This window comes from Eumetopias jubatus, unplaced genomic scaffold (assembly GCF_037043125.1).
Source record: "Eumetopias jubatus isolate StellerSeaLion01/CBP00866 unplaced genomic scaffold, mEumJub1_p1.0 scaffold_12, whole genome shotgun sequence".
Taxonomy (NCBI): Eukaryota; Metazoa; Chordata; class Mammalia; order Carnivora; family Otariidae; genus Eumetopias; species Eumetopias jubatus.
Window position 1 is genome coordinate 59243820 of NW_028274818.1, and position 144179 is coordinate 59387998.

The following is a 144179-nucleotide window of genomic DNA, read 5'->3' on the forward strand; positions in this document are numbered from 1 at the left end:
GTCACATGATCATATCAACAGACACAGAAAAACAAATGAGTAAACTGGGGGGAAAAAAAGAGACAAATCCAGAAACAGACTCTTAATGACAGAGAACAAACTGATGCTTACCTGAATGGAGGGGAAGAAGGGGTTGGGTTAAATAGGTGATGGGGGGATTTAAGGAGTACACTTGTTGTAATGAGTACCAGGTGATGTGTGGAATTGCTGAGTCACTATTGTACACGTGAGACTAATATAACACTGTATGTTAACTGAAATTAAAATAAGAAACAAAAGAAAAAATAAGATACAAAAAAAGCATTTGATGAAATTCAATATTCATTCATGATTAAAAAAAAAAACAAACTAGGAATACAGGGGAATTTCCTAACTTGATAAAAGAGTATCTACCAACCAATCAACCAACCAAACAAGACTCTTAACTATAGAGAACAAACTGATGGTTACCAGAGGGGAGTTTGATGGGGGGATGGGTAAAATAGATGAAGAGGATTATAAGTACACTTACCATGATGAGCACTAATATATAGAAGTGTTGAATCACTATATTGTACACCTGAAACTAATATAACACTGTTAACTATACTGAATTAAAATTTTAAACAATTTTTAAAAAGAGTATCTACCAAAAACCTTCAGCTAACATCATACTTAATGGCGTGAAATTCAAAGCTTTCCTACAAAGATTAGAAAAAAGGCAAGAGGTCTCCTCTTACCACTGCTTTTCAAAATTGTACCAGGAGTCCTAGGTAATACAGTAAGATATGAAAAGGAAATAAGAGGTACACAGATTGGGATGGAAGAAATAAAACTGTCTCTGCTCGCAGATGATATGGTCATCTCTGTAGGAAACCCAAAGATTAAAAAACTCCTAGAACTAATAAGCAATTATAGAATATACATATTAATTTGTATATTAAAGATTAATATACAAAAGTCGATTAGTTTCCTATATACCAGCAACAAACAAGTGGAATTCGAAATAAAAACATTACCAGCAGAGCACAGAGAATTTTTAAGGTAGTAAAAATACTCTTTCTGTAATGATGGATACATGTCATTATGCATTTATCCAAACCTATAGAACATACAACACCAAGAATGAACCCTCAGGTAAACTATGGACTTTTTTTTTTTTTTTTTGGTGATTATGATGTCTTCATTGTAACAAGTGTACCACTCTGGTAGGGCATGTTGATAATGGGGAAAGCTATGCATGTGTGGGGGCAGGGGATATATAGATCTCTGTTGCTTCCTTTAAATTTTGCTGTGAATCTAAAACTCCTCTAACAAAATAAGCTCTTTAAATACTTTCTAAAAATTATTTCCATTAGCAACCCCTAAAAATGAAATACTCAGGTATAAGTCTAACAAAGTATGTATTAGATCTATATGAAGAAAACTATAAAACTCTAATGAAAGATATCAAAGAAGAATTAAATTAATGGAGAGATATCCCATGTTCTTGGATAGGAAGACTCAATATTGTCAAGATGTCAGTTCTTCCCAACATGATCTACAGATTCGATACAATTCCAACCAAAATCCCAGCAAGTTATTTTTGTGAATATTAACAAGCCAATTTTAAAGTATATACGGGAAGCTGAAAGATCCTGTACAACAAACTCAACACTGAAGAACAATGTCAAAGGACAGACTACTCCAAGACTTTCTATAAAGCAACAGTAATCAAGATAGTGTGCTACTGAAATAGACAACAGACCGGTGGAACAGAATAGACCCACCTAAATATGGGTAACTGATATTTGACAAAAAAGCAAAGATAATACAATGGATAAAAGATGGTCTTTTCAACAAATGGTGCTGGAACAACTAAACATCAACATGCAGAAAAAATGAATCTGTCACAGACGTCATATCCTTCACAAAATTTAACTCAAGCTGGATCATAAACTTAAATATAAAACACAAAACTATAAAGCTCCTAGAAGATAACAAGAAAATCTAGATGACCTTGAATATGGAAATGACTTTTAAGGAAATCAATGATAAGCTGAGTTTCATTAAAGATTCTGTTCTGCAAAACACAATATAAAGAAAATGAAAAGCCACAGACTGCAAAAAAAAGTATTTGTAAAAGACACATGTGATACATAACTATCTAAATTGTATAAAGAACTCTTAAAACTTAAAAAAATGAACCATCCAATTAAAAAATGGGCAAAAGAACTTAAAAGACACCATACTCGTTTTTATTTTATTTTTTAAGATTCTATTTATTTGAGAGAGAGTGAGAGAGAGTACAGGCCAGGCGGAGAGGCAGAGAAAGAAGGAGAAGCATACTTCCCACTAAGCAAGGAGCCTGACATGGGGCTTGATCCCAGGACCTGAGCAGAAGGAAGATACTCAACTGACTAGAGCCACTCAGGTGCCCTGACATCATACCCATTTTTAAATTAGGATGTCTTTTTACTGTTGCATTTGTAAGAGTTATTTATATATTCTGGATTCTAGACCCTTATCAGATAAATGATTTCCAAATATTTTCTCCCATTTCTGTGGGTTATCTTTTGACTTTGATAAGTGTCTTTTAATGCACAGAGACACTTTTACTGGACTTAATGTTGATGAAGTCCAATTTATCTATTTTTCTCTTTTGTTGCTTTTATGTTTGCTGTCTTATTAGAAATCAATGCCCCATAAAAGGTCATGACTTACCCTTGTATTTTCTTCTAAGAGTTGTATAGTTTTAGTTCTTACATTCAACCATTTTGAGCTAATTTTTATAAATGGTAGAGTCCAAATTCATTCTTTTGAAGGTGGATATCCAATTGGTCCCAGCACCATTTATTGAAAGACTATTATTTTTTCCTCTTGACACAAATGTCAAATCAATTGACCATAAATAGTTTATTTCTGGATTCTCAATTCTATTCCATTGATCCATGTATCTTAGGACTTTTGGTAATACATTAATCATTTATTACATCCATGAAACAAAGTTCCTTGAAGGCAGGGGAAACATCTTTATTCACCTGAGTATTTTTTACTCAGCACTTAGCAGACCCTCAAAACATGTTCACTGACAAATGAAATCAATCATTTACTTTTGAGGAAAGGAATGGGAATGGAGTCCACAAGAAAGATGGGCTCCTTTCCTCTCATACAGTACTTTACCATTTGATGTGGATTTGGAATCTTGGCATTCCTTCTCCATTATTTGCAATGGGATTTTTTTGTTTCAGGTGTACAATTTACTGATTCAACACTTACAATACCCAGTGCTCATCACAAGTGCACTCCTTAATCCCCACCACCTATTCTTAACCCATCCCTCTACCCACCTCCCCTCTGGCAACCATCAGTTTGTTCTCTATATAGTTAAGCATGTTTCTTGGTTTTCCTTTTTCCCCTATGATCATTTGTTTCTTAAATTCCACATATGAGTGAAATCATATGGTATTTGTCTTTCTCTGATTATTTTGCTTAGCATAATACTTTCTAGCTCCATCCATGTCATTGCAAATGGCAAGATTTCATTCTTTCTTATGGCTGAGTAATATTCCATTGTGTGTGTCTATATATATATGTATGTATCTTCTTTATCCATTCATTGGTCAATGGACATTTGGGCTCTTTCCCTAATTTGGCTATTGTTGATAATACTGCTATAAAAATCAGGGTGCACAGTATCCCTTTGGATCAATATTTTTTTTATCCTTTGGGTAAATACCTATTCGTGCAATTGCTGGATTTTAGGGAAGTTCTATTTTTAATGTTTTGAGGAACCGCTACCCTGTTTTCCAAAGTGGCTGCACCAGTTTCCATTCCCATCAACAGTACAAGAGGGTTCCCATTTCTCCACATCCTTACCAACACCTGTTTCCTGTGCTGTTAATTTTAACCATTCTGACTCATGTGAGGTGATAGCTCATTGTAGTTTTGATTTGTATTTTCCTGATGAGTGATGCTGAACATCTTTTCATGTGTCTGTTGGCCATCTGTAGGTCTTTAGAAAAATGGCTATTCATGTATTCTACCCAATTTTTAACTGGATTATCTTTTTTAGGTGTTGAGTTTTATAAGTTCTTTATCTATTTTGGAAACACAAAGGCCCCCAAATAGCCAAAGCAACCTTGAAAAGGAAAAGCAAAGCTGGAGGCATCACAATTCAGATCTCAAGTTATATTACAAAGCTGTAGTGATTAAGACAGCATGATACTGGCACAAGAAGAGACAGATCAATGGAACAGAATAGAAAAGCCAGAAATGAACTCAACTATATGGTGAATTAATCTTCAACAAAGCAGGAAAGAATATCCAATGGAAAAATGATGGTCTCTTCAACAAATGGTGTTGGGAAAACTGAACAGCAACAGGCAAAAGAAACTGGACCACTCTCTTACACCATACACAAAAATAAATTCCAAATGGATTAAAGACCTAAATGTGAGACAGGAAACCATTAAAATCCCAGAGGAGAGCACAGGCAGTAATTTCTCTGACATCAGCTGTGGCAACTTCTTACTAAATAGGTCTCCCGAGGCAAGGGAAACAAAGGCAAAAAATAAACTATTGGGACTTCATCAAAATAAAAAGCTCTGAACAGCAAAGGAAACAATCAATCAGCAAAGGAAACAATAAAACTAGAAGGCAACATACCAAATGGTAGAAGATAATGGCAATTATTCATTTTAACATTTACTGAACATCCTGTACAGAAATATGGGCACCCTAAAGTTGGCAACTGAGGAAAAGATAGGTCATGAACTCAAATGGCAACAATTAAAAGCTGTTAAGTGTTGTCAGATAAAACAAAGAAAATGCTCCTGAAGACAGAGCAGAAATCACTTTCAACCAGGATAGCTAGGAGTATCTCTCTCTCACTCATAAAGTCTTCTTGAAGGGTAGTTAATACCTCAAATTTGCTGCCAAAAGAATTTTGGAGGAAAAAAAAAAGGAGACAGGAGTTTGAATTTTACTAATATTGTTTGGGGGTTATTAGCTCTCAAGAGAAAGAACAGCTATTTTTTTTTTTTTTCTTAAGAACAGCTATTCTTCTAAAGCAAATTCCTGGGACCTACTGTTTTGGTTTATCTGATACATATACCTCAAAAGTATAACATGACCTATAAAATTTTAAAAACATAAGTTTTAGATTAACACAGGATTAAATTCAGATGGCACAGGACTTAGGCACCTAAATCCATGGATCTGAATTATAATTTTAGGCCTTCTCTTCACTGCTTCAGCCAACCCAATTGTTGTCATGATTTTTTTTTTTTTTTCCCAGAGAGGAAGAAAGAGAGAGGTGGGAGGGAGGGGCAGAGAGAGAGAGAATCTTAAGCAGGCTCCACAGCCAGCACGTGAGCCTAAGGTAGGGCTTGATCTACCAACCCTGAGATCACAACCCAAGCCAAATCAAGAGTCACATGCAACCAACTGAGCCACCCTTCTGTCATGCTGATTTTGAAGATATGTACTCAAAGCTTGGATATAAGATTTTTTTTTTAATCTGCTAGTAGAACATGAAATATAAACTTACATTGTGTGAGTTCTTTCTTATTAAAAGATCTGATACCAAAAACAGATGAAAAGGAAGTAGAAGACAGTGCCATATATGAGAAACAGTCTTTGGAGTTAGTTAACAGTTTCTCCTAAATATGACCTGAATCTCTGAACTTGTGTGTGTGCGTAAAATGGGTGTAATCTCCTTCCTCAGAGTGGTTATAAGGATTTCACAAGATGATATATATGTCCACAAAGTAGGTTCTCAATAAGGTTCCAACATTTCATAATGGGAAGAAAGAGATTAACACTATTTAAAAAGCCTTTTCCTAACAGATATTCAATACCTTTATTGTAGAGGGAAAGATTATCAAAATATTCCCAAAAGCACAACTCTGAAATGCCAGTTTTGTTCTTAAAGGACTCAAAACTTTAATGGTGTTTACATCATACAGTCAGGAAGTAGAACCACCCCTCAAAAAAGAAAAAAAAGAAAAGATGCCAAGATCTTCTCCAACCACAATTATTTTTACTATGAAACAGAATTTCCTTACAAATTAAGTAGTCTTTAGAGTGGTGACGTTTATCATTGATGTGATTTGTTTAATATGACTGTAGTCAGAAGGGAAGTCGGGCCTGTTATTTTTCCAGAAATTGAAAGAAGTACCATCATTAAGACAAGGAAGAGAAAGATTTGTATCCATCTTTCTGGGACATGTAAGGTGAGAGTGCAGTCTCACAGTTGGAGAATTTGTGGATATTGCTGGAGGAATTGGAGATGCTCTCTAGCAAGCGGGTAATCCCTCTTCCCCGAACACTGCTGTTTTGGCCAGAAATTCTCACCCCGGATGGATAGTCACCTAAGGATATCGGAAATACAAGAGGAGAAATGTTAGCAATTTTATGGTTTTATTATATTGAGATCCCTTGATTGACTCTTATCCCACTGTAGACCTTTCATGAATAGGACAGAAATTCTTAGTAAAGGAAAACAGAGGCTCCGAGTAAAGGCAAAAGGCTGAACAAGAATATTTTTGTTTTTAGCCCCAGAAACCTTAATTGAAGTTCTTTAGGCACCACTTGAAATTTCATGTCCCTAGGTTTTAAATTTTCCTATCTGCCCAAAGACTTCACAAAACTATAACACTATAGCTGCTACAAGAATAACAGGCCTTATTTCAAATGCCTTGAACAAAAGTCTGAAGACTAAGTTAAATTATATTAAAGTGATACAAAAGTGTACATATCCAATTGTTTAAGGTGCTAATAATGCCAAATTAAACTCTCAATTCAACAGGATCCTGTATCTTAAAGCTAATTTAGAACATCTGTTTAAGTACCATACCATACCCTATACTTGCTAAGGTGCATTCTTAGGAAATAGAAGATGCTTACCATTGGGTGTGTTTGGTCTTTGTTCCTGATTAGAAGGGCTGAAATGAGAAAATCCTGGACTCTCAACCCTCAGCTTCTATAAGTAACAAAGAAAAATACAAGGGAAAGTTTTCTTTCTTATCAATTATTGGATCATCTACTTCAATTTCAAATTATTCTTTGTAAAATACCAACTAACACCCATTTATCCAACGTCTAATCAACTTTTGAAGAGTACTGCTGTACAGGGAAGCAGAAGGTAGTGTTTGGAGGGGAATTACAGGGTCAAGAGAGGGTTAAAGATGAGATTATAGCATGTTTCCTGATAAGAAGGATTCAGACCTGAGAGAAACCCTGATGATGCAAGAAAGAGAAGCAAATTGTTGGAGACATATCTTTGAGCAGGTAAGAGAATAAGATCTAAAACATAAACAGAAGGATTGGTTTTAGCAGGAGCACAGACAATTCATGCATTAAAACAGGAGTAAAAGCAGAGTACATGGTAGGTGCGGTGGTAGGAATATGTAGAAAATCTCTTCTGACTGCTGCTATTTTCTCAGAGAATTGGAGGCAAGGGCATCAGGTATGTCAAATGAGGATTGAAGTAACCCTAGGAGACTGGGAGAAATGGACAACTGACAGTGTTCTACTATGGGCTCACTTGAAGTTGGTAGCGATATTTAATAAAAACAGTCAGTATAGACAGTTTCTTTTCAGCCTCATTTAGCTTGAGTATAGGAATAGAGTAGGTGAAGAGTTAGATTTAATCAGGGTTAGTGTTTGTCAACCAACTATTGATTGTATCAGTAGTTTATCCTACTTTGGGGGTTTCCTTTTCATTGTTTCATGAACTATTTTTAAATAACAACATCTACTTATTATCTACTATGTTCCAAGGCAGAGCTCTTGGCATTTTCATATACAGTTGCATTTAATCCTGCAGCTACTAGCCCTTATTACTGTTCTTGTTTTACAGATAAGGAATCTGCACAGAAAGTTCAAATAACTTGCATAAAGTCACACAGCCTGTATGGAGCAGACTGGAAATCTAACTCAGGAATTCTAACTCCAGAGTCTACACTCTTAGCTGCTATGTTGTTAGTAGTATATAAAGGCCTACAAGTAAATAAATTGCAAAGAGGAAAGAAAGGCAGTAGGGAAATTAGGTAGCTTTTAATCAAATTCTGAATCAGGTCTTATACATTTCTGAAGTAAATATTTTTGTATTTACATTATCTACATTCATATTTTAATTTTTGGAATGAATTTTGGAGATGATTTGTATAAAGACTAATTGTTAATGTTAATTTTCTTAAAACTTCATTAAACATAGTAGAAAAATACACCAGGAAGGAAAAAAGATTTATGCAACTGGGTCCAACTGGATTAAGAAGTGTTTGACATTCCAGGGGTGCCTGGGTGGCTTCAGTCAGTTGAGCAGCCAGCTGACTCTTGATTTCAGCTCAGGTCAAGATCTGAGAGTCCTGGGATGGAGGCCTGTCCACCCTGGTCTGGCTCTGAGCTCAGCAGGGAGTCTGCTCCCTCTCTTTCTGTCCCTCCCCCTGCAAGCTCTTTCTCTCAAATAAATAAATATTTTTTAAAAAGTGTTTGATATTCCATAAAGGATTTAAAAAAAATGTTTTAGAAAAAAGAGAGAACCAAAGTCCTGATCTTTAGCTACTGGTGACCAGGACCGCATTGAGTAGCACATATAAAGTGATCGGGAGCTCCTAAAAGTCAGTTCTTTACCTGGTAACGCCCTGCATCCAATACAACCATTTTGGGAGTCACAGTATTGCTGGCCTCATAATCTTGAAGTGGTACATGAGTCTCTGTGAGCTGGATTCCAAAGAGAGTGGCCAGAGAATTACTGATGCAGTACCTTTAAAAGGAAATAAGAAAAGCTCATTATCAGAATCTGATCTAATTCATTCTAAAATGATTCATATTTTTAAAATTTCTAATATAAAGAGAAAGCATGTAAGATCTACTGTCCTAAACTGGGGAAAAAGAAATTTAGAGATTTGGAGAAGAAATGGGAATGGGTAGCAATACATATCATAAACTGGTCATTAATGGTAAGCAATACTCTGATTATCAGATAGAATTTCAGGTTCATTATAAGGGAATAGGATTAAGAGTAAAGATTACCAGAATTCTCCAATGTTTAAGGCAGGCAAAGGGCAGCAACAGAAATTAGGCTACAACTTTATAAACACTTTTTTATCCTCAGAACCAACTGTAACCAGCCATGTAAAGGGACCATCAGAGCACCCAAAGATCCGAGGCTCCAGGTGCTTTCACTACAAAATGAGAAAAGTATCTCTATTTTTTGAGCACTTTGGCAAGGAAATGCTGTTGCTACTGATATTAGGGAATTTCATGTCCTACAAAGAAAATTTTCAGTAAGTGCTTCTGAAGGTTCACCCAAATACTCAGGTGGTAACTTTACTAAGAAGTATGACATGGACAGAATAATAAAAGGAACATGAAGTTTAAAAAAAAAAAAAGACCCAAAAAAACCAAACCCCTGTCTTAGAAGAGAATTATGGAAATAGAGGTGAAAAGCAACAGCAAGCAAAATGGCAAGAACTCAATGCAGAATACAGCATTATGAAGAAATGCCTTTCTCCAACTTACGCAATTTTCTTGCAAACAGCTAAAGCACAGAAGAGAATATCGTTTTCTTCATGCCACTTGCACCTGCACAAAAACAGGACTTTAATATCCTTAATGGCAACACTGCTTAAACATTTTATATGCCAGATTTCTAACTTACCAAGTTAAAATCATTTAAGAAAAACTGACACTATTACTCAAAGATTAAGGTTTTTCATTTAACAAACAAAAAATAGATTTTTAAAAAAGGTTTAAAATGTTATCTCCTCTGATTCAAATTCATGATGCTATGCAAACCATACATAACTCTAACAGGTAAATTCTACCTTGAAATAAAATAAGTGTTACAGAGACACATTAATGATTAGTTAATGTGCAGTTGTTCGACAACTGTTGACTAAGTGTGTACTATTTACTAGGTATTGTTCTTGGCACTAGGGACACAGTACTGAATGAAACATGGGCTCCTGGGCGTGGAGCCTAGTTTAAAAAAAAGGGAGGGGGGAGGAGGAGGGAGAAAGAAGAAGAAAAAGAATGAAACACAGAAACTCTTACCCACACAAAACTTACTTTCTAGTAAGGAAGAGAGATCAAAAAAGATGTAGGCATAATAAACAGTAAATTAGATAGAGACAAGTTCTAAGGAGGAGAAAAAGATGATATGAAATGTTGGAGAGGTGACATTTTAGAAAAGGCAGTCAGGAGAGGGACCACTGAGAAGCTGTTTGAGTGGGGACCTTAGAAGGTTGATAATTGAGAGGAACTGCCGAACAGCATATTTTTACAATGAAAGCCTCTATATACCTGTATCTTTTCACTGAGCACAGTCTACTGAGACTCAGAACAGTACTACCTGCATACTAGCAAGAATTATTTAAAAATTACAAACATGCTAAACACTAAGTGTAAAAAAATCAATTACACTTAAGTTATTTAACTGAATGGAAGACTACACCTAAATATAAGATTAAGAATTTCTCCCACTGCTTTTCTAAAAAGTGATTCAGTAAATAGGATTCATAAAACTCTAACTCTAAAATGAAGATTTAGGTTGAGACTAAGCCTATGTTCTTACATATGCACAGAATCAAATATTTAAATTTCCAGTTAGTTTTGCTCCTTTTCCAGAACTTAAACCCCAAGTTTAGTACCTCATATATACATTTCCACTGCAGATCGTGTGTGAAATAAAAGCAAGTGAAAAACCAACAATGTATTCCAGGATTAAAAACAAACAAACCATAGGAACAAACCTATGGAAATCTGATCCCAGGGAAAAATGCTTCCGAACCTACAGTTACACTGTTAAAAATGACATTGTTTTCATCTGTTTTTACTTAAGTTTTTATTTAAATTCCAATTAGTTAACATACAGTGTAATACCAGTTTGGGGTGTACAATTTAGTGATTACAAACTTCACACACATCACCCTGCCCTCACCACAGGTGCACTCCTTAATCCCCATCACCTAGTTCCCCCATCCCTCCATTCTCCTCCCCCTGGTAACCATCAGTTTGGTCTCTATAGTTGAGAGTCTGTTTCTTAGTTTGCCTTTTTCCCTCCTACAATCATTTGTTTCTTAAATTCCACATATGATGAATCATATGGTATTGGTCTTTCTCTGACATTTCTTGATTCTCTTCCCCAAAATCATCCCACCAATCCCCCTAAAAATAGGAGTGTATTTTCTAGTAAAGAAAGATTCACTCTAAAAATCTGTCAAAAATCAGAACTGCTTTGTACACTTTGTTAAGCTATTAATATTCACTTTGCAGCCTCAAATCTAGCCCTAGCTTTGACACATCTTATATGGGCTTCTTTTATGAAATTTCACACTAAAGTCATAAGGTCACAAGTGAGTTGGGTCTTTTGGGGAAATCCAACACTATCTCATTCACTCAAATGATGTGTCGCATAAAGGCCTTGACACTCCTCTTTTCTTATCTCAAAAGGTCTCAATGATCTCCTTTCCTATTTCAGGATTATGATCCCTCCTTCTTTTCAAGGATAACCCACCTTTCCCTTGCTCAGAACCATGATCACCCGACAGCTACAGAGGTTCTATACTCTAGTCAAATGGAGTCACTAGCTTCTCTTCAACAGTTTTTGTGCTTTCAGTCCTTTGAGTCACTGTTCAGGACCTTTTCTCGTCTTGGAAGTCCTCCTTTCAACCTAAATCTCTGCTCATAGAAATTCTATTCATCTTTTCAGGAGAACCATTTACCCCATAAAGTATTTCATATATTTTTAGCCCTTAAACTCAAGTGATTTCTCCCTGATGAACATAATCTTTTGAAACACTTTTAGGAATTATCAGAAATTATCATATACAACTCCAGTGTCTTTATTGCTCTTGTCAGACAGGAGGCACTGAGGGCTAGGACAATCATGCTACTCTTTCCCATATTTCCCACAAAACCTAGTCTCAGGCCTTATGTACAAGAGCTGCCCAATATTGGTTAAAAATTAAAAACTCGATAAATTGAGCTAAGAAAAAACAATTCTAAAGTGACATCAAAATATAAAACTGCACCCCTTAAGACTACATTCTGGGGCTTCTGGTTTAAAATGCATAAATTTATCTCCTCTTGCTCCCAAGACTCTACCAAATGACAGTCAAAGAATAAAAATAGTAGCAGTCCACAATAAAGAGAAAACAGAAAGAGGCCTCCATGGAAGAGAATTTAACATGTGTGGGATACAGAAAGCAAATGAGGGCATGGTAACCAAGGAGGCTAGATAAAGGAAGTCACAGCCTTCAGTCCTCACAGACCCAGTTGCACAGAAGGAGATCTGCCTACCAGAAGTCAAAAGAGGCTCTGAACCCATGCACATGTCCCTGGCCAGAGAGCAGAGGTAAGACAGGAAGCTGAACTTCTTCTGAACAAAGAATGGTCAAGTTCCCTGACCCTGTACAAAGAAGTAAACTGTTCTTAGGAGAATCAGGCAGCGAGAACGGGTGCTGGTACCTTAAGGCAAAGCCCACAATATTGTGGCATTTAGGATTCTGCCTCAGCTTAACATCTAGTTCCCTCATCTGCTTCCCCTACAGTAAAGCCCAACTAGTTGATAATCCCCAATGAATACAGAGCACTTCCTCAGCTTTGCAGCCCCATTTCTAAACACGAACACAACCAAGGACAATCAGACATTCAAAGAAAGCATGCAACACAAGACAGGAACACAACTCACAACCCCAAAGAATGAGACAATCCAGAGAACAAAAGCAAACAAACATCCTTGCCCCACCACAAGTACCCCAATGAGATGTGAAATTATTGCATCGATGATCCTACTTTTCTTCCTCAGATCTTTAACCCAAATCAACACTGATGATGGCTATGACAATACGTAACATGATAGTAACTGCAGGCTGAGAGGTACTGAGACCTCTAAAAAGTCAGCCGCTGCCCAGTTTTAAAATGTCAGAGCTTGTTAGGGCTCTGTGCTGGGTCCTCTTCTCTTTTTGCCCTCTGCCAAAGTGACCTCATCAATATGCTGTAAGATCCATTAAAGCAGAAGACTGGTCTCTCTTCACTGTATTTTCAGTGCCCAGAACAGTGCCTGGCACATAGTGAAATGCTGGCATTATCCAAACCTCTCCACTGAGTTCTAGACCAGGAGGACCACCAGCTGCCTGCTTGTTATTTCTAGATCTTACCACACCAGGGCCTCAAAACATTCTAAACTTGCTCCTCTCTCTCTTCCCCATCTATAAACCTAAGCATGATCTTTATTTCTTTTCAATCTCCCTTCCTGTATCCAGTCCATCAGCAAGGTCTACTGGTTTTTACCCAGATGAAATCTACTTATTCCTCTCCATTTCTACTGTCACCCCTCTCCAAGCCATTTCGTGTCTAGACTAGAGATATAGTTTAATAGTTATAGACTGTACTTCCTTTTTTTGCCCCTTTTCAATATAGCCCTTAAAAACTCAGGAGCTCTTTTAGAAACCTAATCAAATTCTGTTAATTCCCTCTTTGATAAAATTCCTTCCCGTACCCCCTAAATACAGAGAACTGATGGTTGCCAAAGGGGAAGTAGCAGGGGGGAGAAATGGGGAAAAATTCCTTCCTGCAGCTAAGAAGGCTTATGGTATTTATGGTCCTTGCTTATTTCTTTAACCTCACCTTGTATATTCCCCCCTTTGCTCACTACCTTCCAGTCACACTGACTTAACAATTTCCAGTAAACACCAAGCTTTCACCTCAGGCTTTTGCACCTCTCTGCCCAGGACGCTCTTCCTTCCATTTTTCACATGGCTACATCGCTCTCTTGCTTCAGATCTCAGTTTTAATGTTCCATCCTCAAAAAAACAAAAGTCTTGAATATTCTAGAAAGTAGTCTATCTTTCTACACACTCTTCTCGGCTTAAAGAGCAACAGTATCTTGTTGATTTCCTTCTTAGCACTGATCACAAGCTAAAATTACCATTTTGTTATTTACTGAAACTTTCACTTTCCCATTAAAATGTTAGCTTCAGGGTGCCTGGGTGGCTCAGTGGTTAAGCAACCGCCCTGGGCAGAGGTCATGATCCTGGAGTCCCAGGATCTAGTCCCGCATCGGCTCCCTGCTTGGTGGGGAGTCTGCTTCTCCCTCTGACCCTACCCCCTCCCGTGCATGCTCTCTCTCTCTCTCTCTCTCAAATAAAATCTAAAAGAACTTTAAAAAAATGTTAGCTTCATGAGGGCAGAGACCACACTAATCTTGTTCACCCCTGTACCTTCAGCACAGTGCCTGGGACAGAGGAGATGCTCAATAAATACTGGCTGATTAAATAAAAGCTTCCTTGTTTCATCCATCAGTCATACACAGTGAATTAATTCAAAGACAATTATGACAAGAAACAAAGAGAATGGCAGATTTGTAAGAGTTATAAATATTCTAGCCTTCAAAATACCAGGATAGTCATCAATAGCCTGTTTAAGATTCTGATACTCACTTTGTCTGTTCTCAATTTCACCAATACCTACCCATTTCTCCTAAAGCTAGAGACAAAAATTACAAACTTTAATGTAAAAACAGAAGTTTAAGAGAAGTGTTTGAAATGAGCCCTATCTGCTTATATTAACAGATTCCAACAATAGTTTCTGTTGGCTACTAAGCCCAATCTCCCTCCTAAAATGCTATATACTGGAATCTCACATTAGGCAGCTCAGAAGAAGGCAGATCCAACCTGTTCAAAGCAGTTTATTACCAAAGTGCTTACAGTACTATGTAATAGTTTCATCATAAACAAAACCCATGGCACAGCCCTCAATGTCTTACACCAAAGCTACGCTTGTTGCAGCCTGTACTTACCCAACTGAGCTCAACACTAATTTTTCATTTTTAAAACATTTTTTTCACATTTTAACTGAAGTTGGAATGCATCTTACAATTGAAGGTATTTTACAATTGCTATTGGTTAGTCTAGAATTAGTTGCATTGCCTGAACATGTACAAATGTGCTTGTTCTTGATGATAAACAACTATAACTCATTTTAGTCAATAAACCATTTGAAGATTATTTGGGAAAGTATTGGTTTGTCTCTGAACAATTTCTGCTGATATCATCTGATAAGATCAAAAAAGAACCAGCATCAAAATTCACAGAAAGGTGTTTGTCCGTGGCAAAAAAGTATTTTAATAGATTGGCATAGAAATACATATAACCATTATGTAGGATTCATTCTAATTCATATCATTCACTTTCTTTGTAGAATACTTAGTCTATTCTGTTTCTTTTTTCTCCTAGTAATCATACATTTTATCCTTCCCCTAAAATTATTTTTCATTTTTTTAATTTAAGTATAGTTGACACACAATGTTACATTAGTTTTAGGTGTACAACATGGTAATTCTACAAGTCTATACATTACACTATACTGACAAGAGTAGCCACCATCTGTCATCATACAACACTATTACCATACCATTGACTATATTCTCTACACTATACTTTTTCTTTCTAAAGATTTTATTTATTTATTTGAGAAGCATGTGCACGTACAAGCAGGGAAGCAGGAAAAGGAGAAGCAGACTCCCTGCTGAGCAGGGAGCCCAACACAGGGCTCGATCCCAGGACCCTGGGATCATGACCTGAGCCGAAGGCAGATGCTTAACCAACTGAGCCACCCAGGCGCCCCTATACTTTTCATCCCCAAAACTTATTCATTCCATAACTGGAAGCCTGTACCTCCTACTCCCCTTCACCCATTTTGCCCATTCCCCCACCCTCCCCTCTGGCAACCATCAGTTTGTTCTCTGTATTTATGAGCCTGTTTCTGCTTTTGCTTTGTTTTTCAGATTTCACATATAAGTGGAATCCTATGGTATTTGTCTTTCTCTGACCTAATTCACTTAGCATAACACCCTCTAGGTCCATCCATGCTTTGCAAATGGCAAGATCTCATTCTTTTTTACGGCTGAGTAATATTCCTGTGTGTGTGTATACACATATATATAACATCTTTTTTATCCATTCATCTATGGATGGACATTTGGGTTGTTTCCATATCTTGGCTATTGTAAATAATGCGATAAACATAGGGGTGTATATCTTTTCCAATTAAGTGTTTTCATCTTCCTTGGATAAATACCCAGTAATGGAATTACTGGATCATATGGTATTTCTATTTTTAATTTTTTGAGGAACCTCCATACTGTTTTTCACAGTGGCTGCACCAATTTACATTCCCACCAAAAATATACAAGGGGAAAAAACCTCTTGATTTCCAGTGGAGTGACTTCTCAAGTTCACACCTGAGCCTTTATATGGGGAGTGGAGTCCACCAAACACTGGGGGAGAGACAGAGGGGAAATAGCCTAAGATTAAATTATAATTATTCCACAATGAGAAGATCTGTAAATATTCAGAATCTTGACAGATCAGGGCACTGACCACGGCAAAGAGACTTAAAAGTGCCTGTGAGGCTCTAGGAGGTCGTCTGGAAGGGAGGGAGGGAGAAGAGTCATTTAGAAACTGTGTGGAAGGGGAAAAAAGCAAAGAGGAAAGGGGAAAAACTTAGGATTTTTCAGGACAGAAGAAAACAAAAGCCCACAACCACATCCCTGCCACCCCGAAAGTATTCAAAGAAACCAGTTTGCTACACTGACAGAAGAGGGAGCACTTGAACTATGAATCTCAAACCTCCCCAAACCACCAGCCCTGTCCAAGAAATACAAAGGAACAACATACCTTCATCTACAGAAAGCTACCACAAAAAGAAAACTGAAAATGAGACTCAAAACACTCTAGCTGATAACTCCTACCCTTACCTTCTTCCCCTCCCCTGCCAAAAAACCATGAAGGGAAAACTGTAACATAACACTCTGTTGAATTAAATATCCTCAAACAAGAATTTTATAAGATATGAAAACATGCCCTGAATGAGAAATTTCAAAACTAAGAACAGAAATAAAAAGAAATAAAGAGTTGACAAAACTCTAGAAATAAAAATTACATCAGAAAAGAACTAAATTACATACACATGCCGGACTCCCTTCAGAAGAGAAATTAAATAGAAGAGAACTAATATTAAACGACCATCAAAGACAAATCTCCAGAAACAAGACCTGATTCTGCATACTGAAAGGGCTCACCAAGCAGTTGAGAAGACGGATCTGCAACAATATATTCAGAGACATATACTAATAAAACTATTAGGCTTGAAAGATGAAAAAATATTCTTAAGGTCTCCAGGCAAAAAGATCAAATAACTTAGAAAGGTCAAGAGAATTAAATGAGCAAGCTTCTTAAAAGCAACACACAAAACACACAAAAAAAATACAGCTCTATTTTCTAGAAACTCAAGGAAATAAAGGTCAAATAAAAAGTTTTCATAAGGCAAGAACACAGGGACTCCTGGTTCCTAAGAGCCCTAATTAATCTACCAGATCAAGATTCAGCAAATCTTTTTTCTGTAAAGGCACCAAATACCACAGTAACCAGCTTAAAACTACAGAAGATGTAATGAAACATAGAAACACAATAGTAACAGGAGACGTTTAATACACCATTCTCAACACATGACAGATCAAGTAGATATAACTCAAGCAATTAAGACAATTTTTTTTTTAATAACTGGAAGTTTGTAGCTCTTAATCTCTTTCACTTATTTAGCCTATCCCCTCACCCACCTTCCCTCTGGCAACTACCAGTTTGTCCTCTGTAGTTAAGAGTCTGTTTGGTTTTTTTATTTGTCTGTTTTGGTTTTTAGTGTCCACATATATGTGAAATCATGGTATTTGTCTTTCTCTGACCTATTTCACTCAGCATAACACCCTCTAGGTCTATCCATGTTGCCATAAATGGCAAGATTTCATTCTTTTTTATGGCTGAGTAATATTCCTGTGTGTGTGTGTATGCGCACACATGTGTATTGTGTATACCAATCTTCTTAATCCATTCATTTATCAATGGTCACTGGGGTTGCTTCCATATCTTAGCTATTATTCCAAATGTGTATTTAAGGGTGCATGTATCTTTTCGAATTAGTGTTTTCATTTTCTTTGGGTAGATATCCAGTAATGGAATTAACTGGATCTTATGGTATTTCTATTTTTTAATTTTTTGAGGAACCTCCATACTGTTTTCCACAGTGGTTGCACCAATTTACATTCCCACAAGTAGTGCACGAGGGCTGTTCCCTTTTCTCCAACCCATCTTTCTTAAGAGATGAAACAAATTAAACAACTCAAAGTAGATCTCATGGATAATAAATACACCCTAATAACAAATATTCTTCTCACACACCCACAGGACATTCACAAAAATTGATTATATATTAAGTTAGCAAAAAACTGCATAAAGTAGAAATATTATGAACAAAACTGATCACAATGCAAAGACACTAGAATTTACTAACCAAACTAGAAAGGCCTTTACATCTGGATATTTAAAAGCCTTATATTAACTTGTGGGTTAAGACTACAGAATTTTTTTTAAAATGACAAGATACTGTATATGTCAATCTAGGAGATGCACTGAAAGCAATGTGTAGAGGAAAACTCACTCGACTAAACAGTTATTAATAAGAAAATTAGGGGCGCCTGGGTGGCTCAGTCATTAAGCGTCTGCCTTCGGCTCAGGTCATGATCCCAGGGTCCTGGGATCGAGCCCCACATCGGGCTCCCTGCTTGGTGGGAAGCCTGCTTCTCCCTCTCCCACTCCCCGTGCTTGTGTTCCTGCTCTCCCTATCTCTCTGTCAAATAAATAAATAAAATCTTAAAAAAAAAGAAAATTAATGAAGTCTGAGCCCCCAAAATAGAAAAAGAACCACAGTACCAAGAAAATAAAAGCAGAAATTAATGAGGAAGAGAATTAAAAAAAATCTACATCTAATAAAAGCCTGTTGTTTCGGAAAAAAAAATAGACAATACACTAGCTTCATTTAAGGAAAAAAAGCACAAATATACAAGAATAACCACTGAAACAGAGGAATTTTAAAAATTATAAGAGACTAACTTCGCAGACTTTTAAGCAAATTTGGAAACATATAAAATGTACAATCTCCTAGAGAAATAGAGATTACCAATATTGATCCCGTTAAAGTTAGAAAGCCTAATCAAACTGATTTTCATAGAAAAAACAGATAAAAGTTATCAAAGAACTGCCCCACAAAAATTCGCCCAGTCCCAGATATGCACAACTTGTATAAGAAAATTTTAAGTCTTTAAAGACTCAAAAGTAGATTTGAGAAATGGAAAGACATCTCATCTTTACATAGAATTCAACATTATCAACATTTCAGTTCTCCCTGTTAATTTATAAACTTAATGCAATCCAAGGAGTTTTATGGAGCTGGATTGAAGTGATACTTCTGAATATATGTTTTTGTTTAAAAACATTAAAAAGGTAAGAGAATCAACAAGGATGGGAAAAAACAGAAATGGAATAAAACAAGCAAATGGACTGAACTATACTTCAAAGGAATAATTTAACCACACTGAAGGGGGAAGAACCATCTCAAATAACTTCTGAACAAAGTATTTTGACTATATGCCTTCAGACTAAAAAACAACTGAAAGCAAATTCTGAACTATTAATATTTTTTTACAGGGTATCACTTAATTCTCTGATTTTTAATTAATGTATTCTAGGACTAAACAAGAATATTGAGTGCCAGGTTTTTCACTCACAAAAGGGAAATACAAAAATAGAAAACTAGAAAACAGTATGTGTTGAACTGGAACTATAAGTACTTAGTATGAACTCATGGTGAGACAGACCTAAAAATGTGCGTGAGGGAGTGCCTGGGTGGCTTAGTCGTTCAGCATCTGCCTTTGGCTTAGGTCATGATCCCAGGGTCCCAGGATCGAGCCCCGCATCGGGCTCCCTGCTCTGCAGGAAGCCTGCTTCTCCCCCTTCTACTCCCCCTGCTTGTGTTCCCTCTCTCGCTGTGTCTCTCTCTGTCAAATAAATAAAATCTTTTAAAAAAAAAATGTGTGTGGAGGCTGTGTATATATGTAGCTCTCTCCACTAAGGAGAACTAGAATCAATAATGCTCTAGCACCCACATCCTATCTCCTAAATACTGTCCTCCATTTAAAGGAACCAGGGCTCCATGGAGAAATGGGTAATCCAAAACTGAAGCAGGGAAAGCACAAGGATGAGCCTGGAACATTTTAAGCCAGAAAGCAAAGAAGCATTCAGAGGATGATGAAGAAATGTCAAAAGGACACAGAAACCACTCCTTGAAGGGACTCCCACTGGCCATAAAAATCAGTCAAACTGAGCATAAAAAATAAGTTGACAGTAACAGATTACAGCCCATTAAAAAAATAGGAATCCATGAGTCCATACTCATTATTTTTTAAAAATAAAAGCTCTCTTGGGGTGCCTCAGTGGCTCAGTCAGTTGAGCAGCTAACTCTCGGTTTCAGCTCAGGTCATGATCTCAGAGTCCTAGGATCAAGCCTTGTGTTGGGCTTCCTGCTCAGAGGGGAGTCTGCTGGAGGATTCTCTCTCCCCACCGTGACTTTCTAAATAAATAAATCTTAAAAAAATAAAAGTAAAGCTCTTCCTTACAGTAGAATGCCAACTAATAAACGTAAAGGGAACAACTGGATTAGAAAAATCACCATTTCATAAATATAAGAATTACTGATTCAGGCAAAAGCCATCAATGGATATGAAAATTAAGAGGCAGACTGAAGTTTGAGAATATCTACCAAATCTCAAAATATTTCCCTATAAAATATTAATCACAAGGTGAAAACCAGTAACTTTTCAAAGGAGAAATCTGGGAGGCATCATCTTAAGTGATCAAAGTTATCAGTAATGGAACAAAAGGACTTCATAAGCACCCAATAGGACACACTGAAAAGGACACACTGAGAAGACACATAACGTCCGTGGTACTCCTGCCAAAAATATACAAACTCAAACTAATCATGAAGAAATATAGGCAAACTAAAACTAAGAAACATTCTATAAGGTAACCGGCCTGTACTCTTCAAAAATGTCAAGATCATGAAAGTCAAAGTAAGTCATTTGCAAATATCTTCTCCCATTCTGAAGGCTGCCTTCTAGTTTTGACTTTTTTCCTTTGCTGTGCAGAAACTTTTTATGTTGATGATGTCCCAATAGTTTACTTTTGCTTTTGTTGCCTTTGCCTCAGGAGATATATCTAGTAAAAAGCTACTACAGCGGATGTCAAAGAGGTTACTGCTTGTGTTCTCTAGAATTTTGATGGTTTCAGGTCTCACATTTAGGTCTTTCATCCATTTTGAACTTATTTTTGTATACGGTGTAAGAAAGTGGTCCAGTTTCATTCTTTTGCATGTTGCTGTCCAGTTTTCTCAACACCATTTGTATATTTATAAAGAACTTATAAAACTGAACACCCAAAAAACAATCCAGTTAAAAGGTGAGCAGAAGACATGAACAGACATTTCTCCAAAGAAGACATACAGCTGGCTAACAAAGACATGAAAAGATGCTCAATATCAAAACTACAATGGACATCACCTCACACCAGTCAGAATGGCTAAAATTAACATAGGAAACAACAGGTGTTGGTGAGATTGTGGAGAAAGGGAACCTTCATACACTATTCGTGGGAATGCAAACTGGTGTAGCCATTCTGAAGAACAGTATGGAGGTTCCTCAGAAAGCTGAAAATAGAGCTACCCTACAATCCAGCAATTGAACTACTAGGTATTTACTCAAAGGATACAAAAATACTGATTTTGGGGCACGTGGGTGGCTCAGTCGGTTAAGCGTCTGCCTTCAGCTCAGGTCATGATCCCAGGGTCCTGGGATCGAGCCCCATGTCAGGCTACCTGCTCAGTGGGGAGTCTGCTTCTCCCTCTCCCTGTCTGCTGCTCCCCCTGCTTGTGCTCTCTGGCAAATAAATAAAATCTTTAAAAAAGATACTGATTCGAAGGGATACATGCACCCCAATGTTTACAGCAGCATTATCAACAATATCCAAACTATGGAAAGAGCCCAGATGAATGGATAAAGGAGATGTGGTGTATGTGTCAACCATAAAAAGAATGAAATCTTAGAGGAGGGGGGGCAAGGTGGTGGCACAGTAGGGGACCTCGTTTCATCTGGCCCTCGAATTTAGCTGGATATCTAACAAACCATTCTGAACACACACAAATTCAACCTGACATGCAAGAAGATTTATCTGGACCTCCACAAGCAGAAAAATGACTAATTTTTGCAAGGTAGGAGGTACAGAACCTTCAATCTTCGGGGGAAATATCAAAGATAAATGAAGAGGAGAAGGAGCCTCCATAAGCCAGCCACCGGAAAGTGATGTAACACCGGAGCAAAAAATCAGGCCCCCTGGAAATCTGCTCTAGTGAGAGGCAGCCCCTTCTGAAAAGGGCACAGGGAATGAATAAAGCAGCATTCTAGGGGGATCACTGTTGTCTCAGGATTCCAGGAGACTAAGAAAGAACGGGTGAGCCTGAACCGATAAGAGTGCCCAAGCAGTGGAGTGGGGAGACTGGTTCTGGTCAGTGACCCCAGAGGGGACTCTCAGCTCCGGACACCATAAGCTGTGAGGTGCATTGGTAAGGAGACCGCCCTCTGCCTGACCACCCTGAAAAGGACTAGAAGCTGCGGGCTGTTTAACATCCTAGGGGAGATATAAAACAGCGTGTGCCCAAGACAGGGCAACAGCTCTCAGGGCGGTGTGGCCCACGAAAGGACACTGGGGCAGCACCCAGCGTGACTAGGGAGCTGCAGAAGAGGGTGCATGCATGAGCCCATGACCACTAGCAGTTGCAGAGTCACAAAGCGCAGAGATGCTCCCGGGTCCCCGTGACTCCCCTGGGAAAGGTGCGGCAGGCACGAAATGCGCAGGTCTGTGGAGCCTGGTACGTGCAGAAGTAGAGATGGTTTGACCTGGAGGATTTGCTGGGCGGGGTGGGGGGACAGCGACACTGTGGCTGTGGCCAGAGATCCCCACATGGCCATATTTGTTCCAACCCTCTAAAGAGAAGTGGCAAGCCACCAGGGAACAAAAGCCACACAGCCAACCAGCTCACATTAAGCCCATTCCCCTGACAAGAGGGGGGGCAACTCCATGCAGGCAAAGAGGCCTGAGAAGCCAAGCAGCAGGCCCCTCCCCCAGAAGACAGACTGGATGAACAGGTGAAAGATAAGCTTATTTCCCACAGTGCCAGAGGAAAATAATACAGGGAGCTCCAGGTGTTCCCTCACTACTCCTTCATAGTTCAGGCTAAAATTTTATACTTTTTTTTCTTTTTTTACCCTGTTCCTGTTTCAAACAGATTTTTATTTCTCAACCTATGTTTTTAAGTCACTTTTATTTTTTCACATCTGTGTTGTATAGATTTATACCCAATACTAGCCCACTTTTCACTCTATTCAATTTTATCTTGATACATAAACACACACACACACACACACACACACACACAAATATAAGTTCTGATTTCTTTGCAATTTGGGGATATAGTGTCTTCTAACATACAGACCAAAAATCAATCAGGAACAGGGAGATCACCCTGCTTTGTCCACCCTGAGAGATGATAATCTCTCTTTCCGCTCCCCCCCGCCCTTTCTTTTCCTTTCTTTTTTGTTGTTTTGGATCATCTTGGCCTTGGTTGCATCTGTGGTAGCTTTCGACCACTTTGGATTTTTTCCTAAGTTGCATCTTGCTTGGGTCATGGTTGGTACTTTGAACTCTGTTCATTCACTCAACCATCCCTCGACAGAATGACTAGGAGGAAAAACTCCCAACAAAGAAAAGAACCAGAGACAATGTCCTCTGCCACAGAACTTGCTTATATGGATATAAGCAAGATGTCAGAGATAGACTTCAGGATAGCAATTATGAAATCAATAGCTAGGCTTGAAAAAAGCATTAGTGACAACACAGAATCTTTACGGGCAGAAATGAGATCTAACCAGGCTGAACTTAAAAATGCTCTGCATGAGATGCAGTCTAAACTGGATACTATAACAGCCAGGGTAAAGTAGGCAGAAGAATGAATCAGTGATCTAGAAGATAAGCTGACAGAAAGGAAGGAAGCCGAAGAAGACAGGGATAGGCAGCTAGGAACCCATGAAAATAGACTTAGAGAGCTCAAGGACACCATGAAACATTCCAATGTCAGAATTACTGGGATCCCTGAGGGGGTGGAAAGAGAAAGAGAACTAGAAGGTATATTTGAGCAAATCATAGCTGAGAACTTCCCTAATCTGGGGAAGGATAAAAGCATTCATATCCAAGAGGCAGAGAGAACCCCTCCAAAAATCAAAAATAGATCAACACCCCAACATATAGTGAAGCTTGCAAATCTTAGAGATAAGGAAGCTATCCTGAGAGCAGCTGGGGGAAGAGATTTCTTACGTATGGAGGGAGGAGCATCCGAATAACATCAGACCTATCCACAGAGACCTGGCAAGCCAGAAAGGGCTGGCAAGACATATTCAGGGTACTAAATGAGAACAACATGGAGCCAGGAATACTTTATCCAGCAAGGCTGTCATTCATAATGGATGGAGAGATAAAGAGCTTCCAGGACCGGCAGAAAATGAAAGAGTATGCGACCACCAAGCTAGTCCTGCAAGAAATATTAAGGGGGATTCTATAAAAGAAGAAAGACCCCAAGAGTAATATAGACCAGATATTAACAGAGACAATCTGTAGAAACAGGGACTTTACAGGCAATACATGGCACTAAATTCATATCTGTCAATAGTTATTCTCAACGTGAATGGGCTGAATGCTCTTATCAAAAGACACAGGGTTTCAGATTGGATAAAAAAGCAGGACCCGTCCATATGCTGTCTACAAGAGACTCATTTTGTACCTAAAGACACCTCCATATTGAAAGTGAGGGGATGGAGAACTATTTAACATGCCAACGGACCTCAAAAGAAAGCTGGGGTAGCAATTCCAATATCAGAGGAATTAGATTTTAAACCAAAGACTGTAGTAAAAGATGTAGAGGGATACTCTATCATACTTAAAGGGTCTACCCAACAAGAAAATCTAACAATTGTAAATCTATGCCCCCAACATGGAAGCAGCCAACTACATAAACCAACTAATAACCAAAATAAAGAATCATATTGATAATAATACATTAATAGGAGACTTCAACACTCCACTCAGAGCAATGGACAGATCATCTGAGCAGATCATCAACAAAGAAGCAAGAGCTTTGAAGGACACATTGGACCAGATAGACCTCATAGATATTTACACAGAACATTCCATCCTAACACAACAGAATACTAATTCTTCTCAAGTGCACATGGAACTTTCTCCAGAATAGACCACATACTGGGTTACAAATCAGGTCTCAATCTATATCAAAAGATTGGGATTCTTCCCTGCATTATTTTCAGACCACAATGCTTTGAAACTGGAATTCAGCCACAAGGAAAAATTTGGAAGGAACACAAACACTTGGATGTTAAAAAGCATACTGCTAAAGAATGAATGGGTCAACCAGGAAATTAAAGAGGAACTTAAACAATTCATGCAAACCAATGAAAATGAAAACACATCAGTTCAGAACCTATGGGATACTGCAAAGGCAGTCCTTAGAGGGAAGTACATAGCCATCCAAGTCTCTCTCAAAAAATGAGAAAATTCCAAATGCACGTTAACCTTACACCTAAAGGAGCTGGAGAAAGAACAGGAAATAAAGCCTAAACCAAGCAGGAGAAGAGAAATAATAAAAAGATTAGAGTAGAAATCAATGAAACAGAAACTAGAAGAACAGGAGAACAGATCAACGAAACTAGAAGCTGGTTCTTTGAAAGAATTAGTAAGATCAATAAACCCCTAGCCAGACTTATAAAAAGGAAAAGAGAAAGGACCCAAATTAATAAAATCTTGAATGAAAGAGGAGACATCACAACCAATAACAAGGAAATAGAGACAATTATTAGATCTTATTATCAGCAACTATATGGCAACAAACTAGGCAATCTGGAAGAAATGGATGCATTCCTGGACACTTAAAAACCACCAAGATTTAAACAGGAAGAAATAGACAATCTGAACAGAACCATAACCAGCAAGGAAACTGAAACCGTAATCAAAAACCTCCCAAAAAATAAAGAGTCCAGGGCCAGATGGCTTCCCAAGGAGACTTCTACCAAACATTTTTATTTATTTATTTTTTTAAGATTTTATTTATCTATTTATTTGTCAGAGAGAGTGAGCAAGAGAGTGCGTGCACAAGCAGGAGAAGCAGCAGGCAGAGGGAGAAGTAGACTCCCTGCTGATCAGGGAGCATGATGCGGAACTCGATCCCAGGACCCTGGGATCATGACCTGAGCTGAGAGCAGACACTTAACTGACTGAGCCACCCAGGCATCCCTCTAGCAAACACTGAAAGAAGAAATCATACCTATTCAACTGAAGCTGTTTCAAAAAATAGAAATGGAAGGAAAACTTCTAAACTCGTTCTACGAGGCCAGCATTATCTTGATCCCAAAACCAAAGACCCCATCAAAAAGAATTACCGACCAATATCCCTGATGATCATGAACACCAAAACACTCAACAAGATCCTAGCCAGTAAGATATGACAGTACATTAAAAGGATTATTCACCACGACCAGGTGGGATTTATTCCTGGGCTGCAAGCGTGGTTCAACATTCGCAAAATCAACGTGATAGATCACATTAACAAAAGAAGAGGCAAGAACCACATGATCCTCTCAATTGATGCAGAAAAAGCATTTGATAAAATATAGCATCCTTTCTTGATTAAAACTCTTCAAAATATTGGGATAGAGGAAACATATCTCAATATTATAAAAGCCATTTATGAAAAGCCCACAGCAAATACCATTCTCAATGGGGAAAAACTGAGAGCTTTTCCCTTAAGGTCAGGAACACAACAGGGACACCCACTCTCACTACTTTTGTTCAACATAGTACTAGAAGTCCTAGCCTTAGCAATCAGACAACAAAAAGAAATAAAAGTCATTCAAATTGGCAAAGAAGTTAAACTCTCTCTTTGCAGATGACATGACACTTTATGTGGAAAATCCAAAAGACTCCACCCACAAATTACTAGAACTCCTACAGCAATTCAAAATCAATGCAGAGCAATCAGTTGCATTTCTATACACTAATAATGTGAGTGAAGAAAGAGAAATTAAGGAATCAATTCCATTTACAATAGCACCAAAACCCACAAGATACCTAGGAATAAACCTAACCAAAGACATAAAGGATCTATACTCCAGAAACTACAGAACACTTATGAAAGAAATTGAGGAAGACAGAGAGATGGAAAAACATTCCATGCTCATGGATTGGAAGAATAAACATTGTGAAAATGTCTATGCTGCCCACAGCAATCTACATTTTCAATGCAATCCCTATCAAAATACCATTGACATTTTTCACAGAGCTGGAGCAAACAATCCTAAAATCTGTATGGAACCAGAAAAGACCCCAAATTGCCAGGGGATTGTTGAAAAAGAAAACCGAAGCTGGGGGCATCACAATGCCTGACTTCAAGCTATATTACGAAGCTGTGATCATCAAGACAGCATGGTATTGGCACAAAAACAGACACATAGATGGGTGGAACAGTATAGAGACTCCAGAAATGGACCCGCAAATCTATGGTCAACTGATCTTTGACAAAGCAGAAAAGACTATCCGATGGAAAAAAAGACAGTCTCTTCAATAAATGGTGCTGGGAAAACTGGACAACCACATGAAGAAGAATGAAGCTGGACCATTCTCTTACACCATACACAAAGGTAAACCCAAAATGGATGAAAGACCTAAATGTGAGACAGGAATCCATCAAAATCCTAGAGGAGAACATAGGCAGTAACCTCTTCAACCTCGGCCACAGCAACTTCTTGCTAGACACATCTCCAAAGGCAAGGGAAACAAAAGCAAAAATGAACTTTTGGGACTTTATCAAGATAATTTCTGCACAGCAAAGGAAACAGTCAACAAAGCTAAGAGGCAACTCATGGAATGGGAGAAGATATTTACAAATGACATTACAGATAAAGGGCTGGTATCCAAGATCTATAAAGAACGTCTCAAACTCAACACCCAAAAACCAAATAATCCAGTCAAGAAATGGGCAGAAGACATGAACAGACACTTCTCCAAGGAAGACATACGAATGGCTAACAGACACATGGAAAAATGTTCAACATCACTAGCCATCAGGGAAATACAAGTCAAAACCACAATGAGATACCACCTCACACCAGTTAGAAAGGCAAAAATTAACAAGGCAGGAAAGAACAAACGTTGGAAAGGATGTGGAGAAGGGGAACCCTCTTACACGGTTGGTGGGAATGCAAGCTGGTACAGCCACTCTGGAAAACAGTATGGAAGTTCGTCAGAAAGTTAAAAATAGAGCTACCCTACAACCCAGCAATTGCACTACTAGGTATTTACCCCAAAGATACAAATGTAGTGAAAAGAAGGGGCACCTGCACCCCAATGTTCATAGCAGCAATGTCCACAATAGCCAAACTGTGGAAGAGGCCAAGATGTCCTTCCACAGATGAATGGATAAGGAAGATGTGGTCCATATATACAAAGGAACATTACTCAGCCATCAGGAAGGATGAATACCCACCATTTGCATGGACATGGATGGAACTGGAGTGTATTATGCTAACTGAAATAAGTCAAGCAGAGAAAGACAATTATCATATGGTTTCACTCATGCGTGGAACATAAGCAATAGCATGGAGGACCACAGGGGAAGGGAAGGAAAACTGAATGGGAAGAAATCAGAGAGGGAGAGAAACCATGAGAGACTCTGGACTTTGGGAAACAAACTGAGGGTTACAGAAAGGAGGGGGAGGGAGGAAGAGGTAACTAGGTGATGGGCATTAAGGAGGGCACATGTGGTGATGAGCACTGGGTCTTATATGAACTAATGAATACTACATCAAAAACTGTAATGTTGGTTAATTGAACATAGTAAAAAAGAGAATGAAATCTTGCCATTTGCTACACCATGGATGGAGCTAGAGAGTATTATACTAAGTGAAATAAGTCAGTCAGAGAAAGACAAATACCATATGATTTCATTCATAAGCGGAATTTAAGAAACAAAACAGATGAACATAGGGGGTAAGAAAAAGAGAAGCAAACCAGGAGACAAGATCTTAACTATAGAGAACAAACTGAGGGTTCCCAGAGGGAGGTAGGTGGGGAATGGGTTAAACAGGTGATGGGCATTAAGGAGGTCACGTGTGATGAGCAGTGGGTGTTGTAAGTAAGTGATGAATCACTACATCCCATACCTGAAACTAATATTACACTGTATGTTAACAGGAATTTAAATAAAAACTTGAAAAAAACAGAACAAAACGAAGTCAAAGACTGAGAAACTATTTCAGATTAAAGGAGCCTAAAGAAACATAATTAACTAAGTGCAACATGTGGTCCTGTCTTGGACTCTAGACTAGACTCTTTTTTTTGCTATAAAAGACATTATTGGAACACTAACAAAATATGAATATGACCTTCCAATTAGACAACAGTATTGTATCAATGGCAATATCCTGTTTTGATAATTTTATTGTGTTAATATACATGTTCTTGTTTTTAGGAAAAATACACTGATATTTAGGAAAGAAAAGGCATCATGACAGCAACTTACTCTCAAGTAGTTCAGAAAAAGAAACCGTGTATATACATCTTGAAAGAAAGTTACAAGAATATGTATTAACGATTTGGGAATCTGAGAGAATGTTATATAGGACATCTCTGTACTATTCTTGCAACTTTTTCATAAACATGAAATTATTTGAAAACAAAAAATACTTTCAATTTATTTCACTTATGTATTTCTTATATGTAAGTCTAAGAATCCTATGTAATAAAATGTCTTTAAATAAATATATTCTTTCATCGGTACAAAAATTCTAAGTGATAAAGCACCATGTCAGTTATTTGGTAGTGTTTTGTTTCTAGTTGTAGACAAAATGACAATCAATGTAATCTTACTATTCAAAGAAATAATAATTCCAAAGTTTCATAGGAAAATACTGCCTCTTGATCAAAAAGGAAAAATTAATCCTGCCATATTTTCTCAGTTCAAAAAGTCAAAATCACTTATCACAAAATCACCATACCTTGTGTTGCTAGAATAATCCCACATGGCCACATCTAGGAGGCTCCGAACCCAGGTTTTAGAGGGCTCCTTAAGAAACTTTTGCTGGTAGATCCCCACTACAAGATCTTCTACAGTGAGAAGTTCTAGATCTTGCCTGATTTCTTCCATAGGTAAACAGAAAAAGACAAACAATTACTGAATTTAGGCACATAGAACATGTGTACCAAAATGGAAATACAGTTATTATAATGCACTTCAACAGTGACCTAGTTTTACTTACCTGATACCTTTGCCATATGCTTCAAACACCAGTTGACTCTGGCTCTGTCATCAGACTGGAGAAGAGAAAAAAATTACTTGTATTTTCTCCTACATTGAGTTAATTTTAATCAATTGCTGTCCTTTCAAACTGGGGAGGTGGGGGTGGCAGGAAGGGAAAGACTAAAGAGTTTGTGACAACTAAATGAGAACCATAAAAAAGAGCAGCATGTATTTTAAAAGACTACTGCTCTTAATAACCAGTTACATTTATAAAGCAATGTTAACAGACTCTCTGAAAAGCAAGGGAAATCTAGGGTAGGCACATGAAGAAACCAATGTTCAGAAAAAGATAAGGTAATCTGTTCATGGTTACACTAAAATAGTAAGGTTAAAACCCAGTTCTTCAACTACTAGCTAAAAGAATTTAGACAAAATAAAGAATAAGGGCTCTAAAGATTACAAAAGAGGGTCAAGAGATTGCTACAAAAACAGTTCTGAATAAACAGTGATCTTACTTAGAAGGATGGGTGTGTACAGATTAGGACACCCTTTCTTCAGAGTAAAAAGATACTGAGAAGATATTTCAGCAGGAGAAACTAAAAACATGAGATCAAAGTAGAAATACATTCAGCTTTTGCAGTCTTCAGAATCCCTATAAAACCACAGGAATTATTATACCTAATCACATTCAAAACGATTCAGAATGAACATGTTTTAACACATACAGCTAACATACAAGCAAACTTACTTTCTTTGGATACCTTTCATGGATCTTTCAGTATCTAAGTGAATGCCTTAAAAAAAATTCTTACAATGAAATTACCTTGCAGTAGATAGGTGGCCAGTTTCCTGCATTTGGGTGAATAAACCTATAAAGGTTTTGTAACACAGTTGCTTGGTCATGCCCAGATTCAAAGTTTGAAATAGGAATCTTGTGACTAGAATCACCTGAAGGGAATAAAAAGGAGAAAGGAGTTCAAAATTTGACCAAGACAAATATTACGAAGTGGGTAAGGAAGTAGTTCAGGAAGACAGTACTGGGTAACTCATATTTAAGCACTTGTACCAAGCCTAGTTATGGTTAGGTACTTTATATAGTTTATCCCATAATCTTATGAGATAGGGGATATACACATATTAGAGAAGACACAACTGACAATCACAGAAGTTAGCACAGTAGGTTAATAGTTGGCAAACAATGGGAGTCAGGACTCAAACCCAGATTTAAAAGCCTCTATATGTTTTCATTATTCCCATCTACCTTTCATGAATCTGTTTTATACATATAAGGCTGGAGAACTTAACAGCAATGACTGCTGTTTAAAAGGTTGTAGGATTAAGATTTCCACTTCCAGTAAAAAAAAAAAATGGACCAAATAATTCAGACCAACCTCCCACAAAAATTTAAAATACCTGAGGATATCAAGAGCACACACAGTAGCAAGAAATTATTAGATCCAGATGCAAGAGAATACAGAAATCCAGAGAGGCTCTCCAGAGAGCCTAGCTTTGGGGGCAGTTTTCCCCCTGCAGTTATTTGCTAATTCCAGAAGAGGAAACTGAACAGCTGAGAAGTGTGCTTTTGACAGCTTTTGGGACCTGGTTTGCTATCTAGCAAAAGCAAACATAAATCCTCTCTGGATGAAGGGAACATCGTTATAAGCCCCAAATTACTTTAAAAAAAAATTTTTTTTTTTTTCCAGCGTGGCAGGGAAAATAGTGGACAGGAAGATGGAAGAGGAGAGGCCTGAGAAGCCAAGGTAAGCTGGAGCCTCTGGAGTAATGGAGGGGAAAGTTCCAGTCGCAGTGTTGAGAAGCAAGCTGCTGAAGAAGCAGCTTGCAGACTTCCCAACAAAGCCTACAAACATCTCCAAGTTTGGATTTGCCATAGGTAGTCAGACAACAAAGAAAGCCTCAGCCATATCCATCAAACTTGGATCAAATAAACCTAAAAAAATGGTTTCAACTCTTGCTCCAAAAACCTTTTCAGTAGCAGCAGCTTTTAATGAAGAGGAAGACAGTGAAACAAAGGAAACGCCTCCGAAGACGAGAATGAAGAATACTGGAAGGGATACATCTACATCCCAACTCCTTCAATAAAGGAAAGCATGGTTTCTCTGATAACCAGAAGCTATGGGAGCGAAATATAAAATCTCATCTCAGAAATGCCCACGACCAAGACAAATGATGTGTTTTAAAACTGGAGGATGGCGTGGGTGTAAAGTTAAAAGGAATAGTTTCCTTTTTTAAAGAAGGGTAAAAGAATATCCTTGGAGCCACAATTTTTTTTTTCTTTTTTAAGATTGGGTGGTGGTACTCTAATAAATAAGAGTTTGAAATTAGAGTTAATTTATGTTTTGTATTCAGATTTCACATTTGCTAATTTTGTAGTGTCATGTGATTAGTTTCCAAAAGGTTACAGATAATTTAAAAAAAAATCAGAAATGGTACTTTTCTAAGAATTGCATATTTTTTTAGACACAACTATTAGCACATTAAAAGGGAGGCAAAAAGTTATCATCTATTTAAACTGCAAGCAATTAGTCTTAACTCCCTTATTAATCTAAACTCTCTGGCTCCCAGGAACAGCCTTATAGAGAGGGAGTATTGTATTGGGAGGAAAATGTTACTGGAATATATTAAATTAAAATACAGCTTTTTTCCTAATGGGCATTTGTTTTGTTTCAAGTCATCATGAACAAGGTACTGCACTGCTATCAGTTGGTATAGATGCTTAGCTCTTTAAAAAAACTTTTAATTTCATGTAAATTGTTGAGTATTTGAAATAGTCCACTTCACCTTAATGGGTCTTGTCTACCTTCATTGGTCTTCAAAGACCATTTGCTACCAAAGTAAATCAGTATTTTGAATGTGCTTCCCTTGGTTTTTGTTATTAGCTAGTCCCTGTAAGCATTTCTACCAGATCCTGAGGCAAATCACAAGGGAGCTCTTTTCAAATACAGGCCACCATCAAAAATTTAAATGTACATATAATAAATATTTGGCTGGGTTTTTTTTTAAAGGTAGAACCAAAAAAGCAACATTGTATGAAGATGAAAAGGAGAATGATGTTTTCTGCAACTCTGTTAAAGCTTAAGTTACTAACTTGTGAAAGTGAATTTGATTTGGACTTAATAAAAAAAAAAATTCTTATTTTAGCACAGTAATAGGATTCGAAGTGTATACATATGAATCAATGGCCTCTCAAAAGTACAGCTTAGGTACTGAAGGTAAAAGAAAATGCATCTTTAAACATGTCTTATGGGATCTTTGACCACATATACTTTGTCAGATCTATGTATTATAGGGTTTTAAAAAAATTTTTGTATATGAAATTTTTTCATGTGATTTTTCACATCTTTACAAGCAGAGACACAGATAAAAGAAACATACAGTATAATGATTTCCTTGAAACCTCCTGCGGTGCTTAATTTGGAGGCAGCTTCAGACTATTTTATTGGTGATAACTACTGGCTGGGCTCTTTTAAAGGTAATAGAGAAGGAACCTGTATTTATCCCTAACACTTTGTTCATTTGCGTTTAAGTTTAGAGTAAGCCCCAAACAATGGAAATGTATATAGAACTATTAGTTCTTACATGATTTAATTATATCAAGATACGTGAATTTAACTTGCTTTAATGTAAGCAAACTTTCCACTTCTGTCCATTTTACTGTTTACGTTAAAATAACATCCCTTTCCTACATGTTCTTTTCTGGACTCAAATGAAATATTAATCTAGGGTCACGATGGGAGAGAAACGACTGAGATCAATGTCTTTACTAAAATGCCAATAAATTTGGGGCACCTGTGTGTCTTAGCTGGTTAGGTGTCCAACTCTTGATTTCTTTGTTCATGATCTTGGGGTCCTGAGATTAAGCCCCATGTTAGGCTCCAAGCTCAGTGGGGAGTCTGCTCAAGATTCTCTCTCTCCCTCTCTCCTCCTTCCTGCCCTAAAATAAATCTTAAATACCAATAAATTTGTCACACTAAAAAAAAAATTTTTTTTTTCAGTCTATATGAATAACCAGGTACAGGGGCGCCTGGGTGGCTCAGTCATTAGGCGTCTGCCTTCGGCTCAGGTCACGATCCCAGAGTCCTGGGATTGAGCCCCGCATCAGGCTCTCTGCTCAATGGGAAGCCTGCTTCTTCCTCTCCCACTCCCCGTGCTTGTGTTTCCTCTCTCGCTGTGTCTCTGTCATTTAAATAAAATCTTTAAAAAAAAATGAATAACCAGATACATGAAGAAAGAAGAATGAAACCCAAACCAAATTTGATAGGAAGAGATCCAAAGGTATTTCAGCTACTGAAGTTATTCGGCACAGATTTTAAATAATCATACTTATATCTGAGGGGATCAAATTATAAATTTCAGCATATAGTTATAAAAAAGGATACAGAAGAGTTTAATTTCTGATAATGACAGACTAGAGAAAAGCTGAACAAATGAAACACCTGCCTGAAAGCACTGCAGAGATAAAACAGCAGCAAGGAATTAGGGGTCCAAAATCCTGGAGAGGAAGAAATGCTAGAGAGCTTCATTCTGGCATTTGGGTTCATTGGTAATTTGGGCATTTACCAATTCTGGAAGAGGAGATTTAGATTCTGAGAAAATGAGCAGTTTTCAACAGACCTAGACTTGTAAGAATTAAAAATATTACTCTACAGGCACCTGGCTGGCTACGTCGGTGGAGCATGTGACTCTTTAAGTCTTTGGGTTGTGGGTTCAAGCCCCATGTTGGGTGTAGAGATTACTTAAAAATAAAATCTTTTAAAAAATATTACTCCAGTATTACTTGAATTTTTAATTATATACTTAATATATACCATTGTCTTCTGGCTTCCATTGTTTATGCTATCAAGTCAATTACAAATTTCACAGATGGCCCTTTGGTGGTAATCTACCTTTCCCCCCCTTTTTTTTTTTTACAGATAATGAGAAATAGATGGGACTCTTAAAATGTCTGAACCCAATTTTGTATTATCTCAATCTCTGAAATTGGACTATGGTACTCTGAGATGGCTAGTGACAGCGGTTTTCTGCCAGAATCAATCATAAATATTTTTTGGAGAGGAATAACAAGTTTTCCTATCTACTGTTCAGCACTCAAAAATAATCAGAAATATGAAGAGCTCTGATAACTTGACTGAACATCAAGATAACCAACAGATCCATAAAGAAGATCTCTATAATAGGGTTATCAGACATAAGACTTTAAATGTTCAGGAAAATAAAAAAACATTGATAATTTCTGCAAAACCATAAAGAACCAAAGGTAAATTCAAAAAACTGAAGACACATTCTCTAACCCATGTTAGGACAGCAAAATAACCCTGGTAACAAAATTAGGTAAGATAAATCTCAGTCTTTAACATAACTGCACAAATCCTAAAAGAAAATATGAGCAAACCAAATCCAGCAATTTAAGAGCTATGTACTGATTATACTGGGTTTACTGCTGGAATTTAAGGTTGGTTTAGCATTAGCAAATTACCAAATGAACAAAAGACACAAATCAAGTGAGACACAGAAAAACCACTCATTAAAATGTACAACTGGTATCTCTAACCAAGCTAGGAATAGAAGGGAACTTAACCCTGATCAAGAGTGCATCCAAAAAATGAGAGAAGAAAAAAGAAACAAAAAGCACAGCAAACAGCATACTCTAATGGGGAAACATTAGAAACTAGAGTTCCTAGCCAGCACCCTAAAACAAATTTTTAAAGTTTTAAATAAAAAAATATATAGATTAGAAAGAGGTCATTTCACAGATATGACTAAGAAATTTACTAAAAACTCAAAAGAGTTATAGTTTAGCAATGGCTGGATAAAACTAAAATACAAAAGTAAATAAAAATATAATTCTAGGAGATATCACTTATAAATAATAAAATTTATAAGCTATAAATTTAACAAGATGTTAAGATCATTGTGAAAAAAATTATAAGAATTATAAGGCATTACAGATCTAAAAAAATAGACTCCTGTTCACTGATAGAATATCATGAAGCTGTCCGTTTTCTCCAAAATGATCTGAAGATTTAAAGGTAATCCCAATCTAAATTTCAACAAAGCTTTTTGTAAAGCATGATACTCTGACTTTAAATTGTATGGAAGAGCAAAGGGTCAAATAACGATGATGTTCCAAAACAAAGTCAAGGAAATTGCCTAAGTATTAAAATATTGTGTTTACTGGTATGGGTACCAAAAACCAAGTAGACCAATAGAACAAAATAAAAGATATCAAAAAGACCCAGGCATCAACAGAAATGTGGCACTACATACTGAGGAACAAATTGCTTACTGAATAAATGATGCTGAGACAACTAATTATCCACATGGGAAAAAAATAAAAAAAATCTCTACTTCACACCATACACAAGTCAATGCCAGGTGGATTAAGAACTTGGATATGAAAAACAAAACAATAAAAACTATCATTTATGGCCTTCAGGTAAAAGAGGATTCTTAAATAAGACACTAAAACCCCTCAAAACATAAGGGAAAAGATTGATACATTTACTAAATTAAAAATAAAAACTTTTAGTCATTAAAAGACACCATAATGGCAATAAAAAAATATAATGCACAAACTGAAAATAGGTATCTGCAAATTAAATCAATCTGCAATTAAGTCTGCAATTAAATCAGATACATAATAAAATTCCACAAACCAATGTAAAGGACAATCCAACAGAAAAACTGGGAAAAGGTAATGTTGAGTGAAGGAGAATACAGGTACCGAAAGCAGCACTCAATGTTAATTATATAAGTTAAAAAAAAAAGCAAAATTAAATACATAATTTAAATAAATATATATTCACAGGATGCCTGGGTGGCTCAGTTGGTTAACATCCAACTCTTTTTTTTTTTTTAAGACTTTATTTATTTGACAGAGAGAGACAGCAAGAGAGGGAACACAAGCAGGGGGAGTGGGAGAGGAGGAAGCAGACTCTCCACTGAGCAGGGAGCCCCTTGCAGGGCTTGATCCCAGGACCCTGGGATCATGACCTGAGCTGAAGGCAGATGCTTAACAACTGAGCCACCCAGGCGGCCCAAGTGTCCAATTCTTGATTTCAGCTCAGGTCATGATCTCAGGGTCGTGGGTTTGAACCCCAAGTGGAGCATGGAGCCTGCTTAAGATTCTCTCTCCCTATCCCTCTGCCCCTCCCCTCCATCCTCCCAACCCCTGCTCATGCATACTCTCAAAAAAAAAAATGTATTCACAATAAACCTATTAAGAAAGGAAATGATTAGCACAAAATTCCAAATAGTGTCTCTCTTATAAAGAGGGAGGGGGATGCAATCAAGGAGAGATATAATGACCTTCAATGATAGCACACTGCCCTTATTTCTTCTGCTGACTGGGGAATGCACTGCTGTTCATGAATGTTCTTTATACCTTAAGTCAATGTTACGTTCTTTGTGTATGAAGATTTTAAAAGCCGATAGACCTTTTGTATAGGAAACTGAAAGCAGTTCTCAAAGCTTTGCTTGTTTTAAAGCAGAACTTCTCTCAAGAAAATTAAGCAGTAAAATGGACAGAATCAGAACTCCGCTGGTTAAAGTGGGGGAGAATGAGAAGGACCAAAGACCTCCTACCCCCACAAACTCTTACAGAACGTGAAGTACCCCCTCCAAGAAAAACATGGCAGTGAAGATAGGGAAATCAACAGATTCCATATCAATACCTCTTCCAAACTTGAAATTCTTTGATTGTAATGTGCTAAACCATCATGCCCATCCATGAAGTATTCACTTGATTTCACTTCACTTTGACTTAGCACAGAAGCATCTGAAAGATCTACACGCACATTCCTTAGCTTCTACTCACTCTGCATCCACATGTAAGTCTGCTTCAGTGTATTCCTCTATGAACCATGATCTTTTCCTAAGCACCAGGTTGATTACAGCAGCATAAGCATTTTTAGTTATGTCAACATAGCCATCACTCTAAGAGTCATTTATCTTCTTTAATTGGCACACTTCCCAGGGTTACCAAATTGGCAATTTAAGACCTGTCTAAATTGGCGAGCTCCAAAGCAGCTCACCAATGAGCTTTCCTGAATGAATTGTGTTCAATTTCAATTAGTTTGAAAAATAAATTAAGAAAACATTCCTAGAGTCTTTAATAGGTTTCTGTTAACTTGGTTAACTTGAAAATGCTGGAAAAAGAAGCCTTAAAAACTTTTTAAAAATCAAGTATTTATCAGAACCAAAATAATGAACAGTAAGGCCAGTGGCATGCTCGCAAATGAGAGTCTGGCAGACAGCAGGGATTCCAAAGTGCTCAACCGATGAACAAACCAGAAACAGGTGAAGTAAAAAAGAAGTTAATTCACCAGCTAAGTTTCTATTTTTGTCTTACTACCACCTATTTAGTTAATAACTTCAGATGATGTAACACGTGAGGAGATTAGCTAGGTTCACACTTCAAAATCTACAACAGAATTCCTCTTCTGTATTGTTTCTCATTCAAAGCTATAAAGGGACCAACTAAAAAAATTTGCCCTTACTTTTGTTTGCCCTGATCCCAGGCAAACAAAAAAAGTCTAGTATATATTTTTCACTAAGATTGGAAAAAACTCAAAGGACATAACCAAAAGGGACTCTAAAATATTATTCTCATTTATAAAGAACAGCATTATAAATATAAAAAAATAGCTGCTTGTTATGGCAGATTTGAAAAGCTTATTTCTAATTTCAAAATACTTCTATAGGCTAGCTGTCTACATTTTTAAGTAAAAAAAACTAATAAAACAATGACACTTTTGAATGTAAATAAAAAATAAAACTATTATCATGATTTTCATTCTAATCACAGAGGAAACTGGTTAAAACCTAGTTTGTAGAAGACTTTAGTTCAGAGTTTAGGTATACAGTCATATCCTTTGGTATCCCACAAGTCTATTTAATTTTAAATTTTTTAAGGATCACATACACCACCTACCATTTCTATGAAGATTCTCCAACAATGATGTTATTCTTCCCCCAACTTATGTTTTATGTGTCCATGTAAAGCAGGAAGTCTTAACCAGGTACATACACACTCAATGCCTATTATTCTATCCCATTCCCTTATACTTACTTGCAGCCTGACAATGAAACCGAAATCCTCGTGGAATTTCACCTGTAATACAAAATATTTTGTTGAGAGCAGCTGTCTGGTTTTGCTACAGCCATATGCCACAGGATGACCAAGTCCTAACATAGGTAGGTAATGGCTATTGCTATGTGAAAATACAAAAAAATTAAACTTTCATAGAGGTTTATTTTTTTTTAAACCAAAGGAATGATGACTCTTAAAGAATTTTGGTATATTGTCTAAACTAATTTAAAAAGGGGCGCCTGGGTGGCTCAGTTGGTTAAGCGACTGCCTTCGGCTCAGGTCATGATCCTGGAGTCCCGGGATCGAGTCCCGCATCGGGGGTCCGTGCTCAGCAGGGAGTCTGCTTCTCTCTCTGACCCTCTTCCCTCTCGTGCTATCTCTCATTCTCTCTCTCTCAAATAAATAAAATCTTTAAAAAAAATAAAAAAATAAAAAATAAAAAAAATAAACTACTTTAAAAAGGAAGTTACTCCTTACGGAAAAGAAATAGTAAAGAAAACTTGCTTAAGGAGTCTTAGCTAGGGGTCCATGAGGCCCTTAACATAGGGCCTCATGTACGTAGATCTCAAAAAAAAAAAAAAAGTCTCCAAATTCAATCTTTTTAATGTTTTACAACCATATGAAGAAAACTAGTTATTTAATTTATCTTAAGCAGCAGCTCTCACAAGTGTGAGTAGGATGATTAGTTTCTCTGTCACTGAAACACAAGAAAAAGTGCTGGCTTATTCTAATGAATTTTAAAGCAACTGACAAAATGAAAGATGAAGTTCTTCTTTCCCCAACCTCTACCCCTTCACTCGCCTCCCTATGTGTTTCTCCTACTTGCCTTTAAAGGTATACTGGTCCTTTAACTATCCTCTTGGGAACCTAATGGAATCCTAGGTCTTCATCCCTACTTGGTTTGCTGGGTGGAACAGCCAGAAGAGCTCCTGAGAACATCTGAGACACTATTACGTATCAGGCTATCTTCACACCTTCTCTCGTACTCCTTAGAGCAGCCAACGATACATATTAGTCCCACTTTACAGATAAGCTAGTAAGTTCAGAAAGGTTAGGAACTTTGCTCAAAGTTATAAAACAACAGCAGGTTAAAATCTAGTGATCTCCAAGGTGAAGTTTGGGTTAAAGAAATAAAAGAGCAAAGGCATAAAAAGCTTTTAGAAAATTCCAAGATGTAAGGCCACAGGTAAGCAAACAGGCTATCTATTTTTCAGTCATACTACCCACCCAACTCTAATGTTTCCTTGAGATTAAAAGCTTAAACTAAAAAACTGTGTAAACACCTATTTCTTAACAATTTTTCAACCAATTACGATGAAGTCTTATTACACTTTAAGAATAATACATCAGCCCTTAAGAAAACAAATCCTGTTGAATAAAGTCAAGATAAAATGCATACTGTTTAAGATCTAGCATCTACTCACTCTACTTACCAGGATTTATAAAACTGTGGAAATCTGCCATAATACCTTCTTGGAGAGAATATTTAACACAGCCTATTTCACAAGGGAGGAAGCGCTGTTCACAATGAGGAGGTAGCTCACCATGGCTAAAAATGTTCAAAAAATAAAAAATGCCTCCAAGGATAGCTAAAAAAAATAAGAAAAAAAAGTAAGACAACACAAACAGTTGAGAGTTGACTCCTCTACGAAAGCAAAAGTTTAGAACCATTTTCCTTGTGTTCCCATAATCCTAAGAGCTGGAAAAGAGAAAACTAATCATCTGTACCAGATAAATGAATCAAAATTTTTATAATTACACTTATGAACTACAGCGGTAACCACTCTGCATGAAGCAACAAAATTATTCAAACTTGCAGCCAGCTCTACATAATTTAGCTAAACATAAGCCCCAAATTTTAGAAATGACTTAAGAAAAGCGTGACCCATATTCAACAAATACAAGAGGTTTAGGAAATAAAGCCAAGTAGAATCAGTATAGAAAAACTCTGATATAAACTATGGACAATTTAGTTCACTCTTCACTTTTTACCAATATACACGAGAACACCGATAAATTCTCTAAAGAAAGAAATATGAGAATGTGTGAAGGGTCTTATTTAACAGGATTGGCCACATTTAAGAGTGTTAAAAGTTGGGACACCTGGGTGGCTCAGTCGGTTAAGCAGGGAACCTGCTTCTCCCTCTCCCTCTGCCTGCCATTTCCCCTGCTTGTGCTCTCTTTCTCTGACAAATAAATAAAATATTTAAAAAAAAAAAAAAAGACTGTTAAAAGCTTATTACTCTTCAACAAAGTCAGAACACAAAACAGCCAGAAGGAATAAGAAAGATTCTTATTAGCTAAGTTCTTCTCTAGGCTAGCTCAATTCAACCTCTTTATAATTTAAATGTATTTAAGGGTCTAGCTATAAACACTTAAATTTAAGAAGTTTATTTAGTAACATATAAAGCGGTTATTAACCAAGAGACCAGATTTTCGTATAAAACAAAAAAAAATCTCTTCACTGTTATTTCAACAAATGCAAATTACCCGATTTTTTACAACTTTAGCATCACCATATTTGAACACCTGTAGTCGATTATTCTGAAATGCAGGATCAAAATGAACAGAACACATAAATTACTGATCAATATATCATTGTGTTTTGCGCACCTACACTTATCTAAGCGTTTTGCTTTTAGGATTACTCTACCTTGATCACTTTTTAGAGACAAATTTGACATATCCGGGGGTGAAACATTCTGCCTTGGTACAAGCATGCCTGGCCACCTCAGTAGGGTGGAAACAGGTTTCTAAAGAGGAAGAAAATAATTGATCACATACTCAAACTCTTACTGGGCACTTTATACAAATACTTAAATTCAGCAAAATAACTGAAAAACAGTTCACAGATAACTTCAGTAACCTCTGTAGGCCAATGAGCCCAATGAGTAAATAAGCATATATCTGTCAGTGACACCAACTCCCAAAGGCAGACAAGGGCAAAATCTATAAATATTCTGAATCAAAAGGTGAGTGGTAATCGACCAATTCAACAACCATTTGCCCACTACTGATAATCTAAATTAATCCCCCAAGTGGCCAAAAGAACATCATTCGACAAAGTAATTTGTTTTTCACTTAAAGTAAAAACCCAATCATGCTGACTTCAAAACTCAATGAGGTACATATACAGCATGGCTTACATTTTGAGGGAAAAGGTCTTATCAGAAATTATAGTTAAAAAAAAAATCAAGGTTCCCCTATATAACTAAGTACCAATTCAACTGATTAGAGCTTCTATTCAAACATACATCTACAAAATAAAAATCTCTCAAACCTAAAGCAAGCAAAGCGCTCTTGAATTTCAATCCAATGTTGACAGATTAAAGTAAGAATGGAATTTTACTATGTAAGAACGGAAAAAACAGGGGCGCCTGGGTGGCTTAGTCAAGTGTCTGCCTTCGGCTCAGGTCATGATCCCAGGGTCCTAGGATCGAGCCCCACATTGGGCTCCCTTCTCGGCGGGAAGCCTGCTTCTCCCTCTCCCACTGCCCCTGCTTGTGTTCCCTCTGTCTCTGCCAAATAAATAAATAAAATCTTAAAAAAAAAAAATGGAAAGAACACGGAGGGGGAAAAGTCCACAATTACACTGAATTTTCCTGATACAAATCAACAAGAAAATGTTTATTTAGTACTTTACCATTCTACTACACATAAATTTACCCAAATCAGCTTTATTCAACTCTTACCTATAAGGCACACTAACATTCACCAACATGTGCAAGTTTTGTTATTTTAATATTTTAAACACCACAGTGTGCCTGGTTTCAGGTGTCATTTAAAAAGAGAGAATGGTCCAAACTACTTTTAAACATAAAAAAAGGGGGGTCTTTAATCATAAAGGGGTTGAAAGGAACCCTTAGAGATCATCTAGTACAAACCTTAAAACCCAACACTCATCACTGATCATGGTTTATTGGTTGCAGGTTTCCTAACAGGGATTCCCCCAGCCTTTCAACACCAAATAACAACATGTGCCTAGTTAGGAAACCTGTTGGCTTTTTAACAGGCTTTCTGACACCAGGGGAAAAAAAAAGAAAAATTCTTCTTTGCACTAAACTGAATCACCCACTGGTCCACCCTTGGCATTCACCCACTCACTCATCCAGCATTTAGTGAACATGCCTCTGTGCCAGGCAGGTAGCGGCTCTTCCCAGGCTAACTTTACCTGCTTCTCTGAAGGCCCAGCGTCCTTTCCCTGGGCTGCTCTCCACTCTCGAGCCATTTCTGCATATTTCTCCTTTTCTTCCTCCCTCAAAAGCTTGGGGGACATTTAACAGGGTTGAGAAAGGAGAGAAACAGCAATAAGGACCGAGTGCCCTAGGCCCCAGAGGCAGAAGCCCAGACATTACAAGTGGTTCCTGCTTTGGTGTGCCGTAAGCCGGGAACAGGGGGCTTCCTTCCACTCCAGCAGGGGCCAAGGGGTCACTGGCCTCCTTGAGGCCCCTTTCCTTGTCGCCTCACCCTTCCACTTGCCCAACTGTCTGGTCCGCCCCCCTGGACTCCCCTGCCCCCCCCACTCCCTCCAGTCTTACCGCCCAGTCAGCAGAGCAGTAGGGGATGGCATCAGCTACGCGAGCCACAGGCAGGCCTCGCCTCCGTAGTTCGGGGATCTTCTCCTGCACAAAAAAATAGTAGGCATTACGGCTGGCCCTGCGGTTTGGCATGGCGAGCGAGGCCAGGATTCGACGACCTGAGCCAGAGACACCACAAGCTGCCGGCGCCCTCGCCGGGCTCCCGCCCTTAGTAACCGAGGCAGGCGCCTGCGCGCGAAGGCCGGCAGCTCTCGACCAATCAGGGCGCGTTGCGCAGCCGCATTGACCTCACTGGGAGAAAAACAGTCTGAGACTGACTCGTGGGGCAGTGGGGGTAGGGTGGAGGGGGAGCTTGGTCATGGGTGCAGTGCATTCTGATTGGCTGGGATGAGGCGTTGGCGGGGGTGGTGCCGCGTGGAAGGTTTGGCGTAATTCCTGTACATTATTGCGTAATGTGTGTCAAAGCTGGTAGAGGAAAAGAGGACTAGCGAGTGGTTCAAGTTCTTTTCATGTTTTGTAACTGTAAAAGGCCAACTCTGTGCCAAGCACCGTGAAAGGTGTTGGGTGGGGGACAGAGTGAGGAGCACGACAAACAAGATCTTTTCCCTCCAGAAGTTTGCAGTACAGTGGGGAGAGTTTGAGGGGAAGATGACAAAACAAGTGCATCAACCAGTATGGGTTTTTCTTTTTTTTGGTTATTGCTTTTTTGTTTTTCCCCCATTCTTAAGTTAAACTTGTTATAGTTGCAAAGAATTTAAAAAGAATATGTCTTTTTAAATAGCAAATTTTAATGTGTTAGGAAGAAAATGTACAATAAGAAGCTAGATTTAAAATAATGTCCTTGAATAAAATTTTATAGATTTCCTCATAAAGGTGGTGTCATTTTTTTTGTTAGTTTTATTCCTGGTATATATTTGGAGCTACTATGAAAGCTTTTGTTTCCATTGCATCTTCTTTTTTTTTATTCTTTATTTAAGTTCAATTTAGTTAACATATACTGTATTATTAGTAGAATTTAGTGATTCATCAGTTGCATATAACACCCAGTGCTCATTAGATCAAGTACCTTCCTTAATGCCCATCACCCAATTATCCCTTGTCTCCACTCCCCTCCCCTCCAGCAACCCTCAGTTTATTTCCTAGAGTTAAGCTTTTCTTATGGTTTGCCCCCCTCTCTATTTTCATCTTATTTTATTTTTCCTTTCCTTCCCCTATGTTCATCTGTTTTGTTTCTTAAATTCCACATGAGTGAAATCATATAGTATTTGTCTTTCCCTCACTGACTTATTTCACTTGGCATAATATCCTCTAGTTCCATCTACATCTTTGCAAATGGCAAGATTTCATTCTTTCTGATGGCTGAATACTATTCCATTGTATATATATACACACCACATCTTCTTTATCCATTCATCTGTCGATGGACATCTGGGCTCTTTCCATAGTTTGGCTATTGTGGACATTGCTGCTATAAGCATTGTGGTACATGTGCACCTTCAAATCACTATGACTGAATGGGTCAACCAGGAAATTAAAGAAGAATTTAAAAAGTACACAGAAGCAAATGAAAATGAAAACACGACAGTTCAGAATGTTTGGGATGCACCAAAGGTGGTCCTAAGAGAGAAGTGTATTACAATACAGGCATTTCTCAAGAAACAGGGAAAGTCTTTTTTTTTTTAAAGATTTTATTTATTTGACACAGAGAGAGACAGCCAGAGGGGGAACACAAATGGGGGCAGTGGGAGATGGAGAAGCAGGCTTCCCACAGAGCAGGGAGCCCTACATGGGGCTGGATCCCAGGACCCTGGGATCATGACCTGAGCCAAAGGCAGATGCTTAATGACTGAGCCACCCAGGCACCCCCGAAACAGGAAAAGTCTTAAATATACAGCCTAATATTACATCTAAAGGAGTTGGAAAGAGAACAGTAAATAAAGCCTAAATTCAGTAGGAGAAGAGAAATAATAAAGATTAGAGCAGAAATCAATGATATAGAAATTAAAAGAAAACAGAGCAACAAAACTAGGAGCTGGTTCTTTGAAAGAATTAATAAAATCAATAAATCCCTAGCCAGACTAATCAAAAAGAAAAGAGAAAGGACCCAAATTAACAAAATCATGAATGAAAGAAGAGAGCTCACAAGCAACACCAAGGAAATACAATTTTAAGAACATATGAGCAACTATATGCCAACAAATTAGACAATTTGGAAGAAATGGATGCATTCCTGGAAACTTATAAACTACCAAAACTGAACTAGGAAGAAACAGAAAACTTGAACAGACCCATAACCAGCAAAGAAATTGAAGCAGTAGTAAAAAATCTCCCAACAAACAGGAGTCCAGGGCCAGATGGCTTCCCAGGGGAGTTCTACCAAATATTTAAAGAAATAATACCTATTCTTCTGAAGTTGTTTCCAGAAATAGAAATGGAAGGAAAACTTTCAAACTCATTTTATGAGGTCAGCATTACCTTGATCCCAAAACCAGACAAAGGCCCTTCCAAAAAGGACATTTACAGAGCACGGATGCAAAAATTCTCAGCAAGATACTAGTCAATAGGATCCAACAATACATTAAAAGGATTATTCACCACGACCAAGTGGAATGTATTCCTGGGCTGCAAGGGTGGTTCAACATCTGCAAATCAATCAACATGATACACTACATTAATAAAAGGAAGGACAAGAACCATAATATCCTCTCAAGAGATGCAGAAAAATGCGTTTGACAAAATACAGCATCCTTTCTAGATTAGAAGTCTCCACAGTGTAGGGATAGAGGGAACATACCTCAATATCATAAAAGCCATATATGAAAAGCCCACAGTGAATTTCATTCTCAACGGGGAAAAACTGAGAGCTTTTCTCCCAAGGTCAGGAACACAACAGGGATGTCCATTCTCACCACGGTTGTTCAACATAGTACTAGAAGTCCTAGCCTCAGCAATCAGACAACAACAACAACAAAAAATAAAAGGCATCCAAATTGGCAAAGAAGTAGTTACAATAACTCTTAATGTCCTTGTCTGTTCAGTCCATCATCTGTGTCATTTCTGGGTCTGGTTCTACTGATTGATTTTTCTCCTTATTGCTTCTTTGCAAACGTGGTAATTTTTGATTTGATGACAATTGTAAATTTTATCTTTTTGAATGCTGCATATTTTTGTCTTCTTATAAATATTCTTGTGCTTTTTCTGGGACAGATTTATGTTATTTGGAAACAGTTGGAGTATAGTTTTTTCTCCTTTTGAGGCTTGCTTTTATGCTTTGTTATTTGGTATCAGAGCAAACTTTAGGGCTAATTTTCTCCTCCGTTGATATAATACCCTTAGTACTCTGCCTGACAACCCATGAATTTGGAAGTTTTTCCGTTTTGGCTGATGGAATCACAAACTATTTCTAGCCCTGTGTGAATTTCAAGGATTGTTCCTTCTAATCCTTTCAGGTTGTTCTTTCTCTGGCACTGTGTAGTTTCCTCCCACACATCCACAGAGCAGTTATTCAGCTGGAGCTTCAAGGGAGATCCTTAGCAGATTTCCAGAGCTCTTTCTTTGTACTGTTCTCTCTTTTCTGGTACTCTGCCCTGCAAACTCTAGTCACTGTGACCTACCTAGACACCAGCTCCATCTCCTCAACCCAGCGAGACCACAGGGCTCTGCCTCGGTTACCCCTCTTGCTGCATTCTGGATACTCTCTCCAGGCAGCAACCTGGGGCCATCAGATGGCTCACCTTGTTTGTTTCTGTTCTTGCAGGGATTACGCACCTCTGCTCCTCAATGTCCAGTGTCTGAAAACATTGTTTTATATATTTGATCAAATTTTTAGTTGTTTAAGACGTTGGATAAAGTGATTCCCTGTTATTCTACCTTGGCCAAGATTGCTTTACCTTATTTTGACATTTTATTTTTTTATTATTTTTTAAAGATTTTATTTATTTATTTGACAGAGAGAGATAAAGCGAGAGCAGGGGGAGTGGGAGAGGTAGAAGCAGGCTCCCCGCCAAGCAGGGAGCCTGATGTGGGGCACGAACCCAGCACCTGGGATCATGACCTGAGCCAAAGGCAGATGCTTAACGACTGAGCCACCCAGGTGCCCCTTATTTTGACATTTTAAAACAATACATAGATTTAACTGCTAAATTTTTAGATATGTAATCAGGACAAATCTCTCGGAGGAGACACCATTTAAAACAAGAAAGGATGCTAAAGAATAGAGCTAATCATGTGAAGAATAAAAAAAAAAGAGCATTCTAGATGGAGGGAACAGCACGTGTGAGGGTCTCAGACAATAAATAGTCTGGTGTATCATCAGAATAGACAGAAGATTGGTTGATGTTACATTCGTGTGTCCACTCAGGTGGAGAAGGTGCATGCGGAGGATGGAGTGATCAGCAGGAATTTGGACATGGCACTGTCCAGGGTTCAAGTATTACTAAGTATGTGGGTGGTCATTGAAAGATTTTTTTTTTAAAGAGTCATGATATGGTTTACAGCTGAAGAAGATCAGTCTTGTTATTATTTGGAGAATAGGTTCAAAGCAGCAAGAATGGGCATGGGGTGACTAGTTAGGAGGTCCGTTCAGAAGTCCAAGTGAGAGGTGATTGTGACCTAGAACAGAAAAGAAACAGGAGAAATGAAGGGGAGAGAATGGTTTCAAATTGTGCTTTGGAGAGAAAAGAACTAACTGGTGGATTGGATGTAGAAGTGAGAAAAGGGGAGGAATTCTAGGGTTTTGGCTTAAGTAACCCAGTGGCAAGTCACGTCTTTTTCTAAAATAGCAAGGACTGGGGGAGGGAGGACAGTGCTGGTACCAAAGAGGGTCCAATGCTCCTCATAATTTCTATTACCTGCTCCTTTCCTTCTTTGATACAACTGATTTTTTTTTCAATCTTACCTAAGCAAAGTCCTATGTAAATGGATCAGTTTTTCCCTCTTTCCACCCAGATTGATTTTCTTATTCAGAAATTCTAGAGAGTGGTAGGTTTTGGTTGGGATGTGGATGGCAGGGGGATCAAGAATTTAGTTACGGATATGTTAATTTTGAAATGCCTCTTATACATTCAAGTGGAGATGTCAAGTAGGCAGTTGGCTGTCTATGCCTGGTGTTCTGGGCTAGAGACAGAATTTGGAAGCAATTTGGGCATAAAGATGGTATTTAAATTCATAGAAATGGATTAGATCACCTAGGCTGAGGGTGAAGAGAGGAGAAAAGTTTCTAGGATGGAGTCCTGAAGAACACCAGCATTTAGAAGTCAGAAGAGGAAAACCCAGCAAAGATGACTAAAAAGGAATGTCTGAAGAAGCAAGGAGAAAACCAGGGAAACCAAGACAAGAGAATATTTACAAGAGGAAGTGCTTCATTTATTCAATAAGTACATATGGAAAGTCTGTGGAATACCAAGCTCAGTTTTAGGGCCAAGAACACATCAAACATTACAAAGCTTATAGTGAGGAATGCAGACAATAAAGAAACAATTATGTATATAATAAGATGTCTGAACATATTATTGGACAATAAGTCGAATGAAGAAAAATAATGCAGGATAAGGGAATAGGGACTGATTGAAGGTGCAATTTAGGGTGGTCAGAAAAGACCCTATTTGAGGAAATGAAATTTAAGCAAATACTGGAAGGAAGTGAGGAAGCAAACCACGAAGATGTCAGGCAAAGAGCATTCCAAGCAGAGGGAATAGCAAGTGCAAAGACCCCAAGGTGGGCACATGTCAAGTATGAGTGAGGAAGAGCAAAGCAAGGCTGTGGTTGCAGTCAAGCAAGCAAGTAGGAAAATAGAGATGGGTATTGGAGAGGGAGTTTGGGCCGAACCATGCAGGGCTTACAAGGCCATCGTAAGAACCTTAGATTTCACTTAAATGGGTAAGAAGCCATTGGAGGCTTGGAGGACATCTACTATGTTTTTTTTTTTTAATATGTAGTATGAAGTGATTTTCAACTGAGTGAGTGTTATGAAACCACCAAGAACACATGGCATTTTAGGAAAATATTTTTCCTAATGCTAGTTTTTTTCTGATGTTAGTGTAAGTTAAGGCCCTGACCTTGTTCAGTATGCATCCTGTGCCGATGATAATAGTAATCGTAGTTAATATTCACTGAAAGTTACTGTCAGACTCTCTGCTAAGTACTGCACAAAGGCCAATTCCTTTCTCCTCCTTACAACAATCTTGTGAAACAGATTATAAAATCATCCCCATTTTGCAGAACAGGAAATTGAGGCTTAGAGTAGTAGAGTCCCCAGCCCACACAGCCCATGAGTGCCTCTGACCTCTATGAGATTCCTGCTTCTCTAGCACCCTTATTCCAAGCTGTTCATTATCAATACTCAAGGATGTTTATTACATAATGCTTTGCCAAAGCAAAAGGAGGAATTTCCGAATTCCTCATCATCTCTAGATGTTGCCCAAATGCACAACCATACTCTTGAGTAACTCCGCCTGAAGCCTAGTTGATTCCTCTGCTTTCCCAGTCAGGTCATGCAGATTCTACCTTGTGTCTCCCTGCAATGTCTCTCCCAGTTACTGTTTGCTTCCCATTTCTGCTATCCTGTAGCCTAGTTTTGGTGCTCGTTCCTTTTTGGGCTCTCGTAACGAGCTCTCACATGGAAGAGGCTGTCTCTCTTCCCATCAATGCATCCTACACCCTGTGGCCAGAATAACTTGGCTGAAACACAGGTCTAATCTTACTCTTCCCTGAGAAATCCTTGTGTGGTTCGTAGCCTGTGGAATTAAGTTCAGACCTGGTAGCCTGGCTCCCCTTGGTCTGCCCTCAGCCTCCCTTTCTTGCCCTGTTGCTGACTCTGCCCTTTGTGAAGCCATGTTCCAGGAGGCAGACCCCACTCTGCTCTGTGCCTGTGGCTTGTATCTGAACTACCTCCTGTTCCATTTCTGCTTTTAGAAGTTCTGTCCAGATCATGTTTAAGGTTTAGCTCAGGGATGACCTTTTCTTGAAGAGATCTCTGAGCAGCACGCCTAGTGAGTAATTGACCGCTCTGCCTTTGCTCCACCACCATCCCTGGCGTTTGTCCTAATATACGTCCTGTCACACCCAGTTAAAGACCATACGTCTGTCTCTTCCCCATCCCAATACACACACATTGCTTCATCTCAACTGTAAACTTTTTGACATAAGGGTTTGTGACTCATTCATCTTTAAATTCCTTTCATCTTAACTCTCCAGACAGCATGGTATCTAGAATATAGTAGGCGCTCAGTAAATGTGTATGGACTAAATGAATGAATTCAGGGAAGAGAGAAGAAAAGAGGAAAAAAGAAGACCCTAAAACAGTTTTAATTAATTAGACAAAAATCCACATGGCTCATCTCTGTGTCTAAGGCACCCACTCAGAATTGGGGTGGGAATATGAAATTAACAACTCTATGAGGGAGCCTCAGGGCACAATGCCAACATGAAGGTCAAGGCTGCTGTTTTTTAACACTAGCTTTTGAGAACCCACAAATGACCCCTCTTTTGTTTGAGCTGTTTCCTTTTATGCTCAGTGTCCCAGCTCTCTCATTCTAGCTCCCTTCCTTGCCTGTTTTCTGGGGGTGAGGTCATCAGATAGACATACTTGTTTTGGCTCACTTCTCTCTCTTAGGTCCCATCTTTGACCTGTGCCAGGGAAGAAGGCCTCTAGGAGAATGCTTAGGGCTGAGAAGCAATCCTCCGGCTTAATCGTCAAGACCTAGTGCCCAAGGCCTTGACAAAATACAGGAAGACAGTCCCTCCTTCATCTTTCCCCCTTTGGGCTAAAGGATACTGCTCCATCACTGAAATCTGCTCTGCTGCGGATTTTTGGGGGCAGTTAATGTTGTTCAGGTCTCCAAAGGACATTAATATTGAAACAAAAAGAAACAAAAGGGGGCGCCTGGGTGGTGAAGTTGGTTGAGTCCAACTCTTAGTTTTGGCTCAAGTGGTGATCTTGGGGTCCTGGGATCGGCCCCAAGTTGGGCTGTACGCCCAGCATGGGGTTTGCTTAAAAAGACTCTCTCTCCCTCTCCCTCTCCCCCCTACCTCTGCATGCGCGCGCGCTCTCTCTCTCTCTCTCTCAAATAAATAAATAAATCTTAAAAACAAAAACAAAGAAAAGAAACAAAAGCAAAAACCAGAGAAAGGGCTCATGAAAGAGAAGCAAGCTTACTTCATCTTTGGCTCTGTAACTCACAAATAAATTATAGTTGAATTCTCAGTCAGTAAGGGCTCCCAGGGCCTCAATTGCTCATAATTAACTTGATTAACTGCTTAGGATTGAGACAGAATGAGAGCAGGTGTACATTTGGGGGCTTTGTATCTGGCCAAAGATACAGGCCTGACAAAAACACCTGTCACTTCTTTCTGCCTCTCTCCTTCCTCCAGGGATGTTCCAGAAACTGAGTACATTGTGGCACAGTTGTATCTTGTGTCCAGCAACTTTCTCTACGTTGTATAAGTATTAAAGGATCTAGAAAATTATGCAGAAGATATAAATGAATAACAATCCTACCTAGAGATAACCATTCTTAGTCTTTTGTTGTTTCCGTCTTTTAACTGCATTTCCCATATTTTGGACCATGCTGTAATACAATTTTATGTTCCGCTCTTTTTTTCTGTACATTGTCCTTAGAAATTGTCCTCTGCAGGGAAATTGTCATTAGAAAGCCTCAGGTGGAGGCTGCCCACTGTTGGTGAAGTCTGGCCTCCGATGGGGCAGGCAGACACCATCTAATTCAGCACCCTACACCACTGTCCTTAGCTTTGAAGCGTGAGACAGCAGGCTTTTGGGTTAAATCTGCTTCAAGTACATGGAATTTTCAGCACATTTTCCCAATCTTTTACTTATTATATACTTACCACTGTTCTTGGCAGTACTGCTTTTAAAAAATTTTGGCATCATGCACCCTGCATTTGCATTTCCTTTCTTTAAAGCATTTTCTTAATGAAACAATTTATTCCTCAATATGAAAGGACTTCCAGATTGAAAATGTTTCTAGTTTCCAGTATAGGGCACCTAGAATCTCTGATTTTTTTTTTCAGTTCCTTGCTTCAATTTAGATTTTTTTTTAAACTTATAATTCATCGAAGGTGGTTTTGAAGATATGGGAGATGGGGAAGATAACAAACCTAAAAGGTAGCACAAGGGAAGGAAAGCTGAACAAAACTTAGATAAGAAACACGGTATCTATTTTAAAGTCACAGCTCATAGATTCTTCCTGGAAGTCAAGATTGGAGAGAGGTAGAAATGTGATGTTATCTGTGTGCTTTAAAAAGACCTATGTGAAGCAGAATTCATGTACATGCCTGCCTGTGTGCCTGCAATGAAATCATGTTTTAAAGAGGATTCAGCCACATTATATTTATAACCATGGGGTTGCTACCAGCTACCAGCTACCAGCATGTCTCCTTGCGGTGGTTCACTTCTCTTCATGTCCTAATTCTGTTCTAAAGTGTTCAGCTTTGATGAAGCAGTCAGCTAGTCCACTCACCCTGCATCCCCGTGACACATAATTCACACTATGGCTTTCTTTGAGTCCTGCTCTGGTCCCATCCAGGCCTACGTTCTGACGTGTTTGTCTCTGGTTGCAGCAGAGTCTGAAGTACTGGGGATTCAGACCCTGCCAGGGCTGTGAAAAGCTCATCTCTCCTGGGGGTTCTGTCCTATCTGGTCAGAAGAAATGGATAACTGGAGCATCACCAGATCTGAATCTGAGGCTCATTTGCAAGCAGCAACTCAATAGCTCCCCAGGGAAACAATAAAAGTAATTATGTAGTACCTCTTAAACCCTAGAGTGCTTCAGAAGTGCTGGAGGAAGGCAGTTAAGATGCAGATTTTCAGGTCCCACCCAGAGTTCCTGATCTTAGTTTTTACAAGAGCCAAGGAATCTGCATTTTAAGCAAACACTTTAATGTGATTCTGAGGCTGAAAGTTCAAAAACCACACTTGGAGGGACACCAGGATTCTGATGTCCTCCCCCTCTACCATCAACAATACAGTAAAATAATACCATTGTTCTGCCTTTTTTCTACTGCCATCCCTTAGGCCGCGTGTTTTGAATCCTTAGGTGTACCCTCAAAGTTTCTCTTAACCTTCCATCAGCTTGGTAATAATGGTGCATTTGGGAGTGGCACACACTGTGATTTAATCCGGTTTGGCACCTCCTTAGAGATGGCTGGGAGCCCCAGCCATCGAGGAAGATGCGGGCTAGACCAAGTGTTCCTCTCCAGCTGGAAGGTAGACATGCAGAGTGATACACAGAAAACAAATTCCCAGGTTGGTGGACAAGGCCCCAGTGTTCTATAACTCACTCTAGCACAAGCTCCTCCCCCAGTCTCCTGCAACCCTGTTGACATGCACACAGGTGCATACTTAGAGCACACGTTCGAAGCTCACTTCTTCAGTGGGCACTCACTTTCCACTTCTCGTGCCCATGCATGTAGATTCTCTTTGCTCAGTCCATCTCCCGTTTCCAATTTCTCAACTCTTAAAAGTTGTCCAAGTTTTGCATAAAATACTATTGTTCTGTACGCTTAGACCCTAAACACGGCCCATACTTTTGGGCATTGTGTGCACCTGCCCATGCACACACAGTCACACACACGCACACAATAAATGGCAGAGCATAATACAAATACGTCTTCACCCCAACTCTTCGGTCTAGGCGTCCCTTTTATGGCGTAAAGGGCATATACATTGGAGTCGAAAGACCTCAGTTCAAATCCTACCTCTGCCATTTACTAGCTACCTAATCTTAGAGAAGTTAATTACATTCTTTGGGCCTGAGCTTCCTCATTAGGGTTAAATGAGAAAGCTTGTAAAACACCTAGCACTGTGCTGGGAATCTAATAGGGAATGTTAGGTATCTCCTTTACTCTTATTTTCTATTTTTTTCCTTTCTTTTTTCTTTATGAAAGGAAATAGTCCTCCAAATCTCTCTCACATAGCATATTAGTCAGGGTTCTTAATTGCAAGTGTCAGAAATCATCTCTGGCCAAAATACACAGAGAGGGAATTTATGAAAGGATAATGGGTGGCTCACAGAAATGCCAGGAAGGCTGAAGAGCCAGGAGCAGAAAAATGGGCTGGAACCCAGAGAGATCAGCACATGCAAGACCACAGCCAAAATCGTACCTGAGAGCAAGTTGGTGGCCTGACCTCTGTCATAGCTGCTTCTGAACACTGGGTGCTCCCGCCCCCTTGGGGGCAAAACCTGATTCTCTGCTGTCTCTGCTCCTTTTATCACTTGCTCCAGATTCAAAAAGTTCTGAATGAGAGGGTCCCTGGCCATGCCTGTGGCCTGGGCCAGTTACCCCAGCTGGGGTGGGTGGGGAGGTGCTCTAGACTTCCACAGTTGGATTTCTAAAAAATAATGATGTAGGCAGGCTGAGTCTGAGGTCCCACAGGACCAGCCAAGAGGGCTCCTGGGCTTTGTGCAGGATAGGATAGAAATCAAACGTGAGAGGAAGTGAGAACAGAATGTACTGAAGACAGAGTAGATACTGAGAGCATCTGAGGGACTCAGAGAGGAAAAGGAGATTGAGTCTTGTCTTTACTTGGGGTCTGAGTATTTTATTGAGGATTGTGGTCTGGTGTACATGTCCTCCCATATACCCAGGAACCAGTCAAAACAAGGATGAGTGCTTAGGTGTCCTCCATAAGTTACTTATGCCCTAGAGCATGAGTCTTGGCATCGAGATGTCTGGAGTTAGTGATCTACGTGATGACCTCACTCGGTCACTCCTTAGACGTAATCTATTGTGCTGGAAGACTCCAAAGAAATCATTAACTCCTTGACCTCTACAAGGAGGACAGACATTATCTGTACTCTAAGACATGAGTGAGGTGGGGATGCGGGTCCTAGCAAGAATAGAGGCAGGAAAAGGAGCAAAAATGCAGTCCTTCATGGGTCCTTTTAGTTTCCCTGTCTCAATAAGAAGGGAATTCAGATGTCAAGCAGTCATAAAAGATCAGCGTCCAGGGTATTTTCTCACCATTTCTGATGTTCACATCTCGTCTCTTTCACATATAAATGCATTCTAAAGTCTGTAGTCTTTCTCTCCAGGAACTCTCCTCAAGCCTAGAACTACTCTGTTTCTGAGGCAATTTTACACCTTCCTGCCTTGTCTCCTTTCTTTTCTCTGTCCAGAATTCCCTATCTTGCCCCCTTTCCACCACCAATCCCTGAACAGTTCAAATCTTCCCCATTCTGCAAATGCTAATGAAGATGTTACCATTTCTTTCTTGTGGTGCTGACCCCCGTCCCTAAATTGCTCCTTCCATTGTGTTCTGAGGGCACTTTCACTATGTCTCCATTATCACCTTTGCTCCATTTTACTACCAAAATGTGTTCAATGGCCTAACCTTCCTCCCTCTCCTGGACCCAAGATGAAGCTCTTTAAGGGCAGGAAGTCTGCTTTATTTACATTGTAGCCTTGGTTATTAGTACCTAGTAGATGCTTAATACATACTTGTTAAGCAAAGCGTTAAGTTTCTTCTCACTTGCCTCTCAACATATACTCTCAGACTCCTTTCCTACATACATGTGACAGATCCGTTTAAAAAATGGAAATAATCCATGTGAATGCGCCCTGCAAACCGAAAAGTGTTGGACAAATACATTTGATCTTAGCCAAAAGGCTGATTCATGATTAAGAGTTGGACGCATGTAAATTATATGTGTTTATTTCATTCTAGTTTTACATATTTTCTGTTAAAGAGCTATATGCCCTTATTACGCCTCACAGTGTTTTCACAGAAGGTTACAGTGCGGGTCTCCCTCCTACCTTTCCCGATTCCGCAGAGCCTCTTGTGTCCTTGCATTGCCAAGAAGAGAAGCAGACGGGGGTGTGGGGGGGGGTGGGCACAGCAGAAGCAAACACCTTTGACCAGAGGACCCGCTAGGCGAAGTGCCGTGACAAGTTATGCCAAGTCCCCACAGGTTCCCCCCCACCCCTTGCGTCTGTCCCTCTCCCGGTTCAGGTTGGCCACAGCCACCTGCGTCCACCGACTCCCCTTCCCAGAGCCCCCCACCCCGTTGCTTCCCCGACGCTGGCCTCCCTGGGAGGAGCAGCGCGGACGGCCCCCGGCTCTTCGCAGCCCGCTCGGCCGCCTCCCCCGCACCCTCTCCCACCCCACCCCGGTGTACTTTGTTACTAGGCGCGACCTCGGGGCCGGCACGTGACCCAGAAACTTCGGAAGCCCCGGGGCGGCAGGCGGGAGGCGGAGGCGGCGGCCGAGCTCCCCCGCGCGGCGGGCTCTGCGGCCGGGAGGCGCTCGGCCCGCGCCGCGCTCGCTGCCTGGGCGTGCGGGAGCGCCGCCGGGAGCCGCGCGGAGCCGGGGAGCCCGCGGCAGCGCGCGTTCGGCAGGCGGCGCGGCGGGCCCGGCGGGCGGCGGCGCCCAGGGACGCCGGGGGCCCGCTCGCGCGCGCGGCCGCCACCCTGCCGCTGCCGCTGCCGCCTGGTTACCCCGAGCCGGACGCTGCCGGCGGTCCCCACTCGGCCCACTCCTTCATCTGAATGGGAAGTTGGGGAACATGGACGGGGTCGTGCTGGCGCGGATCGCTCTCTTCTGGCTAACAGGTAGGAGTCATTTTCTACCCACGCGAATAACTTTATGTATATCCCCTCGGTGCTGCTGTTCCCACCCCACCCCCACCCCCATGTCCCCCTTGGCTGGACTTAAAGCTGCTTAGCAGGTCGGCCGTACACGGAGTAAGGGGCTGTGTGTGTGTGTGTGTGTGTGTGTGTGTGTGTGTGTGTGTGTGTGTGTGTGTGTGTGTGTGTGAGATGGAGGAGGCGGGGGGAGAATCCCATTACAAGTGAGACGGATCGAGATGCAGGTGCTTGACTCCTTAGGCGATTGCTTGGGCATTTCCTCACCCACACAACGGTTCTTCTCGGTCTTACCCTGAGTTTGTGATGCTGTGGGCCCTGGGAAGAGCCTGGTTAGGAAAGAAAAGAAAAAAAAGAAAGAAAGCTCGGAGGAGACATTAATTAAGAGGACTGGTTTTCTGGAGGTGAGGGGTGGAGGAGTGTCTCCCTAATTCCTTCCCTAGAGAAGCCAGGAGACCCAGCCGCATTCTCTCCGTGGCTCCGGGGGTGCAGTGGGGCGCGGGATGAGGAAGGAGATGGGGACGGAGGCTTGATTGGTTGTGGAGTTTAGGGCCCTGCTCTCTCTCGCTTGGTACCATTTGAGGAGTGGTCCCATAGCGGAGAAGAACTTCCTCTCGAAATAAACAGCCTCCCCTCCCCCAATAAAGATAAATTGCAGAGATATTCAGAAGGTAGAGCTTCTCCCCAGCATTAAAGTCACTTCCGCTAGCTGGATACTCTGTGTTTCCCCCTCCCTTTAGTGGTGAACTTTCTCCCCACCCGCCTGCGGTCTGGAAAGGCTCTCGTTACTTCACCTGAGGCTCCTGCGAGGTTGAGGGGCCAGTGGCCAGGCAGGGTGGCTAGCCCTGGGGGACTCACAAAGTAGCCCAGCTTGGGTGCTGGTGAGGATGGGTAGGAAGGTTCGGGTAGCTTGGAAGGGGCAGAGACAAAGATTTCCAGCAAGGTGGAGACGGAGTGATGGAGGAAAGGAACAAGGGATCAGAAAGGTTGTGAGGACAGGGTGAGGGCAGTGCAGGGCAGGAGAGGAAACAGAAAATAGCACCCCAAAAATGAAGTTCTGTTCCCTCTGGGGGCACCAATCAGAAGATTTGGGAAAAAAATCAAGTCAGTAGGAAGTTTAAAATATCTAAGGCAGTCGTCATTGAAAGAGGGTAAATGTATATAAGAAGAAAAGCAAAAACTCTTATTTCCCTTAGCTTCGGAATAAGATCATTGCCTCAGTTTTGTTTTGTTTTTTCCTCTTCCAAATGAAGGACCCCTAACACTGGCTCTTCTCCATGCTGGCTTTAGGTTTGGGGGATGGGGGTGGGCAGGGCTTGTCTGCAGAGTTAGCCTCTTCTCTTGGCTGCTCTGAGTTCATCCCTCCCACATTATTCAAATATGAATCATCTCTAATTTCAGGGTTTGGCTGATCCATGTCTCCCCACTCCCCTGGCCTCCCAGTGCTTTCCACTTTCACCCTCACTGATTTTGAATGTCCTTGATTTGCCTCTACTTCTATGTTACCATACTAGAAGGGAACTTAGGCCTGAAGCCTGGATCACCACCTCCCTGAGGTCAACTAGGCATCCTGGGGCGTGAGGGCTCTGAGTCCGAGATGCTCTTCCAGACACCCCAGGGTGTGCCCAAGGAAAGCACTTGAGGGATTTGCAGGGAGTGGGAGCAGAAGGGGTTCATATGGCCCTGCTAGATGGCTAACAGCTTTTTATGAGCTGGAATCACATCACTGGAAGGGGCCACAGGCCATCTAGGCCAGCCCTCTCAGTTTATAGAAATTGAGGCCCAGAGAGGTAATAGGCACACAGCAAATGTGAGATGGAGCCGGCACTCGAACCCAGTTCTTTGAACCGCAGGCCAGTCCCATTTGCATCTGCTGAGCTGCCTCTCTGGGGTTTCTTCATTGCAGGGGGTTCTGTTTTGTGTTTATTTTGAGGGTAGTTGCTGCTTTGTCCGTGTCTTTGCTCCGTACCTGGAGAGGTGGCCCCCAGCCTGGTGGCAGGCAACAGGTTAGTTACGAGGGCCATCTCAGCTGTCTGATGGCTGGGCTTCTGTGCTCTGCATGTGGGGCTGGCTCTCAAGATCCCATCGAGCACGGCGGGCATCCCCTGCTCCCAGCTTCGGCTTCCCCCTGCATCCCCTCAGGCTGTCAAGTGTGCAAGCTGGACAAGAGGTCTCTCAACCTCAGCAGAGTAGAGTAGCTAACAATGGCGGCTGCGGCGGGGTGGGGGGAGAGGAGCAGTCAAGGATGAGATGCATTCAGACTCATCGTTCACAGAAGAGCCATGAGAGGAAAGGTAAGAAATTTCAGTCCGGCCCAATCAATGAATTCTCTCTTGAGGGGGTTGTACAAAGGGAGGGAGAAAGGGAAGGACAGATTACAAATGAGTCAGAGAGCTGGGAGGGGGGGTAGGGACGGGACATGTTCATTCTCCTTCTCCCTCCCTTTCTCCTCCCCCACTTTCTCTTCCTCTCCTCCCTTAGCCCTCCCCTGTTTGTCTCTTTTAATGCAGGCTGAGCAATTTCTAATCAACCCTTTAGGTTTTTTTTCCCCTCAGCCTCAGGCAGCTCCTCCCTTGTCTTTCGTTGCTAAAGTCGGCCTCATGATTTCTTATTGTCATTGTGATGCTGCTTCCTGTAATAAATTGTTGTTGTTTTGAACCAACACAATGCTTCTCAGCTGCTGTTTGAGCAACAGGTGCCATCCGGCAGTAGGACCTGAAGGAGGGTTCACTCGGTCTTTGTTCCTGAATGCGGATGGCGTCTCCTCCTTTCCTGGCGGGAGAGGCTGTGAGAAACCCTGGCGCTGGGGCCCCTCGGCGAACACACTCACAGGCAGGAGCAGGCGATGCGTTTTCCTGGAGACTCCTGGGTCTCCCTGTGATGAAAATTGCTTGCTCTATTAGCATTTCTTTTGGGTTTTATTCATTCATCTATTCATCCACTCTACAGGCACATACTAAATTCCTGGGCTTGCTAAGCGTTAGGCTAGGTGCCGAGGATAAAGAGAGAGAAAAGACCCAGTCCTTCCCCTCCAAGAGTTGTCAGTCGAGTCAGTGACTCAAGTGAGTTTTCTGGTGATTTTGATTTGGAAGCAGAAGGTCTTCCGATGAGAGCTGTGAGAGCCACACAGGGGCCCGAAGAGCATGGAGGGGGCAACGCCAAGCCAAGCCTGAAGTGGAGATTGGCGCCATCTTGAAGGGAACTCCTAGGAGAGGTGGTGGCTGAGGGAAGACAGGTGTTCACGCCTCGTCAGCGGCTGAGTTCCCACCACGTCCAGGCATGGTGCTGGGGTGAATAAGATGAATACGACACAGCCCTGCTTTCCAGCACTCGCAGACTGGTGGCAGGACGCAGTGATGGAGTAGCCTGTGCCCAGGCAATAAGGGAGCTCTGCACCAAGTGCTGTAGGGTGCTTCACGGTGGCTCCTAACCCAGCCTGCGGGGGGAAGGAGGTATCCGGGGGTGGTTGTTACCTGGTCCGGTTTGCATTGCGGTAGATGCATGGTGACTGTGTGCCGAGAGGCTTGGATGCGGAGAGTTCAAGCGTTAATATGAGCCCTGGAGAAGGGAGAGCCGCTTTCAGAGACTGCTGACGCCTCAACCTCTACTGTCCCAGTCCCTGTCCTGCATACCTTTTCAATTTCTCTCCCTCTTCTGTTCTTCTTTCCTCTGCAGAAGAGACCTTGTTCTTACCAGAGCATCTTCTTTCAGCACTCTATCACAGCCCTCCCCACTCCCCTCCTTCTCTCAGCCGGATGCTTCTCTCTGGACCAGAAGAGAGGGCTTGTCTCGGTATCACTCTTTAGATTTTAGACTCACATGATTCTGCTGGTTGGCTAGTTTCTACAGACTTGGAATTATTACTAGCAGCAGTCTTAGTGCAATACTGTGCTTGTAGTCTTAGTGCAAGTACTTAGTGCTCAGTGCAGTGTTCATAGTGTTAGTACCGGGACTTGGTCGGTGGAAGGAGCCCTGACCTAGGAGTTAAGGATTGGGTTCTAGTCCTACTTGCTCCATAGACTGACTGTGTAACCATGGGATCTGGGTCTCATAATCTGTTGAATGAGATGACTTCTGAAGTCACTTTCAGCTCTAAGATTGTGTGGTTTAGAATCTTTTCTCCATTTAATTTTGATGAGTTGGAAGTCACAACTAAAGAGTGACAGGTCCAGTCTTCCTTTTATAATTCACCCAGTGAAAAGCCCTTTTTTTTTTTCAGCCTTTCCCTGATCCTTAATGATTGGAATGAAAGACACCAGCTGGGGAGGGAGAGCTGTTGTTAGGATTTTCAGAGGAACAGATGGAATAGCACTCAGGGTTTGGTGGATAGGAGAGGGTCCACTCTGAATGATGAAATGTGGTCATACTGGGGACCGGTAAAGGATGGCAAGCACTTTGGACCAGGTGGGATGAATCCCACTATAGCCACCATGGCCCCAGGATGTCCCTTCTAGTCTCAACTCACCTTTTCACTCCTTCCAACATTTTAGCTTTTATGCCTCCTTTTTCCCCAGTCAAGAATATAAAAAGAGGTATGATGTGGTTGTTGTTCTTGCTTATTTATATGCTATAATGCTTTTCTTTATGTTAAAGGACTTTCATCTACATTATGCCTTTTGATCATTCTAAGCAAGAATGGCTGCTACTACCTCCTTCTACGTAAGAAGACAAAGGCTCAGAGAGAATATATAACTTGTCCAAGTCCATGGCATCCTATTGATTAAAAGAATAAGAAACAGTGTCGCTGACTTAACATGACTTGGTTGTGTCAAGGGCCAGAATCCAAGGGAAACATTCTTTTCTGCTTACGGTGGGTCAAAGTAGAACTCTTGATTTAAGTGAACATACGTGGTGTCTGCTATGGGGCACTGGGTAGTGAGGCTCAGAATTCATAGATCTCAGGGAAATGTTGCAGGGAAAAGTGAGAAAAAAATAGCATTTAGATTTTCCAATTAAATTCTAAGATCTAAAGGAAAGGTGCACATGAGAAGTGAGGCACAGGAGAGCAGAGGATGTGACCCAGTGACAACAGATACTGCTGGCATCTCAGAGCCCATCTGGGACCAGGGGCTGGTGCTGTGCACCCAGGAGCCACACAGGATGTAGCTGTGGTATACGTATGCTTAGCAGTTTGGTCTTCAAGATAGCTTTTGGCTCTCTGAAAATGAAAGAAGGCATTTTGGATGACTAGTCTTCTTTATGGGCCAAGAAACAAAGAAGAACCCAGAAGAACCTGCTGCTTCCCCTGTTCTGCAGTGTCCACAGTCCTGCAGGAAGTGGTGCTCTGCATTAGGATTAGAACCCTCCATTCAGCTGGGATCCTGCATCATCACTCCTCCCATGCCCTTGGCTCATTGGGAGGCAGACTCAGAGGCAGTGCAGGGAGAGGGATTAGATTCAAACTGACCTGGATTTGAATATTAGCGTAATATTTTACCCTATTTTCTTTGGCTTTTTAAAAATGGGAAACCAATTTACCTTACAGGGTTGTTGTGATAATTAAAGTGGAATTATGTAAAACTCCTAGCACAATGTTTGGTACACAGTAGGCCCTCAGTATTAACTGTGAGCCCCAAATAGGTGTATTAGTCAGCATTTTGATACAGCAATGAGCAACCTCCACATCTCAACATTTAGTTCTTGCTCATATTACAGGGGAGCTGAAGTCAGCTGCGAGTCAGCTGTGAATTGACTAGAATTGGTAGACCTGGCTCAGTTCCAAATGTTTTCTTATTCTGAGACCCAGGATGAAGGATCAGCCACTGTCTGGGCATGCTTTTGTTGTGGCAGAGGGCTCAAGAGGGCAGCGGGAGGGCCTAGAGTGACCAGAGCCAAAGCATGCACATGCCTTTTAAGCTTCTGCTTGGACATGTCTTATGGCATGCATGTCATGCAGAAAAGCCCAGGGTTTTTGGAGTGGTAAGTGCACTCTGCCTATAGGGAACAAGGCAAGAGTCTGGAGGGAAAACTAATTGGGAACAACCAATATGATCTATTAACTAGGTTAAATCATTCAACAAATGTGTCGAGTACTTACTATGTAGCAGAGTCTTTAAAAGGCTGCAGGGGAGAGTTTGTTGTTAATGACAGAGACGGATAGCTAAATAGGAAATTCTCAGGCAAATGCAATGTCCTTCTCCGGGGTGCCATCACTGCAATAAGAGCAAGAAGAAACTTCTGGAGGAAGTGATCGCTGAGCAAGTTTGGAGGGATACGTAGGAATTGCTGGGGGGAAAGTGGGATGGAAGAAGGGGAATTTACAGAGGGAACAGCATGTGCAAAAGCCAAGAATCAGGGAGGATGTGATTTCTGAAAATTACAAATATTTTAGTATGGTTGGGGAATGAAAGAGAGCGGCCCTCTCTGAAAGGGGGCCAGTTGTCCCTTGTGCTCCTCAAGTGGCTGGAAGGAGTCTTTAAAAGGGTCAAAGCAAAGGTGTGCCATGACCAGATGTGCATTTTGGAAATCTCATTTGGACCACTGTGTGGAGAGTGGGTTAGAGGTGGGCAGACTTGCAGCAGAGACTATCCAGGAGGCTCCTGTGGAAAGAGAGACAAGGCATAGCGAGAGCCCAAAGTCACAGGGTGCAGTAGGGATGGGAGAGGTGGGCCGAGTGACTGGAGATGGAGGGAGTGGTGGTGGCATGGTTGGATGTGCAGATTGAAGGGGCAGGAGTGTCAAAGATACCTTCAGGTTTGTGGCTTGGGATTGCTGGGGTTGGCATTTATGGGCATGAACTAATACAGGAGGAGGAACATGTAAGGGAGGGAGATAAAGGTTTAATATTTTGCATTTAACTAAAGGACAGTCTAAGTTGCTGTAACAAAGAGAATCTAAAATGCAGTAAGTCACACAAAATAATTTCTTTCTCTCTCCTCTAACAATCCAGACCTCCTGGTGGTGAGTCTACCATTCCCAACATGCGGCTGCCAAGACTGCTCCCATGAGAGCCATTCTCAGCCCGTTGGAGCAAGGAAAGCAGAGGGCCAGGGCATGCAGCTTGTGATGCACCTTTAGGAAGGTGGCCTAGAAGTTGTACATGTCACTTCTCCTCACGTACCTTCATCCTGAATATATGGTCACAACTAGCTACAGAGAAGCTAGGAAATGCAGTACTTAGTTGGGTTGGCTGGCTGTATTAAGACCTGAGAAGTTCCTTTCCTAATGGAAGGGGACAGTTAGTGTCTCCTTCTATAGAGTGACACATTGGAGGTGCCTGTGTAACGTCTGCACGGAGGGTGAGGTTATGTATTTGGGTCTGGAGCTCAGGTGAGAGATCTAAACTGGAAACACAGGTAACAAGGTGGTAGAGGTTGATCAGAACTTTCTTATGGGAGTTTCCTCTGTCCAAAGAGCTGGTCCATCCCAGAAAGCTAACCCACCCAATGAACCAGGACAGTTTCCAAAGTACATCTGCCTTGCAGGATAGGGACTGACCTCTTTTAGTGCAGCTTTGGTCCCATTGGAACAGTAGGTAGGCCAGCTAGGCATTACTCATGAGCTCATTTCAGATCTCTGGAAGACATGGCAAATCAGACAGAAAAGAGATATGCTTTTGGCTTTTATCTGCACAGTGGCAGCTGAGAATGGGAAAGCATGGCTCAGCTGGACACACAGGACATATGCTTAATGAATGGCAAGCTCAGTGTGCAAGAGTACCAGAGTTATGGGTAGCAAATAATAACTAGGCCATGAGCAAAGCCTACTTGGGCAAGGGCAGCACTGGTGTTTACCATAGCTATTGCTGCCTTTGGGGACTATTGGGGAGAAAATATACAAGAATGTTGTCATATTTAAAAAAAAATCTCCAGATGATACATCTTGTCACCCTAACCGTAAAATGGATCGAGCAATCAGGTGTCATGATAGCAATCAAGAGAAGTTTATCCTGGCCATTTTAGGTAGGAAAGGAACTTGCTGGAAGGCAGCTGATTAACTTACAGAGCCAGTGGGAAAGCTGGATAATCAGGCTTAGGTATTAGGCAAATACCAAGGGAATGGCTACGATTCTGTGTAAAGTCTTTTTATTTTATTTTTTTTTAACCCAGGTATATCAGGGAGACGAACGGTTCCTATTTTTTTAGGGGGGAAAAGATCCAGTCTGCATTCTCTTTACCTTTAAACCTTGAGCCTGCAGGGCAACATTTCTCCGAATACTTTCCTCCCATCCTGACAATGCTACTGGGGGATGGACAGGCTTTATTTCCTCATCTAGACTACACACCAAACCCAGAGGAGATGTGTGGATACTTCATATTCATCTCCTACATTTAGAAAACCTGCCCATCAGTTGTCCCTAAGCAGTGTCTTCAGAAACTGGGACAATATGTTAAAAGTGTGAAGACAAAAGATAAATTTCTTAAAGATCATCTAACTTGAAGGCAGGAAAAGGAAGATTTGTATTGTCATCCTGAATGAAGAGAAACCTTAGGAATCTGAAGGCCAAGATACACTGGGAAACATGCATTCTGAGGTCAAAATCCCACTTCTGGGACTTCAAGACTTAAAAGATGGATGAGCTGTATACAAAATTTTAAAGATGCCTATCTTTACAACAATGATTTTCCATGACCTTCAACACTAATCTTTGTTTCTATAAAATGGGGCTGTGCAGGGTGCCTGGGTGGCTCAAGTCAGTTAAACATCTGCCTTTTGGCTCAGGTCATGATCTCAGGGTCCTGGGATCGAGTCCCACGTCCGTCTCCCTGCTCAGCGGGGAGCCTGCTTCTCTCTCTGTCCTTGCCCCTCCTCCTTGCTTGTGTGTGCTCTCTCTCTCAAATAAATAAATAAAATATTTAAAATAAAATAAAATGGGACTGTGCTTATAGGTCTCCCTCTCAAAGATGCTGGCAGGCAGGAATAGCTTACCAATTGAGTAGTGGGGAAAAGGAACTTGCTTTGGGAAAAAAAAATGAAATTGCTAAAATAAGAACAGCTTTGCTTTAGATACTGCTTTTGTTATTCTTGCAAGAACACAGTTCCTTGTGTATAGAATCCTTTTCTTTTACATGAGAATTGGGGCAGGACCTTATTTTGCCGCATGAAGGGAGGCATTGTCTGCGCTTGGAGCTGATCTTCCTTGGCCTAGTGACTAGCTGAGTTGGGGGCTACTCTGTGAGCTGTCACTCATTGCTACTTTCAGGCAGCTTTTCTAGTTATTCATCAGAATCCATTCTCTGCACTGGGAATAACCTGCTAAGAAAGGTCATTCAGACTCAGTCCTTCATTTACTCTTTCATTCTTCGATTCATTCCACATTGTGTGAACTTCACCCATATTCTGTGGCTTTGCTCTATACTGGGGATCCGAGTCAACCAAATCCTGCTCCCTGCCCTCAGGGACCTTAGAGTTAGAAATTACGTTTGTATTGAATTTCTCAAGATCCGGGACTGGTCTTCCAATTGATTTTTCCCAGAACTTAACATAGTGTTTTAAAATATGTTTTTGATTGAATTTGAATTAGATAGTCAAGGGCAGTTTCTCTGTTCATCAGGGGCACAGTAAAAACTACAGGAATGGTCTGGGAGTCTGAGAATGAGGATTCCCTCCTCTGCAAATGCACAAGAGAACATAATCTCCAGTCCTCACACATGACCTTCAATATGCCGTCTGGTGCAGCTTTCAGTCAGGAGTCCTAATTTTTATGGGTGCCGTCTCTACAGGATGATCCCTTACCTTGCGTTGCTTCTTTTTCTGTCTTTTGCTCTCTTCCCTAACCATTTCTCTCCAGTGTTCTACAATACTTGCTTTCGTTTGTGAGATGAAACACAGATTCTTTCCTCGCCTCTGTAAATCTCTTTAGAAGAGCACCGACACAGAAGTCCCTTACAGTGTCACCAGTGCCTGGACTCAAGAGTCCCAGCCTTGCAGGACCCACACTCAGTGCTTCTCTCTCTCTGGCTGCCAGGGCGTCCTTCAGTTACATGCTCTTGTGTTTCTCCAGGTGAAAGGAGTAACAGATTGATAGTTAAAGAATGAAAACGATTTTCATATGTCCGGGGTGTGCTTGGGGGCCAAATCACAGGGAAGACCTTATATGCCATGTCTAGGCATTTGGGTCTTAATCTTGGAAGCAATGGGGAAATCAGTGGAGGCCTTAAAGCACGGGATGGACATGATTAGATATGTTAAAAAAAATTCTAGATAAAAAGTGTGGAGAATATATTGGGCTGGAAGTACAGAGGCTGCTTAGGAGGCTATTGTAAGACTGAGGAGGTAATGAAGACCTATGTAAAGTTATGGTTAAGAGCTTAGCAGCCAGTCAGCCTGTGTTCATGCCTGAACATACATTCTCTGAGATTCAGGTTCTTCACCTATAAAATGAGTATGATAATAATACCTACTTTATGGAATTTTTTGAAAAATTCCTTAAGATAAGATTCATTAAGATTCATGAATAATGCTTAACGCAATTTCTGACACATAGCAAGCATTTCATAATTAATATCTAGTAGAAGGAATAGAAACCTAATGTAAGGAAGTGGCAGTGGAAATAAGGAAGGGTCAAATTTGGGAGATGTTGAGATCTAGTGACCAACCAAATGTATTCGGGGACAGAGAGGAAATCATCAAAGCTATGATTTCGATCTGAGGTGATAGGATGGGGCTATACTGGTGAAGGAGCTAGAGGGGGGTGGGAAGGATTGCTTTATAAGCAAGGAGCGGGGGAAAAGAGATCATGACTGGGGTTAGACATGTCGAATTCGAAGTATCTGTTGAAACATGCAGATGAGGCTTCAGAGAGTTGAGGGCCTGAGACATAATGGTAGTTGGAACTACGGGAAGGAATAAGATTTCTTAGATCAAATGCACAGATGAACACCACAAAGAGGCTGAACATTTTTGTTTACCTGGCATACAAAAATATTCTTATTAGCCTATATACACCCCGGCATAAGAAGTACTAGGCTTTGGCGTCTGACAAGTGGTGAAATAGGAAAAACTCTGTAGGAAGTAGAATCAATGCTCAGGACCCTAACCTCACCCTAGGACAGATCTCTTGGAAGTGGGAACCAGAGGGAGGGTGTTCCCAGGCCAGATCTCAGTGTGCATGTGGGCTTGTCCCTCTTAGTTTTCACCCCAATTATGCACGATCTCTGAGGGGCCTGATCTGGAGGTAGGAATGGAGGTCCCATGAGAGGTATTTTTTGAAGTGGGGTGGTTAGCCACATCAGTTTCAGATTTGGTTCAGTCATGTGTAAGGGATATAGAAAACAATACCAAATCATCTGGAGAAGGGGCTGGTATCATGGCCCAGGCAAGCAGGCTGGAGCTCAGTCCCAGTTAGGCAAATGGTTTGCGAATCAGGAGGAAACAGTCCAAGATAAACACAGGTTAAGGGAAAGAGATGCTGCTTAGTGGGTTTAAGGAATCCAAGCCCTCACCTGGAATTCAGGGTTAGGGCCAGAAGAGCAATTCTAGATCCCACCCTCCAATGGGAATGGGGTTCCTAATAGGCATGGTCAGGGCAGGCTCAAGAATTGGGTGGCATTCATCCTACAGTGTGAAGTTTATAGAGCTAAAGCAGAGACTGGAATTTTCAGCTTTCTCTCTAACTCTTCGCTCTTATTTTCCTTAAAGGTCCAATAAAATGGCATTTCCTTGAAATTTCCAGTCCTGTCCTCTCCAGTTGTCTAACTCTATCCTTAGGTTGGAGTCCCAAGGTTCCCATTATACCTGCACATATGCACACAGGGTTACCCTCCATTTTCTGATTTCCAGGAGGTACATACGGGTTTGTGCCGTGATGGGCACACCCAGGCACCGCCACTAGTGAACTTATAATTACCTATCCTAGCATTCCTGTGCAATTTTGCCCATTCTGCACTATACACATTCAGCATCTCCCATCTTGATATTTGTGCTCACCTAGCTCTAGGTTCATAGCTTCACAGAAGTCAACAGACTGTTCTTGACAGTAGCAGCAACAGCTATATTTATTGAGTGTTTACCATGTACCATATTATCCTAAGTGCTTAGGTTAAAATTTCATTTAACCCTCGGTCAGCTCTGTAAGGTAGTTACAATTATTATGTACCAGTGAGGAAATATTTACTGGTGAGGAAACTGAAATTCACGAGTTGAGAAATTTGCCTTAGGTCATGCAGCTAGGAAGTAGTAAAGCTTGGATTCTAATTTAGGACTAACTCCAAAACCCATGCCGTTAACTATCACGTTATAAAAAGGCAGATGTTTCTGACACTGTATTCCTTACTCTTTGGAGCATGAATTTATATTGTATGTCATGGAATAAGCTGAGAACCAACTAATCTCTATTAATAATTAGGAGAGTCCAAGGGCGCCTGGGTGGCTCAGTCAATTAAGCGTTCAACTCTTGATTTTAGCTCAGGTCATTATCTCAGAGTTGTGAGATCCAGCCCCACGTCGGGTTCCATGCTGGGTGTGGAGCCTGCTTGAGATTCTCTCTTTCCCTCTCCCTCTGCCCCTCCCCTCCCTTAAAAAAAATTAAGGGAATCCAATGGCTTGGTCAAGTGGCTAATCTCATTAACAGAGAACAGAGCTGGGAAGGAGGTTATTCTTAGTAATCACCTAAGGAACAAAACCCCACACTTAACTCTCTGTCAAAAAACAAACAAACAAACAAACAAACAAACAAAACCCTGACGAAACAAAACAAACAGAAAACAACACTTTTATTTAGCACCTGCCTCCTTCACTGGTTTTATTTATCCTACAAAGGCTAGGAAATGTGATTTCCCAGGTAGAGCCTGAATAGGTAGCAGAGAAGAAAGGTGGCGTGGTCAAGTACCATGGCATCGTACTGGGAACAATGCCTGTGGTTGGTTATCCAGCCTCAACCACTGCTAATTGAAGTCCTTTCACCTCTGCCCCTTTTTTGTTACCTGGAAAATTGGAGTGTGAATAAGGATTTGGGGAAGAATTACAAAGTTAAGAATTAATGCAATAGAGGGCGCCCGGGTGGCTCAGTTGGTTAAACGACTGCCTTCGGCTCAGGTCATGATCCTGGAGTCCCGGGATCGAGTCCCACATCGGGCTCTCTGCTCAGCAGGGAGTCTGCTTCTCCCTCTGACCCTCTTCCCTCTCGTGCTCTCTATCTCTCATTCTCTCTCTCAAATAAATAAATAAAATCTTTTAAAAAAAGAAATATTAAAAAAAAGAATTAATGCAATAGAATTTAAGGAGAAACTGTAAAGAAATTTCTTTTCCCAGTCCAGCTCTGTGAGTTAGGGAGCAGTGGAATTAGCACATCAATATTTGGGGGGTGGTGGAAGGAAACAATGGAGCCTAGAAACTGAGGTTCTTCCGTGAGCTTCCAGAGAGGACTTATTTGCCCCTTGATGGGGCTGATCTACATATTCTGGCTGTAACCAAACCTATTGGTGGTGAATGTTCATGGAGATTCAGGAGCCTCAGTTTGGGAGGTGAGGGAAAAGGCAGGAAATGGGAGGGAGGATTAGTCAAGAGTACTGGGCATGGTCACAGTGCTCTGCTCTAGAATCTCCTCCCCACAAGTTGTTTGTTAACAACCCTGTGAACAAGGATTATGAGGCTCATTTTGTAAGTGAGGGCTGCTTAAGAGCCCTCAGTGAGGCCTCATTGCTAGTCGGTGGCCAGATGGGATTCAAAGCCCCGTCTATGTGATTTCAATGCCATTTTACTATACCGTGCTATTTATGACACATTTAACTGGTTTTCTCTACAAAATCCTAGAAATTCCCATAGTAATAGTCATTCATTTGTGCATGCATTCCATCATTTATTCTATAGTGCTTGGTAGGTTCAAAACACTAAGATTTGGTAAATCTCAAATACTCGCACTTCCTCATTCCACAGAATGCAGAAACTGTTTTCTCCCCTGAAGAATTAGAACCTGGTTTCTCATAATGGAGAGACACTGGTCTGGAAATCAGAAGACATGAGCACAAATGCGGTATTTTGCCCTTGTCGAGGGTGCTTCCATAGGAGGCATTCATAAATAAATGTATGTTTGAACCGTAAGAGTGAGTGTGATGCATAGTGTCATTTTGAGCCCTGGCCGTAATAAAGGATGGAAGGTGCTCCATGGAAACTAGTCCTTCCTTGTGTGTCTCAAGTCCACTGTAATTCTAGGGTGAAACTTTCTGTCTCAAGCTTCCTGAAGTTGACTTGGCAGGCCCCTGGATTTAATTCAGAACCTCTTTATTGTGTCTTTCAATTCATATTCCTTTTTTCTGCCTCTCATCATCATTCTGTTTCTGCTTCTAATGTCAGATCAAGCTAGAAACTCTTGCCTCTCCCATTCAACTGAGAAAGTTAAGTTCCCTTTGCTCGGAATTTCTAGATCTCACCATTGAGTTAATAGAGACCTTTTGCCTCTCAAACACTCCCCTGGTCTGCTATTCACTGCAATTTCCCTTTCTTGGACACCAGGCCTCGGGTTGGATCTTTTCACCACTTACACTTCTCATCTGCTTTCTAGCGGTTTTTTTCCTCACTTTTTTCTGATTACCCTTCAAAGCTTTTGAACTTAGTCTACTGCTTTTGATCTGAAAATCTTCATTTCTCTTAAAGCTTTCGTTTTTCCCTTCATCTCTGTCCCCTTTGCTTGGTTATCAGCTGGAAGGGAGGTCACTTCCTCCTGAAGTCATACTTCCCAGCTTCATGGTCTTTATTTATCAAATATTTGTTGAGTACTTCTGGGCTTCACAAGCTGGGACAGCAAGATAAGACATGTTTCTTACCTGACAAGTCTGCTAGGGGTGACAGGCATGAAAAGAAATACTTGCAAAGTAATTATAAGAAATGTCTAGAAGAGGATGCCGAGGTTCTGATGGCACAAAGGAGGAAGTGACTAATGAATTGAGGGTCAGAGAAGGCCTACAGAAAGCCTTTAACCTGGGCTTTGAGAGGTGGAAAAGAGTTTCCCAAGGAAAGAAGTGAGGAAAAGGCATTCCAGAAACCAGGAGTGTCATGTGCAAAGGCCTAGAGGTGTGAGGTAGCAAGTCCCACTTGGGGAAACTGTTACTTGTTTGGTTATTCTTGGTGCTCACATAGAGGTGCCACCAGAAGTGAGGCTGAGGAGGTAAGAGGGACTACATGATGGGGCACCTTCCATGCCTTTCCAGGAACTTTGGGTTCTATCCTGAAGGCCATGGAGGTTGAGGGAAGGGTTTTAAGAAGGAGAGCCATAGCAATCGGATTTAGAAAGATCATCTGAATTATATAGCAAGGAGAATGGATAGCATATGGGCAACTGTAGGTGGGGAGAACAGACAAGAGATTATTGCAATATAAGCAAGAAATGAAGAGGGTACCAACAAATGCAATGGTAGTGAGGTCAAAGAGGAGGGAAGATATTAAAGATGTTAAGAGGTCAAGTGGAGGGGCGCCAGGGTGGCTCAGTCAGTTAAGCGTCTGACTTCGGCTCAGGTCATGATCTCAGGGGATTGAGCCCCAGATCAGGCTCCCTTTTCAGTGGGGAGTCTGCTTCTCCCTCTCCCTCTCCCCTTCCCCTGCTTGTGCTCACACTCTCTCTTTCTCTCTCTCAAATAAATAAAAACTTAGAGAGAGAGAGATCAAGTGGATATGGCATAGTGACTGACTGGATGTTGGGAGTGAAGGCAGGTTTCTGGGCAACACGACCAGATGGATGTGGATGCCATTAACAGTGATGGAGAAAGTGGGAAGGGACAGGTGAGGGAGGTGAGGTGGAGAGGTATGACTGTGTGGTGTGAGGTGAGGTCCAGAATGTGCATACCATTTGGATATATTCATTCTGTTTTGCAGCCATGGCTGATGGCCTTCAAGTCACGGTGCTTGACAAGAAGAAGGTGGCCATGCTCTTTCAGCCCACTGTGCTTCGCTGCCACTTCTCCACGTCCTCCCATCAGCCTGCAGTCGTGCAGTGGAAGTTCAAATCCTACTGCCAGGATCGCATGGGGGAGTCCTTGGGCATGTCCTCTCCCCGGGCCCAGTCTCTCAGCAAAAGAAACCTGGAATGGGACCCCTACTTGGATTGTTTAGACAGCAGAAGGACTGTTCGAGTGGTAGCTTCAAAACAGGGCTCAACCGTCACCCTGGGAGATTTCTACAGGGGCAGAGAGATCACGATTGTGCATGGTAACGGTATCTTTGCTTTGAATCCAGGAATAGAAGGGAGATTCGTTCCGCTGTCCCACATGCGAGGGGATGTCAGCCTCTCCGCCTTGCAACCCCTCAAGATTTTGATTTTATGGAAATGGAAGCTTCAAGAAGTCTAGCAAATTACTTAAGGGGACAGTGAGGGGAGAAAGGGTGAAGGGTGTAATATCTAGAACAGACACTGAGATGAGCTTTGGAAATGGTCTTTCTCAAACCTGACCTCTAGTCTGAGGAGCTTGTTATCAGAACTGAAGAGAAATAGATTCTAGCCAAAGAATGTCCTCAAATACACCTTGACATCAGCCTCTATGGCCCTTTCCCAAAGAAGTTCCTCTGCTGGGAGAAGGGATGTAAACATACACATTACAGAACCAGGTAGATGCCTTGGCCCAAGCCGCAGGTGGTTCTGTATCAGTTCTACCCTTTCTTCTGCTCCCTAAGGTATTAGACAAGAAAAGGGCCTACGAGTCTGACCTGATCTATTTGACCATTTGCATTTTGAAGAACTCCTGTGAAGCCAGCTCATTTCCAGGAGTCCAGAGTAATTCTGGAATGTATCTGGCTTTCGGGGGCTTCTGCAGACCTGGTTAGTTGAAAGCAGTCTTCTATTCCCAAAACTGGACCAGAACTAGACCCACTTTCTGGGGACGGCCTAAGTCTTTCACCTTAGGGATGCTAGTGTTTGTTATTGGGTTTTTGTTTGTGTATTTGTTCATTTGAAATAGAGCAAACATCTTGTCAACCACCATCTAGGTGGAAAAGTAGAACACGGCAGCCATTCCTTCTGGAAGGGCCCCTCTCTCACTTTCCATTGTCCAGTGTTTTCCTTTCAGGGGGAAGTTTTAGGAATGGGCACTTCTTTTTATGAAAACAGATGCAGATCTTCAAATCGGAAAACTCATGTGGGGAGACAGCGGACTCTATTACTGTATCATCACTACCCCTGATGACCTGGAGGGCAAAAATGAGGACTTGGCAGAGCTGCTGGTGTTGGGTAAGTAAAAACCATCAGCAGCATTTATATCTTAGACTGCTTGCACTGTTCCCTCCCCTCACTTTTCCCTGAGCATTCCAGCAGCTCGCATACGCAGGCTTTATTTCTTGTGCACAAACTGGTTTTAGAATATGCTCTTTATGAGCCGTAGCCCTATTTATTGTATCTTGTTTCTTGGAGGCCCTTTTTGGCACTGTCCTGATGTCTCTTCTGCTTTCTCAGCATTGTTTTTTTCCCTCCTTTCCACTTGTGTACCTTTAACCCCGATTTCTCTCTGCTCTTTGCTTTACTTACCTTTTTTTGTGTGCTAAGTGTTGAAGAAAATGCCAGACGCTTTGAAGCAGAGTAGAGACGCCTGAGAGATAAGAATTCATTGGTGAGTGGGGATCTCCTAAGATGTTAGGAATCTTTTTCCATTCAGTTACCTACACTTAAGATGATCATGAGGAAGGGTGGCTGTAAATTGGAGAGTTTAACAATAAAATGTGCCTGATGGAAAGAGCTATTGGAGAGTCTGCTAGGGTTTAATTGGAAGGCAATGCCTTGAAACCCAAAAGTGTCTGAGTCATTCTCAAAGCCAATATAACTAATCCTTACTAATATTAATTTCTTCATAAAGGAAAATTCATTATTTTCGTCTATTTGTCCTCTTTTGTGGATTGGAGGAATGTCAGTGGAAATGACCTTGTATGATACTGCAAATTGAGCACATATTTCATGTTCTATAAATGTTGGTTGTACAAGAAAATTAGAATAAAAATACAGAAATTAAGAAAAGAAACTACATTAATTGTAGAAGGAAAGGTAAATACTTGAGGCCATTTTTTAGATGAAATGACATTTTTTTGTCGTTTCCAAGAAGCCAGGTGATAACACTTTGGAGGAATGTTTAATGGTGCTTTCTTTTAAAGGCAAATGAGGTTGAAGGTTAATTTTACCCTATGTGGGAAACTCAGGGCCCAGGGAGAAAGTGGAATCAGCTATTTGGGATTTTGAGTTTTACTCTATTATGACTGTGTGCTTTTGGCAAGTCAACTGTTCTGCTGCCTTATTTTTATGGTTTATAGAATGGATAAAGGTGATTATTAATAATTAACCCTTTAATTAGTAATAATTAACCCTTATTAGAGGGTTGACTTAATTCAAATACATATTCCTTGGGTCTAACATTTAAAGCCTAGCTGCTGTGATTTGTAGAAAAATGGGAAGTATGACAGATATACAAAAGGAGGTGGAAAAAAAAACCAAAAAAGGCTTATACTGACATTGTGACAGAATGCAGGGAAATCAGATTTGGGATCTGCTGTGATTCTGTAAACCAGAAGGGAATAAAAAGATAAATTTCTGCCCAATCACACAACTCTAATGGCCAAGCTTGAAGGAACAAGTGGCTCATTGAGCCTGCAATTAGCTAATTGCGGACACAATTATTTGGCCAGTATAGCCATTTGCAGAGAGGTAATTGCCTGTGCAGGAAAAGGAGGCCAGGTAAAAACCACTTGAAATAATTTGTTCCCAATTCTGCGAAGTATAAGAAGAGCATTCCCCTGGATCAAAACATATAGTCATTTGGGGGAAGATACGGTCCTTAGGACAAAGAGAGGTGGGTGAAAGAAAGGCTCAGATGAACATGGTCACCAATGATGGGAGAAAAGATGAACAGAAATCAGTGTCACTCCGAAAAGAATGGTGAAGGATAACTGGGGAGGCTGCAAATCAACTCATCCTAGTAGAAGCAGCATCTCTGTGAGATAAGCAGGTACATGCTAGAGGTCTGGGGAGGAGAAACACATCATTCCGCTGTGTTCCACATTAATTAGAAATATTCAGAGTAGGATATATTTGCCATGTAAACTTTTTAGGGGAACACTAGTTGTGTTACTTATTTAAAGAAGTTAGTTTGAAATCTCCGAGAATTTTCTGGACACAGGAAGCACTGTATTTACTTCCCAGATGAAAATTCTGAGTCTTCTTTGTCTTGACACCCTTTATAGAATGTTTCAAAATATTGTCACAGTTTTTAAAATTCTAATTAGTTGGTTGTTATATCCTACAGGCCTAATTGTTAGGTATTCCTTTTATGTGAGACCAAGAGAACAACCTGATATCTGAGGTCAGTCTCAAGGAGATGAAGACCTCAGGGGGCATATAACTGGGTCCAACAGTTTGCTAATTGCAACCTCCATGAGCCACCGATTCAGTCATTGAATTTTACATTAGGAATGGTTGGAGGAGCTGGGAAGGTTTGATCTAGTGAAGGAGGGCTTGGGAAAGGTAGTATGGGAAGTATCTCCAGTTGAAATTGTACAGAAGAGGGACTGTGGCTGGGTAGAACTAGAACCAGGAGTAGAGGTTACGAGGGGCAGGAGTCCATCTCTGTATGAAGAAATAACTGTTAACAATTGGAGACATCTGAAGATGGAATAAGCGTTCTCAGGAGTAGTGATTTCTTTGTCCCAGGAGGGTGGAAAAATCTTAGGAGTTGTTATAAATGAGACATGTATGTATAGGAAAAGATGTTTAGGTTACTTTTGAGCTTCATTTCAATTTTAAAATTTTCAGATTGAAAAATTTGGATGAACATGAGGGATGTGACTACCTTGACAAACAAGAGAATGACCTCCCAGGACTTTAGTCCTCATGAGAGAAATAGAATGGGTTACAAGAATGTACAGGGTGATGCTCATTCACAAGGAAGCCAGAGAGAATAGACTGTGGTCTTTTGCTGTAGGTCAGGGTTAAAGGACTAATCCCACAAGAATAAAAAGAAACTATTGATGGTGGCTGGAAGGAGATGAGCGTTGCTCTTCTTGGAGATGATCACGAAGTGGGGAGCAGAAAACTGGTTGGAATTTCAGCTGGCCAATTAGTAAGGAAAGGCGAGTTAAAGGGATAACTTAGAGGCAAAGTTAAGAATTTATTTTTTTCCATCATACTCACAAAGGTGAAGATGGAAAAAGTTGACAGAATAAGATTGTGAAGTCTCTTACATGTCGGACTAAGAAATTTGGACTTCGTCCTGAAGACTTTGGGGAGCCAGTAAAGAAATACGAACAGAGGAATGAAGTGAGATCTCAGGGTCAAAACAATAATTAGCAGCAGGGTAGACAATGCCAAAGGAATGCTAGAACAGAGGGATGGGCTATGCAGCTGCTGCAGCAGCATGGGTGAAAGCCTATGAGATTCTGAACCAGAGCAGTGGATTGAGAAGCGACAACACAGAAACATTTCTGAGATGGAAGTGATGGATCCTGGTGACTAATGTAAAAAAAGAAACGAGAGAGAGGGATGAGTCAAAAGGACACCATGATTTCTAGCTAGCTGGGTAGCCAGCTGTTCCATCAACTAAGAGAGCATACAGGTTGGAGAGGCAGGAGAATGACTTTGGTTCTTGGCATGTTGAGTATGGGAGGTCTGAGGGACCCCAAAGTAGGGATGTCCTGCTGACAACTAGAAATGTAGGTCTGGAACCCAAGCAGATGGTCCAGTGCTACGGAGAAGCCTCCAATGTTGTGGGAGAAATCAAGACAAGTACATATGCAGTACGAGTGTTACCACTCACATGAAGTAAACTAGAATATAAGACTGATAGGTTCTGTCCTGGCCCTTTCCATTTTATATAATCTTCCTGGGTGACTCAGCTATCCTTTCATGGCTCTATCACTCAGTGCTCTTCCGAGTAAAGGACTAGTGCTCATTTGTCTTTAGATCTGTAATGCCTAGCAGAGTGGCTAATGTAAAGGGGCTGGTGTGAATGTTTTTTTAAATGATAAATGGGTAGAATCTGTAACTAATATTTTATGCCTCTTAAATGTTAGTGCTAAATATGTATTTGTTGACTTATAAAGGGTCGGTACAATAAATGTCTACAGTGAGATGAGTGGTTTAGTGAGATGATGTGGTTTAATCTCACTGGTCATAATTCTTTATCTGGCTATTTAAATTATTACTGATGATAGGTCCGTCAAGGACTGTGCTTGGAAGCGACAGGATTGGACTCTGGCTAACTTCCTCAGGAAAATAGTTTGTTGGAAGGGTATCATAATTGAAAGGAAGCCTGGAAAGTCAGTCTCTAAAAAGGATAGTATGCTAGGGTAACACTTGTTAGCTTCTGTAAACCCCCCCCCCCCCAAATCTCAGTGACTTACTACAGTAGAAATCTTTTTTTAATAATATTTAGTGTCTTAACCATTTTATTTATTTTATTATTCTTTTCTTTCTAAAGATTTTATTCGTTTATTTGAGAGAGAGAGACACAGCGAGAGAGGGAACACAAGCAGGGGGAGTGGGAGAGGGAGAAGCAGGCTTCCTGCGGAGCAGGGAGCCCGATGCGGGGCTCGATCCCAGGACCCCGGGATCATGACCTGAGCCGAAGGCAGACGCCTAACGGCTGAGCCACCCAGGCGCCCCACTACAGTAGAAATCTGTTACTTCCTCTTGTCCTGGTCAGATATGGGTTAGGAGGCTCACCTGGGTAGCTCCCTTCCACGTGGCGGAGTAGGGCTCTAAGCTTCTCCATTGTTTGGCTCAGCTGTACTGGAGACATTTGCTCACAGCTGCTCAGAAAGGGAGAGTGAGAAAGGTCATGTGGGACTTTTTTAGAGGCCAGGTCTGGCAATGACGTGGGTCACTTCTGCTGTTATTTTGTATTTCCCCAGGAAAAAAGTAGAAATGTTCTGATGAACACAGCACAGTCCTTGCTGTGCCAGAGATGCTCTAGGGTCTATGTAGCAAGAATTAATATCTTTAGGACTCCATAGCCAGAAAAAAAAATCATTTTAACTGTTTTTTTTTGTTTTGTTTTCTTCATTTTTGCACTCAAGAATTAGTCTCAGGAGAGTCCCAATTGTCTCAGTTTGGACAGGTGTCCACTGCTTAGCCTTGGGAGGTCAAGAGCTCTTGGTGGCTAGCCCACCAAGATGTGGAGAAGAATCATTTTCCCAAAGTAAATTGGGGCACTCTTACAAAAAAAGGAAGAATGGATGTGAGATGTAAAAAAAAGAAAAAGGCAATAAATGTCCACCAAAGTGATACCATTACTATGCCTGCTATTCATTAAGTACTCTGATAATAATTAGTAGTTCACAGATTTTTTCTATAAGTACCATGTAAGGTAGAGCAGGCATTATTTTCCTCATCTTCCAAATGAAGAAATTAATGTTCAGGTTTTATAACAATTACCCCTGTAAAAAACAAAACAAACAAACAAAAAACAAAACAGTGATGATGATCAAACCCAAATGTCTTCATTCCTAGCGATACCACATGACCTGTCTATATTAAGAAGCTATAGAATGCTCTTCTGCATAAGCCTTATTTATTTATTTATTTATTTGTTTGTTTGTTTGTTTGTTTGTTTATTTAGAGTGCGATCACAAGTGAAGAGGGGTGGGGGAGGAGGGGCAGAGGGAAAGGGAGAGAGAAAATCTTAAGCAGGCTTCTTGCTCAGCCAAGAACCTGATGTGGGGCTTGATCTCACGATCCTGAGATCATGACCTGAGTTGAAATCAAGAGTCAGAAGCTTAACCTACTGAGCCACCCAGGTGCCCCATAAGCCATGTTTTAAAAATTGTGGTTGCTGCTTGAGGTCATGGGTAATAATTTTTACTTGTCCCAGATTTGCTTTAGTATTTCACTTTATTTCTTAGGGAAACTGCCTGTAACCATTGACCTAGGCCCTTACTTCAAAGGCATAGTTGTTTTTGCCTGGATTGCATACGTCCCCCACTGAGCATGACCCCACCCTCCTTTTCCCAGACATCTGAACCATCTACAAATCACTGTGGATGCTTCTTTCGGAGGTTTCAGAAATATCTGAAGACAAGTGATTCAGAGAAATGGGAAGACAACCGCTGATTCAACATTAAACACAAAAACTATACTGAACATTCTTTAATCTCTTTTTGATGATTCAGAAGGTAAAGTCATACCGAAGTTGGAAATACACTTGGTGTTTTGGGTGCTTTGAGATGACTGTGACAAGTACCTTAGAAACATTTAGACATTTGGGATCATAGAGCCATACCCTCAGACAGAAGAAGGGAGTGTCCAGAAATCTGCCACCCTGAGATAAGATGTTGGTTGAAGATCTGTGGCAAGGACAGGATGTTTATAACCTGGAACCATGCCACTGTTTGGATAGGAGGAAAGTTCCCTTGGGCAGCTCCAGCTGGCAGGAAAAGGACTTCACCGTTCAGGAAGGCTCAAGCAGAGAAGTTATTATTTTAAAATCTAAAAGCAGCTCGCCTTTTTCTTCTTTCCATGCGCAATATGAGGGCCTGACCCCTTCTTTCTGATGTCCCGTATGGTAGCTTGTTTTTTAAGGGCCTTCAAGTAGAAAAATGAGGGAAAGGGCCCAAGTGGAAACATGGCTGGGTGAACGCTCCTGATTCTGGACTGAGAATAGAGTAAGAGGACATGACCCAAGGGTGTTTAGATTAAAGCTAAGGAAGGCTTTCCTAATGGTAAATAACAATTTTTAGAAATTATGGTTGGTGGGGGAAATTATAGAAACTTCCTCTCTGATGAGCTTTCAATATGGAACAGGTTCTCTTTTCTAAGATACTAGGATACCCAAGATAGCTTTCAGAGTCCTTTCTATGATTTTGAGTTTATTTAGAAGACCCACAGATTGCAGAATTAATTCTCTATCTAGGGTGATGCCTAAAATACTGCTGTTTATTTTACTTTAATATTGTTTGTTTTAGAAAAAAATGATGCATATGTATTGCGAACATTTCAAACAGAACAGAAATGTACAAAAGAAGAAAATATCTCCTAAAATCTCGCCATCCAGAGCCAATGACTGTATTCTTCATAAGTCTTGCACTTGCAAGGGCTAGACACTTAACCTGGCTTAGGGAAATTTTTTGGCTTAGGTAACTGATAAGTCTAGGTTCAAGCATGTCTGAGTCCCAGCATTCAGATTATATTTTAAAGAATCTCTGTCTCCTCTGTGTTAGCTTAGTTCTCAGGCAGGCTCCCCATTTGGGGCAAAGATAGCCCCCAGCAGTTCTAGACTTCCATGGTCTTGAACGCCTTCCATCACCTAGGACAAAGTGCCTTTCTCTGTAGTTTCAGCAAAAGTCCTGTTGTTGGGGGCTGGCTGTGCTTTGGGAAAGGAGCATTAAGTATACCAACAGCCCCAGTTGAACGGTACGAATTGAAGGGAAGAAGGAAAAGGAGTAGCTTCCTAAAGGGAAATTGGGCAGGTTGTTTCCAAATGAAGAAGGCAGGCAAAAACAAACACTGTTAATATTTTGTGGAATTCATCCATTTGTGTTTCTTTATAGGCCAAATGCAATGCTATTCCAGGAAGCCAGAAAGAGGTTTGCTCCCAGCAGGTCCTTGTGAGTAGGCGCTAAGTTGGGATTGATTTTTCCCTTTGATGGCGATGCCACAGAGATACCTTTGTTTTCCTGTTGTGCTTCTGTTTTCCCTTCGATCTCCTCCTGTGATTTACCCAGAGGTACTGAGGCAAGGGGTGGAGGAACAGACATACATGGATTTTTATAAAATCAAGTTATTCACAACACTGTGCCTGACATTGTTATTGTGGTCTAAAATACACCTTTCAGCTTGTTAGTATTAAGGAGCCATGAAGAACGCAATCAGAAATCAGGGAATTCTTGGGAGGGCGTATCTCAGAACTGGCCATTGACTTTAGGGATTTTTGACAGGTGCCTGTTTCTGAGGCTGAGCAGAAATGCTCTAGCACTCACCCCTTGTCAATGCTGCCTCAGTCTGAATTCCATTGCACTCCCATCCCCGTGACATTAGTTCTGGCTGTTAAGAGAGGCTACTCGTTGCCAAGGCTCCTTCCCCTCCTTCTCTTCCTCTTTGTCTTTGCCAGCCCCAGCCCGGTGCTGCTAACCAAGGAGATTTGCCGATTAAAAGGGCTTCAGCTCCGAGAGTTCCCATGGCAACAGCCTCCTTGGAGGTCTTTGTTGCTTGCTAAAACTTTGATCTCTCAGAGTGGCTACTGCTGTTTCTCTCCAAGATTTACAAACAGAAGAAGAGGGAAAAAGAATGGGGGAGAAGAAAGAAAAAGTTTACTCCTGGCAAGAAAGGAGAGAAGGAATTAATTACAGAGCCACACTCTCGCCATAAATCTGGGGTTTACTACTTTGGAACATCTTTGGATTTGGGCTGTACCCATATTTTCATTTGTAGACTCAATAATACCTCAGATATCTTGGCCCCATGTGAAAGACCTTAACTAGACTTGATTCCACTAGGAGGGCGGAGCCATTCTTTCTGTCTTCAGTAGACACCTGTGCCTTCACATTTCCAGAAAAGCCGAGATCACCATGCTGGCTCCCATGCAAGGAGAGAGAGAGAACTAATTAGGAGTGAGCTGTTTAGGCTTCAGCCCCATTGCCTTTTCTCCCAGTCCTCTCTCCTCGTCCTGGCCTGCTCTGCCCTGAGCTTACCTAGATGCCTCTGTTTGGAAGAACTAGAAAGTTAGCCAGGCATCAACCAGAATGTGATTCTGGTTAATGAGTGTCAGTGACAACCATTCTACTGTGTAAGCAGTGGAGTGGGGGTTGTGGTGCTCTAAAGACTTGGGATCATGCCTTTTAGTCTTTGCAAGGAGTCTCCTGTTGCCTTCAGACCTCTCTACTGCATAATTGCAACCTCGCGCTTTGATGGGCACCATGATAGAGTCAGTTTTGGTTCAAGTATGATTTACATTTAAATTTTGATTTATATTTAACTCATCTTTTTTGCATGCTATGTCCCTAGCACAGTGAAGATACAAAATAAATAAATGACACTATCTTGTCTTTTGGTAAAGGTAAATATTATATTTCTGAAGCAATTAGAGAATACAAGAAAAGATTAAGACTGTATTTGATATTAAATATCTAGGCTATTCGTTCTCAAGAAGGGGCTATTTTGCCCCCCCCCAGGAGACATTTGGCAATGTCTAGAAACATTTTTGGTTGTCACAACTTGTGGGGTGCTGTAGGCGCCAAGGAGGCTGCTAAACGTTCTACGATGTACAGGACAGCCCTCCTGCACCCAACAAAGAATTATCTGGCCCCAAGTGTCAATAGTGCCAGTGTTGCAAAACCCAGATCTTGACCAAAGGTCCATCTGGATACTGGACAAGGTCTTCTGTGAAGAGCATGGGCTTTGGGGTCAGATATCCCTGGACCCGGTGCAGCAATATAACCTAGGGTAAGTCGATGTTGACGAGCCTCGGTTTCATTATCTGTAAAAGTGGGGAAGGCGTAATAAAGGTTACATGGAAGACCTATTGTGAGGATTAAATGGCACATAATAAGAACTCCCACCAGTTCCCATGCCCCACATTTCATTGCTAGTGTGTCATCCTTAATGTGAGGGAACCCTCTCTAGGGAATTCTGGGTTCTGGTACTCCTGCTAGAGAGCCGATTTCCCTTTCGCCTGTACCATAGGCAGAGGCTTTAATGAGCCATCTGTGAATTGGCAATCCTATTACTACTAGATTCACGTTTTCTCAATGACATCTGTGTGGTGCCTTGCCAGTGGTGACCCTAATCAGCCCTGTGGGACTCTTCTTGCTAGTGGATTTCAGGACATCCTGTCCCAGCATGCAATGTTTTGGTTACTATATTTTGGCTGCTGGTGGAAGTCCCCATTTCTCAGTGGATGGCCTTCGTTAATTACAGGGTGTTTGGTGCCTAAATACAAGGATTACATCACACAGGCTATTTGATGAAGTCTGGAGGGGTTTGGGGAACAGCTGACTTGGATTGGGATCTGGATGGCCCGGGAAAGACTTTAGATAGGGTGACTTTGTAATTTATTGTCCGAACCAGGATACTTGGGAATGAAAAGGGAAAACTTTTAATAATTTCTGTCAAGACAACAGGCCTAAACTTGTCCTGTCCAGACAAACTGGTGTGATGGTCACCCTATAAACATGACCACCTTGAAGGTTCTCCTTTGGTTTGAAGAGAACAGAACATCCGGAGAAGCGGGGTAGGGGGGCAAATTAGTGTCAGTTCATTCCTTCACCTGCTGAACTCTTGCTGCTAGCTGCTATTTTATTCGTGGAGACCTAGGGATGTGCACATCTCCATTCACTTACTAGAAACAAGCAGAGGTGCCCAGCAAAGAGATGGGGGGGGGTTGCCTTAATGATCGTTCCCTGAAAATTTTGCACCAAGATGTCAGGAGGGTGAAGGCTGTCCATTTAGCTCTTCACGACCCTGGGTTGTTAAGAGAACAAACGAGGTCTTGAAGGCGCTCTTTGCCTTCCCTAATCCCCAGCCACCCAGTCCCGCGCCTCGCTGCACCAGCTCTCCCCTCCACCCCCCTGCTCCCTCCCAGCCTTCATCCCGCCTCACTATTTTTGCTTCACTTGTTGCTCATCACTGTGGGAGGAAACTCGGCCTTCAATTAGCGCGCATTCCTGAAGCCTGCGGTTGCCGTGGTTACCCGGGCGCGAGCTGGAGCAGCTGGGTCAGCCCGCCAGCTTCATTGTAGTCTCTGGGCCTGGGCGCGGGAGGGACGGGCCCGCAGAGGGGAGGAACCGGGGGCCGCGGGAGAGTGGGTGTCACCGAGAAATCGGCTCAGCCCTGGAAAGAAAGAATTGCGGCCCTTGAAAGCTGGTCAGGAAACAGTCATTCCATTTTTCTCCACAGCCAGCTGCCGCCATTCAAGTGTGCACGTTCGCGTTCCCACGCGAGCGGTGCCCCGACTTTGGTCTGGGAAATGCCCCCTGGTGGAAGCCCCTCACACGGAGAGGGGCTGGCCGGGGAGGAGAGGGCAGGGACTCTGACGGTCCGAGGACCTACAAGCAGTGTCCCCCTCCGTGGCTGCCTCCGACCACCAGGGCTTTTTGGGTTAAGTAGCCATTCTTGGTATCTTTGTGTTTCAGTTGCCCGTGCCAGTCGGTTGGATGGAGCGCGGTGAGCTCAGGAAATCACACTGGGCACCGAGGAAGTCCCATTTCTTCCTTCCATTAAATCCCACCTTCCTCCATGCCATTTTGGAGTCAAATCTAGCTGTCTTCTGCATTTCATCTCAGGCCAAGTTGTACATGTTCTATGACTAATAATACTTGGCGTCTATTCTCTCACTGGGGGCAAGGAGTTGGTTCACTACAGCACTTTGCAAAGGCAGAGTACTTTGCAGTCATTTCTGTTACTGTTTATTAGTTTGTAGCAGCATGGTGAATGTCTTTGAATTAGCTCATGCTGTGTTATGATGTATTCAGTAATCATTTTCTGGTCACAACTTTAAAAGCTGCTGAAAATTTCAACCATCTCTAACATTTCGTACATCCAAAAATTATACTTTAATTATATAAGTAGAGCAATAAAGCCACAAATATAAATTTCAGAGTTGCTCTCTGCAAATATTAGGGAACTAGAAAGCTGTTGCTGCACATTTCTAAATTAAGGAGAAGCAAAGCTTGATGGGGAATGAGATATTGGGAAAAAATACTGGAATGGGGGTGAGTAGACCCAGGTTCTTTCTATTCCTGGTTCGATTATTAGCTATGTGACTTAGAGTAAGGTCCTTAATCTCTCTGAGCCTCAGATTCCTGAAAACATGGAGTGGGTTATGGATTAGATGACCTCTGAGATTCTTTCTAGCTATAAAATCTAATTCTGAAATTCTATGTGAATAGAAGAAGTCAGTGCCAGGATGCCTGGGTGACTCAGTTGGTTAAGTGTCCAACTCTTGATCTCAGCTCAGGGTCATGAGTTCAAGCCCTGCGTTGGGCCCCATGCTAGGTGTGGATCCTACTTAAAAAAAAAAATTAAAAAAAAAAAGTTAGTGCCTTAGGCCAAGCTTATAATCACTGCCAAAAAGCCTGAAGCATTTATTAATAGTTAATTGCAGATGGTCCAATACTAGTCATTTTGTCACTGTCAGAATTATTCACTATAATTTAAAGTGACCTAAAATGTAAAAGATATAAAAAGAAAAAAGTACACGCATGAAATGCTTAAATACACTTTATAAATATATGTAAAAGAAAGGGAAGCTATATCCACATTTGTGATGGATAATCATAAATTATATTTATTGAATGCATGGTTGCTATGGGAATATAGAATAAAAACAGGGATGTGTGTGCACTTGGGAAATTTCCAGTCTATTTGGGATTCCAAATAGCCATAGAAACAACTTTACACTTAAGGGGGCCAGAGAAAACCATCTGCTCTCCTCAAAGACTTAAGAGAGAAACATTTTGGATGGTTAGGAGCTGAGAGACCAGGGGGTGGGTACAGTACATCCCTGAAAATGGATCTAGGGCATGTTAGGAAAGCTTGGAAGTGGGATGAAGCCCAGATGTGCATTAAACAGGAGGGAGAAGAGGGGAATGGCAAGGAACTGGGGAAGAAAAGCATTCTGAACATCTGATCATCCTGAACAGAAAGGTCATTAGAATGAATATTGGCAAACCTGAGGAGGACTCCAAGGTAATACATTCAAAGAAGATAATGATGCTGTGAGCAGTGGTAACATCATAAGTATGAAGGAAGTATTGTTTTTTTCTCCTTCTTGTGAGTTCCAGTGCCTTAAATAATTTAGTGTCTGTTGTCAGCAAGTAAGTGAATAGCAGATCTAGGATCTGAAAACAAGTTTGTCCTAAATCTAGGATTTCTGTACCTTCTGTTGCACTTTGAAGATCCTGGACTAGTAATCAGAGCTTAGACTTAAGTTTTAAGAGTAGAGACAAAAACAACTTTTTTGGCTGAATTTTGTATGCATATTGTATCTCTCTGTAATGATTGCCTTAGAAACACCATAGCCTGGGAGTGTGCAGCTTGTGGGGTGTGGGGTGGGGTGTTGCTTCAATCCCCTTAGATAGCAAGATGGCATTTGGGGGTGTTGCAAGGACTAGAGGATGCTCCTGGCATTGAGCCCTGAGTCCAGGGGTGCTAAACATTCTCCAGTACATAGAATAGTGCTAAATGAATGAATGAATGTTTCCTTCATGTTCTTTTTCCATCTGGGATAAAAAGTACTCTCATGAATGATGAACCAGAAGTCCAGCCAGAAGCTCAAGCATAGCGGGCAGTGGGGATTTGCTCCTGGAAACACTTCAAAGTCCAATTGGGTGAGGTGGGCTGCTCGGGAGGCCGAGCACGGTGCACAGCCCCTCAGGGCAGCCTCCTTCCAGGGCTTTGCCAGAATGGATTTCAGAGTGTGTGTGGTAAGGATTTGAACAAAGCAGGAGACTGAGAAGTGTATTAGTTGGTTTTGTTAGTAAAGAAGGTAAGTAAATCCTGCCTTGAGGAGCCTGGCCTACCAAGAAAAGAGCATTTGAACCTTGGGGAAATGTCACTAGGATGTGGTTCATTGTGAAATGTGCAAAGATAAGGCCACGAGGAGAAGAGAAGTGGGAAAACAGGCAAGGACTGTGTTTCTGGGGAAAGGCCTCATGACTAGGTGGAAGCTGATGTCAAAAATGGAAAACAAAACAAAACAAAACTGATGATGATTGGATTTGGCAGGAGGAAAGTCCTTTGACCTTAATAAGTTTGTGAAACAGAAGCAGGCAACTACAGTTGGGTCTTAGATCAACATTGTTGGACAAGCTACACAGGCTAGACAGTGAGCCTCTCAAGCATAAGGTTCACGCCTTATTCCTCTGTGTCTCCACCTGGCACAGTCCACGTTTCTTGGTTGACTGAATGATGAATGAATGAATTGGAGACATTCCAGAAATGAGCTGGTTTTCAGGAATATGTACAAGTTGATTCACCACAGCACTTTGCAAAGGCAGAGTACTTTGCAGTCATTTCTGTTATTGTTTATTAGTTTGTAGCAGCATGGTGAATGTCTTTGAATTAGCTCATACTGTGTTATGATGTATTCAGTAATCGTTTTCTGGTCACAACTTTAAATGGGGATAACTTCAATGTGTCAGTGGTAGGAAACAGCTGAAATAGGGAATTATATAGGTAAGGTACAGGGTCGTTTTATTCACAATGCATGTTTCTGCCCTGATCATTCAACCCAAAGTATTGTGAATGTTTTTGGCTGCGAAGTTTGTGATGGTAATTGTACGAAGCGGGCACGTGTGTGTGTGTGCATGTACAAACTATTAGTATGCCTAATTTGTTTGGTCTATTCATGTGGAAATTTCTTAAAAGTAATGGATTCTGCAAGGTTTGGGGAAAACTGTTTGAAGGCTTACATAAAAACAGTATTTTCTACTGATAGTTTGAGCTGTGGTTTGAAAAGCATAGATGTGGTCTTCTATTTGCAGGGTTTGTTTTCTATCCTTTCCTCAGACATTAAAGTGACTTGTAATTGCCCCTCTTAAACTGAATCCTGGAAGAATAGCAATGATTCACAAGTGTTGGCAAAGTGCTACTGAAATCTGGAAAGTATTTACTGGAATTGTTTGGACTTTCTAAGATCAGACCTTCAGTGGATGTGATAGAATAGGAAGAAAAGATAGAGCATTTCTAGCTGGCAACAGCATTTCTTTGGAATTGTTAGTCAAGAAGCTGGAAGCAAAATGATTTTCAGAAATATATGATTCCGGCATAAATCTACTTTTAAAAATGCCTTTAGTCCCAGTAAAATATAAATTGTGGTATAAAAGCCAGAGAGATTTGTGCACTCTCTGCTGTTGACATGATAGAGTTGTATTGTCTGCTATCCCCAAACTCCTACTATGCCCTGAATTCTGAAGACATTAAATTTCACCCACTGGATGGCAAGATTCTGTCACCCATCCTGGGGCGAGCAGTACACAGGTGCATTATGGGAAAAGTTCATCTTTCCCTGACTGATGCTTCAGGGAGAATGAGAAGCTTGAGGTATGTCTTTCTGTTGGAGTAACAAGCTTTGTGAATCTCCTGTCCATATTTTTGATACCACCCTATCCTTAAGCTTTTAAATTACAAATGTAAAAATATAACCTAGAAATGAAAATCCCTTCATTGTTCTTCCGTGATGCCCATTCCAGCTCCCCAGAAATAAGAAGGGCGAACAGTTTGGTGTGTAATACTCTTGCTTTCAGATTTTAATTTGAACGTAGGTTCCTAGAGCTCCTATTCACTGACGTTCTGTATGTAGAAACAATGTCAGAAGACCAGCAAGGTAACCTAAACAGCCTGTGGGAAAACCCAGCTTTTGTGTTTTACATGCCCAATAAATATATTGGTCTGTATATACCCGTCGGTGGTTGCAAGTATGTGATCTCTGGGCCCTATACAGCCCCAAAATATATTTCGTATGGCTTGTCCAGTGTGTTAAAAAAGTCTATGAATCCATTGCCAACATTTGAAAATCAGGGTATTTCACACAAAAGTCTGTGGTGTGGCTAATCTTGAAAAATAGGAAGACCTGCAGCTATGGAGACACATTCCTATGGGGCAGCAATTGGCTAGAGGTGAGTAGTAACAGCCCTTCTAGACACATAATCTGCCATTCGCTTCACCCCCAAATGCTCCCTGTTGGATTACATTTGGCTAGCTGCATTTACTTGCCTTACCTGTTGTCCCTATAAACATACAGAGCTGCGTTTGCAACTCTAATCGTTAAGTATCAGATTTGAGAGCCAAAAATATTATAGATAGGGGGCCATATAATTAATTGTCCAAAATAGGACACCTTGAGAGTAAAAAGTAGTGCTATTAATATTTACACCAGGACAGTGGGCACACACCAGGACATATGGTCTCCATCTTTACAGATCACTTTATTCAATCACTTCTTCATTTCTAATGAGAAAATGGAGACCTAGAAAGAGGTTTGCCTATGGTAGTCACCAAGTAAACTAATGGCAAAGCTGACTCCCAGTACCCTGACTCCCAGTCCACTGCTTTCTCCAGTATAGTGTCATCTATATAACATATATGAGCTCCATATTTCCCTTGAGTATATGGATTTCTTTTTTCTTTTTTTAAAGGTTTTATTTATTTATTTGACAAAGAGAACTAGAGAGCACAGGCAGGGGGAGCAGCAGAGGGAGAGGGAGAAGCAGGGAGCCCAATGTGGGGCTCGATCCCAGGACTCTGGGATCATGACTGGAGCTGAAGGCAGACACTCAACCATCTGAGCCACCCAGGTGCCCGAATATATGGATTTTTTTATAGTTAATAATTGTCACATGGCTAATTCCCCGTGAGGGTGTACAAATCTGTAGTTTATATCATCAATAATATTTCTCTTATGAATGTAGTTAATTACGGGCTATCGCACATCTAGAGATGTTTAAAACATTGGTAGGCTTGAGAGCTCAAGAGTAGACACAAGGAAAGCCTTTGCATTTCACTAGATACAATAAGAGATAGATTCAGAAGTGCTAATTGTCTGGATTTTTAAAAAATCACCATTAAGTAAGTATCCGATAACTAGCTTGCTAAAATGCTGTATATTGACTTCTTGATCACTGGCTATTGGCTGGTAATTAATATTAATTATGTCTTTAAGAGATGGCCAACATCCCAAATTCCCCAGTCCTTGACCAGTTGTTTCCTTGTTGAGTTTCCAAGAGATACTTGTACACAGAACACTCCAGATGAGACCAATGCATGCGCTTAATTACTTGCTCAGACTCTGGTCCCAAATCCCTGTCTGGTATTCCATCCTACGAACTGGATTAGACCATATGTGAGTCTCAGAGGCACGTCTTAGCATTTCATGAAGGCTTAGGCTAAAGGCTAGCCTGAGAATTCTCCTTCAGGATGCCTTTTTCCAATGTCCCACTTGGCTCCTGTATGTTCCTCCAAGAGACCTTGCAAACAGCAGACCATGCTAAGGCATGTTAGCTGCACAAGATAGAGGACCGAAAGAAGCCCTTCTTGCCAAAACCTAAAACAGAGCTAGCCTAAGTCACTCATTCTATAACTTCCTTGACCTTGGAATGTATTGTGGTCCCAATTAATTTTTTCCAATGAGGGACCATTACCCACGCAGGACATAGGACCAGGGCACATTTTACCGCATTGGCTTTGCATGGTTAGGGAGAGCCAAGAAAAAGTCAATGTCCTGGAGGAGCTGCTTTTTCTTTGACTTTTATCAGAGCTGCTTTTCTATGGAGTGGTTTGATAGAGGAGGGGATCAGTGACCGACCAATCATGACCAACCTTTAGATTCAAAATATAAATTACACAAGTGGGTAACTTTTTTCTAATGCACCTCAACGAACTAAATGAGCCAAATCCATATGCATGAAACAGACCCCTCAAACTGTGTATTCAGTACTGACACGTGGCTACTGAGCCTTTGAAGTGTTAATATTTTGGCTACATTGGTATGAGTAAAACATAGTATTAAATTTCTTTCTTTTTTTAATACTCTTTAATATGATTGCTAGAAAAGCTAAAATTACGTGTAGCTCACATTCTCTTTCTAATGGACAGAGCTGTTCTAGGGGTGTGTGTTATGCACATAAGTGAAGTGAGATTCAGTTGCATGCTTAGGTGGTACCACAGTGGCTTTTTGCCATCAGCAGTCTGAAATGAGGGCAATTTGCTAGTTGCTTCATCAGGCAGCTTGTTTATTAGCAAGGCTTCAGTGAGGCAGAAACATCTGGGACAGGTGCAAAAGTCGTATCAGGGCCTTTACATTTATCTTGATATGAGAACATGGCGAAAGCATTCAGTGCTTCTTTCTATAAATCAGGCTAGCTGTTAAAAGGACTAACCTCCTCCCCCGCATCTCCCACAATCTTGGTTCCTGCGCAGCTCTTTGTCGTCCAGAGCCCCAAGGGGCACCTGTTCTGACACCAGCCCTTAAGCTCATCTGCTGTATCATGCAGAAGGCACTTGGGGTCATTCAATGCCAGCTGTGGGTCCCATATGGAAAAGCCATACCACATACATATGTATGGAGTATTTCTGAAACCAGAAGGAGTGTAGAAGAGGGTGTAAGTCATCTAGCTTTATCTTTTCCTTGCCTTTGAAAATTTTAATCATTGAAACATCTTTAGGCTATAAATAGAATCATGTAGTGAGACGATTCTGGGTTAAAACCAAATATGTACTTGTGTTTTGATATGGACATAGGATTGTGTATGGATGTATGAAAATGTAGGTTGCACGGCTAGATACAGATGGGTTTGATTTTCCGATAAAATGTGTGGAGAAGAATGTATAAATGAATGGAGATGGTGTATGTCAGTCTGCTCAAGCAGGGCTTTTCATATTTGAAGCAGAGATTTCCTCCTTCTATAAATAGTTGGAGAGAAAGTTCTGTTTCTGCTTCCATCTGGTTTAGGTGCAAAGTTCACTTACATGGCTGCCAAAGATTGATGGAGAAAGTTTTTCTCTTGACTGAGCTCAGCCTCTGTGACTTGTCTGTCCTACCACAAAGAGCCTGAGTCCATGGCCGTGTGTAGGGTTGGTGCCAACCGGAGCCAGCCTTGAAGCAGTATTTTCCTTTGGAGTAACCTCTTTCCTTCTTCTTTTCCTTCCACCTCTTCTAGGCAGGACAGGGCTGCTTGCTGATCTCTTGCCCAGTTTTGCTGTGGAGATTATGCCAGGTATTCAGTCATTTAACTCTTTATTTGCTTAATTTGCTGTCACTCCATCTGTCTTGCTTCTGCATTAGTCACTAATTGCTCCTTTAATTTATTTGCACATTTGTCTGTATGTTTCTGTGGTCTTTTCCAGGATGAACTAAGCCCAGTGGAAAAGACTTTAAATTGTATTTCTTCTGTTACTAGGCCCTAAAAGAATAATGATAATTAAAATAGGGCTGCAGTGGGGACCCGGTACTTCAATGTCAGGCCTTGCAGGCTCTTTGGCAATCTCCATAACCATTCAGTATCTCAACTGTACCTAGACAGTTATAAGTATCCCCAACAGAGTTATTATTTATCTGCATTTCCTTATTCCCTAAATTATATGTTTACCCATTCATTAGTGTACAATCATGTTACTCTGAATTGCCTTTTATAACTTTATCAAAACATTTTTTCAAGCCTTATGAAAGTAATGCACCCCTCCTCCCTTCAAAAGTACACATTTACAGACCTACATTGCTTTGTATGCAATTTCAGGAGCTTCTTGGGCCCCCTAAGTCCCTGGGATCCATAGACCATATGTCAAGGAAACCCCAGATGCACACCTCTGTCATTTTATGTAGCTTAAGTTGAGTGCACCAGCCTAGACAAGCCAACCTCAGTTCGGGGCAGCCCTAGAGTCTGTAATGGAAGGAGGTTCAGAGAGAAACAAGAGTGAACTATGGGAAAGGACATACGCAAACTCAGGGAATAGGAAAGACTATGATTCAGTCTTGCTTTAGAGGGCTTCTGCCAAAGGGTTAAGAGCCACATAATTGTTGGGAGCAAGAGAGATACAAAATATTCCTGGCCATTGGTGTTGACTTTATTCAGGTTTTAAGACATCTGAAGTCTTTACAGTTGAGTTTGACTGGTTATTCTTCCATGAATTCTCCTGTTTTGCCATTAGCTGGCCAACCCAAATATGGACAGTCTTCACCCTGATGTTGATCCCAAGGACACAAATAGATACCTCTGTGTGATTCCCCCTTATCCAGAGTTCTGTCAGTTTGTACCCATTTGTTCATCACACACACACACACACACACACACACACACACACACACACACAGTTCCAAAGCATTGCTTCAAACTAGATGTTGTATCTCCCAGTCTCAAGAAAGAGTTACTGTATTTTTCATATCTGGTCCTTGTCCCTTGACTGTCCCTCCCTTCTGACTCCCAAGAATCCTTTCATGGATAGCATTCTTTTGTTTCTCCGAGGTAGCCTGCCAGTCTGTATCCTTGACTGCTTGACCCTTGTTGTAGCCACTGAGGCACACCACGGTTCTGTTCCTCAGGGCTCATATCTGTCTCAGGCTACATAATGTTATTGTGTTGTAGCTGAGGACCAAGACAAAGGCCTCCACTATCTACTGTCCTCAGCAGGAATGCTCTCCAGACCATTCTCACCAGGCGTAAGACCTTCTCATTTCCTCACTGAAGAGATGGTGACCTGGTTAATTTGAATGTATTTCGGATGGATGAGTGAGGAGGGACATTCAGGAAACATAAGTTGTTTGTTTTCTTCCTGAGGAAATTATGTTCTAAACAAAGGTCAGATAATTTTAACATTAACCCTCCAAAACCCTTTATATAACGAAAATACCATATTTTCAAGCTCCAACTGAATGTCCATTTAATTGAAGGAAGATTTAATAACCAAAATTCAAGAAAAACATTATGTACTTGAAGTTCACTGTGAAGGGACTTCTGGTAGGTGGCTTTCAATCAGAACCAACCACTTTAATCTTTGGGCTTTGAAATCCTGGCTCACTCCAGTCTGTCCCAGGCCTCCAGGGGGAAGCTGGGTCCTATAGCCAAGTCCCAAAAGCACGATGTAAAGTCACTCGAGGGTCACAGTCATTTTTATGTAAGCCAAATGGAATTTGTTTCCTTTTGTGAATCTTGTGGGTGAGCACATGAGCTAGAATTTGTGTTCGGCCTTTGGAAGAGGTGTGAAAATAGCAGAAGTTAACAAACAGCCAGTGAGGTTGTCAGAGCCCTGAGCCGTCGTCTGAGCTGGCTCTGCTGGCTGTTTAGCATGGTCAGCCCCAGTGCCATCCAACCAAGCCACTCCTGGGACCTGCGGACAGCATATTCTCTTCCTGAGTCTTTGTGTCCAGTTTTCTCTAGCCCGGGTTTGTTCCACAGATAAAAGCAAAAGGTTTTGATCTCAGCCTTGATGCTGAGTACAGGAAAGGTGTTACGGGGGGGGGAGGGGAGGAGGGGTTTGGTCAGCAGGGAAGGTCGATGAATACGTAAGAAAGACCCGGACCACCTGAATATGTTCTGATTTAGACCATGTGACATGGAGAACTTTTTCTCAGGACTTATATTTTTATGGGTAAGAATCACTTGACCACAAAAGAAACATATTCGCAGAACCCACCACTTCATAGCTCAGCCAACAAGATTCCTCCTCTCCCCCGCCAGGAGTGTTTCTGCTGGAACAAGTGCCATACTTGTTCTGACACTACAGTTGATATGGTAAACCCTTTGCCCAGGAGGGGGCCCGGAAACTCCCCCACCACCTTGTGCTGGTCATTACGTGTGCTCAGTATGACCCTAGGCAACCTTCTTTCCTCTTCTCCATACCCCTGCCGTGTTGAGTCTACTTCTCACTCTCAGAGCTCCTCCTGAGCTGGGGGGGGGGGGGGTGGGCTCTGTGCCCTGTCATGAGATGCTTACTGCCCCAGGTCCCCCGTCCTGCCCCACTCCTCCGACAGGAGACAGCGATGAGAGCGTGCCTGTCCCAGCGGTGGGCCACCTCCAGTGTGGGTTTCTCTGTGCGTCCTTCCAGAGTGGGTGTTTGTTGGCCTGGTGATCCTGGGAGTCTTCCTCTTCTTCGTCCTGGTGGGGATCTGCTGGTGCCAGTGCTGCCCTCACAGCTGCTGTTGCTACGTCCGCTGCCCGTGTTGTCCAGATTCCTGCTGCTGCCCTCAGGCCTGTGAGTAAAGTGGCCCGTGCGGGAGACACAGTGATCACAGGGGAGGTCACCTCTCCATCAGACAGCTGTGTGCCCTGAGTTTCTTCTCCACCTCCTGCCCTTCCACCGTAAAAGTTGGTTGTTCCAGGCTCACTGCTCTGCTGGGGGCCCCTGGCTCCCCGAGATGGCCATTCTTGTTTGCCTTCTCACCTGAATGCACTTCTCCGTACTTTTTATCCACACCACTCACCCCTGCATTTGCATTGCTCATCGGCACTGCTGATGAAAGGAAGGGCAGGTTCCAGATGGTCAGGTTGTGGGTAAAGCTTTTGCCTTCTTTGCAGGCCTTCAGGCTGGAGGAAACCTTCCCTGGTCATGCCTCTCAAATGCAGAGAACTCCCCTTTTTACAAGCAGAGTGTGCAGACGGCAGCCTTTGCATACCATCCGGCCATGGATGAGTTTTCTTTATTCCCGTGACAAAATGGCCCACCAAGGGACTGGTCCTCATTTGGGGATTCACAGTGGCGTCTTACTGACCGAGCCCGTGCAGCCACTAAGTTGGGCCGCCCTGCCAGAAACCAAATACATCCTGAAGGAGGAAGACATACATGTCTCTTTAGTGTCCTTGGGAATAAAGCAGTTTCCAGGAGGAGTCAGGTTATTTGCCCTGCCTTTGAGATCACAAAGCAGAGCCACGTGCAAGCTCATTGCCTGCCTTGCCTCTCCAGAAGAGGTGTAGGATCCTCCTGGAAGCAGCCCCGGGTGGCCTGCGGCTAGGCTTCCTCCAGAGGGACTGAGGCAGCCTACAGACAGTGTGGTCAAGAGTGGGCTGTGGGGGTCACTGCGGAGGCCGCCATGACAGCTCCTAGTGCTGCGTCATCACTCCGGTGCCGGCTGCTAAACACTGTAATTCCTTACGTCGTCGCCTTTCGGTGGAGCTGGAGGAACCCAAGGGAGTGGGGGAGAGTGGTTCCGACCAATCCGTTCAGGCCTAGGCGAACGCGCACGCATGCCCGCGCTCATGCGCGCACGCACACATCCAGGCGCTCCCTTAAGCGCATCCTCAGGCAGTTTTGGTGTGAGGGTTGTGGAGGGTGGGACGATAATATAATCTCTTTTGCTCTTCATCTCCCTCCACAGTGTACGAAGCAGGGAAAGCAGCAAAGGCTGGGTACCCTCCCTCTGTCTCCGGTGTCCCCGGCCCTTACTCCATCCCCTCTGTCCCCTTGGGAGGAGCCCCCTCATCTGGCATGCTGATGGACAAGCCGCATCCACCTCCCCTGGCACCAAGTGACTCCACTGGAGGAAGCCGCAGTGGTAAATGTAGTTCCAGACTGCCCGGCCCCATGCTCCTCTCTGGCTTCCACTCTGGCTCCTTACTGATAGGAACCATCAGCTCCATGATTCTTCCTTGGAAAATGATGATCTCCATTCCAGAAATGGGATCCCTCCAGCTGTATCAGATATCATCTGGAGTGCATGTCGGGCTTTCCAAGGACTGCAGGATGTAGCTGTCCCTGCTCTCTTCCCAGGCTCCTCAATAACTAAAGTGATAAGGAAAAGAGGCAAGGTACCCCTTGAATGTTGATCGTCCAGTTAATAAATAGTTATCTCATGCCTATCTAGTGTTCAGGACTGTAACAGGCACTGTGAGGAACATTAAGAAGTATAGGACTTGGTTTGCGTAGGAAGCAGTGTGGCCCAGCCAGGGAGAGAGGTTGGGTTTTTATTAGGACAGTCAGATACTACAAAGAGTGTGGTACTGGGAGGTCAAAGAAGAAAGAGCTGGAGCGGTTACAGACGGTTCAGGGAAGAGGTGGATTTGAGCTGGGCCTAGAGGAACAGAAAGGAATAGAACAGAGAAGGGGGTGCTCAGGAGGGACACATGGTGGGAGCCTGGAGCTGGAAGAACAGGGTGGGTGTTTGACAGTCTCTAACTTGGCGGACCGGAAGAAAGTGGAGGGCTTTGGTGGAGCCTCATCCAGATTAGGGTAGGCCTTGAAACCCGCCCAGGAGAGCCTGGGGCTTGGTGCCGTAAGTGAGCGGGAGCCACTGCAGGAAGGTGTTCCTGAGTTCTTGGAGAGGTGACACGCTGACAAGGCTAGTGGTAGTGGAAGAGAGTGGGATCAGAGATCCCGAGCTGAGATGTGACTGAAGCCATTCAGGGGCTATGAGAGCATCTGGGCCTTGACAGAGGCCATGGGAATTGAAATGAGGAGGCAAATCTGAGAGATTCTTCAAAATACGACTTTAGGGAATGAAGGAAAGGGAGGCTTCAGGATGAGCCCAAGTTGTCTAGTGCTGCACATCATAGACAGACTTAAGTCATTGGTAAGGAGAGCTTATTTGGATGGAGATTAGCCATGTTATCTTAGGGCATGATGAATTCGTGGTTATTGGCAAGGGCAGAGGGGTAGAGGGGTGGAGGGGCATTCAGACGTAGCTTTCCTGGAGGCATTTTAACAGGATTACAGAGTAGTAAAGGTTAGAGGTGTGTGAAGTATCTTTAGGAGGTGATTTTTAAATTCCTAGGTGTAGATGAGGCAGTAGTGTTGGTAAAACAGACATCTGTCCCCTGGAGGTATCTGGACTTCTTTCAGTGGGAGCAGGGAAGAGTATCTTGCCCACTGAATGAACTCTTAGTGCTTGACCGTGGAAGGAGTAGATATCCTCAGTGACTAATTGGTATTTGTGTTTTTTTCTCTCCCTGGAACTATTAGTAGAATTCTGACGTCTGAGCCTGGGAATGAGTCACAGACTGAGAAGTAAAAGTTAATGATCAAGGACGCACAGGGAATTAGAGAGATAAAGACAATACAGTTCATTTCCCCAAGGATGGTGCGGGCCAGGGGACATTAATGGAATTTGTCTCATATTTTATTTGCAGCTTCCCCTTTCTCCAGTCTTTTTATCCTTCCTTCCCACCAGAACCTTTCCCTCTTACTTTTTTTTTTTAAACGGATTCTCATAATGAAAAGATTCTTATTCATAGGATGACAAATACTTCCTCTCTCCTGATTTCAACCTTTTTCTAGTTCCTGCTTGTTGTAGTTCCATCATTTTGGCCCTATCCTGCCATACTAACCAACTGCAATTAGAAATGGTTTGGGGGCTCCTGGGTGGCTCAGTCGGTTGAGCATCCAACTCTTGATTTCGGCTCAGGTCACGATCTTAGGGTGGTGAGATCGAGCCCCATGTCGGGCTCCACACTCAGCTGGGGGGGGGGGAGCGGGTTAGTCTGCTTGAGATTCTCTCTTTCCCTCTGCTTTTGCCCCTCCTCCCTGCACACACACACTCTCTCTCAAAATAAATAAATCTTAAAAAAAAAAGAAGTGGCTCGAAAAATAGGAACATTTCTTATTTCACATAGCAAGAAATCCCAAGGAAAGATGGCTCCAGGGTTGGTTAATTGATCAGTTCAGGTGGCACCACTGAAGGACCTAGTCCTTTCCATCTCTTGTTCTGTCCTTCTGGGCTGGCTCCCCTCATGATCCTATGATGACCGCCATAGTTCCCGGTACTAAATGCGTTCAGAGATAGAAAAACATATGCTTCTTTCTTGTGCTGCTTTTCTCAAGAGTGAGGAAACCTCTTCCAGAAGCCCCTCTCCTTCTAACAGACTTCTCCTTGCAGTTTTATCGGCAAGAATTGTGTCTTGTGCCCATTTCTATACCAGATTGGCTTGAACTAATACAAGGCTCATCTCTTAGGCCAGAACACTATCCATCTTGGAAATGAACAAAATCAGGTTTCTCTTAACAAGGAAAAAGGGAAGGATGCACAGCTGATGTCGGACACAGCTAGTCTGGCCCAGGGTGTCATTATCTGGTTCATTGAGTCAGGGCGGAATTCTTCATGATCCCCCCAGTGGACACATTTCTGTACTCATGGTCCCATGGCTAGACTTACTGATGGCATTTGGCTATTTGTCCTTTAAGAAAAAGGTGGCTTAAGCCAATGTTTCATGTAGCTTATTTTTGAAAGCATGTTAGAGATGTAAAGAAACACTGATTTAAAAGATGTAAATTTAGCCTATTTTATAGTTATATGCTACTTTAATTTTAGGGATTTTAGGGTAATCATCTAGCAACAGTGATTTTTTTTCAGATTACATTTGTACACCATACCCTTTTGAGCCCTCTGGGTAGTTGAAAAGGCAAGGTTACCAAATGGGAGCGATGAGAGGCAACCTGATTCCTTCCCCTGTTCTTCATTTGAGATCTCTGTTCCAATAGAAGAAGACTGTCACCTCCTGTCCTGCTCTGGTTACAGCCTCTTCATCTTTGTCAAGGTTCTCTTTTTACTGAGTATCCACACTCCATCCGGTCGGAAGATTGGCTCTCATCACCAGCCTTTCCTTCTCTAGTGACTCCTTCCTAGCAGCATTCAAACCATGCTTAATATAACAATTTGCAAAACCCCCATAGTCCTCTGATGTTACTTCCCTGTCCCTTTTCTCCTCTTCACAGCCAAACTCCTTCAGTGTTTTGAATATCTTCATGTCTCCGTTTCCTCTGCCCTTCACCAACTTCCCAACTAACTTCCATCTTGCTATCACTTCCAAAAAGCAGTGCTTGTGAAGACTGCCCTATTGCTAAGTCTAATGGATACTTCTCAGTTCTTACATCCCTTGACTTCTCGAAAGCATTTACCACCTGTGTCCCCACTCATCTTTCTTTGCCTTCCGCAGCACTTTACTTGGTCATTTTCCTACCTATTCTGCTATTTGCTGGCTATCCTTCCTCTGCACACACCCCGGATGTTGGTGTTCCTGTTTTGTCCAAGGTCCTCTCCCTGGGGAATCTAACCTACTCCCATGGCTCAGTCATCTTCTTCATGCTCATGAGTCCCAGTCATGATCTCCAACCCCTCCTCTGCTCCTCGGTCCCATATATCAAGCTGCCTTCTGGACGTTTCACAGCCATTTCAAACTTAAACTCTAGGAAATTGAATTAATCTGCTGTTTTTGGACTTCAGACGAACCCCTGCATTCCTTATCGCCGTGGATGGCACTGTTGTCCACCTAGCAGCCCACACCAGAAGCAGGGACCTCACCCTGATCTCTTCCTCACTTCCCTCATCTGGTTCGTCACCAAGTCCTTCAGATTCGACCTCAAAATAACCTTGAGTTGGTTTACTTTCCTCCGTCTCTATAATACTATCCTAGTCCTTGCTCCGGTCATCTTCCTCCTTGATTAATGCAACTCTCTCCTACCTCGGCTTCCCACTGCTTCTCTTGCCTTGCTCGAATCCATTTTCACATCTACCTGGCCCCCACTCATCCTTCCTACAAAAGAATTGAGTAGGCAAGTAGGGTTTTGAAATGTCATTTTCGAAACTAATAAGGATGTGTGTCTATATATATGCCTACTGTATGTATACAGAGAATATGCAAATTTTAAGCATCACTTCTCCCACAGTGGAGCTGCGATCACCCTGGGGGTGGAATCTGGCAGCTGTTCCATCATCCATAAACAGCCTCACTTAGCTCATTAAGATAGGACAGGAAAAACAAGGCGATAGCCATGGGTATGTGCCTTAGAGACTTCTTTTGCGAGTTGTGTAAGTTAGATTTGGCTGGAAAGGAGAAAGTAGCTGAAAAATAGTCAATTTTCAGCTAACTGGGTCAAAAGTATCCACTCAACTACTTTAACAATAAGAATTTTTGAAGTGATAGTTTGGTATCAAAATGGATATCCCAGTATTCCATCTCCACTAAAACCAAAGTTGCCAAGGCTAATAAGTTAGAGGAGCTGAAGTATGAAGAGCCACACCAACCGAAGGACCTGGACCGGACAGAACTTGAAAAAGATAAACCATCCATCCACCCTAAACTGTAATATCCCTGGGGGAAAGAGGTCATTTTCCAAAAAGTGCTGGACGTCGGGCCAGTAGTCTAGGACATGTCTTATTAAAATTATCACCCTGCATCGGAGTTCTCTGATCTTCAGCAAATTACAGATTAAACAAACAAACAAACAAACCCAACACTCTTTGCTGGGAGAATTGCCTAGCTTTTAAGCTACTGAAACCAAATGATGATACCTCTAAAGTCTAAATGTCAATACTTTGCCTCTGTCCTTCGTGGCAGATTGGAGGGATTTAGGTTTCTGAAGACATTAGCTGGTGTGACTGAGAAGTCAAGGCTGAAAGTATCAATTCTCGTGGAGTCTCTGTATAATGCCAGTACTGAGAGCCTCACTTGAGGCTGCCAGTAGTTACTGTAACTTCTCAGGGACATGATAACCTGTGCATACATAATCAAGTTGGTCTCCTAATGAGGGTGATAATTTGTTATAATGGCACAGAAAACAATCTAAGCTCTAGTCCAAGTTGCAGTTCACCGAGGGGTTTCCACCTGGTGCTGAGAATGGCCGCCACCTCCCGCCACAAGGGGAGAGCTGGTACCTTGTTCCATAACAGCAACCCCCCACCTCCACCCCATCTCAGTATGACTGAAGGTTTACCGTAATAGTGCTTCACATATTAAAAACACCTAGATAGAACCACAGCTCAGGTAGAGTAGGCCCCTTCTCTAATGCCTATCAAATGCTAGTCTTCTCCTTTAAAAAATAACCATCAGCAATAACAACAAAACTTGCCTAAGCCTTGCTGCTCCCTCAAGCTACCATTCAAGTCCTCCCCTTCCTGGTCAAAACCCACCAATAAACCAACCACATGGCTGCTTCTTACTTACTTCGTAATCCCTTGTAATGTAGTTTCTATTCCTGATTTCATTCGTTCGTTCATTCATTCATTCGTTCGTTCGTTCTTTCACTCATTCATCCATTTGTCCAAACACAAATGTTTTGAGTGTCTACAGTGTGCCAGGCTCTGTGCTAAGTGCTGGGGATGCAGAGATAAACAGAGAGAACTGGTCCTTATCCTCAGGAAGTTGACAGTCTAGGGAGGGAAACTCTACTGAAAATACTATTTCTAAAGAAATCATGAACTTCACCACCATCCCCAGACTGGCCCCGTTCAGTTCAAACAGACATATATTAAGTGCCTACTAAGCAGTGTCCTGGGCTTTACCGGGATCTAGAATAAAGAATTCTTTTCCTTCAAGCATCTTTGGGAAGATTAGACATTTATACAGATAATTTGGAACAAACTAGAATATATTGAGGGTCATAACAAAAGTTCAGAGTAAATGATTTATAAGAGAGAAATGAGATGGAGAGAGAGAAAGAAGAAATAGAACTTTCTAGCTATGAGAATCAGAGAAAGCTTTTTGGATGTGGTGCCATTTGAGCTGCCCCTAATACTTACAAAGAACTCAAAGTTCTCTAATGATTTGGTCTTTGTTGTCTTCTTCTTCTTCTTTTTTAAATTTGTTTCTATGTATTTGTCTTCTCTTCTTCATGAAGAGAAAGGTTAGGAAGTATTAGTTGCACTTTACGGACATGAAAACTGGGTTCTTGCTACGTCATCATTTGAGGTCCCTCAATAAACCAGTGGCATGCCTACAAACCCCTGGTTCCCTACTTCCTAGCCCTGTGTTTCATCCATCAGACATAACTGCCTCAGAACAGACATAGCAGTTCCGTGGGATAATTGCATTTTAATTGAACTGTCTGTACAACTCTGTAAACGCCTCTGCAGAAATGGAAGAGTGTGTAGCTTGATAAATAAAATCATTCCTACTAATAATTGCTTCGGCATAAGGATTATGGATCTAACCTCCAGGAGAAGGTGCCACTTAAAAGCGTGTGCTGAGATTCATTAATTTTTTTAAAGTAATTCCACAATTTGAGGTGAATATGAACAGCCCAGAATGTTCTCATATAGAAAATCAGTGCACCTGAAAACGGGTGTGGGGGCGTTCTTTCAGTCTTCAGTGCCAGGGCTGTGATCGGAGTGCTGTGCAGTACTGTATTTTAATCTTCCATGTGCATCGTTTGTGTGCGGGACTTTGTCCGCAGCCAGGGTGACATGACCAGAGAGCAGAAAGCCGAGTCTCCTTGGGAGGCGCATGCGGCCATGTGGTTTCTTTATGGTATTTGCCCTACTTTGGGAACCAAGAATGTTGGGAGTTGGGTTGCTTGCTTCCATCCCATTGTTATAGTCCTGACTGGCCAGAAGATAGGACTGATAGGACTGTGCCTCAGATCATACCACCCATGGCCCAACTACGAGCATTTCCTACTCGGGGCTTTCTTGTCTTCCTCTCCTGTCTCTCCTTACCACCTCTACTTCTGGGCTCCAGAGAGGTTTCAGTCAGATTACGTAGTTCGAGCCCCAGTGCCGCCAGTTATTCTTGAGTAAGTTATGAAACCTCTCTGAACCAAAATTTTCTCAACCATAAATTGAGGCTAATAGTAACTTCATTAGGGGTGGTGAGGAACGGATGTCCATGTAAAGCATTTAGCACAGTACCTAGCACATTTGCAGGGCGCGTTGGGGGCTGTCTCTTACCATTTGTTCTGTCCCCATTCCACTGGGTCCTTCTCTCTCTCTTGTTTCTCGTATTTGTGAAGATTACACTTGCTTGTGTCTGATCACCCTTGGTTGGGGCTGGTATTGGCCTTGACTGACACTAAGCGATGTGGGCCTTAAACAGCCTTTGTTCCTGACAGTATGAGTGATGGGAATGTAGGAGATGGTCTTATCTCTCATGCTTTAGTTTTGTTTTTTATTAAGCCCCCAAAATAACACCTGCCGGTAACCACATAGCAGCAGGTTGAATTAATCATGTCTAGGATATGGTATTCCCTCTCCTGAAAGGGAAATGTCAAAGAAATAAAATGGAACCATAATTAGCAATCCATGTATTTTGCACCTTATTTTGCACTAATGCATCTCATAGTCTGTCATACTGGCTCCCATGCACCACCCTGTTATGGAATTTTTGCATCATCTCCCGTGAAACTAGAGGCTCTTGGGCCACCTTCATCAAGGTCGCTGATGTTTGGGTGTCTGTTTTATTTACATGTTCTCCCACCAAGTGAAGATGTGATCCTGAGATGGTATAGAGTCATCTGTGTCCTCAGTCTAAAAAATTGTCTTTTTAGTGTGAGTATGCTTCGCTGAGCTTGAAGTAGAGCTACAGGAGGTCAGAAAGTAGGAAGCAGAAGTTAACAAATGACCCAAAATGTACTGTAATAGGACTCTGTTGTTTACCTGCTGTTCCTCCATTCCAGGGGCACCATCTGATAAAAGGGATCACAGGTATGGTTCCATAAGTATAAATACAGATGATTATTTCTGGCGATTTCAAAAAGAGTTGTTACAAGCAAGAACTATGTGTTTTACTTGGTAAAATAAAGGGAGGCCTCCTCCTGCTTTTTTCAGCTCCCCTTCCTGTCCTTTTCTCAACAGTTCGCAAAGGTTACCGGATTCAAGCCGACAAAGAGAGAGACTCCATGAAGGTCCTGTACTACGTTGAGAAGGAGCTGGCTCAGTTTGATCCAGCCAGAAGGATGAGAGGCAGATGTGAGCGTCTGTTAGTTCTATGTGATCTGTGCATCATGCAGGAGTTCGTGGCTAAAGGGGATTTGGGGGTTACCAAACTTGGGCAGCCCTGAGCTCTCAGGGCTTAGAACTAGCAGGGGTGCTGGTGATGTCCTGAAGAAAGTAGCTCCAAGTACACAGAAGGGAGAAAAAGGGCTCCCGGTGTGTACCACCTTGGCTTAATGCTGTTTCTCACCACCGGGCAGTCAGCATTGCTGGGCCTAGGCAGTCCTGGGCTTAGAAATGTTTTATTCAAAGAGTCCTTCCCTACTACTCTCTTTAAAATACATTCAAAATAATGACTAAAGATGTGAGTTTTTTTTCCAAAGTGAAAACCCCTACCATTGGACAACAGTCCGGCTGCCGACTTGCTACATGGAGGCCTCAGTAAAGTAAAAGGACAAGTCTGCCCAAGGAATCTACAAAAAAGAGGCCTATGTTCCCTCTGAGACGCCCAACAGCAGAGATTGAGGGGCCAGCAAAGAGGCTGCCCCTCTTGTCAAAAGAACTTTTAGATTACTGGGTTTGTAGGTGGCAGGGCCCCAGCCTTCACTCACAGCCCTTGGACACCCTGCAGCTGACACAGCTCATTACTTGGGGCGGATCCCGAATGACCATCTACGATGAGAGACAGCGCGGGGCAGGTCTGACGTGGACGGGCTAATGATTGGAGGGTACGGCAGGCCCAGTAGTGAGGTCACAACATCTCTCTCTCTCTCTGAACCCTCCTCGCCGTGGAAGCTGAGGAGAGGCTTGATGGAGTTGTTGGGGAAACAGTCCCAGACTAGAGGTGCTTTATTCAGATTAAGGACAACATATTCCTCCCAGTTTGCAGTGCTAAATTCATCCTGTCTGAGCTGCATCCATTGCTGCATCCTCCCACCGCACCGGCTATAAAAAGACCATCTCCAGATTGGAATGTCAGGAATGCAGATGTCACTGCACTTGACAAGTTAGTTGTAATGTGTTGTCATGGAGTCCTGTAAGGGGACAGAGATAGCGATCCAGCAGAAGGAGCCTAGGGAGGAAATCTGTGAATCTCTCAGCTCAGAGAAAGAGTTAAAAACTGAGGTTAAAACTGAAGGATGGATCCTGATTTAGGTGATGTCTCCTGTCTACCTGGATTAAAATGGTCTCCAGAGACTGGCTGGTCAGAAGGTAATGGCATCTGAACACCCAAGGGGACCTTAGCGATGGCCGAGGTCGATCTTCACAGTGTACAGGTGAGGAAATAGAAACCCAGAGGGCTGGAGTGACCAGACTGGGACTAGAACCCAGCTCTTCTGATTCCCAGTCCTGTGCTCTTTACACAAGACATTTTTGAGCAAACTGGATGGCTCCATGGCTGTAGCAGCTGTTTCTGTTGAGAGATCACAGCCTTCTACCTCTGAGGACTTTAGTATGTTGGAACAGAAGAGATTGAGGTGGTTGACTTCACCTCTCCCATTTTACAGAGGAGGAAAGGAAGCAGAGAAGGAAAGTACCTAGTGTTGGCCCCTCAGGTTGGAGGTGCCGGAGCCAGAACTGGAACCAAGATCTCCTGGAACCTGCAGGTTGATGTTACAATAATTGCATAGAGATTAAGTGGGAATACAGTTCACCTGACTTTGCGAGGCTCTCTTTCTGAAGAGCAGAGTAAACCCTGGGGTGGATCGTGGCCATGGGATAGTCTAGAAGATCTCATTGTAAAACGTATCTCATGGTTTCAGGTTGTGACGAGATTCTGTAAGAACTGGGAATTTCAGGTTCAAGAATTCGCGAGATTTGCGAGTAAGATCCTCACTTTCCTTGCCCCTTGTAGGTAGGGGGTTGCTCTTGGAATATTTTTAGTCCAGAAGCCCAGTGCAGTGATCTTGCAGACTACAGCTCCCAGGGCAAATACGTTCCACCTGCCGTTTTTGGAAATGTTTGTATTGGAACAGAGCCAGCCCAGTTCACTTATACGTTGTCAATGGCAGAGTTGAATAATTGTAACAGTATGGCTTGCAAAGCCTAAAATATTTACTGTCTGGCCCTGCACAGAAAAAGTTTGCCTAGTCCCAGAGTTACATTATTAGGTGTCTGTGAAGCAGGGATGTTGATGTTTATGTTCAACATGGCAGAAATGTTAGAGCAGCATACAACCTAGACAGTTCGTCACTATGAATCACGAAACTGAGATAGCCCTCACTATGTGGAGAAATGGGAAAGATCCATTATTCCCTGAAGTTTAAGGAAAGTTCTGAGCCAACAATGGGATTTTCCAATAGTTTCACTTGCTGCCTTTTAAAGTTCCCTTTTGTACTGTTCCCAGGGGATTAGAATTCACTGGGATCATGAGAAAAGGAAGGTTCTGGATTTTATTAATCAGTAGTATCTGAGTTATTTTCCTTTCAGATGGACACTTACTACTAGTCCATTCTCGTTAGGAGGAGGAAAAGGCTTAAAAATTAGATTATAATTCAAAACCAACTGACTGCATGTCCAAGATGAATGGCATTCCCAGGAAGCCCAGACCTGGTAAAATAGGACAAGGAGGCTGTGTTTATGCAACAGGGGGAGGGAGCGGAGGCCCTTCCTTTCCTTGGTGGGTGGGAGTGCTCCTCCAAGAACTCTTGGGGATAAGGAAGAGAAGTAGAGGGGGGGAACCTGAGACACGGATTTGTGGTGTCCACATCCTATCTTGGCTTACCTTTTACTCAACAGCCAAACCTTACACCTTGTAAATGTTGATTTTGATAATATTTTTAAGTTCTAACCAAAGGATTTTAGAAAACAAATGGATCCAGTTACATTGCAAATAGAATCACTAGATGTGTTTTTTAAGTAAAATGATATTCAATCCATTTCAAAGTTCTGTAAACAAATGGTTGGGTTTCTTTCTTTCTTTCTCTCTCTTTCCTTCCTTCCTTCCTTCCTTCCTTTCTCTTTCTTTTTCTTTCTTGACTGATTCTTGTTCACAAGTGCTTTTGCAAAATGCTACTTAAGCCACTTTAGGAAATAAGAAAACTGTGCCCATCCCCCCCTTCTTTGTAGGAAGAGTACAAGTGGAGGCCAACAGGCCGTAAGTGCAGCCCGCCCCTCTTTTCTTACCACACCTGTACACAGCTGTCCTAGCCACCCATGGCCACATACTCTGGAATATTCTTTAGGGAGGCAAAGAAGTATTTGTAGGCCCTGGAAATGGACTTGGTACGAATTGGGAAGGATAGTCCACGTTCCTGGATGAGCATCCAGAAGGGGGATGATTGGATACTAGGTGTGCAGTCCCCTTGCCCCTGTGGACTGTGCTCTGTGGTGAAGGGCACAGCTGAAGGAGGCTGAAGTGGGGTTCCTCTAAGGCATGGGGCTGTACTGGTTCTGAAGGCCCATCTTGGGATGCGGTCAACAGTAAGGGAGATTTTTTGTGAACTGGCTTCTCTCTCTTTTTGCCCCTTTTGGCTCAACCTGCCTGGGATCATCATGGCTTTCAAAGAATTATACAAGAAGAAGAAAAACATTGGAACAAGGATGATGATGCCCTAGGAGGAAACCAGCTGCAAAGAGCCCAAGTTCTGGGAAACATGCCTTAGGTGGAACAATAACAATTGTTTTTCTGTTCTAAGAACAGAGCATGTAGGAAGCCTCCCTCTCTCTAAGCCAGTGGGCTTCTGGATGGAGCCAGTTCCTGCTGCGCTAAGAACACAAACCCCGTTAGTTCAGGTCTACAACCAAACTGGAACAGGCTTGAAGCCTTGGGTAGGGAGCCTTGGTCTCGGCCCTTAACAGACTTCCCACCCTAGTATGTAGAAAGCTCTGTCATGCCTGGTTTTGTCCCTGCAGATAACAACACCATCTCTGAACTCAGCTCCCTGCACGAGGAGGACAGCAACTTTCGCCAGGCCTACCACCAGATGAGAAGCAAGCAGTTCCCTGTGTCCGGGGACTTGGAGAGCAATCCTGACTACTGGTCAGGTGTCATGGGGGGCAGCAGTGGGGCAAGCCGGGGGCCCTCAGCCATGGAGTATAACAAAGAGGACCGGGAGAGCTTCAGGTAGGGGTGACGATGGCTGCGCCGGGGCTGCAGTTCTGGTGCTGGGGGTGAAGGGGCTGGGACTGGAAGGCAGGGTGGCTCTGAGGCTGTTTTCTGATAGCATCTCTGTCTCCCATTCTAGGTTGTCCTGCCACACCTCTCTTTGGGCTGTTGAGCATCCCCTTCTCATATTTATTAAGCAAGGGAACCCTTGTGACACCGTGTGTAGTAACAGTCATTCAAGTCCCTTTGAAATGGGTCCTCTATTCTCCTTAATGAACCTTACTAACATTTCCTTGCCCTTCTCATAATATTCTCTTCTATAACCTCTAAAAATTCCCCATCCATCATCTCCCTCATTTTTAAACAGATTTATTTATTTGAGAGAGAGAGAGAGAGAGCAAGTGGGGGGAAGGGGGAGAGGGAGAGAATCTTCAAGCAGACTCCCAGCATCAGCTCCATCTCACAACCCATGAGATCATGACCTGAGCCAAAACCAAGAGGCAGATGCTTTACCCATTGAGCCACCCAGGTGCCCTTCCATCATTTTTGATCATTGTTACGTGAAAGGTAAAATGCCAAACATGTTACACTGTTGTATTTGATTCTCATAACCCTAAAAGGTAGGTACTGTTCTTGTCCCCGTTTTAAGTTGGGGAAACTGAAATGTACAGATGTGACCCAGAGTCACTTGGCCAGTGGGGTGGGAGGCCAAGATGTGTACCCTGTTTTGTATGGCTTCTTCCCAACTGAATAGCATGGTCACCACTCACCTGTCCTTTATCTTAAAGGACAGTAGACATAGCCTTTCTCTTAGACTTACCAACTGCAGGTAACTCGCAGAGATTACTTGGCCGTGGGCTCTGAGGGAGGCAAAGGCTTCTCTGTATATCACCAAATATTACAGGGTTATCCTTGGACCACAACTGTTTGTATCGCAAGCCACACCACCCACGCTGGCTTCCAGGGTGTGAGAAGTGAGACATGTGCTTGTCACCCAGAAGGCACAGAATAATGATCACAAGGCCCCCACTGTGTGTTGCAGCACCATATAAATCACAAAGTATTTTTATCCACACAACTCCGTTTTGATCCTTAGCACGAACTCCGGAGGTAGCCACGGTCGCCCTCACTTTACTGTCTGAGGTTCCCAGGCGCCAGAGGTGCCCAGGACTGTTCAGCCGGCCCCTGCGTCCCGCTCAGGGTCCCTGCCGCCCGCCCCCCCTTCCCCCCGCCGGCCTGGCACACGGCGCCGACCTCGGTTGCGGGCCAGGGCCGGCTAACCGCCATCCCCTCTGCCCTCTGCCCGCAGCCAGCAGCGCTCCAAGTCGGAGATGCTGTCCCGGAAGAACTTCGCCGCGGGAGTGCCGGCCGTGTCCATGGACGAACTGGCGGCCTTCGCCGACTCGTACGGGGCGCGCTCCCGCCGGGCCGACGGCGACAGCCACGAGGCGCGGGGCGGGGGCCGCTTCGAGCGCTCGGAGGCGCGCGCCCTCGGGGGCTTCTACGCGGACGGCTCGCCGGAGGAGTACTACGGCCCGCGGAGCCGCAGCCGGGAGCCCCTGGGCGACGCAGGCCGCGCCTGGGCCCCCAGCACCCCGCGCCGGCGGCCCGACGACGCGCCCCTGCCGCGCCTGGTGAGCCGGACGCCGGGCACGGCCCCCAAGTACGAGCACGGGCCCCGCGCCGGCGGCCTGGAGCGCCAGACGCGGCCCGAGGGCGCCAGCCGCGGCGGCAGCCTGGAGACGCCGTCCCGCCTGAGCGCGCAGCTCGGCCGTCGCAGCGCCTCCTACTACGCCTGGTCGCCGCCCTCCACCTACAAGGCGGCCGCGCCGGAGGACGACGAGGACGACTCCGCCGACGACGACGCGCTGCCGCCCTACAGCGAGCGCGAGCTGACCCGGGGCCCGTCCTACCGCGGCCGCGACCTGCCCTACCACAGCAGCTCGGAGAAGAAGCGCAAGAAGGAGCCCGCCAAGAAAACGGTGAGGCCGCGCCGGGTGCCGCGCGTGGGGCGGGGGGGCCGGGGGGCCGGGGTGGGTGGGAGGGGGGGGGGCCTGTCCCGGGCGGCAGGGGCCCGGAGGCGGCTTTGGGAACGCGGAGGCTAGGCTGATTTTTGCCGGCCTCGCCCTGCGCGTGGAGTCAGTAAGCGTGAGGCCCTGGAGAGTTCCTAAAGCAGAAATAGCAGGGGCGTAGAGGCAGAGAAGCAGATCCGCAAGACCAGCTTTGAGAAGCACGTAGCATCAGGGATTCGAGGCATCATTCCCACCACGGACATTGAGGGGGACCTCTGAGGTCTGTGTGCAGAATGTTCTGTGCATGCCGATATGCGCATTCCTCCCCATCTCCCACCCCTGGCGGGGAGGGTTTATAATTGGCATAAAATTCCCAAAGCGTTCACATCCCAGAGAAGGTTAGTGGCTACTGCTATTTTTGAAGGACAGCTCACTTCTTGCCTCCTTTGACATTTTGTTGAATGCAAACTATAAATTGTGCTCTGTGTATGTGAGGGAAACCTTTTGGTCCCTGACCAGTTAATTGTCTCTTTTGTAATTGGCCTTATGGAGATTTTAATGCTTTCTCTGTGAATGCAGCCCAGTCCATCCCTCGGCCCCCAGATGTGAGGTCTGGACCTCAGAGAAACGCTGGGGGACAGTCACAGATGTCCACTCTCGGGTGCCAAAGTGCCTGTGCCCCCTGTGCTCTTTTTCTGGAGGCCACTCTGCGAGCCCAAGTGCTTATGCTCCCTCCTCAGTTACCCTGCCTCTTCCACCATCTTGTTTTTCATAATTCAAGGTAGACATTCTCTTTAGCATGTAGTACGGGGAGACAATATGAATGGAAAAAAGTTATTAACCCCTCCAGAACAATTAAATGTCTTTTGTCGTTCTTTAAAGAGAACAATGAGATGACCAATGAAGTACCATGAGCAGGGAGTGACCTTTCAGGTCATGTCGGGTTTATGGTGCACCCTCCACACTAGCTGTTGTGGAGCTATGAACGTTGTAGTTAGCCCTAGAGGGTTGGGAAGTCGTTCTGGGGCCATGGAACTAAGTTCTGTCAGATGTATGTTGGCTTCAGCACCAACTGAGGCTTGGGAACGATAACCACAAGCCTAATGAGATGCCCTGAGTCAGGGTGTGCCAGATGCTGAACAGGGTGTGGACTCTGCCCAGGGAACCATCTGCTGTGTTGTGTTGGGTTTCTTTAACCATTGTGTGGTGTAACGTTGTGCTCTTTCTGCTCTTTTCCAGAGTGACTTTCCAACCAGGATGTCCCTTGTGGTCTGATGTTTGTTTTGAAGACACCTCTCTGGGTGACTAGAAATCAGAAGCAGACTCCTGGGACAAGACACAAATCCAAGAGCCAGCAGGCCCGGCACCTTCTCTGGCCACCACCTTGGAAGATTTGCTGATCTTTGCTTTGGCAAGGGATGGGGGGGCAGCCTTTAAGGAAGGCTGATTCCAAACCTCAGCGTACATCTAACTAGTATGAGAAACTTACGAAGATGACTGCGTGTGAGAACATTCCCACACATGGAGTGTCTCACCCACTGAGTTCATCCTGCCTGGTATTCTTCTGTAGCTGAAACAGGAATCCTTTTCCAATTCTGGAAGGGAGTTAGCTCTGGACTGGTAATCTCTAGAAAATGCCTCCGCCTACAAGTATGTTCTTCTATACCTCCTGTGCTGTGCTTAGAGGCAGAAAAGCTTATTATTACTACTATTAAAAGAAGGCCTTGTACTGACAACGGAAGATAACTTTAGGCAAAATATACCTTTTATCCCTGTCTCCTCCCAGTCACTAGTCAATGACTATTGTTACACTAAAATCAGAAGGCCTTTGGTGAGCTCAGTGACAGTGACCTGCTGGACAATCACAGAAATGACTTCAACTTGCTGTTTTAAGTGACAGTTCTTGAGTGGCTGGAACAAGACAAAAGAGAGTATACCTTTGTGAAAAGCTGTGTAAGTGGTATTTCTTTTTCCATTCTGAGAACTTAAACTGCTTTTTCTCTTTCTGCTGTGCACAGCGAGATCTGAGTCTTGGACGTTAAGGGCTCTCCTCATTCTCCCTTATCCTGGACTTTCCGCAGGTTGGTGCCACCCACAGAGCCCCACTTCCCTCTGCACTCTGATTAAATTGTCATCAGGTGCCTTTTGAGAAATGCTTAAAATACACACATGAAAGAAAAGAGGAAGGAAAAAAAGGAGAAGGCGGTTATGCAAAGTAGAGAAGAATGAAAAAGAATTTAAGAGGAAAAGAATATGTGATCTCATTATACTTTGAGTGTGGGCCATTTCCCCCACAAACTGCACTCGGTCTTCTCTGGTTCTGTACCTCATTTACCGTGAGTTGTTTCTGCCATCCCGCTCTGTTATCCCAGGACGCCAAAGGTATGTGGCGCATGCCTCTCTTGGCCTCACCAGACTTGCTGCTCTCCACACTTTGGGAAATGAGGGATCTTGCTCTCTCAGGAAGGAGCACTTCCGATTCCCACCCTTGCTGAAATGATAGATGTTGCCTGAATCCCAAAGCTAGATAGCACCGGATTTTGTCATTTGTATAGATTGCAAAAAAAGTGGCCACAGTTTCTTCCCTTCTCATCAAGAGGTGCAGTCTCTTTCTCCACCCCTCAAATCTGGGAGTGACCATGTGATTTGATTTGGCCAGTGGCCCCAAACCAATGTAACACAGGCAGAGACTCGACAAATTCTTGTGCATGGGGCCTGTCTTCTCTTGCTGTTCTTGGGAACCTTGCAGTTGCCCCTAGGTGAACAAGCCTGGGCTATCCTGCTGCATGATGAGAAAAACAGGCCCAGTACCCCTTCCGTCCTGACAGCCTATCGAGTCTCAGCTGATTGCAAACACATGTGTGAGCAGCCAAGCCCGACAGGAGATTGCCTAGCTGAGCCCAGCCCAAATTGATTCCTACTCAAGGCATGAGAAGTTGGTGCACCCTTTAAATGTTCATTTCTCTTCAAGGACAAACTGACTGTTTCTCCTTGTCTGGATGTTCAGCCCTTAATCCCCAACTCCATCTAACCCTAGGTGTCTCACAATCTCCACTTTCTTTGGCAAACGTTTGCCAAAGCTTTTCACCCTGCACCGTTATGGTGGGACATATGGTTGGATCAAAAGTCACTGGAGGACAATGAACCTATGAAGGTTTCTTCTTCAACATCTTGTCGGTCTTCTTCAGAGCCACCTGACCGGAGCTGGGCCCTAGTCTCAGAGCACCATTCCACTGGTATCCATTTACTTCACGGTATTTCCAAAAACAGTCCTACATGTGCAATGAAAGAAAGAAGTGGCTGGTGAGGGTCAGAAGGATGAGTTGATATCATTGCTTGGAGGAGACTTGGCCTACCGAAGGACTTCTCAGTGGCTTTGGCCTGTCTGAGAGGAACGGGGGACAGTTCAGCCCAGTGCTGGCGCTTCCAAGGGCAGGAAGACACAAGCCATAACCCTGGTGCTGAGTTTTAGACTTGCTGGTGTCCCTGGCCTCTGAGAGCCTAGGTCTAATCTGTTTGGGCCCCAATTCAGATGGAAAGGATGATTAAACAACATCATTTCGTAGTCACCAGCTTTGGATTTCAATTTGCTCAGGCAATTCTGGAGAATATTGGGTAGCTGCAGAAGCTATTATCTCTTCACACTGAGCACTGTGTCAGGCTTCTCTCCACCAAAGAGCCCCATAGCACCAGCTGCAGAGACCAGATATATTGCTTTTGTTAGCCAAGGGCATGTAGGATTTTGGAGAAGGTTAGGAGAGTCGTGGGAAAGAATTACTAAAATTGGAAACCTGCAATTCCAAAGACAAACCAAACTATAGACAGACAATACAATAAAAAACACAAAGACAGCAGGCTCCTGAAATAACCTGGGGAAATGGGACCAGGTTGTCCCCTGTAGGGCTGCATAAATCACTGAAACTTCCAGAGAGAACGCTATTGTTTCTGGGTACGTGGATAGAGACAAGACTGGCTAGACAAATAAAGGCAAAGCTGGCCATCCTCGGCACCCTGGCTTTTCCCAGTGGGTCCTTTTGTTTCTTCCCTGAATGGTGTTTCCCACAGAGGAAGGGCTTATACATATTAGCTTCCTTCCTAGGTTTTATTGGGGTACAAAATAAGTCTTGTGTAAGACATGACCTCTGTCCACTGGGACCCTGCAATTGAATAGGGGAAATAAGACATGCCCAAGAAAGAAGTAGGAGATTTTATGCATATAATGTGAAATACTGCTATGGATAAATCACAACAAACCCAGAGAATTAAAGTTTTTAAATTTAAATGGGTATATTTTGATATTTAAATGTTGTGTGTGTTTGTCCATCCATTGTCTTTAAAGATTAGCTCAGTGTTCTGAAAAAGCCAGTATTAAAAAATCTGATTGGAAGAGATGAATTAGGTTGGGGAGGGGTACAAGGCAGAGGGCCCAGGGGGATGATGCAGGACGTGCTGTGTGCCTGTGAGTCACAGCTGAGTCAGGGATGTGTTGGAGAAGGGGGTGCAGGTGCAGGTGGCAAGAGGTATCTCCTAGAACAGCTTCGCTAGGCCATGCATAGGTTCGCTAGGAAGCTGGGGACATTTGCCCTGGACCTGATGGTATGCCTCAGCTTTCACCCAAGCATGCTCCCAGGGGAGCTCTGGATCTGCTTGTCCAGGGGCTCAGTTCTGCAGCTGCGAGTGTTGCTGGCTGCCCTCACTGACACAGAGAAAGTCTGGCAGAGATAAAGGGCCTCTCATCTCCCTTCCTGTGATCCTCACTCTGCACCTGGCACAGGACTGGGTGGGTGGGGGGCGGGCAGGAAGGGGCTGCCACTCTAGCCCGCAGCACTCCATGCTGAGGACACCTAGCCACGTCTGTAAGTATTTCTAAATACTCTGAAAGACATCACATAGGTAATCCGATTAGATTACCTGATTACCTTCAGAGGCTGAAGTTGCAGATACTGTTGTAATCCTTCCTCCCCTTTTCTTTATAAAGGGATATAAATGGAGAAATAAACCATCATTGCCATTAGTGAAGTTACAAATCTAATTAGGCCTTTAGATTCTGAAGCCTGTAAATCTTATCTGCGGGACCGGTGTTTCCCCAAATTGCCTAACCAGACAAATTATGTGATTGCTGTTAAAAATGTATTGTTGGGCCCCACCTTGGAGATTGATTAGGTGGGTCTGGAGTGAGTATGGGTTCTTTTAACGTATGTCTCAGAAGAGCGCTGTGATCAGATGCATTTGGCAAATGGCGCACTAGATCATACCTGTGGTGTACCCCCAAGCAGTTGGTCCTGAGGCTTCTTCCTTGGGCTTCGAGGATGTCTTCAGACACCCTCTTACTCCCTTGGGGCTGGCAGCCTGGCTGCGACAGAGGTGACTGGCTCGCCAGGGTCCAGAGGTAGGGGAACTGTGTGAGGCAGAGAGGAAGGAAAACTCAGAACACTCCCCGAGAGCCGGTTCTAGATGTTTCTAATCCTAGAATAATGATCTATTGTGACAATCTCAGATCTGACGGTAGGAATCACAAGTAATTTTCTCATTCACTTGATGTCATTCTGAGCAAAACTTAGATCATGAACAGAAAGAAAAAAGGCAGTTGGGGAAATGGCAAATCGTTCTTCGAAGCATTCAGATTATCAGCCTGGCTGGTCAACTCCCACTTCCACTTTAAGACCCAAAGTGGGGTGGGCAAGAATAATAAGAACTACATTATATACCCTTCCAACATCGGATTTAGATGCTGCCAGAATCTTGCTAGAGTTTAAAATTGATCTATAGGATCTAGAGATCCAAATTCACCAACATAGGGCCCCAGGTACTTAAAGTCCTAGAAGGAAAAAAGTGCCTAGTTTTTTTTGTTTTGTTTTGTTTTGGTTTTGTTTTGTTTTGTTTTGTTTTCTGCTAGGATCCTACCTCCTAGATACCTGGGAAGCTGATCCATGGAGCTTTAAGTAAGGGGCTTTTACTATCAGAATAGAACAGAGATACTGTTGAGCTGCTTAAAGCAGCATCCTGAGTTTTGGCACTGCCTGAGGGTGATACGTTTAATACTGAGAGTATTTTGTTATTTTTATGGTGTATTACTGTTTACAGAGCACTTTCACACGCATTATATCCTTTGATCCTCACAACACCCTCCTGCGACAGAGGCAAGGTGGATGTTGTGGCCTCCTCATCAAACAGAAGGTCAAGCTGAGGTTGAGAGAAGCTAAGTGATTTGCCTATAGTCCAAAGGTTTTTAAAATCATAGAGCCAGGCCCTCTGTCTGCCCAGGGTCCTTCCCAGACAATTCCTGCAGCACCCACAGGACTGGTATCTGGCTGATTTGCACCTGCTGCAAGAGTCCTGGGCCCCGTGCTCACCCACATGCCGCCGGTGGGACGAGGCTGTGGAGCTGGGCAGTCGGGGCTGCTTCGTGCTGCCCAGCACCACTCCTGAAATGTGGCTCTGCATGGGCGCCAGCCTCCCTCAAGGATGGTTTCTCTTTCGCTAGCTGTGCTGTGAGGGGAAAAGGCTTGGACAAAAATACGCTTCAGATTCCTCCTTGAAGAGGAATTTCTGAGCCAAACTACGAATTCATCTAGACTCGGAACTCCAGGGTTCAGGGACAACCTGCTTAGAAGTGAACTATCTGGCACCTTCACCGCATTTGGGGATTTTAGGTAGAACTAAGAAGGACGAGATGTAGAAGGAAGCGGTGCAGCTGTGTAGTTAGAAGTTTCGTGAGAGTTTCTTACTGGCGCTGGACACAAGCCCATGTGGCCTGACCCATCTCTTCTGGGAAAGCGAAAAGAGATACAAATACCTTCACTCTTACTTTGGCTTTAAGGAAAAGCCACTTTATTAACCAAGGTATTAGACACTATCCAATGAGAATTTTCCCCTTGGGAATATACAAGAGGGGAATAGAAAGTACAAGAAGACAAAGGGGTCAGAAATCTGTGTCATGAGAGTCACCTGCCCAGTTATTTTGTGCCTTGTCTGTGGCATCAAAACTAAAATGTTGTATCACTCTTGCCCATGATTTTTTTTTTCAGTGTCAAACATACGAAGTGAATTTGCTTGTAATGATTTAATCTAAATAAAGTATTTCACCTACATTTGTTATCAGGAACTCATAATTAACACAACTATGTTTAATCATGATCTGACATTAAGTGACCTCAGCAGGAAAAAGAAAAATCACACACAGACTGCCTCTGATTGTTTTAAGTACCGTGACAGAGGGTTAAATACCGGGGGCATGGTAGGGAAGGCAAGCGCTAACAGAGCGTAAGTAGGTTTTCACAGACTTTCATGAGCTATGGCCTGGATAGATTCCGTTGCCACACTCACTGCTTTCCACAGACTAACATTCAGGAGAATATGAGGAGTACGAAAGATGGCGGACAATGTGATGGTACCTAGTTTATTTTCAAGAAGGGCACAGGTATTTGCTTGCTAGAAATGGCACTTGGGGAAGGGAGGAAGGAAGCTATTTGTGGAAGGATATTTTAAGTTCTGAAGAGATCTGAAGAATTCCACAGCATCATAATTCAGAGAAGGCCACTTAAAACCTTTGTTAGCAAAAGAAGGGATAAGTACCTCAGGGACTCGGGATTAATCCTTTCTTATTGGCCAGGCCCTATCAAGGGAGTCTTAGATTTTAGAGTCCTGGTTGAGGGCTCAATTCTCTTAGTAGTTAACTTAAAGATGCTCATATGTAGATTTAACTTAAAGATAGACTCCAAAACAGTTTAACTCTGATTGCCTCCTCTGGACTTTCTGCTATTTTGTCCATTGTTTTAATTTTATCTTGCTCTTTCAGCTTTGTAAAATATTGTGTTTAGAAAAATAAAATATCAATATATAAAGTGCTTGGCATCACCTACACGTTTTTTCTACACTTCTCTTTCTGCATTTCAGGTCTTCTTTTGAAATCTTTTCCCTTCTTTCTGAAGGAAGTTTTCTCTAGTGGTGGGTCTTTTGGTAGGCTACTCTATCCATTTTTGTTTATCTAAAACAAAGTCTTTACACCATTCTTGTTCTTGAAAGATAATTTCACTGAGTAGACAATTTTAGACTAGTAGTTATTTTCCCTTGGCACGCTGAAGATATTGGTGTATTCTCTTCTGGCTTTTATTGTCGCTTGTAAGTCAGTTACCAATCTAATTATCTTTCCTTCGAAAGTAATGTGGCTTTTAAGATTTTCTTTTTGACTCTCACGTTCTTTGGTTTAATTAACATGGTGTGGATTTCTTTTTTACTTATTCAGATTGGGGTTCGTTGTGCTTCCTGAATCTGTGGGTTGGATTTTCCATTGATGATGGAAAACTCTTGGTTGTTAACATGTCAAATACGTCTTCTCTTTAAGCTTTCCTTTGAGAATTGCAATTACCTGTATGTTAGGCCTTTTCATTCCATGCTTCCACTCATGCTCAAGTTATCTTTGTCTTTTTGTGCTGTATTCTGGGTAGTTCCTTCAAGTTTATCTTCCAGTTCACTATTTTTCTCTTCAGTTGGCTCTAATCCCCTTGAGTTTTAATTGCAATTAATAAGCTTTTCATTTCTAAAAGCTCAGTTCAGTTCTTTTTCAGATTTACATGGTCACTGTTGACCATCCTACTTATTCTTGTAATTCCCTCTTATTTCTTTGACTACATTAAGTGTACTGATTTTATACTTTATAGCCGGTAATTTATCTGCCATCTTTATAGGTTTTTGAAGTTTGTTACTTCTGCTAACCGTCACTCATGGTTTCTTTTTCTTTTTCTTTTTTAAAGATTTTATTTATTTGACAGAGAGAGACACAGCGAGAGCGGGAGCACAAGCAGGGGGGAGTGGGGGAGGGAGAGGCAGACTCCCCGCGGAGCAGGGAGCCCGAGGTGGGGCTCCAGCCCAGGACCCTAGGACCAAGACCTGAGCTGCAGGCAGACGCTTAACCGACTGAGCCTCCCAGACGCCCCTTGTTTTTTGTTTTTTTTTAATTTTTATTTGTTTGACAGAGAGAGAGACAGCGAGAGCGGGAACACAAGCCGGGGGAGGGGCAGAGGGAGAAGCAGGCCTCCCGCTGAGCAGGGAGCCCGATGCGGGGCTCGATCCCAGGACCCTGGGATCACGACCTGAGCCGCAGGCAGACGCTTAACCGACTGAGCCGCCCAGGCGCCCCTCACTCATGGTTTCTTATTACCTTATATGTTTTGTAGTTTTTTTGATTATGGACTCATATTTGGTAGAATGCCATATTGCATTGACGCCAGTCAAGAAAGACCTTTTTTGCTCTTACCTGTTCTCCTTCTCTCCAGAATGACTCACATAGACACAGTAACTCTGGAGGGCCCAAGAGAAATGAGTAATTGAGTGAAGAGGGAATGGAAGTGCTAAGGGGGATAAATCTAGGAGGTACATGCACTTCTCTCTAATGCAAGCTTCTAGACTAAAATGAGCCTAAGATAAAAGAGAACAAGAAGCTTGAACTTTAAACATTGTTAATATTTTGATCATTATAAAATAATCACTATTTGAATTATAGAAATAAGACTATTTGGGGGTTAAAAGTGAACAAAAGTCCATTTATTAGTCGAGTGACCAAAGAAATTATGGATCCAGGTTTTATTCAGGAAGCAAAGAAATACTAGACCCAGAGGATGGATTATAATGAGGCAGTTGTGGTGAAAAATATGTTATCTTATGTTTGCACCCTGTTGATTCCCATTTGTTTAATGTAAAAGTCATATTTTTATATGTATTCAATTCAAGAAATAAAGAATTAGGCTTAACTAGGTTTTGGAAAAGTTCTGAAAACTCTTGACAGATACCTCCTAATAATACTTACCACACCATTTAAGTGAAAGATTTTCTGCTGAATGTGGTTTTAAGCATTTCCTGAAAGCTTGTCATGTGGTCTGAGATGACTCATAAAATATGGCAGGAGGTACAGAGGTAGCTGGCAAGCCCACTCCAGAGAAGGGCAGTGAGTTAGCCTGACACGCCATCTAGTGGCGTACATCCAAGGGACTCCCTCTGGTACTAAATTTCCAGGATCCAAGGTATTGGATAGAGGTGTTCCTCACATTGTTCAGGAGGTGTATTCTTAAAAAGCCATGTATGAATTCACTTTTGGCAAATCAAATTAAAGTGCATTAGGAGATCTTTATTTAGAAGTGATGAGTTTTTCTGTATGTTTTAGACCTTGCCATATTACATTTCCAGGGAAGACTTTTGTGGATACCATGTGGTGAAAATCTCGTGTTTCTTCCTTGGGACCAAGTGGGAATGAGGCACATGCCTCCTTTGATTTAAAGCTATTTTAAAGGTGCTTTTTACCACCATTGAGATACAAGTCTTTTCTGAAGTCAGGTCAGACTTTGATACTGCAGAGTTACAGTGAAGCCAGTTTCTCATTAACAAGCAAAAATTATGTCATTGAAATGTGCAACCAAATAGTCCATTCCCTGGCCTTTTGCTGTAAAAAAGATGAATCTCTCTCTCTCTCTCTCTCTCTCTCTCTCTCTCTCTCTCCCCCCCTCTCCTTCCCTCCCCACCCTCTCTTTAAAAAAAACAAAAACAAAAGCAGAGAAGACTCTATAGTCTCTTATATTAAAACCCGTTTTAAATACAACCCTTGCTCTCAGGAGATGTGTTCTTATATTTCATTTACATATCTTGTGCAACAGTTCAGCAACAATATATTCTTCCTGGCTCATTTTTTTTTTTTTTTTTCTGGAGATGTTCAGTCTCCTGCAGAGCAAAGCCGAAGAGATAATATATGCTGACTTCTGTTTACCACTGTTCTTATAAAAGACCTTTGTTTAACTGAATGGAATTCATTCACAATAGCAATACTAGCATCCCTTCTCCCCCATAGCCTCTTGGTGTTACTGCTATGGTCCTGGAAACTGGCTTTTCTCTTTCCTTCATGACAGGGACACATGGAGTTCCAGCTGAGGTTTTTCCTTTGGCAGGGATATTAGTCCAAAATCTTCGGGTTGCAAATGACAGAAAGCCAACTCAGACTAGCTGAAAAAAAAAAAAAAAAAGGAGGGGATGAAGGTAGTTTATTAGAAAGATCCTGGGGTAGCTCATGAGATGGAAGAAGAGCTGTAGGAACTGAGGGAAAAATCTGGGTTTAATGTAATCAGATTCTCCCTATGTCCATCACTCACATCTACTTATCTTTTTTTTTTTAAAGATTTTATTTATTTATTTGAGAGAGAGAGAATGAGAGATAGAGAGCACGAGAGGGAAGAGGGTCAGAGGGAGAAGCAGACTCCCTGCTGAGCAGGGAGCCCGATGTGGGACCCGATCCCGGGACTCCAGGATCATGACCTGAGCCGAAGGCAGTCGCATAACCAACTGAGCCACCCAGGCACCCCTACTTATCTTTTTACATATATATATTTTTTCCCAGTGTGGACAGACTGGGATAAAGGCAGGAATAAAGACACTAGCAGTCCAGGAGTCACAATTTTCCAGCTTATATGACAAGAGAGGTGAAAGGCCTTATTCATGAAACGATGAGGAAAGGCTGTGATTGGCCCATAGTGAGTCATGTGCCCATCTTTGACCTATCATTGTGGCCAGAAAGATGGCAAGTCCACTTATAACCAGGAAGATGAGACTGGAGAGTGGAATGAGAACATTTCTCCAAAGGAGGGAGGGGCCTATTAATAGAAGTGGGATATGGGATGCTGTGTAGACAAAACACAATAACAACAACAGGTATCCGCTAATAAATCAAAAAAGATTCTTTTACCTAAATTTAGTTAACATACAGTGTATCATTAGTTTCAGGGGTAGAATTTAGTGATTCATCAGTTGTATATAACACCCAGTGCTCATCACATCAAGTGCCCTCCTTAACGCCCATCACCCAGTCACCCCATCCCCCACCAACCTCCCCTCCAGCAACCCTCAGTTTGTTCCCTAAGAATTTCCTATTGTTTACCTCCCTCTGTCTTTTCATCTTATTTTACTTTTCTTCCCTTCCCCTATGTTCACCTGTTTGGTTTCTTAAATTCCACATATGAGTGAAATCATATATTTGTCTTTCTTTGATTGACTTATTTCACTTAACATAATACCCCTTAGTTCCTTCCATGTCATTAGAAATGGCAAGATTTCATTCTTTTTGATGGCTGAGTAATATTCCATCATATATATATATATATATATATATATATATATATATATATATACACCACATCTTCTTTATCCATTCATGGGCCAATGGACATCTGGGCTCTTTCCGTGGTTTGGCTGTTGTGGACGTTGCTGCTATAAACATTAGGGTGCCGGTGCCCCTTCGAATCTCTATGTTTGTATCCTTTGGATAAATACCTAGAAGTGCAATTGCTGGGTCAGAGGGTAGTTCTATTTTTAACTTTTTGAGGAGCCTCCATACTGTTTTCCAGAGTGGCTGCACCAGCTTGCATTCCCACCAACAGTGTAGGAGGGTTCCCCTTTCTCCGCACCCTTGCCAACATCTGCTGTTTCCTAAATTGCCAATTTTAGCCATTCTGACTGGTGTGAGGTGGTATCTCATTGTGGTTTTGAATTGTATTGCCCTGATGCTGAGTGATGTTGAACATTTTTTCATGTGTCTGTTAGCCATTAGCATGTCTTCTTTGGAGAAATGTCTGTCCATGTCTTCTGTCCAGTTCTTGACTGGAGTTTTGTTTTCTGGGTGTTGAGTTTGATGAGTTCTTTGTAGATTTTGGATATTAGCCCTTTATCTGATATGTCATTTGTGAGAATATCTTCTCCCATTCCATAGGTTGCCTTTTAGTTTTGTTGACTATTTCCTTTGCTGTGCAAAAGATTTTTATCCTGATGAAGTTCCAATAGTTCATTTCTGCTTTTGTTTCCCTTGCCCCATCTAGAAGAAGTTGCTACAGCTGAGGTCAGAGAGGTTGTTCCCTGTGTTCTCATTTAGGATTTTGATGGATTCCTGTCTTGCATTTAGGTCTTGCGTCCATTTTGAATTTATTTTTGTGCATGGTGTCAGAAAGTGATCCAGCATCATTCTTCTGCTGTCCAGTTTTCCCAACACCATTTGTTGAAGAGACTGTCTTTTTTTCCATTGGATATTCATTCCTGCTTTGTCAAAGATTAGTTGACCATAGAGTGGAGGGTCCATTTCTGGGCTCTCTATTCTGTTCTATTGATCTATGTGTCTATTTTTGTGCAAGTACCATACTGTCTTGATGATTACAGCTTTGTAATACAGCTCAAAGTCCAGAATTGTGATGCCTCCAGCTTTGGTTTTCCTTTTAAACATTCCTTTGGTTATTTGGGTCTTTTCTGGGTCCATACAAATTTTAGGATTGTTTGTTCCAGCTCTGTGAAAAATGGGTCTTGTTTTTTTTTTTTTTTTTATCCATTCTGATACCTTATGTCTTTTGATTGGAGCATTTAATGTATTTACAGAGTATTTATTTATTTTTTTAAAAAATTTATTTATTAGTTTCAGAGGTAGAATTTAGTGATTCATCAGTTGCATATAACACCCAGTGCTCATTACATCAAGTGTCCTCCTTAATGCCCATCACCAAAGATCCCTTCCCCCAACCCACCTCCCCTCCAGCAACCCTCAGTTTGTTTTCTAGAGTTCAGCGTCTCTTATGGTTTGCCTCCTTATTTTCATATTGCCTTTTTATTTTATTTTTCAGAGTAATTATTGAAAGATATGAATTTAGTGCCATTGTATTACTTGTAAAGTCGCTGTTCCTATAGATTCTCTCTGTTCCTTTCTAGTCTTTGTTTTTAGTCTCTCTTTTGACTCAAAGGGTCCCCTCAATATTTCTTGCAGGGCCGGTTTAGTGTTCACAAATTCTTTTAGTTTTTGGTTGTCTTGGAAACTCTTTATGGCCCCTTCTATTATGAATGACAGCCTTACAGTTTTTGGTTGTCTTGGAAACTCTTTATCCCCCCTTCTATTCTGAATGACAGCCTTACTGGATAAAGTATTCTTGGCTGCATATTTTTCCCATTTAGCACATTGAATATATCATGCCAGTCCTTTCTGACCTGCCAGGTCTCTGTGGACAGTTCCAGCCTATGTGTCTACCCTTGTAGGTTAAGGACCTCTTGTCCTGAGCTGCTTTCAGGTTTTCCTCTTTATCTTTGTAATCTGTAAGTTTCACTACATAATATGTTGTGCTGTTGACCTATTTTTATTGATTTTGAGAGGGAGTTCTCTGTGCCTCTTGGACTTGAATGCCTGTTTCTTTCCCCAGATTAGGGAAGTTCTCAGTTATAATCTGTTCAAATAAACCTTCTGCCCTTCTCTCCCTGATTTTCTTCTTCTTCTGGGACTCCTATAATATAGATATTATTTCGCATTATGGAACCGCTGAGTTCCCTAAGTCTACCTTCATCATCTAATAGTTTTCTTTCCCTTATTTTCAGCTTCATTATTTTCCATAATTTTATCTTCTATATCACTGATTCGCTCTCCTGCTTTGTTCATCCTCATTTCTATAGCCTCCACTTCGGACTACATCTTGGTCCTAGCATTTTTAATTTTGGCCTCACTAGACTTTAGCTCTTTTATCTCTACAGTGAGAGTTTCTCTAGTGTCCTCTATGCTTTTTTCAAGCCCAGCTAGTATCCTTATAATCATTGTTTTAAACTCTAGTTCAGACATCTTATATCCGTACTGATTAAATCCCTGGCTGTGAGTACTACCTCCTGTTCTTTCTTTTGGGGTGAATTCTGCATCTCTTCCTTTTGTCCAGGAACGAAAGGAAGAAAGGAAAAGAAAAAGCAACAACAACAACAATTAGATCCTGGGTGTGTTTTGGTCTGCTTATTAAAAGAAACTAGTTCCCAAAATAAGAAAGAATGAAAAAGATATATACATATAAAAATAAAATAAAATACAATGAAAGGAAACCAAAAATAATATGTATATGTATATGTGTGTGTATGTGTATATATATATATATAAAGTATATATAAAAATTAAAAAAGCATTGAAAAAATTATAAAATAACTGAAAAAAATAGTAATAATAAACTAAAGAACAAAAGTTCCCATTCCTCCCAGGGTCTTGCCAGGCTTCTGCCTTCTGCTGGACTGGTCCCAGGAAAGCAGTCACACAACCACACAGCGGTTCACAGTTTATGGCAGAAAGCCAGCGTCTACACTCACTGTTCTCAGCTGGCTTCCATGCCCCTATGCCTGGGAACAGTGCAACACTTATGCACCACTGGTTCTTCTTGCGACCCAGGGGATCCTCAGATCATGGTGTCACATCTAGGGTCCCGCCCTGCTTTGCCCCGTGAAGACTTTATGCCAGGCACGTCCCCCACTGCAGCAGACTTCTAAAAGTTCCAATTTTGCACTCCTTTACTTACAATACTTTGTGGTAGCCTCCTTCAACAGGCTCCCTCCCCACCACCTATACTCAGCTATATCACACTGGATTCAAGTCTCTGCACCTCCTACCTTCCAAAAGGTGGTCACTTTTCTACTTATAGACTTGCAGTATTTGTTTTCTCAGAACCGCCAATTGATTTCTCGGGTGTTCAGAATGATTTCCTAAGTATCTAGTTGTATTCGAGGGACGAGACAGACTTAGGGTCCCCCTACTCCTCCACCATCTTAACTCCTCCTCCCAAAAAGATTCTTCACCTATAGTTAACAGAGGCCTAAACAACCCCCAGAGATACTATCTCTATCCAGGGCATCAGGGAGGCTGTTCTCATTACAATTCATAAAAAATCCCACCAGCGCCTTCTGCGTACCAGTGTACCTTCTTGGTTATACTCAGCTCATTCCAAAGTCCTTCTCCGTGTCACCACATTATTTAGGATTTTCCATCTCTTTCCAGGTTATCCTCCTTTCTTCTGTTGTACCTCCAGTGCTGTCCCCTTTCCTTGTTGCCAGAGATTCTAGTTCGTTTCAAGAAGAACACTTGATGTTGGGCAAGGGCTTTGCTCTTCCTCTATAAGTACCATAGAACTGGGGGCTTTTGCTTCCCTATCTACCTTGTTATTCTTCTTCTGTACAAGCAGGAAAGGGGAACTAACTAGATTCCAAAGAATCTGCAGTTCACCATATGCCACATTTCACAGTGTAAAGCGCTTTCTCTTTCCTGGTCCCACATCCATTTCATTCCTGTTCTCAGGGATGGCCAGCACCTCTTGTTCTCAGGGATGGCACACCTGGGTAGAGTCATCTCTAGGCACCTTGGCTTCAGACCAAGGCAGCATTCTTTAACATGGATACTGGAAACCCTGCATTTGGGGACTTATTTGTCCCTGGGAACCCTCATTTGACTGTAATCTTTATGTATGTGTATGTGGCATTGGTCATGAAAAAATAGAACTGTGCACCTTAAACCCCTAAGCCTTGACAGGACACTTTTTGACCAGAAAATATTGGTACATGCTATGGAAAGTTTACTGATGGGTGTGTGTGTGTGTGTGTGTGTGTGTGTGTGTGTGTAATATATATATATATTAAATTCTCTCTCTATATATATAGTGTGTATATATGTATGTGCATATATATATTTATATGTGTAATTTTTATGTTAAATTATGTGGTTTTTAAAATATATACTTAAAAAATACATTAAGTGCTTCTAAGCAACCAATATCTCACACTCCTCTGATGATAGATTACCTGTGACACTACACTTTCTTTCCATTCCAGCATTCAACCCAGGAATTCAGACAAAACATTGAACGCATTTTAGCAAATTTAGAGTAACAGATTTTTCTTGATGTTACAATATTATTCTTTTATTCAAGTATAATTAACATGCGGTGTTATATTAGTTTCAGGTGTATAATATAATGATTTAACGATTCTTTCTCAGTGCTCATCACGATAAGTGTACTCTTAATCCCCATCACCTATTTCACCCATCCTCCCTCCCGCCTCCCCTCTGGGAGCCACCAATTTGTTCTCTGTATTTAAGAGTCTGTCTTTTTGTCTGTCTCTTTTTTTCTTTGCTTGTTTTGTTTCTTAAATCCCACATATGGGTGAAATCATGTGGCATTTGTCTTTCTCTGACTGACTTATTTAGCTTAGCATAATACCCTCTAGTTCCATTCACGTCAGTGCAAATGGCGAGATTTCATTCTTTCTGATGGCTTAGTAATACTCCATTGTATAATATACACCACATCTTCGTTATCCGTTCATCTCTCAATGGATATCTGGACTCTTTCCATAGTTTGGCTTATTGCAGATGTTGCTGCTATAAACATTGGGGTGCATGTGCCTCTTCAAAGCACTATGTTTGTATCGTTTGTATAAATGCCTAGTAGTGCAATTGCTGGGTCGTAGGGTAGCTCTGTTTTTAATGTTTTGAGGACCCTCCATACTGTTTTCCAGAGTGGCTGCACCAGTTTGCTTTCCCACCAGCAGTGCATGAGTGTTCCTTTTTCTCTACATCCTCGCCAGGACTTGTTATATTTTGTGTGTTTGATCCTAGCCATTCTGACTGGTGTAAAGTGGTATCTCACTGTAGTTTTCATTTGAATTTACCTGATAATTAGTGATGTTGAGCATCTTTTCATGTGTCTCTGGACAGATGTGTCTCAGCAGATTCTGGAGGGGAGAAATCTATTTACTAAGAGTTCTTCCCTCAAGAGAAGTGAGCACCATGTACAAGGTGCTCCTCATGAGAACTTGGGGAGTGCTCGTTTTCCCAAGGAGACTCTTCAGATTTGAATAATTCTTTTAAGTGAAGGTGGATTTTCATAAGGATCCAAACTCTGGTCACTCAGAACAGGTTCATGGGGAATTTTGAAAAAGAAACCTCTTCTGCGGGCTTTGGAGGCTTTTGTGCCCACTTTCAGTACTTCAGAGGGAAAAGTCTTCAAGAATTGGCAAACAACTCTTTATCACAGCAAACAGATCTCGCATTCCAAGAAACTTACCAGCACATTTTTTTAATCTCTCAAGGAAATTCAGGACTAAGTAAAATGCTTTAAATTCTTGACTTCAGGAGACCAGCATTTTTTTTTATAAAGCTGTCAAATGCTCCTCACAGTTTGAGAAAGGAAAAAAAAAAATCCACCTAAAGACTCTCAGTGTAAGAACTGTACGGTATGAAAGGGAGCTACTTAATTCTGCCTTGCAGTAGAAGGTGCGCGGCACACAAAGGATGGGGCGCTGGGCTGTGTGCCATGAACTGATGGGTTCCTGGGCCCCTGGTTCCAGGCAAAACAAAACAAAGCAAAGCAAAAACAAAACTAGCAGCACATAGTTGACTCAGGAGGGCAAGCACACAAGCCACATCCCATCTTGGTAACGACCCTCAGTTATGAAATTCTATATGTGCGAATGTTTCCTAAGCAGAAAACGCAAATAACAAATCGTTCATTCAAAATTAAGATATACGGCAAGACTAAAGTCTGTCTTTGTCACTCCCTGCTTAAAACTTTTCTGGCTCCCCACAGTCTTTTGGATACAAAACCAAGCTCCTTAGAACATGTACAGTGTTCTCTGTGATCCACATCCTCCCCCTTCCTGCCAGTCACTGCCATGTGGCTGAATGTGCCCAGACACTTTTACAGCCAGATCACATCTCAGTCACTTTAGGGCTTTCGTCTTTGCTGTATGCTAGAGCAGAGCTTGGAAGACTTTTGAAAGGGACTTGCCAAGAAACTGCTCCCTTTCACAATGAAATACAAGCATGGAGGGGCTTGGAGGGCAGGAGATGGGGATTGTTTTTGCTTATAAGCCATGGATGGGTAAGAGGCCAAAGGTTTTGGAGGCAGAAATCCTTGAGGTGCACTGCACTGGCTGCTAACCTCAGGGGCTCACTTCAACCAAGGATTCACATCCATAGAGGTTATTGAAGAGGCCGTGGGTGAGACATGAAGGAGGCAACCAGTCCACAGGCCAGCTATTTGTGGGCATTTTCACCAATGCCTGGGCTAGGAGTTACTATCCCCAAGCTCAAGAGAACCACACAAGAGTAAAAGCTACGTATACAAAATAGAGACATTAGGATTAGGATTAGACTTAGACATTAGGATTAGACAGCTGGGGGGCTTGGAGGACCCAGGGCATGGGGAGGATGAAGCATGAGCAACTAAAACTGTGCTCAGACTCTGTGTCTGCTGTGTCCACTCCCCTCCTCCCCACTGTGTCTGAGCCTCAATTTCTTCTAGTCTAAAAGGCGACAAATCTATACAGTAGGTAGAAAATACCAATGTTATGAGCCCTCTGCAACCTCCATCCCTCTCGGTGTACGCCAATTTCACAACAGCCAGCTCAGGGTCTGCAATTCCTAGTATCAAGCAAGGTAATGAGTGAGGGCAGAGTGCAGAGGATCCACGCCTGGCTTCATCGATTCACACGGAAGGACCAGAGTGTAGGAGAGAAGAGCACAAAGGATAATGGTCAAGATGAGCTCGAGGATTTGGAGAGTTAAGCACACACAGATTTGGGGTTAACCATCATTTATTTGAGCTCTTGAGGAACATATGAAAAGAAGATTCTAAGGATTTGTTGTTGTTGTTGTTGTTGTGAGTGCAATCCTCTTCAGCAATTCTGGAGAAACCTCAACACGTGCAGGGATAAGGCCATGGGTTACACTGGCTGTAACAGCATTTTAAAATCAAGTCCATCCTTTTGTCATCTTGCACAAAGGGATTTTTTTTTTTAATGTCTTCTCTGAGGAGTCGTCTCCATGCTTGGCATGAAAACTGGAGGGAAAAGGCCAAGACACCCTACTGAGTACAGCAAATGGGGTGGGGGGCTGATGATTTTGGAGATAGGCTCCCCAGTAGTCTCCCACTTTGCACAGACTCTCCCTGACTCCTGTCATCTGGCCTGGGCTGTCCTGGAGTACTACCTTCCTTTTCAATAGAATTTTGGATCATTCCACGGCATGTTTATATACATTGTTATCTGATCCTTGGAACAGCTCTGTGAGGAAAGCAGAAAAGGCATTTTTTCCCCCTCTATTTTACGTATGGGAAAATCAAGACCACAAAGAAGGGGAATGACTTTCATGAAGTGATTTAAAAAAATACACAACAGTGGAGCTGGAGCTGGCACCCAAATCTCCTGAATCCTGCTTCATTGCTCCTCAAGACACACAATTCCTGCTTGTATACAAGTGTAGAGATTGTGGGAACGCATATTCAAAAAGGAGATGAAATGAAAAAGAAACATAAACTGAAGACCCTGGGAATGGTGAGTGCCCATTAACACAGCTCGAGAGGCCGACTGCCAACTTGCTTGGGATGCTGGGAGGATCTGCAGGTCCTGATCCTAGGCTAGGTAGTGGGCAGGTCCAGAATCAAATCCCAAGAGAGATCTATGTATCCAGGCAATGGGCCAAATCTAACAAAATAAAATTAGAAGGGAAAAATGCGAAGTCTTAAATGTTGATCTGAAAGGTAATTGCACAGAGATGAGATGGGGATATATTGCTTAGAATCTTTTTATTCAATTTACTTTTTTAAAAAAGATCTTATTCATTTATTTGAGAGAGTGAGAGAGTGCGCTTGAGAGAGCACCAGTGGGGGGTGGAGGGTGGGGAGAGGGGCAAAGGGAGAGGGAGAAGCAGTCTCTCTGCTGAGCAGGGATCCCAATGTGGGGCTCTATGTGGGCTCGATCCCAGGACCCTGGGACCACGGCCTGAACCAAAGGCAGAACTTAACCGACTGAGCCACTCAGGCACCCCTCAATTTACTTTCAAAAGGACTGTTTGGGCACCTACCATATCTATACAATATTCTTGGCCCTGAGGTTGTAACCTCGGTAAACAAGAACAAGACAAACAGAGCCCCCGACTTCATGGAACTCAGATTCCAGTGAGGGAGACAACCAATATAAAAACAAATAAATGATCTCATGCATTATGAAGAAAATGAAGCAGAGTTATAGCCACTGATGGCTAAGAGGTGGGACAGTTTCAGAAGGGAGGGTAGAGAAGGTCTCTCAAATGAAGAGACTGTTCACACTGCTACCTGGGACTTAAGAAGGAACCCAGATGTGAGGATTATCGGGCAGTGTTCCAGGCAGAGGGAGAGTGAGCACAAAGGGTTTAAGGTAGGAACGACTTCTGGATGTTTGAGGAGTAGAAAGGAAGCCACCACAGCTCATAATTAGTGAACTAGGAAAGATGTAGGAGATGATGTTGCAGGAGCTGCCGGGGGTCAAAGAAGCCTTGAAGGCCACATTAAGTTCAGCACACTGCTAGTCACCCTCCCCAAATCTATTTTCCTTTTCTTCCTTGGTAAAAGATTTTTACCTGGGCACTTAGCCAGACACTAAGCGTCCCAGTCTTCTTTGTTGTGAGGGGTGGCCATACCACCAAAGTTATTGCCAATGGAATACGAAGCAAAGGAGATGTGCACAACACCCACCTCACTTGGTTGAAGGGAAAATGCTTGTCTTTAACTTCCTCTCTTTTCCCTTCCCTTGGGTGACCAACCTTGCAAATGAAAACAATACACTAGCCTATGGGAGGGTGGGGTGAGAAGATGGAAGGAAACTGGGTCTCGGAATACCCTCATGGGGCAGAATTGTCTGTTATGTGAAAGAGAAATAAACTTCTATTTGAGATCTTTATTATAGTGATGTCGTCTTTCCTATAATTATGAGATACTTGGATTTTTTTCTAGGTGAGAAAGCACTAGAAAGTTTTTTAAATGTCTTTTTTTTTTCTTTTAAGATTTTATTTATTTATTCAGGAGAGACGGAGAGAGAGAGAAGCAGGCTCCCAAGGAGCAGGGAGCCCGATGAGGGACTCGATCCCAGGACCCCGAGATCATGACCCGAGCCGAAGGCAGACGCTTAACCATCTGAGCCACCCAGGCGCCCAAGCACTAGAAAGTTTTAAACAGATGAATAACATGACCTCTCTTTTAAGAAGATCATTCTGAGTTCTGCATGGATAACAGATTATAGGAAGGCCAGCAAGTGAGAAGGGAAACCAGTTAGAAGGCTATTGCGGATTTTATGTGAGAGGCAATGGAATAAGGTGATGGCACTGGAGACGGAGGGAGAGAATGGATGATGGAGATATTTTGGAGGTTAGAGTGAATAGGCTTTCTAATTGATTAAGTTCTGGAGATGATGCAGAAGTAAAAACATATCTGATTCCCAGGTCTCCGACTTGAATAACTGATGTGACAGTGGTAGATTTCCTGAGGTGGAAAAGACTGAAGTACAGGGCAGAGTGGGACATTTTGACAAGGAAAAACAAAAACCCAAACCAAAACAACAGAACAACAACAACAAAACCAGAAATCTTGACACACACTGGTAAAAAACAATGGACAAATTTATTAGTCAACAAAATGTAGAACAGGTCACAATAATTGGTTGTTTCCGTGGCTTAAATTTATGTTACCAATGATCTCCTTCTAACTCTGCTCTTTGCCAACCAAGCTGAAGCTTCATCCTCAAGCTGATTCCTTTTGTGGTCAGCAACCAGGACAATGGAATTTTCTGCTCACACCCCACCGGAAAGGAAGAGAAGCCATTCCTTTTACGATTTAATATGAGCCCTTTCTGCCAGCCTGAATTTGTTGTCTTAGGTCTGCCATTGGCTTAAATGAATAAGTACTAGAGTTGAAGTCACTGTCCTCTGAGTCATGACTGCTGCAGGGAGGGTAGTGGATGACCTGGTGAGGGGCGGGCAGGGGTCAAGTTCTCTTGGGAAGTATAGGAGGAAGGATTGATTAAGAGTTTATGTTCATGCGCTTCAGCTCTTGTTCCTTTCTCCCAATCTGTGAAATGGGGGAAAGATATATGGCAGCCTTAGCATAGAGGAGAAGAGATTTTTGCATCTATCAGAAGAGAGAAAACTAGAGCTAAAGTCTCTCTGGCACCAACAGGAAAAGCCCATTCTAATATCAAAAGGACCCACAGAACAAAACTGGTGTAGGAATAATGTCATGTGAGTATCAGTGACTTTATTATGGTGACACAAATGCGCCGTCTGAGACTGATAGGTCCACGTTGCCCTGTAGGGGAGCCAGGCAGGAGGCAGCAAAATAAAAACCCTTTTGGCCCTGGTTTCTGGGTCATGGAAAGCCAGTCTTTTGGTCTGGAGAATGATCACAAAGGATTCTAAAACTGTCTTTCTTTTGTAAGCCAGGCCTGTACCATTTCAGGCCTTGAATATAAAAAACAAATTGGGATTGTGCCATAGAGGTCAAAAGGAGCCTCAGTCCAGAATGAGGGAGGTATGAGGCGAGAACTGGCAAGAATAATGCAAGAATAACGCAGTATTATAAGCCACACCTGCTCTCCAGGGAGGCCCAACCTGGGTGGGCTGCTTTCATGGTTACCGTTCTATGAATAAGAATCTTGTCCAAAAGCTGTTCACAGTTGACTATAGAGAGGAACTGCTAGGAGAAAGTCTTAGTTAACCTTTGTGATAACCAATGACTGTCATATTGATGTGGGTTAGGGTCATCTGTTTTTCCCCGAGAGGAAGAATGCAGGGTTTATCCCCTATCATAAGTATTGCTGCCAAGAACCTAACAAACTCAGGGGACGTGAAGCAGTTGGGCATCACCCAATTAGTTTGCATCGGGTACACAGAGTCTGAACCCTCTTTAGCCCCGGAGTGTACCCCAAGCCATCAACTCCAATTGCTAAGGATGGAAGTAGCCGAAGAAACCAGGCAAAACTGTGAAGCTGTCAGTGCTTCATTTTTGATTTTGAATCTTCTTTGGGCATGTTCCACCTATCATTTTATATTTCTTCAGGAAGATGTTGGCATATCGAATTCTAAAAATGAGAGTTAACAGTTGAACAAAGAAGGCAGGAAAATAGAAAACAAGCAACTTTTATATTTAGCCTTAGGAATAAACTGGGAGTTTTAACAGGGAGGAACAGTAACTTAGCATTACCCACAGCATTCCCAAAACCAGAGGCCTGTTCTTTCACCTACTTTTCCTGGCTGTGTCGATGACCTCACCAATCCCTGTTAGTTCACCTGAGCCCACAGCCACACTTCTTCCGCTCAAATCCCAATTTTGCCACTTTATTGCCCCGTGAATTTAGACAGCATAGAGGGCCGCTCTGAGCCTTGGTTTCCCCACTTTTGAGTGAGAATAAGAACACTATCTGCTTCACAGAGTAGCACAGGCCATGACACATAGTAAGAATGAAATAAATGTCAGAGAATGTTATGACTGGCCAATCAATTACTGAGTCCTGTTGATTTCACCTTTTAAATATCTCATGCATTTGCCCTCCATGGCCATCTTAAAGGACGTGCAGTGAGACAGAAGGCTCTATTTGTACTGAGCGGGCTGCTCGCTGTGGCAGGAGAAACCAGAGGGAAATATGCTCACCAGTGGGCAGTGGGGAAGGGGCAGACATGGCCAGCTCAGGCTTTTTGAAGGGGGGCCTTGTGAGGCGGCACTGGGGTGGAGAGCATGAAAGGACAACAACAGAGAGAAGAGAAGCTGAGGGTGGCACGTGCGTGGAACTTTGCTGCAAGAGATGAGACATTTTTAAGAATTTTTCTTTCTGTTGATTTTTCATATAAACATCTGTATTGTGACTTCCAGAAAACCTAGAGTGAAGATCTACATTTTTTTCCTCTGGTAAATTTTAAATTAAATTAAATTAAATGTAAATTAAATTTGCATTCAATTACTTGACATGTAGTGTATTATTAGCTTCAGAGGTAGAGTTCAGTGATTTATCAGTTGTATATAACACCCAGTGCTCATGATTTTTAAAGTCATTTGGAGCAATATTTGGATTTCTTTTACATATGGCATAGTTCAAGATGGTCTTTAATGGACCTACTTTACTTGGACCACACGCAGTGCCCAGAATGGAACACAGCACTCTGGGGATGTTCTCAGCAGCACAGGACAGTGGAAGACCATCATCTTCCCTGAACCAGAGGCCAGACTTCTGCCAGCAGAGTCTAGGACCACGTGGACTTCTGTGGCAGTCACATCACACTCCTGACATACTGTCAACTAAATTCCTCCAGGCTTTTTCACATATGCTGCTACTCTTGTCCTCCATCATTCATTTTTCATGTGGAAGCTTCAAAAAATCTATTCCAGCCACAGTGGCCTCCTTTCAGTTTCTTGAACTACCCTATTCTTGGCTCCTCCTCATTTTTACCGCCTCAACTTTAAATGTCCCTTCCTTGGAGAAGCCTTCCCTCTCAGCCTATATGGTACCTCTCTCCATTACCCTATTTCCTTTATGTGCGTGGTGCTATTTCATTAGTTTGAGTATTTATTTATTACTTCTTTATTGCCTCTCTTCTCCAGTGGCATGTAATACGAGCTTACATGGAATACAAGCTCCATGAGGGCAAGAATCTTATTATTTTGTTCATCACTGTATTCCAACACCTTGCTGAGAATTGTGTCCTGGTCAGATATTTGCTTAATTAATCAATGTAAAAACAGAAAACCATAAGGATTAAAAGATTTTTAAAAGATTACTTAAAAAAATAAGTACTCAAGAGTGTTTTCTTCATTTGTCTTATTCTGCATAGTGATAGAAGCTCGCAAGTAAAAGACTCTTGGAGTCGCAAAATATTAGCGCTGTAGTTAAAGAGATCTCATAGATGAGAAACCTGAGGCTTAGGGGTCCTGTCCAGAGCCACACAGCTTGCTAGGGTCTGTAGTGTATTGACTGATGGCTCCCCCCAGAATTTGTCTATGTCCTAACCACAAGAATCTGTGAATGTAACTTTATTCGGGGAAAAAAACATCTTTGAAGGTATAACGAAGGTAAAGATCTCAAGATGAGATCATCCTGGACTATCTGGGTGGACCCTAAATCCAATGACAAATGTCCTTATAAGATAGAAGAGAAGACACAGAGAGATAGAGAAGGCCGCTTGAAGACACGAGACAGAGATTGGAGTATGTAGCCTAAAGCCAAGGAATGGGGAGAGCCACCAGAAATGGAAGAGTCAAAGAAGGGTTCTTCCCTAGAACTTTCAGAGTGAGCCCATCCTGCAGACAGATTGATTTTCAATTTCTGTCCTCTGGAACTGTGAGAGAATAAATTTCTGTTGTTTTAAGTTTTCAAATGGTGGTGATATATTAGGGCAGCCACAGGAAATTAATACGGGGGCACAGCAAGGAACTACAACCCATATTTCTTTTTCTTTTTTTAAATTTTTTATTGTTATGTTAATCACAATATAGGAGTTCCAAAGATCACCACTTAGGTCAAAGGATGATGCAAGAATCAGCTCTAGTCCCTTGCTGCTTTGGACTGTTCAAAACCCAGCAGGATTAATATTACCTGGGAGCTTTGTTAGAAATGCAGTCTCAGGCCCTACGAAGACCTACTGAATCAGAATCTGAACTTTTTTTTAAGATTTTATTTTTAAGTAATCTCTACACCCAACATGGGGCTCGAACTCATAACCCTCATGATGTAATCATCATGAGTTTTGGATGTAGTGTTCCATGATTCGTTGTTTGCGTATAACACCCACTGTTCCGTGCAGAACGTGCCCTCTTTAATACCCAACACTAGGCTAACCCATCCCCCACCCCCCTCCCCTCTAGAACCCTCAGTTTGTTTCTCAGAGTCCATCATCTCTCATGGTTTGTCTCCCCCTCCGATTCCCCACCTTCATTCTTCCCCTCCTGCTATCTTCTTCTTTTTTTTTCTTCCTTAACATATATTGCATTATTTGTTACAACCCATATTTCTTAATCAGTGCACTTTCCATGAGCTCCTGGTTCCCCAGAGTGACTAAAGAATTACAGTATAATCAAGTTCCAAGTAGCAAACCAAACCATTAGCACCCAAGTCTGAAGGCATTTAATTCAAAAGAAGGTACACATCTAAATCCCGGGCAAAACCATTAAGAGCTGAAACCCAAAGAAAGAAAATCTGAATTCTGAATCCAGGGAAAGTTGCTTCCTTAAGCCACCAAAAGAGGGGATACGGTGGGCTCTAAAACAGTCCTGACATTCAGGTAGTGATGGGTGGGTCTTGTTGCTCATCAGACCACATTTCTTCCCCAAACTCCATTCTAAGAAACTGAAGCATCAAGAAACTGAGTTCACTTTGCTCAGGGCCACCGTGAATGCACAGCCCATCTTTGTACAGTTGTGCTGAGCAAAGATCCCTCTTTCAAGATTCTTCTCTATTTCTAAGGTGGGAGAAGCTTGAGCCAGAGGTAGATTCTTCTCTCCACCGGCTCATTAAAAATGCTCACCACGACACGAAGAGTCTTTACCAAGGAGTCAGTGTTTACAATGGAATTGAATTTTAATTTCCCTGGCATAATAATGACATTTCACAAAACTCCACATGAAATTCTCTGAGCAGGGCTTCTCAAACTTTATTGTGCATTTGAGTCACCTAGTGATCTTGTTAAAAATTCAGATTCTGGGAGTGCCTGGCTGGCTCAGTCTGTGGAGCCTGTGATTTCAGGGTTATGAGTTTGAGCCCCATGTTGGGTGTAGAGATTACTTAAAAATAAAATCTTAAAAAAAAAAGTTAGATTCTGACTCAGTAGGTCTTCGTAGGGCCTGAGACTGCATTTCTAACAAAGCTCCCAGGTAATATTAATCCTGCTGGGTCTTGAACAGTCCAAAGCAGCAAGGGACTAGAGCTGATTCTTGCATCATCCTTTGACCTAAGTGGTGATCTTTGGAACTCCTATAGATCTGTTTGCGTTATGCTTTTAAGGAGCTTGTCCCAGAATAACTTTTTCTTTCCCTAGACCACTTGTCCATATTCATAGTAATGCCAGAGCAAGGGGAAAGGGGGTTTGGGTATGGAAAAGCTAGTGTAGATAGATAGATAGATAGGACATAAAAATGCTAAACAAACAAACAAAAGAAATAAATGTTTGGTGTCAACTGAAAAACCAAAAACGAAGAAATACTTAATTTTCTGAAATCCAGCTTATTCTATGGACAAATGCTTGAGAAGACAGCAAAAAGGTCCATGACTCATCTTGAATATACTAACCCTTGTCAGCTTATAAAATGGATTTATATTAGATAACTTCCTCAAATAGAATTTATACATAATCACACAGTCAAAAGAATTTGGTTAGCAGGTGTTTGAATTCCCTCAGACTACATGTAAACTCCTTGAACATAGCAACCATGCCTTTTCATCTTTACATCTTTTTTTTAAAGATTTTATTTATTTATTTGAGAGAGAGAATGAGATAGAGAGAGCATGAGAGGGGGGAGGGTCAGAGGGAGAAGCAGACTCACTGCTGAGCAGGGAGCCCGATGTGGGACTCGATCCCGGGACTCCAGGATCATGACCTGAGCCAAAGGCAGTCGCTTAACCAACTGAGCCACCCAGGTGCCCCTCATCTTTATATCTTTAACACTAAGCACATACTTGGTGCTCAAATACTTGTTTGGAAAAAGAAAATGAATGCCTTTGGCATTTAAAATAATGAACTATCTCATCATGTTATATAATGTACAAGTGAGAAGCCAAACTTAACCTTGCAAAGGTTCAAAATTGTGCCCTCCCCATCCAGAGGAAGAGGTGAAAAAGGCAAGAGCCATGGAGGCAGATTATCAGATGAAAATCAGTGACAGCGGAAGTGAACTGCATGCAGGGTGTGGAGGGCGTGCTTAGAGCCACCGGGTTATCTACCCTCTCCAGATCATTGGCTCAATACTTGGGCAGGAAGACAGTTTTAAGGGTCACCTCAGGCCAGAGTGGGAAAAGTGTGAAGCGGAAGGAATAACTTGGGTGAGTTTTGATAGAAAAGGCAAAGGTACAGGACAATCTGTTTAGCCGGGGGGGCAGTGGATGGAAGGAGCGAGGGCTTGAGAGGACACAAAAGCAGAAAAATTCCTATTTCAACATCGTGTATATGGGGCACTCCTAAATCTTCTTCTGTGGCCCAGATTCTTTCCTGAACTCCAACTGTGTAGCTTCCTAGACATCTTAACCCTGAAGACAACAGACTCCTCAAAGTTGACAGGAATAGCACTCAGTCCATCCTCCCCTGCTCTGACTCAGACCTGCATCTCCCTTCATGTTTAATTTAGAAATTGTGGAGTCATCCTCAACCTGTTCTCTTTCACCCTGCAATGCAACCCTGACACTAGCTGAACAGAATTAGGTTAAATTTCACAGGTTAAGGGCACATCCCCCCCCAAGACTGCTCTCACTTCAGATGCCAACCACACTGGCTAAAAATTGAGGGGTTTTCCATAACCCCTTCAGGTTTGGTAATTCACTAGAATGACTCACAGAACTCAGGAAACTGTTATACCTCTGATTATAGTTTATTATATAGGATACAAATCAGGAAAAGTCCCCAAAAGAGACCATAGTACAAGGTCTGGGAGGGTCCTAAATGTGAAGTTTCTGTGTCCTCAGGACACAACACCCTTCCAGCCCATCAGTGTGCAGGAAGGTCACTCAAGCCTCAGTGTCCAGAGTTTTTATTAGGGCTTTATTATACAGGCGTGATTGCTTGAATTACTGGCCATGTGACTGACCTCTCTCTCTAACCCCTCCATCCCTCCCCAAGGTTAGGAGGTCTGGCTGCTATCTCTTAGCTCAAAGCCCCAACACCCCAATCATGTGGTTGGTCTTTCTGGCATGGCCAGCCCCCATCCTGAAACTATCTAGGGGCCCACTGTGAGTCACCTCATTAGCATAACTCAGGTGTGGTCCAAGGGGTCCACCATGAATACCAAAGATACTCCTATCACTTGGGAGATTCCCAGGGTTTTGAGGTTACCTCCCAGGAACAAGGAACAAAAGTTAAATTCTTTATTGTACAACACACCCCCAGAGCCATTACTAAGCCATTCCAACTTCCCTTCCTAAATGTATTTTCAATATAGCCCCCCTCCCCATTCCATCCCTACTACCTCATTTAGGTCCTTATTGGCTCTTAAGTGAACCATAGCAATAGCCTTCTCATTGGTTAGTCACCCTACTCCTGGGTGCACTATCCCACCAAGCCATCCTTTACTCCCCTTGTAATTATAAAACCCCAAATCGATCACATTCTTTTCTCTGCACAAAAACTCTCAAAGGTTCCCATCTGTCTATAGCAGCGCTGTCCAAAGTAAATTTTACATGAGCTGAATATGTAATTTTAAAGGTTCTAGTAGCCTCATTTAAAAAAAAAGATTTATTTATTTATTTATTTGAGACTGGGGGGTGTGGGGGGCAGAGGGAGAGGGAGAGAAAGTCCTAAGCAGACACTGCGCTGAGGAAGGAGCCTGACTCAGGGCTTGGTCTCATGATAACTGAGATCATGATCTGAGCCGAAATCATGAGTTAGAGGCTCAACTGATGGAGCTACCCGGGCACCCCCTGCCTCATTTTTTAAAAGTAAAAAGAAATAGGTGAAATTAATTTCAATAATGTATTTTATTTAAACCACCATATCTAAAATATTATCAATGTGTAATCTACCTCTATTTATTTTAGACTATTTTCATTTTTAAATTTAAAAAATTCTGCCCCTCAGTTGCCCTAGCCACATTTCATATACTCAAGAGCCATGTATGGTCAGTGGCTATCCTACTGGACAGCACAGGCCTACTGTACACGGTCAATCTCCTGCCCATGATGTGAAAGTCCTTCACATGCTGCCCCCTTAACCATTTATCCTACCACCCCCACCCCCCCACAACATAGACACCTTTTCCTCTGGCTACCCTGAACCACTTTTTCTTCCTCCGAACAGACCACACTCTTTCCCCTTCCACACCTTTGCACATACTGACCTGTCTGTCTTAAAAGCTCTGTCTGTCCCTGTGCTAGGAAAAGTCACATATATGGTTGAGTTATTTTGCCTCCTGTATGAAGATTCTCAGACCCTTCAGGCTGAGTCAGTCATGCTCACCATTGAACTTTTTTCTGTTTTTTAATGTTATGTTAGTCACCATACATCATTATTTTTTTATGTAGTGTTCCATGATTCATTGTTTGCATATAACACCCAGTGCTCCATTCAATATGTGCCCTCCTTCATACCCATCACCAGGCTAACCCATCCCCCCACCCCTCTCCCCTCTAGAACCCTCAGTTTGTTTCTCAGAGTCCATAGTCTCTCATGGTTCGTCTCCCCCTCCGATTTCCCCCCCTTCATTTTTCCCTTCCTACTATCTTGTTTCAGAGGTACAGGTCTGTGATTCATCAGTCTTACACAATTCACAGCACTCACCATAGCACATACCCTCCCCAATGTCCCTCACCCAGCCACCCCATCCCTCCCATCCCCCTCCACTCCAGTAACCCTCAGTTTGTTTCCTGAGATTAAGAATTCCTCATATCAGTGAGATCATATGATACTTGTCTTTCTCTGATTGACTTACTTCGCTTAGCATGATACCCTCTAGTTCCATTCACGTCGTTGCAAATGGCAAGATTTCGTTTTTTCTGACGGCTGCATAATATTCCATTGTATATATATACCACATCTACTTTATCCATTCATCTGTCGATGGACATCTCAGCTCTTTCCATAGTTTGGCTACTGTGGACATTGCTGCTATAAACATTGGGGTGCACATACCCCTTCAGATCCCTACATTTGTATCTTTGGGGTAAATACCCAGTAATGCAATTGCTGGGTCGTATGGTAGCTCTATTTTCAACTTTTTGAGGAACCTCCATACTGTTTTCCAGAGTGGCTGCACCAGCTTGCATTCCCACCAACAGTGTAGGAGGGTTCCCCTTTCCTTGCATCCTCGCCAACATCTGTCGTTTCCTGGCTTGTTAATTTTAGCCATTCTGGTTTCACCACTGAACTTTTGTGGTGTTTTTATTCCTCTGTTAGTGCAAACCATGTTTTCTGCATCAAAGAGGGCAACACATGATTTGACACATCAACTGACAACTAAGCAGACTATTTGAAAATCAATGACAAATGGCTTTTGCAATTATAGTATTTATCATGTTGTATCGAAATTGCTTGTACATGCCTGGGTGGTGAGCTGCACAAGGACACAGACTGCCCCTCTTCACTGCTGTATCCCCCATTCTAGTCCAGTGCCTGGTGACTGTTAGCTCCTTTCCCATTTACTAAATAGGACAGATATCTCTCCCTGGATACGGCAAACATTCCTAGGAGGGGAAGAATATGGACCAGTCAGTTATAGATACTGTCCTTCTTCCCCTTAACCTCCACTCCATTTTGCTTTATCAAAACACTTTCAGGATATTTATTCCTATTCAAGGTATATCTAATTGATGACAATGAAAATTGTTACCGATCATATAGGGTTTTGCATTTTGACAGAGTTCAAAGTCTCAAACTAAGAAGATGAAACATAAGGGCAGAGGGAGAGACATCTTCAGTTAGAGGGAAAACACTCATCAAGCAGGAAGTTTTCTGCAGTCTCTGAAAGCATACCTCATATGGATACTAGCAGGGAGAGACTAAGTCATTTCAAAAAAACACTGTACTATACCACTTTTGAAATTTGGTGGTTTCTTATGAAACTAAACATAATCTTACCATATAATCCAGCAATTGTACTCTTTGGTATTTACCCAAAGGAGCTGAAAACTTATGTTCACACAAAAATCTACACACACATATTTCCAGCAGCTTTATTCATAATTGTCAAAACTTGGAAACAGCCAAGATGCGCTTCAGTAAGGGAATGGATAAATAAACCGTGGCACACCCAGACAATGGAATATCATTCAGAGCTAAAAAAGAAATGAGCTATCAAGCCATGAAAAGACATTCAGGGAACTTAAATGTATATTTCTAAATGAACTTAAATGTATATTTCTAAATGAAAGAAGCCAATCTAAAAATACGGTATGTATACCGTATATCCC

At 42.2% G+C, this 144179-nt stretch overlaps 2 protein-coding genes across 9 annotated transcripts; one reads left to right on the forward strand and one right to left on the reverse strand.

The window, feature by feature from the left end:
- Nucleotides 1–5927: 5927 nt before the first annotated feature.
- Nucleotides 5928–44049, reverse strand: MAEL (maelstrom spermatogenic transposon silencer). Of its 3 annotated transcripts, none has more exons than XM_028111886.2 (12): nucleotides 43918–44049; nucleotides 43551–43643; nucleotides 42033–42132; nucleotides 40813–40968; nucleotides 39359–39400; nucleotides 31094–31218; nucleotides 30290–30344; nucleotides 30029–30170; nucleotides 9487–9549; nucleotides 8596–8728; nucleotides 6868–6943; nucleotides 5928–6332 (listed from the first exon to the last, which is right to left on the reverse strand). In XM_028111886.2, exons 1-12 carry the CDS (start codon nucleotides 44047–44049, stop codon nucleotides 6145–6147), a joined length of 1305 nt encoding a protein of 434 aa, XP_027967687.1. In that variant the 3' UTR covers nucleotides 5928–6144. The 3 variants fall into 3 exon arrangements, with proteins under 3 accessions (XP_027967687.1, XP_087872969.1, XP_027967688.1); XM_088016843.1 differs by having other exon boundaries at nucleotides 43903–44049; XM_028111887.2 differs by lacking the exon at nucleotides 43551–43643.
- Nucleotides 44050–57340: 13291 nt separating this feature from the next.
- Nucleotides 57341–118564, forward strand: ILDR2 (immunoglobulin like domain containing receptor 2). Of its 6 annotated transcripts, XM_088017137.1 has the most exons (11): nucleotides 57430–57483; nucleotides 62110–62326; nucleotides 73264–73596; nucleotides 74492–74611; nucleotides 93007–93063; nucleotides 95888–96034; nucleotides 97155–97331; nucleotides 105336–105449; nucleotides 109269–109479; nucleotides 110771–111443; nucleotides 112713–118564. In XM_088017137.1, exons 3-11 carry the CDS (start codon nucleotides 73266–73268, stop codon nucleotides 112746–112748), a joined length of 1866 nt encoding a protein of 621 aa, XP_087873263.1. In that variant the 5' UTR covers nucleotides 57430–57483; nucleotides 62110–62326; nucleotides 73264–73265; the 3' UTR covers nucleotides 112749–118564. The 6 variants fall into 6 exon arrangements, with proteins under 6 accessions (XP_087873262.1, XP_087873265.1, XP_087873264.1 ...); XM_088017136.1 differs by lacking the exon at nucleotides 62110–62326 and having other exon boundaries at nucleotides 57341–57483; XM_088017139.1 differs by lacking the exons at nucleotides 62110–62326; nucleotides 97155–97331 and having other exon boundaries at nucleotides 57341–57483.
- Nucleotides 118565–144179: the final 25615 nt, after the last annotated feature.

What these genes read in the sequence shown, in the direction of transcription:
- ILDR2 (XM_088017136.1), top strand. Translation starts at nt 57,438, where the DNA reads ATGGACGGGGTCGTGCTGGCGCGGATCGCTCTCTTCTGGCTAACAG. An exon ending in GGCAGAGCTGCTGGTGTTGG is followed by an intron (nt 74,612 to 93,006) that starts GTAAGTAAAAAC and finishes CACCTCTTCTAG; the next exon opens with GCAGGACAGGGCTGCTTGCT. An exon ending in TGCTGTGGAGATTATGCCAG is followed by an intron (nt 93,064 to 95,887) that starts GTATTCAGTCAT and finishes GCGTCCTTCCAG; the next exon opens with AGTGGGTGTTTGTTGGCCTG.
- MAEL (XM_088016843.1), bottom strand. Translation starts at nt 44,049, where the DNA reads ATGCCAAACCGCAGGGCCAGCCGTAATGCCTACTATTTTTTTGTGCAG. An exon ending in GGGCGGTAAGACTGGAGGGA is followed by an intron (nt 43,644 to 43,902) that starts GTGGGGGGGGCA and finishes ATGTCCCCCAAG; the next exon opens with CTTTTGAGGGAGGAAGAAAA. An exon ending in AAGACCAAACACACCCAATG is followed by an intron (nt 6,333 to 6,867) that starts GTAAGCATCTTC and finishes CGATATCCTTAG; the next exon opens with GTGACTATCCATCCGGGGTG.